General features: G+C 38.3%; 2 protein-coding genes and 1 pseudogene across 2 annotated transcripts; 2 read left to right on the top strand and 1 right to left on the bottom strand.

Annotated features, from left to right (window-relative positions):
• The first annotated feature begins 7163 nt into the window (after positions 1–7163).
• LOC118857626 lies at positions 7164–13510 on the top strand (annotated as a pseudogene).
• Positions 13511–28393: 14883 nt separating this feature from the next.
• TBPL1 (TATA-box binding protein like 1) lies at positions 28394–58733 on the top strand. Its single transcript, XM_036767739.1, has 7 exons — positions 28394–28706; positions 51238–51427; positions 52347–52429; positions 52821–52884; positions 54473–54576; positions 54677–54771; positions 57069–58733. The coding sequence occupies exons 2-7, from the start codon at positions 51293–51295 to the stop codon at positions 57146–57148; spliced, it is 561 nt and encodes a 186-aa protein (XP_036623634.1). The 5' UTR covers positions 28394–28706; positions 51238–51292; the 3' UTR covers positions 57149–58733.
• SLC2A12 (solute carrier family 2 member 12) lies at positions 57244–131701 on the bottom strand (the record flags this gene model as incomplete). The annotated part of the gene is made up of 5 exons (XM_036768237.1): positions 57244–61292; positions 67732–67864; positions 71289–71411; positions 102451–103800; positions 131566–131701. Coding segments are annotated over 5 exons (1893 nt in total), but the record flags the coding sequence as incomplete, so codon positions are not given.
• Between the last annotated feature and the right edge of the window lie 12478 nt (positions 131702–144179).

Below are 144179 nucleotides of genomic sequence, written 5' to 3'. Positions count from 1 at the left end.
AGTACCAGTGAGAAGCAGCATATGCTTGGACTGCATGTTAGTTAAGGACCTCTTGCTAGTCCTTAAAAGCTTACTTCTCTACATCTGTCATTCTCTATGCAGATGGCCTTTGAGTGTTCCTCCCCCTCCTGCCCAGAAGGGGACACACATGTTTAGGGGAAGGATTTGGAAGCTCACTCTTGCCTTTGGTAAAACTTATAAAAACAAACATTTTCCCTCTGTGATATTCAAAGGTAGTCAGAATTGCTTCTAAAGGTTAATAGAAAATTGCTATAGTGGTTCCCATGGGGTTCAAAAAGAACAATTCTGATTACATAAAATGTATGAACAGAAACCACAGGAGGATTATAATGGAAACCAATTTCAAGCTTTTAATCTGTGGGAACTAACTGTTTGACTGGGTAGCAAGTAAGTCATCAACAATTTTGTATAGCCTATTTGCCATATTAATAGATGAATTATGGTCCAATATGGGGGATGTACTAGATGACTCAAGGTCCATTCTATTTGCACAGTTTTGTTGTAGCACACAGTATACAATGACTATTCTTATCATGAAGAATTCTACTCTATATAATAATATGCAATATTGTTTAGACTACAAATTAGTTACGCTTCACTACTTCATAGATCAGTGACCTGTCTCATCAATGTACGACCTCACTCCAGTGATACAAATCATAGCCTGTCACAGAGAATGGAGGAAATAAATAGCTATTAGGTATTGATGATGTGCCAGAAACTGTGCCAAGCAGTTTACAAATATTATCTCATTTGACCCTCACAACAATCCTAGGAGGTAGATGTTATTATTATCCCCATTATATAGATTAGAAAACTGAGGAAGATAGAGGTTAAATGATTTGCCCAGGATAACATGACTACCAAATATCTGAAGCCAGATTTAAACTTAAGTCTTTCTGACTTCACGTCCCACTCTTTGCCCACTAGGCAACCTAGGTGTCTCCATCAACCCTTTCTAATTCTACGCCACTCTTGTCCACGTCTTCCCAAAAATTCTCCACAAAGGGTCTACTCAGCCTGCTGGTAGCCTTCCTGTAGCCTTCCTCTAGACCTCCGGACATCCCATAGGTACCAACGGAACATGTAGGCTATCTATTAATTATGTCTCAGTCTTGCTACATGATTAGTTCACCTCATTTTCCAATCATACATCTCTCTAATGACATCCTTTATAGTACTTCCAGTATATAATTATTCACTCATTACATCCTGAAACCTGCTCATACCCACTATACATGTCTTCATGAAGTCTTTTGAATGACCCACAATTCTAATTCTTTGGAGGTTGTAATTTGTTCCATAACTCCCAGCTATACAGTATCACCAGAATAATACTGTTACTAAAAGGTGGGCCTTTGCTTCAGAGGAAAAGCTTGGGGTCACAAAAAGCACTGTGTAATTTCCTAAAGGCAATGTAGCCTTCTCTTCTTCTTCTATTTAATTCTGAGCACACTTCATTTTCCATCCAAAATTTCTTTCCAGGACACATGTGTGAATGAGCTGACTCTATGGGATATTCATCCAACTGCATAATTTAGTCTTCATAATAGACATTTTTCCATGTGAGGTTAGGTAAAGCTCTTTTGAATGAAGTCAAAATGCATTCATTAAGGATCCATTATGTGACACCCATTGTACTAATTGCTAGAGATTCGAAGAAAGGCAAAAACAGCCCCTACTCTCAAGAAGCTCACAATCTAATAAGGAGACAACCTGTAAACAACTATGTACAAACAAGACATGTTGTAGAGGATAAATTGAAGATAATCTCAGAGGGAAGGCATTAGCATTAAGGTATATCTGTAAAGGATTCTTGTGGAATGTGAATTTTTAGCTGAGATTTTAAGGAAACCAGGGAAGCCAAGAGGCAAAAATGAGGAGAGTGAGAACTCTGGACTTTAGGAACAGCTATTGAAAATATATGGAGTTAAGAAATAGAATGTATTATGTAAGGAAGAGCAAGGAGGCCAGTTTCCCTGGATTGTAGAGAATGTGAAGGGGAATAAGGTTTTAGAAGGCTGGAAAGGTTGAAAGGAGCAAGTTTATGAAGTAATTTAAAAACCAAACAAATTGAATAGGGGAGGGAAAGGGAGAGGGAATGAGGGTTAATGGATAACTGGAAGACGGTGGTGCCCTCAGTAGTAATAGTGAAATTCAGATGAGAAGAGGTTTGGAGGGAAAGATAAAGAGTTTGGTGTTAGATATATTAAGCTTAACATGTCTATGGGCATGCAACTAGGTGGTACAGTGGATAGAGCACTGGCCTAGGAGCCAGGTGAACCTAAGTTCAAATCTAGCCTCAGACACTTGACACATGTTAGCTGTGTGACCCTGGGCAAGTCACTGAACCCCACCCCACCCCAAAAAAACCATGTCCATGGGATATCCAGTTCAAGGTGTACAGTCAGCAGTTGGAGATGTGAGGCTGGAGGTCACAACAGAGTTTAGGACTGGACGAGTAAATCTAAGAATCTTCTGCGTAGAGATGATAATTGAATCCACGGCAACCGATGAGAAAGCCAAGAAAAATACTATATAGGGAGAAGAGAAGAAAGCCCAGGGCAGAGCCTTGGGGGATATCCATAATTAGTGAGTATGACCTAGATGAAAATCAAGCAAAGAAGACTGAGGCAGGTCAAACATGTAGGAGGCAAATCAGGAGAAGTGTCACAAAACCCTCGAGAGACTTTGGAGTGACTGGTAACTGGAGTAACTTGGGTCTCAGGAGATTATGAAATGTTAGAGCTTGATGAAATCAGGAGTCTCTAGAGGACTTTACTCTCTATACAGAATCTCTCTTCCCTGTAGTTTCTGTGCTAGACATTCATGACAATGGCAAACACCTTTAGTTAACATATGTTTCCTGGATTTATGCCTTGCTTGATATTAATAATCAGAGGATTGTTGATATCCTTTTCAAGGAATCTTGTATGATTTTAATAGAGCACCTCTGAGATGATATTGCACACTACCAAGTCAAATACTTGTTATAATCAACAAACAATAAGCCTAGTGGGATTTTTCTACTCTTTGCAACTTTCAGTCAATCATACAATGGTAAAGATGTGCTTTGTTATACAGCATCATTTGCAAAAACTTACTTGTTCCTTTTTTATACCTTCGTCAGTAGCTCAAGATTTGGAGTCAGAAGATGTTGGTTCTAAATCTGTTCCTATGATGCTATGGTTATTCTCATAAAATTTTATACAAATGGGAAACTGGAATTAGGAGTTGGTAGCTATATTTTCTTGATCATGGATTTTGGCGGGGGGGATAATAAAGTTCATGATTTTTCTGAGTGTTTTATATCCTTCCCTTTTTTATATGTCTTGAGAATCAATCCCTTGATGCCTAAAAAAACTGTGTTGCTTCCCAGTCTTCATCTAATTTGATCAAAGGCCTACTCCAACTGTTCTTCTATCTTTGTTCTTTTGTTTTAAGTGAGATTCCTATTTCCTCATTTATCACAACAAGGACTGTGGTTTTAGAGTCCAAGTGTCCAAATGCAGTGGCTCCACTGGTGCTGATAGAGAAATGTTGGTTACAGAATTGTGACAAATATTTTCCATTTCCCACCTATTTATTATTCTTCAAGGAAGATTATCACCCCTGGGATTCTCACAAAGCTTTCTGTAAATGTTTTTACCTCTGATGAGTTTCACTGTTCATTTTCTGGAAGTAATACTACTCATAATATTCCAATATCTTCCTCCATAAAGTTTTACAGATGAGGTTAAAGTCTTAACCGGTGTTGCCCTTGACTGTGATATTTCACCCTTGACAAGGACACCAAGTATTTGTTCAGTAGCAGCTGAAAGCAACATCTCCAAATTTACCAATAATCTCTCAATTGCTAAATCTAATAGTCTTTTCTCCATCTCCTTCCTTCTTAATCTCTTTGCAGCATTTGATACCATCAACTACTTTCCTGTATCCCTGACCCCAACATTCTGACCTGGACCTTCTTTTATTTTCTTTTCCCTCTACATTCTCTAATTTGATGCCTTCATCTTCTTTTATGGGTTTAATTATCATCTCTGCGCAGATGACTCCAAGACGTGTGTGTGTGTGTGTGTGTGTGTGTGTGTGTGTGTGTGTGTGTATCTTGAGCCCTTGACTTCCTTCAAATCTCCAGTTCCATATCATGATCTCCCTACTAGACATCTCAAACTGGATGTCCTATGGGCATCTCAAACTCAATATATCCAAAATAGAATTAATTATTTTTATCTCTTCTCCTCCATCATTCTTCTGAACCATTGCTCTAGGATAAGCTTGCAAATTTGGCATCATCTTAAACTCCCAATTTTAAATTCCCAATCACCTTTACTATCAGTTGTCAGATAATATTGTTTCTATCTCAATAACTCTTGCAAACATCCTTTTCTCTCCATTCACACAGCAATCACACTAGTCTAGGTCCTCATTCATTTATCCCGGGGCTATTGTAATTGCCTCCTAATTGGCTCCCTGTTTCAAGTTTCTATCCAGTACAATCCATCTTCATGTGGTCATCAAAATAATTTCCTAAAATGTAGAGTGTAACCATATCACACACACACACACACACACTCAATAAATTCTGATGTCTCCCAATTACCTCTAGGATCAAATATTAACCCTCTGTTTGACATTTAACACTCTTTACAACCTGTCCCCCGATACTATCTTCCTGTCTTATTACATATTACTTTCCTCCATGCAATCTACAATTCAGCTAACTGGCCTTCTTGTAGTTGTGCATACAGAACACTCAATCTCCCATTTTATAAGCTTTGCACAAACTGTCTTCCATATCTGGATTATGTTTTTTCACTTCTGTCTCTTAGAATTCCTGGTTTCCTCTAAGACCCAGCCCAAGTACCACTTTCTGCAGAAGGCCTCCCTGATGTCCCCCATCAACCCCCTTCCTGTGTGCTAATGCCTCTCCTCTTCCCTTCTATTTTGTATATTTTTTATAAATACATGAATGTATACATAACTGTGCATGTATATATAGATTGCATATTGTCTCTCCTATTAGAATGGAAGCTCCTTGAGGGTAGGGACTATTTTATTTTTGTTTTCATATCTCCAACAGCTAGTAAAATACCCAGAACAAAGTATATCATTAATAAATGTTTGCTGATTGATAATTCAGTTCTTATTTTTAGTATAAATAGCTTATTTAAATAACTCACACTAGTAGTAACTTATTTGCATACAACAGCCTCTTTTCATTATTGATTTTTATTCTTTGCTTTAATTCAGAAATAACTCTCAGATGGCAATTAGTTATTTACAGTCTATTAAGATATATTCAATTTCATTTTCAATCATGTTTTTCAGTGCTTCTCATATTCAGAGCCTCCTGACTCTCTTCTCAAAGAAAATATTCATGATATAGATATATGTACGTGTGTATACATGCATGTACATATACAGGATGTCACTGTTTAAGCTACATATGAAACCACACTAAGATTTCTAGGACAACTTGTATATGGGTCAGAGGAGACAGCTTTTTTATAATACATAAACTTTTGATCTCTCGTATTTCTTACACCTACACTATGGTCTCCTAAACCATATATCCTATTGTCTTTGCCTATGCTTTTGTTTGCACTGAAGTCACCAAACATTAAAATTTGCGGTGATTTATTTCAAATATACATATTTGTATATGTAATATAGTTATTCTTTCCACATCATGACTTTCCCCATCGTGGTTTCAACATATCATGGGTAGGCATAAGAAATTAAATGGGGATTTTTTGAGAGTTTTGCAGAAGCAACAGGTGATACAGAGCCTATAACCAAATACTTACCCCAAATTTTATAGTAAAGTACCGCAAACATCCCATAAAAGAAAAAGAAGTTCAGACTTCTGTGGTAAGAAGGGGGACCGAAAAATTGTACATGGATTTTCCAGATCAGGGGGCACTGTGCCCCTAATCCCCGAGATATGGAAGGATAACTGTACAATTTCTCTGCCTCTTGATCCTTTTGCAACAGTACATACATTGCAGTTCATAAAATGAACAGTTTTGCTGCCTTTGGATACACAATAAAGGCACCTCCACCAAATCTCTCCAAAGAGAAACTGTGAAGCATCTTTGCACTTAGCTACAACTTCCTTTTGCATATTTTGGCTTCATTTATAGTGAGAATAATGTCAACATCAATACTATTTAGTCCCTCTAGTAGTATGTCTACAGTAGTTGTATTTCATAAAATGTAATGTAATTAATATTCCTCTCACTGCTCAATATAAAGTTCTAATCAGAAAACAACAAAAGCCTCTAATCGGCCATTCATTAAGCATTTATTCAATTCCTCCTTCAAACCTAGAAAAGGCACTTAGGTACCCTAGGCCAGGTTTGAAATTTTTGTTAGGATGTGGGAAAGAGGCAGCCGGTATATTTTCAGCTTTCCTACTGAGTAATTTGGAATTGCATATAGATGAGCTTCATTTCCAGTGCCATAATGGGTTAGAGAGAGATGTGGAGAGAAGTGAGCTTCTCTGCCAAAAGCTGTATTTTGCAGCTTTGAGTTTTCAGTGAAATGCCAGAAGAGCCTCAGGGATTTTGGTAAGAATTTAGTCACATTAAGATTCTCCCCTAGATATTTCCCAAATCAGTGTATTACGAAGCATCTTCCCCTAAATGTCAACTTCTGTGATGTGCCCCAATTTCCTATGTGCTCCGTCAGTGTTCACTCTCTCCTTGGGAAAGACTATGCTTGTGTAGCAGGTGTTTCTCCAATTAGGTTTTTATCTTTGCAAAGTACAGAGAGGGGCCCTGGGACTTCCGAGCAGAGTAATCGATTAGTGAGACAGGGAGTAGAGGGAACTTCATTTACACATAAAAAGCCCAAGGACTCCTATTTCTTCTTCCTCAGCCCTTAGGAGAAGGATTTTTGGTCAGAGAGACAGACAGACAGACAAACAGAGACAGAGTCAGAGAGAGGGAGATAAAGACAGAAAGAGAGATGTTTGGCCCACCATACATCTGAGCAGCAGCTGGCTTTGGGAATCAGATTTCATTTTTTTGGCAATATGGCCAAGCCTCTAACTATGGTAATCAGGAGTGGTATGTGAGACAGCTGAGACCCAGATCTGCCCCTGAGATGGAAGCTGCCAAATCGAGGCTGAAGGGAGCATGGCTACAAAGGAGAATGCTAGAGTCCACCATAGTGGAAAGCAGAGGAATGGTGAGTGGAGAACCTAAAAAACGACCTTTCTTTCCAGGTTGCTCTAGGTCCATCTGGAATTGGGGTTTGAGACACCTACATACCTTTCTTTCCTTATACAGTTCTCATGACCTGAAGGAGGCAGGAATATTGAAGAAAGAAGCATCTGTGTTTTTCTTTTTGATTTTTTTTCCATGTACATTAAAATCAATGGCTACCAAACACTGACAATGTGAATCTTATAAATGTGGTCAGCTGATCTGAAGCTAGGAAATTTCCCAGATGTGGGTCAGGGGCAAGCCATAGAGATCTTTCTACAGTGTTCTAAAATTAGTAGTGGTATTTCATTACCCACTCTGTTTCTTGATATAAGGTAAGGTTCTCAAGGTCAGGGACAATTGCAATTTGGCCTTTTCATGACAAGGCATTATCATACACCAGGTACTGAGCTAAACCCAGGGGATATAAAGAAAGGCAAAAACACAAAACAGTCCCTCCCCTCAGGACACATATATTAATGAGGGAAAATTAGGAATAGGTTCTAGAACAGGGGTGGGGAACCTGAGCCCTCGAGGTCACACGTGGCCCTCTAGGACTTCGAGTGTGGCACCCTGACTGATTCCAAACTTCACAGAACAAATCTCCTTAATAAAAGTTCTATAAACTCGGACTCTGCCAAAAAGTGACACTCAGGGAGCTAGAAGACCACATGTGGCCTCAAGGCCAAAGGTTCCACACCCCTATTCTAGACCTATAATTTCTTTGGTAGAGGGAACTCTAGGTAAAGAAACTTTTTAATAAGGTATAAATGCAATCTTCTCTGCACCTTAAGAGTCTTAGAGAGTTATCTCAAGCAGAAGTTGTCAAACATGCTTCTCCCAGGCAATGGGACTGCAACCTTCCCTACACCAGATGAAAAAATAATTGGGAAATATGTAACAAAAGAAAAATATAATAAAAAACAATGCTAACTTGTGGTTTTCTAATTCAATATGCAGCCCTTTAAGGATCCTTATTATTGTTTAGTGCTGCTTCTTCTCACTCCCTTTTCTATTTGAGTTTGTCCCAACTGGCCTAGAAAACTTTGAGGTTAAAAAATCCTGCCCAGGGTCACACAGTCATTATACACTAGAGGACTTTTTAGCTCTAAGGAGGGCTCTCTATCCACTATGCCATACTGGGGAAGACAGCCTATAACTAAATAGGCACATAGAAGATCCATACCAAATAGAAGAAAGTAAACCTTAGATGGAAATGAGGTGGGGTGGAGGGAGAGGACCAGGAAGGTCTCTTATAGATGGTCTTTGAGCTGAATCATGAAAGAAGCCAGGGATGTCAAGAGGTGGAAGTGAGGAAAGAGATCATTCTAGGCCTGGGCAACAGCTAGCACAAAGGTATAGAAATAGGAGATGGTGTCCTCAGGGGGAGGAACAGCAAGTAGACCAGTATAGCTTGTCTGTAGACTGAGTAGAAGGGAGTTACATGTGAGAAGGCCAGGAAGGTAGATTACATATAGACTTTATTAAGCAGTAATTTAGTTTCAATATTAGAACAAAATGAGAAACTCATAGGTCGTTCAACAGGTAACAAAAGGAGATCTATTTAGCTATAGCAGGAGGATAATTTAGCAAGGACAGATACTGAAAAAACCCTTGGAGTTGACTCACCTGAGGCAAGTTCCCACAAGCCAAGCATCTGAAAGTACATTAATGTACTCAGGAGATGAGGAAGTCTGAGCCCTTAGTCCCCTGAGCCAAACAAGTCTAGGAAGGAAGTCTCAATACCTTTTAAGGAAAAATTAGCCTAACTGACACAGGGGGTGGGGTGGGGGGATTTAGGGTATTGTTCTTATACACATGGAATGAAACTGGAGAAAATCATGAAACTGTCCTGAATGAGTCTACTACATAATCACAGCAATGGAAAGGAAATCCTTTCACACTTCCCTAATTGACTCACTATCCCACTCACCATAGTGGCCCTTCCAAATCTTTTCACCTCTCTTCAAACTTCCCATGGCTTCCCTGCCCCCCACCACCTCAGCTGAGAGCCTTATATCATATACTTCGATGGAAAATTTGAGGTCATTTACTATGAGCTCTCTCTTTTCCCCTTTTCTTCACCTCACATCATTAAGATGTCTTCTGCCACTCTGTCCTCCTTCAGCCCTCTTTCACATTGAGGCGGCCCTTCTTCTTGCCACTACTAACCCCTCTATATGTACAAGTGATCCGATTTTATCCCATCTTTTCCCAGTCATTTCCCCTTTGTCATTCTGTCTCACTTAGCTTCAATCTCTCCTTGTCTACTGGCTGCTCCTCATACTGCTTATAACCACACCATGTCTCCCCACCTTCAAAAAAAAAAAAAACCTCACTTGATGCATCCATCCCTGCTACCTATCATCCTATATTTCTCCTCCCTTTTCTGGCTAAACTCCTAGCAAAAGTCATCACAATCAATACTTCACATTCCTTTCCTTTCACTCTCTTCTTAACTTTGCAAGTCTGACATCTGACCTCAACACTCAACTGAAACTTTCCTCCCCAAAGTTACCAGTGACTTCTTAATCACCAAATCTAATGGTCTTTTCTCAATGCTCATCCTTTTTGACCTCTTTGCCTTTGACACTGTCAATCATCATCTTTTCAAGACCTCTTTTCTCTAGGTTTTCATGACGATACTTTCCACTGGTTCTCCTCCTGTCTGACCATTTCTTCTCAATCTCTTTTGCTGGATCTTCATACAGATCATGCCTGTTAGCCCTGGGTGTCCTCCAAGGCTGATCTAGGCCTCCTTCTCTTCTTCTTCTATACTATTTCACTTGGTGATCTCATCACCTCCCATGGTTTCAACTATCATCTCTATACAGATGCTTCTCTGATTTATGTGTAGCCCTAACCTCTTTCCAGACCTGCAGTTTCTCATCTGGACATTTCAAACTCATCTGGAATCTCAAAGTTGAACCCATGACTCTTCCCGATAAACCTTCTCTTCCTAACTTCCCTATCACTGTGGAGCCTCCCAGTCAACCACACTCACAATCTAGTTGTCATTGAATCCTTACTCTCACTCTCCAGTCCAGTCAGTTGTCAAGCCCTGTTGTTCCTACCTTCATGTCTCTCACGTATGCCCCTTTTTCAAGTCCTCATTTCCTTATACTTGAACTATTGTAGCAGCTTGCTAGTTGATCTCCCTGCCTCAAATCAGTCTCTCCCTACTCCAGTCTGTCCTCCACTCAGCTGTCAAATTGATCTTTTTAAAGTACAGGTCTGGCCATGTTCTATCCCCCCAGCCCAACCACTAAATCAACTCCAGTGATTCCCTATTACCTCTAGAATCAGATTTAAAATCACCTCTTTGGCTTTTAAAGCCTTCCAGAACCTGAGTCCTTTCTACCTTTCCAGTCATCTTACTCCTTTTAGCCCATCCCAACCCCAGCTACTATGTAGTCTGCAATTCATTGACACTGGCCTTCTTGCAGTCCCCTGAACTACTCCATCTCCAGGTTCAGGGCATATTCATTCTTTACCTGGAACTCTTTCCTTCCTCATCTCTATTTCCTAAATTCCCTGGCTTCTTTCATATATCAGCTAAAATCCCACCCTCTGTAAGAAGACCCGCCATAATCCTAATGCATTTTCTCTATTGATTTTCTCTAATTTAGCTTGTGCATATCTTGTTTTATGTAATTATTCGTATGTCATCTTCCCCCAATTTGACAATATGGTCCTTGAGGTCTTTTACCATTCTTTGTCTCTCCAGTGCTTAGCACAGTGCTTGGCACATAGGAGGTGCTTGTTGACTTGACTTAACCTCCAAAAAATTGTATGAAGGATGGATTGGAGTAGGGAGAGACTTGAGATAGGGAGACCAATCAGAAAGCTGTTGCAATAGTCCAGCCAAGAGACCGAATGGGCCTGAACTAAGATAGTGATTTCTGTGAACTAAGAAAAGAGTTTAGATAGGACAGAGGTAGAAATGATAAGATTTGGCAATTGATTGGATATGTGGAGAATAAAATGCTTCTTTATTAGTTAATTTTACACTCTTATTAAATATAGGGTCAGTGTCCATGGAGGCATGAAAAACTGCATGGAACTGAGAATGGTGGAATAGTTTTAAGAGTTTTCAACCTGAGCACCCTCTGGTGAGGAGAGGGAACAATGTGTAGCCTTTGGAAAGGTTCGTATGTGGTCACCAGAAAAAGAGCCCAATACACATGCACTAGTTAGACTGGGGAAGCAGCATGGCTACTAGGTAGAGTGCTAGAGCCAAAGTTAGGAAAACATGGATTCAAATCCCAACTCTGACATAAACTATGTAGCCACGAGCAAGCCATTTAACCTCCTGTTTCCTCATTTGTAAAATGAAAGGTTTGGACTAGATGGTCTCTGAGGTCCCTTGAGCTCTAAATCTATGACCCTATGACTATGATGAAACAACTTGGCTGGTGGTTTGAGAATAGCTTCACCTGGTGGCCAAATTATATATTACATGATCCATTGGTTACTAGTAAAGTAACACACTCTTCCTAAGGGCTTAAGGGAGGCATCACATAGGCCAATGTTGCCTGTAACTTCTACTGCACCGCCAAAAGTGTTATGTGAACTATCCATCAAACTCACCCACAATGCGTAATACTTTCACATTTGGTACTGCCACATTGGCTGGAAGTCTTCTGTTATTTCTGAAACACCTGTAGTCTGCATATGTTGATCCATTCTTGGGAATGGCATGACACCCTGAAACATAATGTGAAGGCTTTATGCTTTCTCTATAACATAAGACAATATATAAGAATTAACACTTAGATGCCTTAGCAACGAGAACTTTTAGTGATCAAAAATGAAAAAGCAATCTTAAAAATCATCATTTACTGTGCTCCCTGCATCCTTTACCATAGGTCATTCATTTCTTACCTTGCCTGCTCCCCCGTCCCAGATCTCCTTCTGCTAGTATGTATGGTCATGTTTATTTAACATAATTTTGGGAAATTTCTTGAGAGGCCATGTATTAATATTTTACGTCTCTGCCTATAGTTGATTGAGATTATAAATAGTAATAAAATTAACTTTAAATGTTTATTGAAAACTTAACACAGTGCCTTGAATGTGCATGTATGGGCGGGAGGGGGAATAACTAAGGGGGGGCTGAACTAAGATCTTCTATAGCTTCCATAAATTGCATTAATTGTTCTGATTTGGTAAATTGAAGGTGATGATTTCTGTCCAGATGTTTTTAAATACAAATGATAATAGTCATTTAAACATCCAGTGATTTGGACATGGTTAAACAAATTGTGATATAGGAATGTAATGGAACATTACCGTGTTCTAAAATATAATGAACATAGAGAAGCATGAAAAGAATTGCATGAATTCATGATGCAGAATAAAGTAAGCAGGATCAAGAAAACAATATGTATAATGCTTAGGACAAGGTAAATGGAAATATCCACCAAAAAAAAATCAAAAGTGAGTGTTGCAAAATTACAAAGAACAGGCATGACCATAAAGAAAAAATATGAGAAGATACCTCACCCACCTTCTTTGCAGAGGTAGGAAGCCTAGGGTTGTGGAATCTTGTATTTATTTTCATCCTTTTTTTTTTAATGTATGGGTCGGCTTTGTTGAATTTTTTTCTCTTCTCCCTCCTTTTCCTTTCTTCTTTTAATAAGTTTTTTTTTCCTTTTTTTGTCATATGGGATTACTTTCTTGGAGGGGGCCTCTGTGCACCCTGCGACCTCCCAGAAATGGCCTCCTCCTCCTCTTCCTCCCCCTCCCCCTCTTCCTCCTGTCAGTCAGAGCCAGTAACCCAGCCCTGCCAGGTGGATGACCTGCACTCCTCCACGCCGCTGCATGGGTATCAGGAACGGAAGGGCTCGATGATGTCGTGAAGAGACTCTCGCCTCTGGAAATGGCCGGCCAGAAAGAGAGAATGGAGGTAAAGACAGAGCAGTTGCTGAACCGGCTCGCTGTAACCCAGAAGACGGCGCCTCCACGGAAGCTGAAGTTATACAATGGACCGTCAGGCTCCGAGACTGCAAAGGGCACACGTGGAAGCGTCGCAAGGACGAGGCTCCCCCAGCGGTTACTGCTTATGACCAATGACCGGAGAAAGAAGCCACCCAAAAACCTTCGGCGGACCAACTTCGAGGTGTTTGAGGAGGCATGTCAAGAGCTGGCCATCAAGGACACGTGTCCCCGTCTGTATTACCGGCCGCAGACGGCGGTGGGTGCCTAAAAAGGCGTTTTGTATTAAGGTTTCCCAGGAGGCACAGAAGCTGAAGAAGCAAACACGTGAAGGAATGTGAAGGAAGGAAGAGGCTGGAGAGCCCAGGCCCCACCAATCCTGTGGCACTTTATCTCATGCCAAAAAAAATTAAGTTCACCGCCCCCCCCAAAAAAATTAATAATTATCTAAATTAGTATTGAACTATTTGCTTCAGAATGTCTTTGGTTAGCATTATGTGTTACAGAGGAAAAAGACCCTGTATCATTTGAGAGGCTTTTGTTTGTGTTTTTGACCTGTGATTTCATCCATTTAGGCAACTTCTTGTGCAAACTCCTTCTGATGATGCAGACTGCTCAGTAGATATACCCTTAGAAAATTGAATCTGGCACTGAAAAGGTAAAGGACTAGCTCTGGAATCACATGTCCTGCTATAGGGCAGATCAGGAAAGGTGCCCGGATGGGCCCTGGTTTCCTGGTGGAGGACTGGATGAGATGTGAAGCATGTCCCTGGGCCTAGGAGAAAGAATGTGGTAGATGAATCTGTGATTATTCACTTACAGTAGCCTATCCCCAGGGAAGAATTCCAAAGTGGAATTAATTTCCCCAAATCAATATAGCCAAGATAATTATAAAAGGTACTAATGCTCCTTCTGAATCATCATTTATATCTCAATCAGGGCTCAGCAGAGCATCTGTCACAGACTAAGCACTTAAATAAATAGTTATTATTTGAATAATAGTTTTACATATTAGTAGGAATCAATCGACCAACAAGCATTTATTAAGCCTAGAACTGTGCTAAGCCTTGGGGATAAAAAGATAAATTTAAAACAATACCTGCTATCAAGAAGTTTACTTTCAACTAGGAGAGTTAACATCTAAATAAGTATATACAGAATGAACAGAAAGTAGTTTTGAAAGGGATGGTACTAGCACACTTAACATTTAAGCTAAGTCTTGAAAGAAAGTAGGTATTCTAAGAGGCAGAATTGAGAAGGAAGTGCATTCCAAGAAAGAGACACAGCCAGTGGAAAAGCACAAAGATGGAAAATGGAGGATTGTGAATGTGGGACAGCAGGTAGGCTCATAAGGCAGGACCACAGAGTGCGTGGAGGGGACTAACATTATCCTTTGTTTGTTATTGTTGTTCATCCTTTGTTTTTGAAGAGGACCAATGACGTCATGGGATGATGCCTGGACTTAGACATGAATTAGATTTAAGTGAGGCAGAGTTGCACAAAGTCATTGCATTCTCCCTTGCGGAGTCATTGAAGTCCAGTGGCAAGACAAAAATCAGGATGACTGACAATGGCCCAGGATAAAGTGTATGACCTTGGCATCATATAAAAGAGTAGTAAGATGTCAGGTTATGAACATCTTCATAAGCAACATAGAGAACTTTATATTTGATCCCAAAAGTAATAAGTACCTAGAGTGACATGGTCAAATCTTTGCTTTAGAAAAAATCTCTTTAGCAGCTGTGTGGACAATGGCTTGGAGTGGAGAGAGACTTGAGGCAAGGAGACCAATCAGCAGGCCATTACAATAGTTCAGGGAGAAGGTGGTAAAGGCCTGAATTAGAGTATTTGTTGTGTGAGTAGAAAGGATTGTATGTAAGAGATGTTGTGGAAACCAAAACAACATGATCTGCCGATTGGTTAGATATATGGAGTAGGTAAGAGTGGGGAGTAAAGGATGAGACTAAAGTAGCCAGCTTAGGTAATCGGAAGGATGGTGATGTCCTGGATGGTCGCAGGGAAATTTGGGAGAGGAATGGGGTTAGGGGAAAATACAACAATTTCCATTTTACACCTAATGAGTTTGAGATGCCTATAGAACAACTATTTCAAAATTTCCAACAAGCAGTTCTTAATATGAGACTGGAGCTCCGGAGGACTACAGCTACATATACAGAATTGGGAGTCATCTGAATAGGGATAATAATCAATACCATGGAAGTAAATGAGATCACCAAGTGAGAGAATGCAGAGGGAAAAGAGAATAGAGATCATGACAGAGTCTTTGAGTACCTCCAGTTAGTGTGATGTAGATCAGGTCTGTCCAACCTTAGGTTTTTATTGAAACAAGAGACAATATATTTTGATTTGTCATTTTAGTGAGAGCTCTGGGGTAGCTCAGCTTCGTTTACTAAGGCTTTTATGTAAATTTCTATGCTTGTAGGCTGGCCACATAAATCACACTGCGGGCCACATTTTGGACAGCCCTGATGTAGATGATGAACCAGTGGAGACTGAGAAAGAGTAGTCAGACAGGTAGGAAGAGAACCAGTAGAGAGAAGTATCGAGAAAACCTAGAAAAGAGAGAGTATCCTGTGGAGAGGGTAGTGGTCAGATAGGTCAAGAAGGGTGAGTAAAGATTATTAGATGTGACAATTAGGAGATCATTGTTAACTTTGCGGAGAGCAGTTTCAGCTATAGTGATGATACTGGAAACCAGACAAGCATAGGATTTAGGGGAAAGAGAGACAGAGACAGGAGAGAAGAGGAGGTTGAGAAAGGGAAGGGAGATACAATTCTATACTTATAAGGGATGGTGGGATCTAGAAAAGTTTTTTTTTTTTATTTAAGGATGAGAGAGACTTGGGAATGTTTATAGGCAGCAGATCAGGACCCAGTAGCTAGGGAAAGATTGAAGATTAGAAGTGGAGCAGGAGATGATGATAGAGGGGAAATCTCTTGAAAAAGATGATGAGAGAGGCTGGAATCAAGGGCAAATAGGAGGAGATGAAAGGATATTATAGAATTGAACTAGTTTGCTAAGGGATAGAATCTGGGAAAAGAGATAATGGCTTGGCAAAATCTTGAGAGGTGGTGGGATTGGAGGGCATATCGAGGTCAAATAATAAGCTGAGTAAGAATAAGCTATGGGGAAGAGATAAAATGATAGGAGATTTTGTATAGGTTTTCATAGTTTAAAGACTTTTTCCCCATTGCAGCAATGTGAGTTAAAGAGTAGGGGGCTGTTTAAGAAACAGTGAAAAAAAAAGGCCATTTTAATTTAACCTATACCTCATATCCAAGGCTATCTCTATTTCTAGTAATGTGGCCATGGGCAAATCACTTCATGTCTACTTGTCCGTTTTCTCATTTGTAAAATAAGCTTAACAGTCTTTGTTCTACATACTTTGCCGGGTTCAGGTGAGAAAGCAAACTATCAGGGTTCTGGGGAGGAAGTAAAGTACTATATAAATGTAAGATTTTGTTGTTGTTACACCACATTGCCTCTCAATTGAATTAAATTGAATTGAACCATTAAGTATAACAAAATGTCCTCTTGACTGTTTCAGTATTTACTAGGCCTAGAGAAGTCATGTAAAGAACTTTGTATTGTAAAGATTGTACATAGTGTTTAATCTGGTGTAGAAGGAGGGGGACCAAATTAAGTAATTTCTTAAGAAGAGCATGATCCCTAATTTCTTAGAATTGTTGTTTGAAAAACAATGTATTCTCTGATTCCGTCTGTCCTAGTCCCAGATCCTGTATTTATACCTTTTTACCCCACCCCACTCCTACCCCCTCACCACCCCACTGCCCTCCCCTCCCATCTTTGATAAGACTGAAGTTCATTCTGGGTAATGATTAATCCTCTAAATTCTATTTCCGTGTTGGGTAAAGAAATGTGAATAAAACCTTGACAAATGTCTCAGGAAAATCAGAGACAAGAATTTTCTTCTTAATTTCAGGATGTGATGAGGTCAGCTACTTCTTATTAAGGCAGTATCAGGAACTGATAATCAAATTCTGTATCCAGTGTGTCCAGGTTTCATAATTTTCTTTCCCCTTAAATTGCATTTTATTGATGATTTTAATAGCTCCTTTAGAGAAGAAACAAAGAAAGGGTTAAACAAAAACCTGACATGATTATAAACTCCTTAAAAGTTAGTATTAAAATTTAATTTTCTTTGATTCTCCCACAGTGACTAGCACCGTATATTTTACATAAAAGAACCTTAATAAAGTCAGGCTGGTCAAGTTTGGGTTTCTGATAAACTTCTCATGAGGGACAGATTTCAAATTAGTAGATGGGACAAGCTTTTTAGGTAGTGCGGTATAAGGTAAACACTGCACATTAGAAGCAGTGGAGCTGGAAGACTGTAATGAGTAATTTAATTTCTCTGAACCTGACAGAACTGGAAACTCAAAGGTATCTACTTTAATCTGTCCCTGCATAAGATTCCCTTCAGCACCATTCCAGCATATGGTTGTCCAATTTTTGCTTGAATACCTCTGGCAGAATGAGCCAGCTACCTACCCTCTGGAAATCTGGGGCAAACAAAATAAATCTGTTACCATAGGGTTAATATATAGTCAATCAATCAATAATCTTTTATTAAGTACCTATTTGTGCCATATACTGTCAGGTGTTGGAAATGCAAAGATAGAAGTGAGGCATTTGCTGCCTTCACAGCAAAGAAAATTACATTCTAGTGGGAAGATATCAAGGTGCCAGGGAATATGTGCTCACTCCAGTTAGAGGAACTTGGTTCAAATCTTGCCTCTGAACAAGTCCCTTCTTCCCTTGGACTCAGTTTCCCCATCTATTAAAACAGAGGATTAGACTAGATGACCTCTGTACATATAAAAGGTGATTTGGGAGGGGATAGCATCTAGGGGATCAGGAAAAGCCTCATGTAGAAGATGGGACTTGGGCTGAATCTTGAAGGAGTCTCTGTAAGTAGTATCTGTAGTATCTGAAGAAGTATCTGTAAGGCAAGTGTAACAATATCGATAGTGACCATAAATATGCTTGTATAGTTCTGTATTGCAGAATATAAGAGACTCTCCATATAGGAGGCAGAAGAAGTAAAACATTTATTCTGACACAAGAGGATCAAATCCCAAAACCAATAACTCCAATTCGACATAGCAGTAATTGTATCCCAAAACCAGTAAGTCCACTTCATTATAACCGCAAAGAAATTAAAACACAATATTTCATCAGGGAGCCAAGCTATCCCGTAACCTTCCCCTCTGCTGGTACCTTCCCATAAACACTCACTCACAAATCCTAGTTGTCTGCTTGCCCAAGTCCTGACAGCTTGCAGTTCTGAGAGCCTAATGGCTACCCTCAGAGTATATGTACCCTTTACCAAGGATTCTGAGAGGGAAATGAGGAAGGTAAATAGGTAGCGCATAATCCGTCAATAAGTATTTATTAGTGTGCCAGGAACTGTGCTAGGCTTTGAGGATAGAAGAACATAGAATGAAACAATCCCTATTCGCATTGAGTTTATGTTCTAATGTCAGAGACAAGAAGTTAATAACTACATATATAAACGGTAAGCCTTTCAGCTCCTTTCCAGAGACTTTCTTAAAATAGCCTAAGATTACATTAGCTTTGGGGAGTTTACTACAAATTTATGTTCCATAAACTCAATGGGCCCTCACTGCAACAAGGCAAATCCTTCTATTCCTCCCTCATTGACTCACTATCCCTCCCCAAAACTCTCATAGCTCTCCCTCCCTCCTACCCTCTCAGCTGAGAACCTTACCTCATATTGCACTAAAACAGTTGAGGTTATTTGCTAAGAGCTTCCTCTTCTCCTCTCTTACCTCATATCACTTAGATTCCTTTGGCTAATATATTCACCTGTATCTTATGAAGAAATGGTCCCTCTCCTTGCCCAAGACTAACCCTTCTACATGCACAACTGATTCATTCCATTCTGACTTCTACAGGTTACTCCTTCAAACCTCCCCACTCTCTCACTAATCTTCAATCTGTCCCTGTCTACTAGCTGCTTCCCTAGTGTTTGCAAACACCCCTATGTCTTCCCCATCCTCAGAAAGCCTTCACTTGATCTATCCATCTCCACAAGTTATCATCCTATATTTCTCCCTTTTGTGGCCAAACTCCTTGAGAAGACCGTCTATGACAGGTGCCTCTATTTCCTCTCTTCTCATTCTCTTTCAGACTTTTCAGTCTGACTTCCAACTTCATCCTTCAACTAAAATTACTTTCTCCCAAGTTATCATTGATCTCTTAATTGCCAATATAATGGCCTTTTCTCAATTCTTAATCTTCTTGACCTCTCTGTAGGTTTTAACACTGTTGGTCATCACCCTGTTTTCTGACTGGTAAGATTACTCCTCCTTTGCTGGATCTTCATCCAGGTCACACCCACTAATCATTTGTCAGCACTGTGCTAAGCTAATAAGCCCTGGGAATACAAAAAGAAGGAAAAAACAATCCCTGACTTCTGAGAGCTCATGGTCTAATGGTAGAGATAATAAGCAAGCAAATATGTACAAACAATCTACATACAGGCTAAAAAGGAAATAATTAAAAGAGGGAAGACTAAATTTAAGAGGAGTTGGGAAAGGCTCCCTGTCCTTCAAGGCTCTGCCCTGGGCCCTCTTATCTTCTTCCCCTAGATTATTTTGCATGTTGAGCTCATCAGCTCCCATAGTCAATGATCATTTCTGGGTAGTTGGTTTTATATCTCATTGTACAGCCCTAACCCCTCTCTTGACCTCTAGTCTCTGTCTCCAACTGCCTATTGGATATCTCACCCTGAATGGCCCATAGACATCTTAAATGCAACATTACCAAATCTGAACTTATTATCTTCCCCGACCCCCCAAACCTTCCCTCTTCCAAACATTCCTATTACTGTCAAGGGTACTACCATCCTCTCATGTATTCAGATTCTCAGCCTATCTTCAATCTCACCCCCTCAATATCTAATCTTTGACAAATCCTGCCAGTTCTACTAATGTGTGTGTGTGTGTGTATCTCTACCACCTTTTCTCTTCTGACACTGTCACCACCCTAGTGTAAGCTCTCATCACCTTATACCCAGATTGTTGACTGCTGCCTCAACTCTCTCCCCACTCCACTCTATCCTCCACTCAGGAGTCAAACTGATTTTCCTAAAGCATAGATCTGACCATGTCACCCACTTATTCAATAAACTCCAATGCCTACTACCACCAGGTTCAAAAATAAAATCCTCTATTTGGCTTTTAAAATCAAATAACTCGATCCCTTCATAACCTGGTCTCTTCCTACCTTCCCAGTCTTCTTACACCTTACACCATCTCTCTAACAGTGACATTGGCCTCTTTGCTGTTCCTCATATAAGACACAACATCTCCAGACTGGGCATTTTCACTGGCTGCTCCCCATGCCTGGAATTCTCTTCCTCCTCACCTCTTCCACCTGGCTTCCTCAAGTCTCAACTAAAGTCCCACCTTTTGCAAGAAGCTTTTCTCAATTCTCTCTAATGCCAGTATTTTCATTCTCAGATGATCCCTAATTCATCTTGTATAGTATTTGTATAAAGTTGTTGGCATGTTGTCTCTCTTATTGGATTGTGAGGTCCTTGAAAGCAGAGCCAGTTTTTGCCTTTCTTTATGTCTCCAGCACATTGCACCAGCTGCCTGTGGCAATACTTTGCTGACTGAATGGCTGCCATATCATATGGTTGGTTTATACTGGGCGTGTATTCTACTAAAATCTCCAGATTTTTTTTCTTTTTCTCTTTCCTTTTTTTTGAATGAATTTCTATTTAGGCACATCTCCTCCATCTTGTATTTGTTAAGTAGGAAATCACTTTCCTTATCCACAAAATAGGCTCAATAACACTTAACAGTGCCTATAAAGTAAAGCAGTAAAGCAACACATAGTGTGGTATTTGCCCTGTATTTGGAAAGACTGTTTTTCAAGTGCAGGGAAGAATCTGTTGGTCTATAATCCTTAAAGAAATTGGGTTAATAAGTAGGAGATTATTTCACGAACAAAATTCTGATGTTACAGAAAATTACGTCAATAAGGAATAAAAGAAGGAAAAGTCTAAAACGGGTTTAGCTAGGTGGCCCAGTGGGTAGTGCACTGGAACCAGAGTCAAGAAGACCTAAGTTCAAATCTGGTCTCAGATATTTACTGTGTGACCCTGGACAAGTCACTTAATCCTGTTTGCCTCAGTTTCCTCATCTGTAAAATAAGGTGGAGAAGGAAATGGCAAACCGCTCCAGTACCTTTGCCAAGAAAACCCCAAATGGGGTCATGAAGAGTCAGACACAACTGAAAAAGAAAAACTTTTTTTTGCGTGTCACGGATCCCTCTGGTTATCTGATGAAGACTTTGGACTCTTTCCCAGGTTAAGAACCTCTAACCTAAAAAGATTGATATGGATGGACAGAAAACTCAATGAATGACTGAAGGGATGAATTAATGAATTAAAATTTTAGTGATGCCCTTTAAACATTTTTGTCATTTCCAAATGAATTCTCCCCCCCCCCCCAAAAAAACATTCTTTGTAACAAAGAACAAATAAAAGATAAGAGAACATTTTAAGTGCCTATTATATGTCAGGCACTGTTGTAGACACTGGGCATGAATACAAAAGTGAGAGAGTCCCTGCTTTCAATGATTAAAGGGAGAAAACACTTAAGGAACTGAGTCAGGGAAAGGCAATTTGGTCTGAGGCATCACGGGGATTGTGAATGGAGCCATAGGGCAGTCATGGAGGACTGTGAATATGGATTCACATGGATTTACATGCAGTCAGAAACCACTAATATGTTAGTTTTGCTGTAGCGCTTTTTTTCTTTATCTTTTAAAATTGTTGTAACAAGAAATAACTCTCTGGGTAGGGGATAGGGAACGGATATATTTGGAAATTAGGGTAATATGAAACCAAAGGCATAAAATTACATTTTTAAAATTGCAATATAATTTTAAAATAACAGTAGTAATAATAATAAATAATAGTCATAATCATAATAAAAGGCCTAGGGGTTTTGGTAGGCAGCAAGCTTAATATGTTAGTACTGCGCTAAGCTATCCAAAGAAGCTAATTATGTCTTAGGCTCCATTAACTAAAGCATAACATCTACAAGGGAAAGGGAGGTGATAATCCTGTTGTACTGGTTAGACCACATTTAGAGTATTGCATTTTGGTTTGGATGCCACATTTCAGAGAGGATACTGACATGCAAGAGCACTTCTAGGGGAGGGCAACCAAGATACTGGAGGGTGGGAAAGGCTAAAAAGTTGAGTTCAACTGATGATCCTAGAGAAGTTTAACTTGAAGGAAAAAACAGGAGGAACAGGATGACTGTTTCCAAGTATTTGACAGCTTGTCATGGGAAAGAAGGTTTAAACAACATCTATATGGCCCCATTAGGCAGAATTAGGAGTGGGTGGAAGTTGCAGAGAGGGAAATTTTCACTAAATATAAGGAAAAACTTCCTAGCAAATGAAGCTGTTGAAAAGTGGAGTAAATGCCCTCAGGAGATGTTTCTGGCTAGATTATTCAAGTAGAAACTGGATGGCAGATCACTGAGGGTGTTTTGTCTTGGGTTACCTATTCTGGTACATGTTGAACCAGATAACCTCTATAGTTAGTTACCTTCACCTCTCAAATGCTATGATTCTATGTTGCCAGCTCTACAACGAACTCACTGGACCTGGAACAACTCATTTGGCATCATAGGATTTAGTGCTAAAAGGGAACTTAAGAGATCATTTAATCCTGACCATTTATTTTATAAAAAGAAAAAAACTGAGGTCCAGACAGATGTACGTGACAAATACAAGAATACTGAATTCTAAATCCAGTATCCTGTTTACCTTCTTTGAATCTCATAAATTATATATATATATATATAAACAAAAAATAAATTTTACAAATAAAACCATAAAATTAAAGATTTGGATCATGTGACTTCTAAATTCCTTTCTATCTCTAATATTTTGTGACACTATTCTATTGGGATTTCTCAAGAAGGTTCAAAATAGAAAATTATTTTGCCTAAAGCAGAAGTTCTTATCATGAGGTCTGTAGACACCAAAGGTGTCTGGCAATATAGTTGTGGGGGATTTGTGAACTTGGATGGGGGTGGGGTGGAAATTGTTATTTCAATATAATTGGTTTCCTTTGTTATATATTTTATTTTATGCATTTAAACACACACACACACACAGACACACACACAAAGATTAAGAACCCCTGGTCTAAAGGCAGATAAATGGCATAATGGATGAAGCAATGGGTCTGGAACCAGGAAAAAACTGAGTTTAAATCTGGCTGCAGAAACAAGCTGTGTGGCCCTGAGTAAGTCATTTAATCTCTTCCTGTCTCAGTCTCCTTTGGTGAAAAATGAGGGCAATAATGGCGCTTACCTCCCAATGTTGTTTTGAGGATCAAATGGGCTAAAATTTGTAATGTGCTTGTTTAATAAATATGCTTGTTCTTTCCTAGCTCATATTTAGCTTAACCTTTTCTTATTACATGTAGACTTATTTTTCAGTGGTTATGTCACGAAAACCTCAAATACTATCTACTTGGACAGATATTACTAAAGATTTTGAGAAGCTTTGCACTGGTCTATAGTGTCACGTTTTAGATTTCATTTGAAATAATATGCCATAACACAGTCTGAAAGAAATCTTAGAGATCATCTTTTCTAATTTTCTTACATTTGAAAAAAGAAAAAAAAAAGAGGTTTGGCAAGTCAAATAACATGCCCAAGGCCACAAAGCCAGTAAATAGCAGCTCTGAGACTAATACCCAGGTCTCAAATCTTGGTACAATGTTCTTTCTGCTGTACCAAGGTTCTATCTAATCATGAAATAAGTAACATAGTTTAAGTAGGCCTCCCAATTCAGTCATTGTATGAGAACAGATCCTTTTCTGGGTTAACCGAAGGCAACTCTAACATATACACAATTCATTTAATTATAATGAAATATAACCCCCAATCAAAGCTAAAATTAATCTATATTTATTGGTAGTAAATATTAGTGAAATGTTAGACTAACACAAAAGCAACTCAATAAAATATCTACATGAGTATCTTTGGTAAGTTTTTCTTACTTTTTTATATTACCTGACTCTACATATATTTTTCCATTGTAACAATTTTACCTTTAAATTTAAAATCGCATACCAGCATTTTATTTAAATCATTGCCATAAATTGACATACAGTGCTGTGGCCAAAAACACACATATATTCTACTGATCAACCTCTTTGTTCTCTCTATTTAGCAAGACTAGTCCTTGAATAGGAAGTGGAGACATTGACTAAGTCTGTATTTGAAGTCTTTGCGGCTTGGTAGAACTTGGTAGCTTGGTAGAATTAGAGCTTGCAGTCTCTAATTACAAGCCCATCTCCATTCCATGAGACCTCTGAGTAGAACTTGGGTGGGGTGGGGTATCAATGGACATATTTTTTGTAATGTGTTTTCTTTGTGTTTCTGGTAATCAATATGTGGAAGGTGAAATTTTTCTGTTTATACCATTTTCTACTAGGATTTCACATGGAATCCTGTGTTGGTAAGCAAAATGGCCTTTGTTTCCTTCGAGTAACTCAGTGTATTTCATTGAGCCTTACTAGGTGCTAAGCCCCACGCCCTAACCCCCATTAGGTGTGGAACCTTTGTGGGTGTGGATTGGTGACTGGGGTGGGGCCCAAGGTGGGGCTGGCTAAGGGGAGGTGTTAACTCCAGAGCCATGCCCTATTAGGTGTTAACCTAATCTATGTGGATGTGAACCTACCAGGGTCCTAAGGGGAGGGGCCAACTCAAGAACCAATCACCAGAGCCTAAGCTCTGGTCATTCAGATGACACTTGATGATATCGAAAACTCTGTAAAAGGAGAGAAGACAGCTTGAAGATTGACTTTTGTTGGAGCCAGAGACAGCTACAGCCGAAGCTGAAGATAAAGGTGAAGCAGGAGCTGCCGGAAGCAGAGCTGACCCTTGTGCAGGCCGAGGAGTGCTGAGCAAGGACTTGAGGCCAGTGGGTAATCCGCTTACCGGAGAGGGGAAGCATGAATATGATTTGGTTTAATACCATCATGTTTTTCTGTGGCCTCCTGGTTACTCTTGTGAGGCGGACTTATTGGGCCTGGAAGCTTTTGATCAAAATATCAAAATGGGGACACTGGTTCGTGGGTCTGTTACTTTGGAGCTTGAATAAATGCTTTAATTCTTCTGCCTTCTACTTAGAGAATTCCTTATATCCTGCGGTTCTGAACCATTCAGACATATATATGATTCTCTTTGAAATCATAAATTCTGCCTTCATAATACAAATCCTAAAAAAAATAATTTTCTGCCTATTGGTTCTCTTTTGGATTATTTCAAGACCCTCATATTTCCTGACTTTTTCTTATTAACAAAACACTCCAATAAAGTCATACTCTTGGGTCTCGTTGTGGTCTGGAGAAAACTTCGTTTTCAAAGATTGACCCATTGGAACAAAAGGTATGGCAGATCATACAAAGCTAGCACTGTATGTCTGTTGCGTGAAGACCAGACTAGTTAAATGTGGTGAGGCTCATCTCTAGAAAACAGGCCATCGCATGACAAATTGTTGGTCACAGCAACTCATAAATATTAAGACATTGATGTGGTTGGTATATGCAGAAGTCATACCCATATACTGATGAAATCATAGACTCTTCAAGAATTAAAATGATTGATACAGTAAGTTATCAGACTTCTCCCCCTCTACATTAGCATGTTAACGACTTCACTCTTTTCACATTCGAGTAATATTGTACATGGAATTCATGCTTTGTGAAGGGTCAGATTCAATGACCTCTGATATCCCCCCAACTCTAAGTTTCTGTGATTGTAGGACTAGGACAGCCTGGTTGTAGTCAAACTGCTTGCCATTCATTGTAAATTCAGCATTAGGTCAAAAATTCAGCCTTTGTCTCCTGTGTTTGGACTTCTCTCCCAATCTTTTGGAATACCAAATGATCAGTGATATCTTTGTTGTGGGCAACTTTCTCCAGTATTTAGTGAGATTAGTGGTAATTAACAGATACATCCTGGGGAGTTTCAGGAGGCCCAGGGAGGCTAAGTGATTTTCATAGGATCTCACAGAACAGTTAGTTAAAGGGGCAATTCGAACCCAAGTTTTCCTCTACTCTCTATTTCTAAAATCATATTAAATTGATTTTTCTTTGCTTCCTTCCAGAAAATTGCATGTTAAATGATGTGCAGTATAACTGATACAGGGGACATACTCATACTTTTTGTCAGTCACAATAACTGACGATTGTAGTAGCTAAACCTCAACCTAGTGTTTCCTATATATGAATGATAGTGGGTTTTAGTTTTAACCTAAGCCCCAAACCCTATAAAACTTGATTTTATTTAATTTAAATAATAAAATTAATTTATTACTTAATTATTAGTGTAATGGATAGTGTATTGTACTTGGGAGTCAGGAAGAATACTGCCTCAGATAATTACTAGCTCTGTGACTATGAGTAAAATACAATCTTCCTCAGTGATCTCATATTTAAAATGAGGGTGTTGGACTTGATGCCTTCTAAAGTCCCTGGCTCTAAATAAATGTTCCCAAAGTAACACAATTTCTTGTTAAGACTTCAGTTGTATCTGTCATAGCTTTTTCGCATCCTTACTAGTAACAGGCCTAAAGAACTAGGTGACTAATGTAATTATTATTCCTGGAATTAATCATAACCAATTTCAACTCTATCAATACATGAAAAATAAAACTTAATCTTCACTTTGGTTTTTAGATGTCAAACTATACAAATTCTATTAGTCATATTTGGAATAAACACAATGGGAGCCACCCATAGCCTCTTTGATCTTTAATTATCTGTAAGACTTTTCAAAAAGAGTTTGAAAGATTCTGAGGATTAACTTGACCCCTAGACACTGACTGAGACACAAAAAAAGTCAGATGGAGCTAATAATCATAAACAATTATGAATAAACAAATTTTGAAAACAGTGGTTCATAAAGAAAATGTAACTGGTGAAATACAATGAATAATCATCTCAAACCAACCTACTGTTTAAATGGTCTGAAATGGTACTCAAAAAGTTCCAGCAAACTAGGGAAATCTCTTATAAAATTACTCAAATTTTGAAATGGAAAAAGTTGAAGTTGAAACGATTATTGGTCTTGATGAAATCTCCACTGAAAAGGTCATATAACTATAGGAAAATGAGGAAATAGATAACATTTCCGAATCCAACCCAAAATCTGGGATAAAATTTTAGAGCTAAAAAAGAACAATAGAGTCCCTATCATTTGTCAAGACAGCCACCGGATCAAAAGATGTAATGTGAATACGGAGGAGATGGCTCAGTATTTTAAATTTCGATGTGCAGCAAATGGACAGGAAGGCAGTCGAAGTCGGGAATCTTGCTCTGCTCAGCAGGACCTCGGAATTGCTTGGGTGACTTTGTGTCTTACTGATTTGCAAGGAAGGATCAAAATCTAGATGATCCTTTGCGGGGGGTAGGATTGGGGGCCGCTCTCAATGGAAGCAGACTGCTTATCTCCTCGGCTTTCCAAAGAAAAGGTTCAGCTCCGCTGCCCCCACCCAGCGGCAGCTTCCTTAAAAATGACACTAGACTCGTCAATTAATCACCATTAATTATTAATTGGAAGTCATTCACAGGACCCGCACTCCAAGAAGCACGGGTCTTCCTCACCTCTCCTTAATGTCATTATTAGCATTTAAAAGACAGCTTAGTGCCTAGGGCTACGCGGAACCCTCCCAGTCACCTCGGGGGCCTTAGCTCAGACAGGGAGGGCCAGGCGGGAGCCTAACTGAGCCCGGGAGAGCCGTCCGCCCCGCCCCCTCCACTTGCCTGCTTCAAGCCCCAGACCCTCCCGAGGCGCAGAAACCCTTTCACTCGGGGCGCGCGCACGGTGAGTGCGCGTGCTCGGAGCGTGGAGCCAACTACGCTTGGCCCAGCGCAGGGCTGCAGAGAGGCCGCGCTTCCTTCCTCCTCCTAGCCAGGCGGTGTCTCCCGCTACCGCACCTCTGGGGTGTCTGGGTAGGGGGTGGTGCGAGAGAAGGTGAGCTCCCAACGAGCTCCTCCTCCTTCTGCCCCGCTGGGGTGCTTTCTCCGCCTACACCCCTTCCCCGGCCGGGGCTGACGCTGAGACCGAGGAAGCGGCGGCGGCGGGAGGAGGAGGAGTAGAAACCGGAAATGACCGGCTAGCGCGGCTCTGCAGCCGACCTCTCTGGGGGCGCTCTGGCCGGGCGCGTTCTCTATGCCCTACCCCCACCCCCACCCCCAGTTCTCCGCGTTTTGTGCTGTTTATTGTCGCAGGGAAGCGGCTGCGGCTTCGGACCCGGAACAACAAAGCGCGAGCGACGGAGCCGGGGCCCCGGGGGCTCTTAGCAACGGGCCGGGGCGGGAGTTCCATGGAGACTGGGCAGCGCTGCCGCCTCCTGCTGCTGCTCCTGCTTCGCCGTCGCCACCACCATCAGCCGCACTGCCGCTGACTTCTCCTTCCCCCTCGGTAACAGCAGCCCCGGGGCCTGGCCTGAGGGAGCACGGGGAGGGGGGAGGGGAAGGGCGCTCCCCGGAGGAGGGCAGGGAAGGTCCGAGGCCCAGGGCGGGGCGTGGGGGGTGGTCGGCCCGGGCCCCTACCCCGGGGCAGGCAGAAACAGTGGATTGGGGTGGGGGGTCCCCATCCAGCCCGCGGCTTATTAGGGGCTAAAGGGGGGGTCCCCATCCAGACTACAGTTTATCAGGGATATGTGGGGAGGTCCCCATCCAGGCTGCGGTTTATCCGGGGGTGGGGGTGGAGGGGTGAGTCTCCATCAGGCTGCGGCTTATCCGGGGTCGGGGGGGGGGGGGTCTCCTGTAGGCTGCGGCTTATCCGGGGGTGGATGTGGGGAATGACAGTTCACTCCCCGAGAGGGGCTTTCTCCAGGAAGCGCCTGTGAGGATCCGAATTGGACGCAAGGAAAGGAGTGGGGATGGGTTTGGGGGGCGGCGGTGTCGGGGTTTAGAATGGGGTGGGGGCCCAGCGTGGGAGGGCTGTTAGGGTCGAGGTGTCGGGTGCGGGGCGGTTTAACGTCAGTCCCTGCTGGGGAAGATGGGGGGAGCGGAGGCCCCCCAGCCTCCGGTTGTGGGGGGCTCATCGAAGATGCCAAAATGAAGGATGAGGAGAAGATCCGGGGCCGTTGTCGCTCCCAGGAAACTTGTCTGAGGTTGGGGGCGGGGGAGAGGGCTGGTGATCTTTGGGAGGATGTGGGGAGCCGCCAAAATAAGACTATCGCTTGTTCCTGGGGCTGCCCACACCATCGGGATCTCATTTGGCACCCGATCTGCTTTAAAAAAAATGTTACCCAATCATCTTGGAGAGGAGAAATCCGAGAGAGGAAGGTGGTGAATTGGGTGAGGGTCTGTCACTATTGAAGCTCAGGAGCTATGGGAATGTCAGATGGCATTTATTAAGTGCCCACTGTGCGCCAGGGAAGAACTGGAAGAATGGGCTAATTCATTTCCATTCCTAACCTGATTTGCATCTGTGGGCTTTCTTCCTGCCTCCGCATTATTATATCTATAGCAGTTGCGTTTGACCCACATTTATGGGCTGCTACATTAACTGTAACATTGTCCAAGAGGTACTGAGACTGCCCTAGCTCTGTGGGCATGTTAGTAGAGGATGAAATGGGAGTGACATGAGGTTTGTGGCTCAAGATGAAGGGGAAGATTGTCAGGGTGAGAGGTTTCTAGTGGATTTTTTTTTTTTAATGATGAATATTTGAGTGTTCACACCATGTTAGGTGCTACAGGTTACAAAAATTGAGTAAATCTTAAGCCTTTTAGAATGTCTATAATGACTAGCAGGAATACAAGCACATGTACCACTGGAGAGGTAAATCAATACTATTGGAATTCAGAGAAGGAATGGATCAAATCCTAGTGGAAGACAGGTAAAATGAGGAGAGGCTTAATGAAGGAGATGGCATTGAAGATGGTGCTTGAAGTAGCAGTAGATCACTGGGATCAATGAATCACTAGGTAAGTCATTGGAAGATCACTGAAACTAAGGCTCCTTATCATTGGCACTAAGGATCAGATGAAAATATACTTGGAATTTCTTTGAGAATTTTAAAGTATCATGCAAATGTGAGTTATTTTGGGGGGAGGCGTTCCTTGAGAGAAGTAGAGGAAATAAAAAAACAGGGAGGAGAGAAAGTACAAAATGTTTTGGGGAAATATTGAATAGTTCTGTTTGGATAGGAGTGGTAGAAGGTAAATTAGGGCCAGATTGTGAAGGGAATGTAAATTCAAATAAGGAATTTGGACTTAATTTAGCACAGAATAGTCATTCCACATGCATTTAACAAATATGTATTAAGCACTTACTACTTGTCAGTCATTGTGATAAGCACTGGGGATTCAAAAAATTCAAAATTAATGTAATTGGAGCTACACTGTGAAGAGTACTTATAATGATGAATAGAGTGAAATGGAGGGGAAGAAAAGTGAAAGCAAGGAGACCAATTCAGAGGCTTTTGAAATATTCCTGCTGAGAGGAAATGAGATTCTAAATTAGAATGGTGGCAATTGGAATGGAAAGATTTGAGATAGATGTGGAGACTTTCCAAAAGATAAAATCTACATGGAGCTGAAAGTGATCATAGAGACCACTTGGTTCAAACCTTTCATTTTACAGATGAGAAAACTGAGGCCTAGAGAAACTGAATGACTGGCTCAAGATGAGCCCCAGAGGTATTCAGTGCCTGTTTTATAGCATCTTCCCCAAACCAGCTTCTTTGGATTTCCCTACATCAATCACACCATTTACTTATTCACTCATGTTCCTTTTTTTTTTTAGTTCTGGTCCCTTATTTATCTTTCTACTGCCAACAGTCTAATAGGTTCATATTATCATCCACTTGGAATACTGATGAGGTGTTTGTGCTTGGATCCTGTGCTTGGGTGCCTGTGCCTGAACCCCAAGTTCAAAATACATCTGGTTCTCATAAACACATCTTGTTCCCAAATATTCTGTCCCAGGCTATCTCTCTCTAGCTAAAGGGCAGTAAGACCCAACTTATCCCTGCTTCTTCCTCAGTAAGCAGCTATGCGCAGCTATAGATTGAATTCCAGATGCTGAAAACTGACTGTACACTGAGTCATAACTATATTTACTATTCACTGACCTTTCTAACATGTATCCCACACATTGTATTTTGTCTAACAAGATACTAGATGAGAAAGTATTCCATTTAGCCCCAACCAATAGGAACTTAGTGATGTTTCACAGTGAAGACCACAGCCCCCCCCCACCCCCGTAATCCCTCTGGGGGCTATTTCCCAGTGAACTCTGGGTAATACACCTGTGCAGTATATACTAAATGTGCATGTTCCTTTAAGAGCTAACCACTCCCTGAACTCACCCTAAACTACTCCCTAATCCCACCACCCCCCCAACACCAAACTGACATGTTTTGCCTTTTAACCCTCTATAAAGATTCCCCCTGCACCTCTGTATGGTTGCAGGTTTCCTAAGAACTCTTGCCTGTTGAAAAAGCATAACAAATCTTTGCCTCCTTGACTTAAAGAATGCTTGTGTCCACGAGTTCATTCCAGGCAGCCCCTTCCTGGCAACTTTGGTTTGGGATCCCTGCATCCTTGGGTTTTCTTCTCCCCCTCTACATTTGTTTCTCCCACTATAATACTACAATAGCACCTCTCTAAATTCTTCCCCTCCAATCCATCCTTCTAGTGCTGCTAGATTTTAACACAGAGATCTTTAGATTTCATATCCGTACTCAGAATCCTTCAATGGCTCTTAATTGTCTCCTGGATAAAATCCAAACTCCTTATCCTTTGCATATTGGTGCTTCCCTGTTTTATCAGTTGAGTCTCATTTACTTCCCCTCAACATACTCTAACACTGTAGATACACTCTAATACTCTAACACCTGACTACTCTTCAACCACAGCACGCTTGTGCTTTGTATTTGTACCTTTGCTGACCTCAGTCACTGACAATACCAGAGATATATTTCCTTGTTACATCTGTTTTTTTGTTTTTGTTTTTTAAGATCTAACTACCCTAGAAATGAAGGCTCAACTCCGATACCATCTTCTCAATGATATCTTCAGCTTACCCCAATCAGAAATTATCTTTCCTTCCTCAAACTCTTAATAATACTTTGTATTTTAATATTAACTCTTCAGCTTCTATTATGATTTTATTCTGCATAGTAATTTTATATTTACTGTCTTGATCAAACGAATGTTTGAATTGTATTGCAAACGTGCATATCTTTCATCCTCAGTACTATATTGTAAGCTTGTAGCAGGCAGTGGTCACCTGTAATTATCCTTTTCTTCCCACTGCCTCTTATAGTGCTTTGCACATAGTGAATGTTGAATTAATTACTGAATTGAATTCTATTTTGTTCATGTTGTTTAATGAAAGAATAGTATTCCTATTAGTCTTCCTATTTTATATGTGAAGAGGACATAAGAGTTCTCAGTATAAACAAATTATCTTTAATATGTCATCTTTTAAAAAATTTCAGTAACCAAATCTCCCTCAAAGTCTGTAAGGATCCTTACGTCACTGATCTCTTTTTAACCATACCTGTCAAAACCAAGTTCAGACCTAGTATGCAGAATGGAGAATGAAATCTGAGGTAAAGACAAGTCATTGTCAGAGAAAGCAAGACCCACAAATTGGAGGCCAGAGTAAGTAGGAATGATAAAGGCAGGGTCAAAACCAGAAGATGCAGTGTTAACTATCTTCAATCAAAGCAAAAAGACTTAGTCTAGATATGAAGAATGAGATGAAAATTCAGATTTAAAATTAAATAAATCAGAGTCCAAAATGCAAAGCCAGGTGCCAAGAGAAGTCTAAGCAAGGATTAGGCTGAGACCATCAGACAGTTAGAACTATACAGATGAGGGTTGATTAATCAGTCAAGGTTTTACTGGCAACTGATTGGACTTTGGGGTTGAAGGGAGAGTAAAAAATGACTCCAGGGTTTTAACTGGAGAGCCTGAGAGAAGAGAAGAGAAATGGAGATGCCCGTGCAAAAGGATAGACTAGGTGGCTCCTGAGGCTCATTCCAAAGATTCTTTAATCTTGAGGATTGGTTCTAGGGACAGGTTTTAGAAATGTTGAATTTGAGCTGCCAGTGAGAGATTCAATTGGAAATAAAATGCTCAACTGCCATGATTCCAAACTCTGTCTCTATGCCCATTCCTCATTTGAACTAAAGTCATATTTTTTCAAGAGTGATTTAGGTGACCAAGACCATATAATGAGTGGCAGAAGACAAGATGAGGGATGGAAACAAAATCCAAGGGAATAGGAGGAAAAAATGGATAATAGTGATAATCTGACATTGAAGAAGTATGGGGTAGAGGGAGCTTCAAAAGATGCTACAAAGAAGTAGAGAAGGAAGAGGGATAGGTAAAAGGCATTAGATTTGGTGATTTAAGGGGGCATTGGTAACCTTCAGAATAGGGGAAATCTAGTGAAGGAGGCAAAAGATAGATTTCAAAAAGAGTGAATGGCAAAGAATTAGAGATACTGAATCTAGGCTACTTGTGGTGGAACCATCTTGGATTAAATGACAAGTATAAACTAAAGATATGAGGAAATGGAACCTTACCCACCTATGTATAAGACATTTTCTGGACATCTAAGTTGGTCCACAGTTCATACAGATAAATTACAAATGTTACAAATTCTTGGCCTCATGTCATAGACTGCCTAATGGTTTTATAATTACTGAGAACCACTCTAAGTGACTAAAAAGAGACTTTTCCTGGAAAAGACTTCATATATAGGGTATAGTGAAACTACTAGTAAATTCTTTAGGAACAAGGCTTCTTTATACAGTTAAAAACAAACAAAATCTTCAGAAATCATGGAGGCAGTACTGCATGTGTTTGCAGCTGCATTTACTCACTCTACTACGTGCATATATTTATCAGGGCCAATTTGAAGGTAAGCAGAGTCAATCCTAGCAAAATAGCAAGGCTCCCAAGTTTGTCCTAGTTTCTGTTTGTTTTGTCCCCTTTGATAGCAACACCTTGTTATCCTTTTATCTTTCTCCTTTCTTAATTGCTTAGCAAAACATGTCATTTATGCTTGTGTATTGAATGATGGTAGAAGTCATTCACACTAAAGTGTTAAACCTTTTATCTCTAATTAATTGTGAAAAGTGGGAGGGGTAGTAAAGGGCTGGGGTTAGAGGAGACCTCTAAGAAATTTCTGCTTTTGCTAGCAGGTTGGTAAGGTAGTAAACCTGATTCCATCTTTTTGAGGTGTCTAGGTAAAGGAGCCAGAGATGCTCGTAGTACTAGACACTGTTGGAAACCAGGGATACAAGAGCCCTTTCTTCTCTGGCTTCCTCTAGGACCTGGAGTCCTGCTTCAGGTAACCTGGTAGATCTATTCAGTTCAGACATGTCCTCGTAAGTCAGTCTCCTCTGCATATCCCAATAGTAATTTAACATTTAGCATCCCCTACTTTTGTCCCCAAACTCTCAGAGATAAATTTGTATACATTTACATATAGAAAGAGAAAGTTAGAGGTATCTATGTGTACATTTGACTATGTTATAGTTGGAATTTAATGATTTTTCTTATCACAACCCCCCTTTTTTTTAGGTCCTGGAAAGCATCTTTATACAACTCTATATTATATCTAGTTCTAATTCCAATCAAAAATGTCCTTAACTGGAATACGTCTTGTTTGATGGCCTTCCTGTACTTTCCCCATACTTAGTAGACTTGCAGAGGTGTGGCTATTCTTTTAGGGGTTTTTTTTTTGTTTTGTTTTTTCACATTTTTAATGTCATCCTTAATCTGAATAACTTTGACTTTTAGCTTAGTAGATAAGAGTGTTATGCTGGGAAATAAGATCCCTAAATACCACTTTTGGTTTTGTGTGGTTGTAGATAAGTCTTGTAGCACCTTACCTCCCAGGGTTGTTGTGAGGATAAAATGAGATAACATTTGTAAAGCACTTTGAAAACCTTAAAGCATTATGTAAATGCTAACTATTTTTTTTTTCAGTTTTAAATTATAGATGATACTTGGTTCTTCCCATTTCACCATTTGGTTAAAACAGTATACTGAAAATACTTTAAGTTCTTCAGAAAATTGTGATGTAGAAATCTTAGGAAATATTTATATTAAACATTTTAGCAAACTGTCCTAATTTTTTTAAATACTAGAAACGGTTTTGAGGAAAAAAGAAAAATTATGTTTTAGATTAACTTTCTTCTAGAATGAATTATCTGTTCTACCAGTTAACTTCATTCTGTGAGATTCATTTTCAAGAATTAATTTCCCCCAGATTATTGAATCTAAGTTAACTCAGCTACAGAGAATCCCCGGTAGTACAGAATCTGATGCAAGTGCATTTTTTCAGACCACTTTGCCTTTTATTATTTGACTCAACTTGTATTTTGCCAAATCTTGGAAACTGTTAAAAATGGTTTCACAAATTCACCTTGAGACTGCTTTGAATATCTTAATATTTGGTTATTAGTTGCCAATATGTAGAAATTTGATACAAGAAAATTACTTGAATGGGTATATAGGCAGTATAGGCAGAACTAATTTAAGTGGTCACAAATAGATAACATGAAATCTACGTGACATCTGAATGTGTTTAGAAGTAGAGCTTCTTTTGAGAATAGCGTGTGGTGCATTATGTCTTTAACACATACTGTGTTATATAGCTTCTGGCTGAGGGAAACAGCGCTTTTTCTAAAGGCTATAGGACAATTTCCTAGCGAGTGATTTTTGTCAGTGATTTTCTTCCATGATAACAAGATCCATGTGATGAAATGATCGAATGTATAAGTCTTTAATTGTAATAGAAGTAAAAGGATTTACAGTGGAATGTTGTCAGAACAGTGTTTTAGAATCAGTACCTGCTGTGCTTTGAAAAATATCTTATTGTGACATTTGTTTTGAAGTGATTAAAATATCCAAAGATTGTTATCATTTGTAATATCTATCAAACTTGTCATATGCATAGCATTTTGCCAGGTGCTGTACAAGCTTTTATTAAAAGATGTCTCTTTTTAGGAGCTTATATCACACTTGTGAGAGAGGAAGGGACAAATAAATATAGCTAACAAAACATGAATAGAAAACATATAACTTTACACTTAAAATTTCATCGCTGCCTTTCTGGAGGTTTTAACTCCTCTTAGAATAAGTCTTTGAGAGTAGGAACCATATCTTAGTCATCCTTGTGATTCTTTCCAACATTTTGCATAATATCTTCCACTGTGACATTCACTACACTTATGTTGAATGAATTTTTTTCTGGGTTATTTAAACTGATACTTGTTTAGTATGACCCGAGTTTATGGGGAGACTATTTAGACCTAGATGCAATGTCATAGGGTCATAGATTTAGACTTGGAAAGGACCTCAGTGGTCAAAGGTATTAACAAGGAGGAATTTAGATAAAGACATAAATATTTCATTAAAGGGGAGGCCATGAAAAGGGACCTTTTTCTAACTTGTGATTTTTATTATATATATAATGTAAGGGGCATGGTCCTATTCTGTAAAAGGGCATACTGCTCAGTCAAGATTGAAGGTTTTATTTTTCTTTAACATTTTGTTCAGAAAAATTAAATAAAGGCCAAGTGTCCCAGCTTTATCCTCTGACTACTGCTGTTGTAGTACTGCTCCAACTGTTGGAGTTCTGAAAATAATAATTTTCTTCAGTTACATAATTGTAAACATTTTAAAATTTTGTTGATATCAGCCCCCTTATATTCAAGAGAGAGTGAGAGAATTCTTGTTAAGTTGACAAAGTGGCAAGAAGAGATTCAGGATTATCATGTGCCCAGTCTTTGCCCTTTAGGTGACTTTAAACTTTTAATTCCTTGGAAATTGATTCCGTGATTCACAGTTATATAGGATAATTGGAAAAATATTCTTTATACAAAGGTGATGCTTTCTTATAAGGAGAAGCACCTCTTTCTTCCTGTTCAATTCTGAATCCACTTCAGTATTTAGCCATAATTTCTTAGACAGCAGTCAATAAACATTTAGTTTCTTGCCAGGATATATGTGCTGATGGACTAGCTCTATACATTATTTAACTAACAGTATCATAGTTTGAAAAATAGGCATTTTTAAACCACTTTTCTTTCTGTGTGTTATAGTTAGATCCTGTTTAGAAGGCTTTTGTAATATTTCAAGGCTTGTTGCATTAACACAGAGCCATCCAACAAAGGGAGCAATTGGAAGACCTTACTTTTATGAAGAAGCCTTTGATTTGGACTCTGGCAAACACCTTTGTCAAATGTATATCTCCTTGTTTTATGCTTCATTTGATTTTATTCATCAAGTGATCAGTGAACAAAATTATCTCTGTTATATTTTTCAAGGAATTTGGTATGATTTTGTGATAGAGATAGGAGATATCTTATTGGGCAGGAGACTGTAATGGGGTATTTTGCTCAACCCAATCAAATGTTTTTTTTTTCATAGTCAACAAGCAAGCATAGTGGGATCTTACTCTCTTTATGCCTTTAAGTCATTATATGGCTGTTAGGATGTTCCACTGTAGAACATAATTTATGACAAGGTGAACTTTTAGGCATATACAAATCTATCATGTCACTAGTGAAAATATGCTCATGTGTCTTGGGATAGGCATACTGCAAATTGGTCTGGCAATTTGAAGAACATTGCATGTTGAAAGAAGTGACCTAAAGAGAACGTTATAAAACAGGTGGTGTATGAGGGACAGTTTTGATGTGACATCTGTTGGAAATGCTGTGGTTCTAGGATTGGATTGTTCTTTCCTTGAAAGAGCCAGCTATGAGATTTACTGATTAAGAGCTTAGTTTCTTCATTTTTTTCCAATTAGTGATCACTAGTTATACATAAAAATGAATAAAATTCTCCTCTCCTTGGTTAGATGGTCCCTTAGAACTAGAAGTTGCTTTTTCTTATATAGGATTTCATGATGAGACCTATGAATGCTCCATTTTTGATTGATATGTCTGTTAGTTTTCTACTCGAAACAGATCTGCCCAAGTTCTGATTCATCAAAATTATCTTTGAATTACCTCTGGACAGGAACTAGGTGAATGTATATTTTCAATAATTGTGTTTTAGGTGGTGAATAGGTGGGTCACAGAAATGTTTTGTTTTTTAATACTCATTCTAAAGTACATCTGAAGCAGCACTCCACTTTAAGGTGTTGAGTAGTACTTCTGTTTACTATTGTCTTGCACAGGCATCTGGTTATCACTCATGGCAGATGGTTTGAGTGGAGAGAGGGAAAAATGTTCATTTCTTAGAAAAGAGAGGCCAACAAAACCCATTGTGGCAATTGAAATAATATTTCCCACTGGATTTGGTTGTCATACATCTGTGAAGAGAAAATGTCTTTGTTAAGCAAAATAAGCCATTTCTTAGGTACTTACTCTTAAGCTGTAGTAAACTTGACCATTTTCTCCTTAAAGAGAAAAGTATTATTGTTCAGTGTTAGTACTAAGCCATTTACTTATAAACTTTGATATTCTAAATAACAGGCATCTTGAAGTAGCTCAAAGCACTGGACTTTATGAAGCGATAGCATTTGGATCTGGTCTTAGACACTTACTAGTTATGTGTCTTGGGTCTCTGTAACACAGTTTCAGATGTGAGCCTTAGTTTTCTCATGTATAAAATGGGGTTAATAATGCTTTAGTCTGTGCTTCACCAGACTGATGGGGAAAAAATGAGAAAACAGTGTGTGATTGCCATGTATTCACTGTGTAAATGTTAGCTATTATGGAAATAAGTAAATAAGCTCAGAGACCATCTTCATTTTTCCCTCTGAAAGTGAGTAAAGTCTTAGTGAGTTGAAGATGATCTGTTTGAATAGCTAAGTTTACTGCCATGACTTCAATTGGTCTATTTAGAGAAGTGAATACCAAGATGTAATATTCTATAACTGTACTCTCCTAGTCAGCACACGTTCTGAATCTGAAAAGTGTTGAGATGCTATACCACCAGAAAAAAGAAAATAAAGTGTAGTTTCACTAAAAAAACAGATTGAGCTTTTATAATAAAAAGCATTCTGAAGATAATAAGAAGTATTTACTAGTAGTGTTTTGGGGGAGATTGGACCTGTGCTTTCATTGGTATAAGGAACTCTCTGTATAATGCTTTTGTGAGAGTTGGGGTTGAGGGAACAGGAGACAGGGAATGAGGTTAAGTGCCTTGCCTAGTGTCACACAGTATATGTCAGAGGCAACTTTAACCAAGTGTTCCTGACCGCTCTACCAAAATGCCTTAATGCTTCCAGTAGTAGTATTAAAATAGTAAGATTGGTGGAATATCATAGCCACAATATACTTAAGGCAATCACCTAAGCTTTAGTCCTCTAATGTCATAGATGAGGAAACTAAAGTCCAAAACTGAATTTTTTTTTAGACCATGGCCTCTTTTCCTTCTCTTCTTCTACTTCATTTTTCTTAAACTTCTTCTTTATCCTCGTTGTGACCTTCAGTCACCCCTGCTTAAAAAATATTACTTGATGCTGCTAGTCCCTCAACTCTTTTCCTGTATCTTTCTTCTCTTCAATGCTAAACTCCTTGAAAAAGCATTTACGCTCACTTGCTGTCCCCACTTCCTCACCTCCCACTCACTTGTCAACCCTTTATTATCTATCTTCCAGACTTCACCACCCAACTTAAAATGTTCTTTCCAAGGTTTCCAATGATTTCTGCAGCATTTGACACTTTGTCAATTTTGACAACTCTCTTCACCTGAATGCCCTCTGAAGAATACTTTGTGGGTTTTCATATTTCTTTCTCCTAGGTTATCCTTTTGTCTGATCTCGCCTTTGTAGTCTTGTTCTTTGAATCAGCATTTTCCATGGGTTCACATCTCCATGTAAGCAATGTAGAGACTATATGATTTTATATATGTGTATGTTGTGTGTGTATATCTCTCTATCCAGCACTAATCTCTCTCCTGATCTCAAGTCCTTGCTTCAGCAACTGCCCACTGAACATTTCTACTTGGAAGTCACGTGGGTATATCAAACTCAATATGTCCAAAATGGAACTCAGTATTTTTTGCCTTATAAATGCATCCCTCTTCCTACCTTGCCTATTTCTGTCAAAGGCACTGCTGTCTTTCCAGCCACTCAGATTTCCAACCTGTTATCCTGAAGATTATTCACGTTCCCTCATTTCACCAGAACCAGGCACTGTCTTGTTAATTCTACCTCTATGGCATCCCTCATGTCTATCCAATTTTCTCTATTCACCCTAATTTAGACTTTCATTACCTATCTCTTTGACTGTTGTGTAGCCTCCATAAATGGTCCATCTGCTTCTAGTCTCTCACCCCACCAAATTGATATTCCCCCAAAAAACACAAATCTAGGAAGCTTCTCTGGCTTCTGAATGTCTTAAGAATAAATACAAATGCCCTTTTTTGCTATTTACCTTACATGTAATCTGGCTCCAGCCTCCTTTTTTAAGATTTTCCTGTTGGTCATCAGGATACTCTCTAGACTACTTATTGTACCTTATATTCCTTTTTGGCTTTGCATAGACTGTCTCCTTATCTCTCTCATTACTTGGAAATAAGTGCTTGCTCATTCTTTAATTTTAAATTGTAATTCCTAGCACCTTTCAAAACTTAGCTCTCAGATGCTACATTTTATGAGGCTACTCCTAATGCTTCCATATATTAATGGTCTGTCTCTCAGCCATTCCCTACTATTGTACTTAATTTTGTACTTCTGGTATTCTTCCCACTAGAAAATAACCTTTTTGAGGGCAGAGGTTGTTTAAATTTTAACGTTGAATCTCCAGTGCCTAGCATAGTTTTGAACTTAAGTCACTTAATTGCCTTTTGAACTGAATTGGATATTTGAAGATAATATAGAAGATGACTGCATATGTTCCCCAGCAGTACACATTTGACATCTGTTTTATGGTAGCAGTTTGTGTTAGTGCTACCTGTCTTTCTTTTTAGCTTTGAAACCTTTGCTATAATAGGTTCTGTGGCCTAAGATTCTTTGGCAAAAGTCATCCCAAAAGGAATGGGGAAATTCTCCAAAAAAATGAAATTATAAGAATGTAAAAATAACCAATTCTGATGATGAAAATATGGAGTTGATTAAATAAACCAGTATAGATACACAGCAAACTTAATGACCAACTTAGATTTTGAAAGTGTAAAAGAGATGATGGAAGCAAGGATAGGTATAGAAGATAGGTAGAAACATGTAACAAACAGTCCTATAAAAATTGTGTCAGGAATCCTAAAGCTCAAAGTGAGTTCAGATTAGTAAGGAATGCTAAGGACAACAAAAAAGGCTAAACTTTTAAAGCAGGTTATCAAAGAAGAGAACAGGACTGCTGCCTGGGGTGTAAGGGATGAAAAGAGACACAGAAAAGACAGCTATTCAGCTCTTAGTTTGCTTCTCTGTTTTCTGACAAAGAGATAATTTTGATGCTAGAAAGGATAGACTAAAAACAGCTAATGGGGGATCGAAACTCGGAATGAATAGGGAGATAGATTCCTACCCAGACTTTAAATGAACTACATCCAACAGTGCTGCCTCAGTCAGTTATCTTTCAAAGAAGAGGTATTTATTTATTAGAGCCCAAGAGAATAGCAAATATGTTTACATATTTTTTAAAAAAGAGAGAAGTTATATAGGACAGTAAGCTTGCCTTCAAGTCCTCGTAGAACATATTCTCCTTGAGGTTAGGGACTATCTCACTTTCATATTTGTATACTCAGCACCTAACACACTGCTTGATGTACAGTAGGCACTTCAGAATGCTTAGGCACTTCAGAATGCTTATTGATTGATCAGTCAGTCAATAAACATTTATTAAGGCCTTACTCTGTGGCAGGCACCATGTTGAGCACTAGAAAAGAAATAGACTGTCCTTGCCCTCATTGAGCTTACAATCTAATGGGAAAAGATAACACACAGAAAGGAGCTGAAAAGGGGTACCTGGCTTAGGGGTATGATCCTGCAGCCCGGAGGGAAATGAAGAGACGGCTAACCTGCGCCACCTCTGTAAACAGAAGCTTTGGGAAGAACTTCATCCTGAAGCCCTCCAATCATAGGGTGCTGATGATTTGTGAACACCGAGGCTGTTATGATCTTGAAGGATAATGACATTTCTCTTGATAAGGAGATGTTGAAGTCCAGGAATCCATTGATTATTATCTCAGTGGCTAGTGAACATCTCATTATGTTCTTTATCATTAGTGGTATTAAAGTGGTAGAACAGATAATACTGTGACTTACTGATGGGCATAAAATAAATTCAAGTCATAACATATCTCAAAGTAACAATTTTATTGTTGATGTAAGAAAATACAAGCTAATAATTCAAATCTTCATAACATTTAACTCCCACTATTCTGTCATGTGACAGTAATAGACTCTTTGTCTACTTGCTCTTGTCTCCCCTTGTGCGCACACATAACCACACTTGCAGTCATCTTCCCTAGAACTGCCAAAAATATGTCATGCTCTCTCTGCCCCCTTTTCAAAAACCTTCAGTAGGTCCCAGTTCCTATAAGACGAAATACGAAGTATAAGACGAAATACAAAATCTAGCCTGGCCATAATTACACACTTTAGTTCACCTACCTTTCCAGCCTTAGAGGATTGAATTATTTTTATTTTACTCTTTCTAGTTTGAAAATATTTCTTTCTAATGTGCGTTCATCTGTTCCAACACAGATGATTTCATAGTGTTTAATGGCAATATCCTAAACTGCATGATTTCTCTGTCAGCCTCTGAGAGAAAAGGTATTAGGTTGATGAGGTAGAAGTCACTACTGAACAAATGTAATGTGCTGAATGTTTTGAATGCAGCTGAAAAGTTGATACTGACAAAAATAGTTGATTTTTTTTTTGTAAACAAGAATACAACCCAGGAAGCAACTGCTTTCAGTCTTTGATTAAAATTTTTTTCCCAAGAGTAACCATATTGGTGCCATACAAATTATGTAGCTGTAGTCTGTACTTCTCTTTAATTACAAAGAGACCTGTCGTAAGAAATTGGGCTAATTTGAGGGATTATCTGTGATGGGTTGTCAGAACACTCCTTCAGTTAGAATGGCAGCATCCTCTTCATCTTAATCCTCTTCCTCACCAGTGTGAAATAGTAGTTATTGAATATGTGTATGTAAAAATACTATATCAGCAATTGAAACAAGTCCATTGAGTTTCAAAGCATTTACAGTGTAAACTGCAAATGGAAGCCAAAACTAAAGTAAATAATAATCAGAATGTGTATTTTTTTAAAAAGTAGGAGCAAGATTCAAATTCACATGCAACTATGCATGGTTTGAACTATTTGCTTAATATTTATACTCTTTACATATTTTTGGTTCTTGTTTTAATGGCATATGAATTTCAAACCATATAGAAAGAAAATATTACCTCATTATATTCAGTTGAGGTTTCACTTCATAGGTCAAGAATTGGAAAGGAAAAATTAGCATGGCATACATATATAGCTTTAACAGCCTAGAATCAGGTGGTAAACCTTCCGGCTTCAAGGCCACATGTGGGCCCCTAGGTCCTCATGTGTGGCTCTTTGAATCCAAACTTTTGTTCTGTGCCTCAGTTTCCCCAACTGTAAAATGGAGTTAATAGCACCTACCTTCAAGAGGTATTGTGAGGATCAAAGGAGATGATGTTTGTAAAATTCTTAGCACAATGCCTGGTACATGTTAAGTACTGAATAAATGCTTGCTTTCTTTTCCCTTCCCCCACTTATGACCAGTGGGAAAGAATTGTGACAGTGGGTTTAAGGGGTGATTTAGTGGCTTGGGATAAATCTAAGAAGATCTCCTTAGCAGAGGAAGACAGAGAACACTATGTTTGTTTGTAGTCTGTTCAATTTGAACAAGTTCTCACTGTCTTTATCAAGTATTATAGTGATATTTAAGATGAGTTATTGATCTGTTATTCTTAAACATTCAAAATCAGATTTAGCACCCAGCCTATTTCTCTCCTATTAGAGAAGAACAAAAGTTAAACTGTGATTGAAATCTTTTAAGAGGCAGACAGTTCAGTTTTAACATGAATAACAGATACAAGTGACACTAGTGCACATTTATTTGCAAATGAACAATCATTAATGCTCTCTGGGATTTATATAATGCTTTTGTATATTTTAGATCATTTTATTTTTATAGCAACTTTACAAAGTAGGGTGGGTAATCTTTTCCTTCTCTTACAAATGAGGAATTGAAGAGAATTGAAAGACTTGAGAGACAAGTGAAAGACAAGAGAATTAAATGACTCATTCAAGTTTTTTCAGTTGATTAGTAGCAGAACCAGAGCTAGAATCTAGTTTTCTTGCTGCTTCTCTTCTCTACCTTTGACATATCGAATAGTGAATTTTGCCATAGTAGATTAGTAGAATTTTTCTAATTAGTGGATTTCAATATGGTATGTTAAACTCTTTAGTAGGTGGTAACAAATATTGATTGACTAATTGATTTAAGTGCTTGCTATGTGCCAGGCACTGTGCTAAGTGCTTGGAGATACAAGTTAAAAAAAAAAAAAAAAAGGAAAAAATCCTCCCAGCCCTTAAGGAGGCTACACTCTAATCAGGAAAGACCATACATAAAAGGAAGCCGAAAAGGCTGGCATTTTGAGCCCTCTATAGAAGGGAGTTTTCGTTCTGTCCTGTCAGAGTGGTAGAAGTAAAAGAGGGTACTGTTGAGGTGTGAGTGAGCAATTTTAATTCATGATTAAAATGAAGCATTAAGTTTGCAAGTCAAGAGACACAAAGATATTTTTCTTAACCAAAGACTTTATAGTGATAATCCACCAAATTTAACATGGCATACATTATCTAGCTTTTGAGTCTATAAAATAAAAGATATTATTTATCCTTGGAAGGATTTTGATGATTCACACCTTGTGAAAATCATTTTTAATGACAGTAGCTTGATTTTCATATTGCTTCTAAAAGAAGAGAATTTGTCTTGCCAGTATTTTCTTAGGATAGTAGTGCCTGCTATTGAATAACTATTAAAGTTGTATTGTTCGCTGTAGTTTATTGGTAAGTTACTCACTTAGATAGCTGCCTGGCCAGGATATGTATAATAAGCAAATGTACTTCTCTGTTCACCTTCAAAATTTCAGTTTCTGAGGTGTGGAATAACCTCAGTTTTGCCTTGACTCTTTTGTAGTTAGATCCCGAGGGTGAGTGGTGGGAGGGCAACATGGTATAGTGGGGAAAAGCCTGAAATTTAGAGTCTAAGACCAAGGTTCAAATTCTGACTTCATCACTTACTTCTTTCATGTCCTTAAGCCACTTAACCCCACTGTGAGCCTCAGTTTCTTCATCTGTAAAATGAGTAGGTTAGACCAAATAATCTCTAGGGTTAGTTCAAACCCTAAATCAGTGATAAGATAATAAATTGGTCTATGACTTGATGATCTTATGTGCTCAACAAAAGTTTTTTGGTGATTATTATATTCTTTTTTGGTTTTCCTCGTTGCTCTTGCTTGTCTCCATTGTTTCTTCTTTCCTTTCAAAACCCTTGACTGTCTGTCCCTTCTTTCTCTCTTAGACATCTAAGTAGTTAATATTTCAGCAGTACTTTACACAGCAACTAATTTGGTTGTACTAGTCAGTTTTGTATTCTTCTGCTTAAGAAGTTGCTAATTGTAGCCTGCTGTGAAACTTGACAAATTTGTTTTAGATCTAGTAGTAAATTTAGGAATCAGATGAATTTTTAATTTTTCAAGAGAAGAAAAACAAACCTTAATTGTCTCCCCATTGCCTATAAAATAAAATACAAAGTCCTTACCTGAGCACTTAATCTGGTTCCATCTTATCTTACTGTCTAATTTTACTCTCTTCTCCCTTGTGCCTGATGATGTCTTCTTACAGTCAACTCAGACCCAAAGCCCTTCCTTATCTAGTCCTTCATTTTGCTGCCTCCATGCATTCATGACAGTTGTCCCTCGTGCCAGAAATTTGTTCTTTCCCCCTCTTGTGAATACTGAAATCCTTTGCTTTCATCAATGCGTAGTGTCAGTGCTCTCTTTTCCATGAAACCTTCTCTAATTCTTCCTTAGCCCAGCTAGCTGAAAGTGATCTCTTGACACTTTTATAGCATTTTGTCTTGATCTCGCCCTTGCCCTTATTTTATCACTGAATGAATCAAATAATTCTTTCACAGTTATATTTAGAAATGCCTTATCTGTTCTCTCCTGAGGGTAAAAACTTTTGTTTGCCATCTTGGTGCCTTCACTACATAGCACAGTGCTTTGCATGTAGGGTTTCTGCGTGTGTGTGTGTATTTTATTTTAATTTTTAGTTGATGAAAATCCATATTCTCTCCCTCTCAATAGGAAAAAAAAAGAAAAGAAAAATTCCAAAAAAAACCAACAACAAAACTCCCCCATTTAGCCATGTCCAAAAAATTGTCTTTAACTGCATCTTGAGTTCATCTTCTCTCTGTCAGAAGATTCAGTAGGATGTTTTATCATCATTTCTCTGGAATTTAGGTTGGTCTTGGATTGATCCCAAGTCTTTCATAGTTGATTGACTTTACAGTTGTAGTTGTATAAATTATTCTCCTGATTCTACTCCTTCATTCTGTACTAGTTCATACAAGTCTTTATCAGATTTTCAGAAACCATCCCTTTCTCCATTTCATATAGCATAATAGCCATTATATTCACATACCATAGTTTGTTCAGCTATTCCACAAATAATAGGTACCCCTTTAGTTTCCAGGTTTTTTCCATTACAAAAAGAGCTAGAAGTAGATAGGTGGTACAGTAAATAGAGTGCTGGGCCTGGAGTTAGGAAGACCAGAGTTCATAAATAGCCTTAGACACTTAGTAGCCATATGACTTTGGGCAAGTCACTTAACATCCCATTTGCCTCAGTTTTAAAAATAGCACCTACTTCCAAAAGATTTTGTGAGGATCAAATGAGATAATATTTGTAAAACACTTTGCAAACCTTAAAGGGCTATGTAAATGCTGTTTTTTGGTTTCCATTGTTTTTTTCCCCGGTACATATTGGTCCAGTTCCTTCTTTCATCTCTTTGGAGGTGTAGACCACCATAGTGGTGATATCATTGGGTCAGAGGATATGCACAGTTAGCAGCGTTTCAGTGTTCCAAACTGATTTCCAGAATGATTGGACCAATTTTTTGCTCTATCAACAATGCATTAATATACTTAATTACTTATAGTCCCTTCCACATTTGTCATTTTTTTCCTTTTGATCAGCTTTGCCAATCTCTTGGATGTATAGTAGAACCTCAGAGTTGCTTTGATTTTCGTTTCTCTAATTTTGTTGGGTTAAAGCATCTTTCCAGATGGGTATTGATAGTTTGGATTTCTTCCTTTGAAAATTGCCTATTCATATTCTTTGGCCAATGTAAACTGCCACCAGGAGATAGATAAGCACAAGAACCCTACTGGGAGTGGCAGCACTTTTGAGACCCTCAATCCTTCCAATTCAGAGCTCATAGCATCATTTAGGGAAATAGATCCTGTGGATGAGGAGCCAGCCATCCCTACTAACTGCCACTGAAAGGGTGGGAGAGCTGAAGCATCCAGACACCTTGAATGAGAGATAAGAGGTAGCAAATGCCAGGCAACTCAAACCACTGCCACCACTTTGACCACTATCTCTTCTAAGACCTTGATGAAACACGGCTCAGGATCCTGAACCCAAGAGCCTTGGGAGTGACTGTGTCCCTCAGACCACCAGGTCAGCTTCTAGCCCAGCCCCTGCAGCCATAGTTGAAGGGAGGGATCATTGTAGAGAAGAGTTCCACCTTCCCCATCTCTGTTGGTAACAATGTCTGACCAGCTGCTACCAATAGATAGATAAGCACAAGGGAGTGGTAGCATCCTGAGACTTCTGTTACTGTTTCTAGCCCAGCCTTTGAAGTAATTATCTGGGAAAGCAACTCCTATGGAGAAGGGGCCAGTCATCCTGTGAACTTTCAGCCAACTGTGCGCCCCCACCTCTGAAACAGCAAGGGATGCTGAGGGAGAGTGAGGCAGCATGTGCCATATAATTCAAACCACTACCACCCCATTGACCACCATCTCCCCTTGGACCCCAGTGGACATAGCCCAGGACCCTGAACACAAGAGCCTTTGGAATAGCAATGCTTTCAACACACAGCCACCATCCTGAGAACCAGCCCCTGAGGTGATGCAATTGTTCCTTCAGGTGTTACAGCCATATTTATCAAAGACCAGAAAAGAAAGTTCTTGTAACTGTCAAACAGTTTAACATCAGAAATACTGTTATCACTGTTAATGAACCATAAGCATCCTGGGGACCTTTCCATCTGACTTGCAGCTGAAACTTTCCATATTTTGTTGCCCCCATTAGAATGTGAGCTCCTTGAGAGCTCAAGCCAGGAACTGTTTTACTTTTCTCTTTGGATCCCCAGCACTTAATAGAGTACTCTGGACATTAGGCTGTTATTCTTACAAATTTGAACCAGTTCCTTATATATCTTGAAAATGAGACCTTTATTAGAGAAACTGGCTACGTAGGCTCCCCCTCGCCCCTCAGTTATCTGTTTTCTTTCTAATTTTAGCTGCATTGGCTTTGTTAAAAAACTTTAATTTTATAATCAGAATTAGCTAGTTTGTCTTCTGTGAGCTTCTCTGTTTATTTGGTCATGAATTTTTCCTCTGTCCATAGATAATGGAAGTTATTTTTCTCCTTGCTCCCCTTAATTTGTTCATGATGTCACCCTTTATGTTTACGTCATGTACCTATTTGGAGCATATCTTGGTATACATTGTGAGATGCTGGTCTTTACCTAGTTTCCACCGGAGTGCTTTCTAGTTCTCCCAGCAGTTTTTATCAAATAGTGGGTTCATATCGCTGTAACGGGGGTCTTTGGGTTTATCAAACACAAGATTGTTGTGCTCATTCGCTGCTACATATTTTGAACCTAATTCATTCATCCTCTACGTGTTTCTTAACCAGTAACAAGTCATGTTGTTGAGTACTGCTTTGTAGTGTAATTTGAAATCTGCTACTGCTAGGCCTTCTTCCTTCCCTCTTTTTTTCATTATTTCACCTAGTTCTTCAGTTGAATTTTGTTGTTTTCATCTGTCTTGACACTGAATATTACTTCAGATAGTATTATTTTTATTATATTGGCTGTTTTATTTATTATAGTTCATCATGTGATTTCATCATTGTGGGAAAAGTCTGGTATATAAACTGTAAACTCCCTGATAGACATTGGCAGTACTTCTGTAGCTTAAAGTATTAAGAGAGTAGCCTTGGGCCATTGGGCAGTAAACGACTTGTCTCTGGTTACACAGCCAGTATGTGTGAGAAGTAGGGCAGACTCCAAGGATGGCCCTTTACACACTATGCCATGCTTCTTAATCCACTGGAAGCCCTCCGTCCTCTTCCTTCTTACAGCAATTTCGTGAGCCTTCTTTACATTTTATAGCAATGTCGTGAGCCTACCACCCCTTTTTCCTTTCACCTTTCCCATATCATACATAGCATTGGTTCCCAAACTCTACTTCAAACTTAAGATTACCCAGGATCTCAAAGATTCCCTCCCCACAAAAGTCATAAAGGATGCTAAGCAATACATTCTGGGCATAAGTGGAATAGAACCCACTCTATCCATAATTTTTCCCTTTCCTCCCCATGAGTACATGGAATATAACTCAAACCTAGGGAACTACTGATAAGTCTGTGCTTGTTATTCTCCCTGAATGGTGCTGTCTTTTATGAAGGGACTTCTTTTCAAGTTATAATAATTTGTGAAAAGAAGGAAATACATTTCTCTGTAGTTTTTTGGTTTGCTCATACAGAAATCTTGGGTGCTATGATGAAATTGCTAGATTGCATAGCAACTTGATATATGGGATTTGTTGAGCTCTAGCCTACTTCCCAAGGAACATTTGGCAAGGTCCAAAGAAAATAAGCAGAATAGCATAGTGGGTGCTTAGGTGTGCTTGAGGGCTCAACTAAATTTCTATTAAGATTTTATGTGAAAGTGAAGTCTAAAAAGGAAGAATTTTCATGTTTTTCTGTGCTGGCATTATCAGTGCTACTGAGTCCTGGCAATATATTTTATTATGCTTATGGTTATATTTAAATGGAAACTTCTAATTATTAATCTTTTTTTCTGTAATTAGGTAAAGAGTATTAACTATGTTACTTTTACTTTATTTTGCAGATTTGTTATAAATTCTTAATTTTATTTCAATACAATATGAACTAAGAAAATTTCGTGGATTATTTTATGCAGAACGTAGGTGGGCATAGCAACTATATATTTTTAAGGGGCATCACTATATAAAGTTTGGAAACAATTCATCTAAGGAGTGTTCTTTCTGAATTGAGCCAACTCTATGAATAGAGATAAAGAAAAATAGAGAGTAACCCAATGATGTTCTTTTAAAAAATTAATTTTGTTCAGTTAATTAGCATTTATTTTCTCTTCCCCCTTCCCAACTGAACAACTCCCCCACCCACCCACCCCTCCAAAAAACTAAACCCATAACAAATCAGGCAAAAGCAAGTTCCTACATTGGCCATGTCCAAAAAACTATGTCTCATTCATTATTTTTGTCAGGAGGTGAGTAGCATGTTTCATTTTCAGTCTTTCACAACCCAGTCTTTTGTAAAAAAAAATTATTGCAATGTTGCTGATATTTATTTACTTTTTCAATAAAAATGTAAACATATTTCTGTGGAGGAAGTAAGTTTAATATTAGAACATGCCAAACTGATCTGTTAGCTCTGACCCCCTTTGTATATCCTCATAAAAAACAAAATGAAAAACTGAAACATAGTTATCAAACCACAAAGCACTCTTCAAAAGAACCACATGTGTTATTTTAGCTTATTAAAAATTGTAGTTTAAAGTAAATTTAACATAATTATATAAAAAAGGATTTTCTTCCGTACGTTTCATTTTCCAAGATTCTTTCCAGTGAAGAAATGTTGCCTTCAGATAATTGAGCTATGTGAGACTGTGTGTAATTGCTTTGTTCTCTTTTTCAGGATGTGAGAGCTTCATGGTGCACTGGTGGGGAAGCTGAGTTTGTAAACTACCCCAATGGATGCAGATAGTGATGTTGCATTGGACATTTTAATTACAAACGTAGTCTGTGTTTTTAGAACCAGATGCCATTTGAACTTAAGGAAGATTGCTTTAGAGGGAGCAAATGTAATTTACAAGCGTGATGTTGGAGTAAGTGAAATTTAAAATGTGTAATACCTAATTTAAATTAAGAAAGTTTTGAGTGTTGAGCTAAGACACAAACTACAATTTATAGTCTTGTCAAGGAGTTCATTAGATACACAAAGATTTTGTTCTGTCACATTTCATTTGTCTCTAACAGAGTACTTCATAATTCTTTAAAAAGTATATTTGAATGAGCAGTTCTGATTTACAGTGTGTTATGTTTTTAAACCTATAAATTATTCGGAAGATTTAACTTCTATTAAGCTAAAGTTTGCTTAGGTAACATAATTTATATTTATTCTCTACCTTTTAAAATAGGTCAAAAAATATTAAAGTAAAAGAGGGAAAAAGGAAATTGGTAATTTACATATAAGTTTTAGAATAAATCTGTGACAGTGAAATTCTTTCGTGGTCACATTATGACTGTCTGTACAAATTAATTGAGATGAATCCATGGTATAAGAATTATAATACTAGGGGCAGCTAGGTGGTGCAGTGAGTAGTAGAGCACTGGCCCTGGAGTCAGGAGGACCTGAGTTCAAATCCAGCCTCTGACACTTGACACACTTACTAGCTATGTGACTTTGGACAAGTAACTTAACCCCAATTGCCTTCCCTTCTCTCCTCAAAAAAAATTCTTTAAAAAAATTATAACACTAAAGTAAACTAAATGTAGATAATTATTATAAAATTTTAACTCAGGGTCATCTTCCTTTTGTCTTGATATGGTAGTTTTTGTTTATTGCCTGGTTTCATATTGACATTGAGGCAGTTAAGACAGACTTAGATAGACATTTATTGTTTAAAACTCAATTAGTTACTATAGAGAGAGTATAAAAACAAGTTTTTTTTTTCAGTTTTGTTCTAACTTGAGAAATTACTGTTGAATATTAACATGTACCATCTTTAAATTTCTTTTTTGTAGAAAGTGTTAATGAAGCTTAGAAAACCTAGAATTACAGCTACAATTTGGTCCTCAGGAAAAATTATTTGCACAGGAGCCACAAGGTAAGTGATACCTAGATTTTTTTTCCCCAATGAAAAGGATAACTTTTTCCTAGATTTTTTTTTTTGGTTCACACTTGGTGAGGAACCTCCCACTTACAGTACATACTGGCATGTGCTTTGCAACTTAGTCGTAATTGCTTGGGGCATTGAGTAGTTACTTGATTTATTCAAGGCCATATACCCAGCATGTGTCTGGGCAGTATTTAAACACCATTCTTTCAGACCCCAAGACTGGAACTCTGTCCACTAAACCATGCTGCCTCTCTTTCTGTATATTGGAATGTAAAATATATTATAAAACATTGTCATATAAGTCAATAGAAGCTTCTTTGGTTTACAGTTTAGTTACTATATAGCTCATTTTTTCAACTTCTCTCTTCTTAAACCATAGTGAAGAAGAAGCTAAATTTGGTGCCAGGCGATTAGCCCGAAGTCTACAGAAACTTGGTTTTCAGGTAAAGTACATAAAAACATATCAACTGAAAATATTTGGGATGTGCATTTAGAACTCAAGATCAGTTAGTCAACAAGCATTTTTCTGGGTACTGAGTGCTGGATATGCAAAGAAAAAAATGAAACAGCCTTCCCTCAAGTAGCATATAGGAGGAAATACAAAATAGATGCAAAATAAATGCAAAATCATTTGACGTGAAAGTGGGACAGCACTAGCAGCTAGGGTAAGGGCGGGAGTCAGTTGGAGGGCTAAAGAAGGTTTCACTGGGGAGAGAGATTGTCTCATTCTCCATTCATGTGTCCAAAGCACCTAGCAAGGTGCAAGGCACATAATAGCCATTTAGTAAATGCTTGTTGATTGACTAAATAGCAAGGCCAGCTTGGCTAGACCATAGAATGTTATTGAAGTAAATGATCATCCAAAAAATTCCTAACTTGAATGTGGTTTTCTGTGCTTCATAATAATAAGTGCTAGACTTCAGATACAGTAGTATTTTGAATTGCTCCTCAATATGGTGGATAGTCAATAATTGACCCTTCTTTTTTTGTTTCTCACCATGTCCTCCTCTAGTACTTTAAAAAATTCATTCAGTATTTCATAAATCTACCCTAGAGGAGAAGATGGACTCAGTCTGGTTGAATAGTAGGCGTCCTTTGTTTATGCCTTTTCTAGCCCGATTTTTACCTTGATGAATGAGAATCATCAGCTAATGCTTTCTCTAGAGTAGAGAAGGTTTATTTTATCACATGCCTGTTATTCTTTAGCTTCTATTACCAAATAGCAATGGAACCAAGAAGTTGGCCTTTCGGAAGAAAGGTGAACCAGCCCTTGCTTTCTTTCCTTGACACCTTCTTGTGTTATAAGAAATATCTTCCTGGATTAAAATACTGAGATTTTATGAGTTTCTTTTTATTCTTAAATAAAATAAATATTGATTTTTTTTTCTCCAATGGGGAAAGGAAACCCTAGTCTTGGTAGCATTCACTTAATACCAATAAATTATCTCACAGGTGCCATAGCAGGTAGAATTAGGATACATTTAGTATCTTCTCATCAGAACTTTTGAGACTTAATATTGGTCACAGTGATGAGTTTATTACATAAAAGAAGTTTGTATATATCTAATGTATGTTCATTTAGTATAAAATGACTCCCGCTATTTAGCTTAGAGGATCACTTACCTTGTTTGGTCCAAGCTGTCAGGATAACTTGCAGGAATGTCCCAGCTGTGATTTCATTTATATGCCCTATTCATAGTTTTCCTCCTAGTGCCATATTTTCCTGTGTTGCATGACTGTGATATATGAATTGACCTCAGAGAGGATAAGTGACATAGTCCAGATGGAATAGCCAGCTGGTCATCAGGAGAGCAGGAGTTGAGTCCAGATCCTCCGTCTCCAGGCCCAGCACTTTTCCACAGAGCACACTGCTGTGCTAAGTCTTCACTGTTAACTTCTTTGTTCATGCGCTCAACAAGCCAAGTGAAAAACCTCTGATATTCCAGAGATTCTTGAAAAAATGCCCTAGGATAACCAGATGTTATTCTTTCTCAGAATAATTTACTTGATTCTGCTTTTCTCTTCCTAAAGGTGATATTTACAGATTTTAAAGTCGTTAATGTATTGGCAGTGTGTAACATGCCCTTCGAAATTCGATTGCCAGAATTCACAAAGAACAATAGGCCTCATGCCAGGTGGGTCTTAGGAGAATGAAACCAGCTTTTTACATTTGAAATCACTTGGAAAGTTTTAAATTTATGTGTTATATTAATTAGAGTTATCTCTTTTTGACAGTTATGAACCCGAACTTCATCCTGCAGTATGTTATCGCATAAAAGCTCTACGAGCTACATTACAGATTTTTTCAACAGGAAGTATCACAGTAACAGGTACTTGATAGTCTCTGTCTAACTTGTGTGACAAATGACTAAATGTGATAAAAGATTCGTATATCAACACAAAGTAACCAAAATATGTCAAACTTTTAGATAATACCCAGGGTGGTGATTTTATATTTAATTCTTTGAATTGTTAGAATGAGTTTGGTACTCACAGAATACAAAGGAACCTCATTTTTTTTAAGTCAGTGGTAGAAGTATTACTTGAGGAAACAACTCAGATGTAATTGGTAAACTTCCTGTAATAACTTGTTATATCAGTTCTTAATAAACTTTAGTTAAGCCATTGTAGGCAAACAACTTATGATTTTAAAAATGATTTTTGCAATCATAATTGTCAGGTTTATGTCATACATGGAAGCCAGGCTCAATAAAAAGCAAAATGTTAATAGACAAGCTTGCCTTCAGTATTTCCTCCTCCATTAGTTTTTCCTCTTTTATGTCACAGACCTGTAAGTACATCTCCTGTATCTTATTCCTACTTCTTATTGCTAAGAAAGATGACTGGTACTGGCTGATTAGGGTTTAAGGTATGATCTCCTCCACAGAACTTGCTGAATCTATAGCCTGGATCCCTCCTCAGGGGGATGAATTTGGCTTTTCCCTTCTTGCAGCCATCCCTACTTCCAGGGCTTGAACGTGACACCATTTCCCCCACAGTGTCACCAAGTACATTGGCTTCTAAACAGGCTTCCAATCAGTATCTTCTTTTACTTTACACTTTCATCTTGAGGTAGAAAATAGACTTGACATTCTGCTTTATTTTTAGATCAATTTAGTTTTTCCTCTTTTGTCAGAAAAGATGTGAGTTTAACTTGTAGCTGCACCACTTTTTGCCCTGAATACCCTGGGCAAGTCACTTAATCTCTCTCCACCTCAATTTCCAATAGCCGGGGATATATAATATTTGAATTGCCCTATGACAATGGGTTATTATGAAGAAAACTTATTAGTCTTTTGGATATATTTCACATAACATACAGCTGTAGGTTACATATCTATCTATAAAATGTATGTGTGCTGAAACGACCAACTGAAAACTGCCACACACAGTTTCCTTAAGTACAGAAAAAAACAATCAGGGATTTAAAAAGGTACCTCTAAAAATCTACCTTTATTGAGTTAATTGGCAATTGGTGAAAAAGTTAATTTTAAAAGACTTCCAGTCCAAAAACAAGTGGATTTTTAAAATTGGTAATTATGGTAAAATTTTGGTAAGCATAGAAAGACAGTGAACTAATGCAGAGTGTGAAATAGAACCAAGAAAACAATATGTGTAATTGACTGCAGCAGTGCAAAAAGAAAGAACTACACAATGCTTTGTCATTACTATGACCAACATTGACCCTCAAGAAGAGATGAGAAAATGGTGTTCCCTCCCTTTTTCGCAGCAGTGATGATACTAGAGGTGTGGAGTATATGTATCCTTTGACACTCAGTGGATGCATTATTTATACCCCAAATCTTTTCCTATGTTTGGGCAAGGTTTACCTGCCAACTTGTAAACAGGCCAGTTTATCAGATGGCTGCTAAAATAACATATGTGCCCAGAGGAGCCATAAATTGTCAGGTCTATGTGTGTATGCATGTATCTGCTGTCACACATGTGGTTATTAGTTGTGCAAGGAACTTCTGAGGTATTTATTGGTCATTGAACACTTAATAAAGAGTGATTTACTTAACAATCACATAGAAAGGATGCTCAAGGATGGTCCAGCATGTAGCTGAGTTCCAAATGGATATACCTCTGGTCGGTAGGATAGCAAGTGGTGTCCAGTCTTGGGACATCTGTCAAGTATGAAGGGCCCTATTGGCCTGTGTGGGTAAACCTGTTTTTAATTCCCTTGGGTGACCAGAAAGCTACATCAATACAGTCAGAGACTACCAGGAAGCTATCAAGTGATGCATCCTGGGGACAGTTTTGTTGTCTTTTAGGAAAACGAACCTAACGATTGTTGAGGGGGAAACCCTGGTAGATCCTGGTCCTATCACACTTGTAAAAAAGATTACACTGATCAAAAGAGCAGTGGAATTCTTTTTGTAGTTGCCAAGATTTATTAGCCTGCATGAATCTTACTCATCAATAGTAAGATGACTAGGGGTCTAAAACTGAGGATTATCGGAATTCTTGATATGTTTTAGCTTAATTCTTTTATCTGTCATCTACCTCAGGGTATCATTTTGCAATTACTGACCAGGAAAAATATTCATCTTAATTTACATTTTGAAATACGGTAATTTACATGTAGTAGATTGACTTTTCATGGCATTTTCCGTTTTCGTTTTAGGGCCAAATGTAAAGGCTGTTGCTACTGCTGTGGAACAGATTTACCCATATGTGTTTGAAAGCAGAAAAGAAATTTTATAATTCACCACTCAATTGGTTAGGTTCCCTAACTGAGCACCTTTTAAAACTGCTGCACATTGGACTCAAGGCAAAAGGAAAACTGGACCAACAGTAACTGAGGAAATAGACTCTTTTATTTGTTCACGGCCACAGTGTAAGCTCCAGTCCCTTTGGATTTTATTTTGAACAGTGCTGTAATGTAAAAAGTTTACAAGACGTGAAATTGCTGCTTTTACAAAAGGACGTTCTATTTATTTTCGCAGTAATTCTCGTGTCATAAGCAGAGCTGTCACGGTGTGCACTACTTTTAAGACATATTTTGGTTGGGTTTTTTTTTTTTGGTTGTTTTTCAGTTTGAGCTAATGTGTTTTATTTGTGAATAGTCTTTTACATTTTTGTATGCTGAACATGGGCACCAAAGAAGCTGTAAAGGTTATCTTTTTTCAATTGATGAATGTGTGCACAAATAAAAGTTTGGAAAAGATCTCTCTTCATACCTATTCTATTATTTTTTTTCTTCCCCATTTTCTATTTTAACTGAAATTGTATTACTCAGAATTCATTTTTTTAAACTATGCAAACTTAGTCTTTTGCTGAAGTGTTTTTTGGCTTCCATTTGAAGTGTATTTTGTATATATGCCACATGTGTACAGTATGTTCTTAATGCTGTGTTACCAAATGTCAGTTTTTCTTGCAAATTAGAAATAAAAAAAATGTATATGAACTATAGGGAATAAGAGTAGAACTTTATAGATTTAACATGTCTTACATTGCTAACTTAATATGATAAGAGTGTTAAATATCTTTTGAAAGTTAAAAAAAAATTAGTTTAATAAAGAAACTTTTCTTATCCACAGATGGGATATGAAAAAGCAGCTCTATTGGGCTGCATCTCATTGTTACTCTGAAAAGTCCTTCACTTACAGCTGAAGGAAAGTGATGGAGACTCTCAATTTAGGCCAGTCTTGGCAGTTTGATAAAGTTGTATGGTCATGACAAGAAGGGCCCCTAGGCTGTACCATGCTTTTACCATTATATACTTAGAAGGAAGCTCACCCTGGGCTTGAAAGCCATTTTGTGAGACATGTCCTTTCTCTCTGATTTTTATCTTATTTAATGGAGCTAAAAAAAAGGGGGTGATTATTTAATTCAGGAAGTGAAAATGATACTAAATCACTTTGTGGTCCAGTGTCCTCTTTGGCTAATTCCTGAGTGTTGGAATGGTAATTATGCTGCAGGAATGCCCTATGACTTGAATTTAACATAGCCAGTGGTGTTTTTGTCCTGAAAAATAAAACTGTGGGTTTCCACAAATCTTTAGAAACAGTAGGAAACAAAATACTACACCAAAATCTGAATGTATTAAAATTTTATGAAACATTAGAATAAATTATTAAAAGATGTGAGCTCCATTAAGTAATTTTTCTTGTATATTAGAGAATGCTAAATTAGGATAAATTGTACAGTTTTGTACAAATGTTATATGTTCTTTGTGCCCCCTTTTCTCCTCTTCTTTATCATTCTCCATCCTGATTGCCCTATGAGAAGTGAAAAGGCTGACTTAAAAATAAAATTCTTTCTTGTGGAGGTTTCTCTTGGGTAATAAGCCTGACTTTGAAAATGATTCTGAATTTTTAGGTTATCTTAATATTCTCATTAATGGTTTTTCTTCTATATTTAATTCACTTTGAAATTCAATAGGTCATCTAATGTAAAGAATCAAAATGAATGAACAAAAGTACAGATTCTATATTGTTAGTTTGAGCACATATAGTTGGTTTTAATTAGCTTCCAAACCTAAGCTGTTAATAAACAAGGGAGAAATAAGGAAAGAAGTGCATATGGAACAATGACATTTTTTTAACTATTTAAAAACTAGGAAAAGGAGAAAAAATGACTAAACCCAATGAGTAGATTCAGATCTCCTAAGATTTTCAGTGACAGTTAAACTATCTGGATTAGTGCTTTCCCAAATGGCATGGGAGGGAGGCAGTGCTGAGAGGACAGATCAGCAGGTAGTACCAGCAGGATTACAACCCAATAGGGTAAGAGCAACAAATGGATATATGGGAAGAGATAAATGACTATAAAACATCTGTCATACGCGCATACAGAGTTATACTGGGGGAAGAGTAATAAAAATACATCCTTATCCACAACTCTCCCTATTTTTGGAAAATCAAGGAGTTCTGATGTAAGTGAGAATGAGCAAACATTTATTTGGAAAATAGAATTATTGGTTTTTTGATACTGGTGTCACTAGCAATAACCAACAAGGTTCACAAGCATCTGTTGATCATGAATGCTCATACTGAGGTATAATGGAGTGGACTATTTGAACTTCAACTGAGGCATCTGAGGGAATGCCTCAGAAGCTAACTTGTTCACTTTGCATCTGTGGTATCTCTTGCTATCCATATTTCCCTTCTCTTCCAGGGAAATCTCACTATTGGGCCTACCAGCCTTTCTCTAGGTAGAATTATTTCTTCCATTGTATTTTTTTATTTAAACATGTCTCCAGTATTTGAGCTATTGCTATCCTAGATTAGTATCTTCCCCAATTTGAATATAAAGGTCTATGAGAGATTTAGAGGTTTGTTACCAAATCAAATTCCAAAATAAAGAAGTCTTTTTTTTTTTTAAGGGTCACTGGTTTTTGGACTGACCTTTTTTTTTTTTAAATTGTAGCTTGAATTTTTTGGTCAAGTTGGATTAATGATTCGAAGTTCAGATATACATCTTCTGTCTCTTAATTACAGTCTATATGTTGGTATCATGAACTTTTGGTGGTTGTGGCTTTTTGCTTCTCTCAAACTCTGCCATATTTTCCTTGTAAATGCCCTTGCCCAGATCTTTAAACTGGAGAAATGACATGGAAATACAGCACAGAAAGCAAATCCTGGATTAGATGAATTACTCACTTAGAAACATACACGCCTGACAGGTGAAATAGGTCCTAGTCTTTGGACATCTATGACTTTACACCATCTGCAGCAGCCTGAAGTTTAACTATTATAATGGCCTATTGGTTGTAGCCTGAGGTAGGAAATTCCTGAGAATTGTGAAGAAGTTGCAGACACTAGGCACTTCAGCTTTGAAAGCCTTGATAAGAGAAAGTTTTGAAAGCTTTATTTAAGGCAACAAAATAAAAATAACTGATTATCTTGCTAACTTCCTAATTTCATAAATCTTGTCATAAGTTTTCACTAAGGGTTACAACTAAATATGGTCCCATATTTCCAAATTCTCTTGGCATCTCACTTTGGTAACAAGGAAAAATGTTCAAAAATGAACTGTCATCTGTTACTACAGAACTGATTCCTTATTTTCATGGGCATTGAGATCTGGAATACTCACGTGGGTTCAGAAAGTCCACTTGAAGAATGATTAACAAAATTTTTAAATTATTACATGAATTTTAATTACAGCTATAGAAACCTTTGCTATTCTTAATTAGATACGGTCAGCAAGTACAACCAATTGAAAATGTAGCCATCAGAGTATTCTAACCCTTTCTAGACCAACAAAGAAAGATGAACTGCACCCATAGAGTTTACTGCCTTCTCTTACAAAAAGGAAAAAAAAAAAGATCCACTCTGCAAGCCAGGTTCCTATAGTGGTAAAGTCATATTTAAAAATCTGTGTCTCATACCTCCGAAAGTAAATCTGTTGTTTGGGTGTGGGTAGGTGGTGTAGAGTGGTCAAATGATTGATTGATTTCAGAAGGCCTGTTCTTAAATTGCTCAGGACAGTGAAAAGCAATAACGCAACTACACTTTCTCGGGCCAGTCCTCAACTGGTTCGTAGGAAATGGCAGGTAGTTTGGTGACAATCTGCTTCCTCTTTCCCTAGTTAGACTTTAAAATTAAGAACTGACTTTTAAGCCACTTGTGACTGGATTAGGAAATACCTTAAAAGCTTCAGACACTGAAGTTCAAAAAAAGTACCAGATGTACATTATTACGAAGACACTAAGTGTCCTCATGCCAAATCAATATCGTTGTTTGCATGGCATCAGTCCCGAAAGGGCTGCCTTGATTGCCCTTTTTCGTACAACCTTTTGGACTCTAACAACTGCTCTTGGTGTTTTGTCTTTTGAAGCTCCGTTGGCACCAACTTCTCTCTTTGATGACTCATAAGATAAATGTTGTGTTTCACATAGTTCCTGAAAGAGAAAGAGTCACTAATGAAAACATCATTCTTGCTTTATACAGTGCTGTTTTTAAAAAATATTAGACATATTTTAAAAGCCACCCTGGGGTTTGTAAAATTCTAGAGGTACACTGAGGTCATGTTATGACATTGAAGCCTTTCTATAGAATATATTAGAATACGGGTTTTTGTTGGGTGCTGTCCAAAGCATATTTAGTTATCAAAAGAATTGCAAGGATGTCATAGCACAGTTTTACCTGCAAATTTGAATTCCAAGTACAATGTTATAGTTTAGCTTGACATGGAGTCTGCAAAAAATTAATCATTCACAAATCCTACTATTTCTCATTTTTGTTGGAATACACAAAAAGTTAATTGCTAAAGGTTGGGGAGGGGGGGGTATGAGTCATTACAACCACTTCCCCCACCCAATCGTTGAGATGTTTACCATTTGTACCAAAGTATGTAGGTAAAATGTCACTAACAAGCAATTTCTGTGAAATGACTTTTTCCTCGGTTTTTCTTCCTCCCTTTCTTCTTCCTTTCCTTCTTTCTTTTACTTTCCCTCATTTCTTTTCCCTCCTTTCTCCTTTATTCCTTCATTATTTCTTTTCTCTTTTTCTCCTTTCCTTCCTTCCTTTTTTCCTTCCTTCCTTCTTCCTTTCTCCTCTTACACTGTGATCCTGGCCCAGTGCTCAATCAACTTTCTAAGATTATAATTTGCAAAGCCAATTATGATTTGCATTACTTTGAGGGAGCTCTCTCACTGGAAGTACCATACATTGATGAAATCGCAGGTCTCAGCAATATAAAATAAAATTCTTGGCTTAAAGAGTAAGTTCCATAACAGAAATAACTAATATAATGAACTATCTTATTTTGAATTCACTGCCCAAAAGACAGAAGTTTGTTTTCTCTTTTTGATGTTACAAATGAAATTATTAACATTTTAGAATGTTTTTCCCTCAGTTTATTTACTACCAGGCACTATGAATGTTATATAAATTTATCTAATTTTGCAAGAATAGTGATATGAGGCCATAACCCCAAATGTGAGAGAAAAATGTTAAGCAGTAAAGGATATGAAAGTATTTTAGATACTGCCTTCACTTTGACTTTGTGCTTAGAATATCTTACTGTAATTCCTACACCAAGGCTATTTCAGTAGTAAATATAAAGTTAGGTTCCAGGCTATTGGATCCTTACTCTGCGGCAAAGAAATACCTTACCTTCTTCCTTGACTTCACAGCACTTTGGACTTCGACATACTACTAGCTGTGGAGCATTGGGAAGGAGTATTTGAATTTCAAGTCCCCTTAGCATTTAAAAAATGTAATCATTAACATCATTTCTAAATGTCTTAACTGTAAAATTGACAATATACCTGAAGGTCATAGGAGAGTAAGGCAGTGCTTAAGAGGATATGTTACATGGTTAAGGAAAAGAGACTACAAAGAACAATGTTAAACAGAGTGCAGTTTTATAGAGAATTATGTCTGGGGATTGGAGGGATAGTACTCCACACGGGGGCAAGTAATGTTCAATGGAACTGTCTTACATTCTAATGAGGTTTTTGAGAACAGGGTTTTCGAAGGCATCTAAAAATACAGCTGAAGAGATTGCTAGAGAATTGGAGAGGTGGGAAAGCAGAGGAGAAATCATACCACCCTTGGGCATAGCAGAGCTTTTCAGAACTAGAGAGGACATAGGGATCTAGTTCAACCTTACCATTCTACTGCAGTAAAATATTTTTCATGTACTCCCACAGATTAAAAAAAAATGTGTTTCTCCATTTAAATGAATTTTACCTGTTGACCAACCAATAAAATGTCAGTATTTAAAGTTTTTTGTAAGAGAGAACATAATGCCATACAGAAATTAAAATAAGATAATGGGAAAAGCAGGCAGAAGAGAGGGATGTGGGGTGAGTCTAATGAAAAATAGATGTGTAGTACTATGGTAGTCACGCTTGTGTTGTCTTCTACTCCATTATGTAAATACTTATTCCAACTAAATGGCATATAGATTAGTTATGTAAATTATCTTATTCCATGGTCAAAAAGGAAATTAAATATGTTAGAAATCTGATGTTCTCCTTTAAGCAATTTAGCTAGAACTTTTGTTTTCTGGGCTGATGTGAGCAGGCAAAAATTTGTATTTTCCTACTAGTGTCTCTGCAAGGAGAGAGGCATGCAAGTTTTTTGGTAGTTGGCCATCAGGTCAGAAATATACAGAAGGGGAAGCTCTTAAGTTTAGCTATAAAACAAATTGCTTTCAACTAAAATTACTAATTGACCCAAGTCTGCTAGCATTATTCCTATTGGTAGTAATAGAATGGTAGCATTGGGCAAGTGAATAAGTCCTTTTGGCCTCCTACTTTGTGTAGACTAACTGGGCAAAATACTTTTTTGCTAAAAATCTCACTGGAATAAATTGGGAACACCTACTGTCAGTTTAGGCTACAGCACCCGCTAAGAAACTGGCATTCCATGGAGTCCTTGACAATAAGCCTGGGAGACATTACTCAGAAGAAAACTACCAGTTTTCACAAGAAATAAGAAAAATCTACCCACATGGGTGTGAAACTGAATGGTAATGAAATTTCTGAGTAATTGGAAATGGCATTTCTATACTGATATTAATCTAAATGTCATTTCCTACATATCTATTAAGGAGCCACGTTTCTTACCTCCATCCTCTTGTGTAGCAAGAGACACAACCGCCTTGCTATCTACTTGCCATCTTAAATTAGTATGAGGAAACAAAACATGCCAGATGAACCCATCAGTTTGCTTTACATATGTCACAAATATGTAAACCTTTATACGTTTAAAATAAGGATTTTTCTCACCTCCTTGCCTTTCATTCTCCTCTACTAACTTTTTCCTCTATCTTCATTCTCCCTCACAAGTCTTCCAGTATAAATACTAATATAAAAACAATTGCATTTAAAGCATGTGTTACTTTTGACCTTGGTCCTTCCTGTTGCCATTTCCTTTCATTTTAATTTTTTTTATTTTCTTGGATGAGGGATTGGGAAGAGAAAGGTTAAAAGCTAACAAACTTCTGTCCCTTTAGAATAGTCCATAATTCAGAGGTTCTCTAATTCGGATAGGGTTGCCCTAGTATGAGTCGTGAACTCACTGTTTTTAATAGGCACCAGTTTGTTCTCAATGACTATTTTATTCTGTTTGTCCACTAGGTGGGAGGGTTGTACTTAGGTTTTCTTTTTCCTCTGAATTAGAAATCAGATCTTGACTGTGCCATATCACAGATATATCTGCATATTTCATAGTCTCTTTCTGAACCAGAGTTCCTTTTTGAGTTTTTTTTTTGTTTTTTTTTTTAGTTTTTTGAGGTATAGAAGGAAATAAAGGGAATGGTTAGGCTCTTTGTCAGTTGGTTCTCAGAGCTCTGTGTCCACTGTCCCTTCCCCGTTTTTGTTCTGTTTATTATTAAACCACATTTGGAGAAGTTTTTCTGACTACAGAACCTCTCTGTGGGCTACTTTGGCCCAAAAGTGCCAGTAGGTAGTTCATACATACTAAAACACTCATGGGTGTGAATGACAACTGCACCAAGTACTTTGAGGCCTCATTCACCTTTTAAATCTTAACTGAGCTAGTACTCCTAGAAATATATTTGTTATTTACATTAATTGCTGCAGGACCCAATATCTCTTGTTAACATACATATTTATTTATTTACACCCTGGGCAAACCTACATCATACCTATACCTAGCAAAAACCTTCATTAGGCTAACACTGTTAATTTCTAAATTGTTGTTTTAGTCAATTAGTCTTGTCTGACTTCAACACCCCATTTGGGGTTTTCTTGGCAAAGATACTGGAGTGGTTTGCCATTTCCTTCTCCCACTTATTTTGCTGGTGAATAAACTGAGGCAAACAGGGTTAAGTGACTTGCTCAGGGTCACACAGCTAGTAAGTATCTGAGGCTAGATTTAAACTTAGGAGAATGTCTTCCTGACTCCAGGCCTGGCGCTGTATCCACTGTGCCACATTTCCTTCTCCAGCTCATTTTGAAAATGGGAAACTGAGGCAAACAAGGTTAAGTGACTTGCCCAGGGTCACACAGATAATGAGTGTCTGAGACTGGATTTAAACTCAGGTTCTCCTGATTTCAGACCCAGTGCTCTATCTACTGCCCCATCTGCTGCCCCAGTCTGTAAATGGATGCTTGCATACCCCTTGACATTAGCATAATAAAAGAGATCTGTTATTGTATACCATAATAAGTCTATTTGGTTCATTAGTGTACCCCTTTGCAGGCTTTCAGACTAGACTATTAAAACTAGTGTGTCTTTGACTATCATCCATTGTGTACCTAGCATTCAGTGTAACCTGAGCATTCTTAGACAAATAGAAATCATCTCTTCACCTAGAGGTTTCTAATCAAGCTATAGCAGGCAATGAAACCAATTAGCTCAATACAAGCCAGTATATGACTATTCGTTTGAGAAATATAGAATATAAGAATTATAGAAACATAAGCATAGGGATTGGATCTATGATTTTGTTGGTATGGGGCACCTCCAGCTGGAGAAACTCTCCACCAATGTGGGGCAGCATCTTCCCTGCAATTTATCATCTTAGACAGCTGCCTAGAGCAATGAGGGGTTAAGTGATTTGCCCAGGGTCACAGAGCCACCATGTTTCACAGTCGGGACTTAAATCTATGCCTCGCTGAGTTCAAGGCTAGCCTCTGAGAAAGAAAAGCTTATGGGCTTCGGTTACTAGGGAAAGCTTCATGGAGGAGAAGAGGCTTGAACTAGGCAGGGCAGGATTGAATTGGCCAAAGTCCAAGGCTAGGTTCACAGGTGGCCTTTGGAGGAACTGGGACCCTCTCATTATAGGTATCAAGCAGAGGCTTAATACCCACTGAGGTACATTATGGTGAAGATTCCTTTCAAGTATCAGTTGAAAAAGAGCCATTGAAGTCCCATGTGACTCTTAAAATTCTGTAATTGTGAGAGGGTACACTGTCAGTGGAAGCTGAGAAAGTAAAATAGAATGATCAACAACCACAGCAGAGAGGTTAAAAGTATGAGAAGTGGAGAAAAAAGCATTATTGGGTTTGGCTAAGGTAGAGTCATTGGTAGCCTTATTCTCAATTTTGAAAAAGGACTATATTGACATTTCAGAAGATGGTCCAGTGACCAAGTTAAAGGAAAGATGTTTACTCAACTCATTCCTGGAATTTTTTCAAGTTGTTTAAAGTTTTAAGGAACATTTAATGAAGATTACACTTTGTAGGACTTCTGGGGGTGGGAACTGGAGAAGAAATGTTGAAAAGAAAAGTCTTTTCAGCATGCACTGTCTGCTTCACCTATGGGATTAGATATTTGGTCCCTTCAGAACTGACTCCTTTCAGAAATGTCACTATAACTGCAGTCTGTGACAGTGGCTCCCTACACGATTACATTGATACCATTTTGCCTTTTTAAAAAAGGAACTTTAAAAACATGAACTTGTTCATTTTCTCCCTTTTACTTGCTCAAGAAAATATATTCTTACTTCCCCCCCCATATTTAAAGAACTAAAGAAGTCTCCAGGGAAATCATAAGATTTTTAAATACCCTTTCACTTAGCCATTTAATTTTACAATCTTACCACTGGAAAGGATTGTAAAGGTCATCTAGAATAAACCTACCTGAAGCATAAAAACCTATGACAACGTTCCCAACAAGTGGCCATTCCAATTTGACTTGAAGACCTTCAGTGGTGGTAGTCATTTAGGCATTCTGTAAGCATTGACAAAGTAGCCACCATGTGCAAACCACTTCACTTTGCCTATGTTTGTCACTTAACCTTCCATTTAACAGATGGCCCTATAGATTCTTCTAAGGGAAAGGAGAAAGGCCTTTTTTCCACACCACTTCTAAGTCAGGCTATACTACTTTCAAGTTTGAAATTTATTTAAACCAGTCTACTGAAGCTTCTCTTTATTCTGATTCCCTAAACTTAAACCAATTTTACGTGGGATATTTTTGCACATGTTGAAAAGAAATCTAGGCATTTCTGTTAAAGTTGTTTTGTTTTGTTTTTCTCCAAGATTTCTAAATTTTGGTTGGGATATAGGTTAGCAATGGAGAAACCAAATACTTGCAGTAGTTCCAACATTGGGAAGGGAGCATTATATGTGGTAGTGTTAATCCCACCAGAAACAGGAAGACAACCTCATAGGAGATGGATAAATTAAGAGAGGAGAACTTGAATGTCTTCGGAAAACTTAGAAAGTTCACTCTACAGAAGGCTATACAGTCTCATTCCTTAAGTGAGTCATGCTGATTTTACAAATCTTTGAAAGACAAAACAGATGGCAGTAAACAGTCTAAAGGGCTATCCTAAATTAATTGCTGATCTATTATTCAGTTGTATCACAAAGCCAGTCACATGTTGGTAGAAAGAAAGTGTCAATCATTAATACTTACGACTTTGCCATTTCCACTGATATTTGTTCCAAAGAGCATCCCTTTGTTTCCGGGATAAACAAAACAACAAAAACCAGTGCTGCTAGACTCATTATTGTGTAAATAAAGCACACCCATGGCAGGCCAATAAGTTCTACAAGAAACACACAAAAAGATTCATTAGTTCTTGTGTTTTGCTAGTCACTTCATAACTATATGCAATTCTGATTTTAATCATACTAATGATAACCAGGGAAACAAGAATCGTGAACTCTAAGATCAGCCACTATCCAAAGGTTGCGTTTTCATTAACTACACACCATAACGACTTTTCCTGAGGAAGGAATTAGTAACCTGGTTGCTATTGCGATTCAGATTCAATGCCAGCATTTTACATCGGACTTTAATGATGCATTTTTACAATGTTTTCTTTTCTTTCTTTTTTTTTTGGAAGATGCTCAGACTTCTTTATCCAAAAAATCAATTCATAGCACCTAATATGTCATTTAAAACTGCTATCATATGTATACATAACAGCTGTTTTTCAAGGTTCAGGAAGAGAGGTACATGGCTCATAATGAAAAGATATCAAATTACAACAATGTATTAGCAAGGCCCGGGGCCCTCATGGTTATTTTTCCATTCTTTGATTGTCTATTAATTTAAGGCCCAGCCTGATTTTTCCTCCAATCATTTCTAACCAAATCTACTGACCACAGAATTTTTCAAAGTTGGAAGGGAATCTCAGCAGCCACATAAGCCAACCCATGCCCAAAGAAGAACCCCAACTACAACACAGTGGACAAATGATTACCTAGCTTTTGCTTGAAGACCTTCAACTAGGGGATGCCCAAAGCAACCCATCAATGGGAATGAAGTTGCAAAAACTGGTTATGGTATGGCACACAAATTAAAAATGTGTATGTATAACTTGCTCTTATTCCTTGAGCCTTGTAACACTATATTCCAATTATTTTATTGATTTTAATTTTTACTCTCTTTTTAAATCTCCTCAGTATGGTTCTCTAACCTTCTATTCTCTGCCACCTGTCTTCTTCTCTTGTACGTTTTCCCCCTAAAATAATAAAACCCTAGAATTTTATAGTTGAAAAGAACCATAAAGGCCATCTAGTCCAGCTTCCTACCATTCAGAAATCTCTTTTACAATATCTAGTCTCTGATTAAATATTTCTTGTGATGGGGTACTTACTCATTAAGACAATCCATTTTATTTTTAACCACCTCCTTGCAATTTCTGCTTATTGATATCTTCCGAATACAAATACACAATAAATCTAATCCATTTTCACATAACAGATGTTTCTCCCCTACCCCCATCTCTGCCCCCACCCTCCAGGATAAGTATTATCAATCCCTTCAACTGATTATAATAGGACATGGTTATTAGACTCTAGAATGCAGCTAGATGGTACAATGGATAGAATGTTGGGCCTGGAGTCAGGAAGACTTCCTGAGTTCAAATCTGGCCTCAGACACTTACTAGTTGTGTGACCTAGGCAAGTCACTTCACCCTGTCTGCTTTCAATTTCTTCATCTGTAAAATGAGCTGGAGAAGGAAATGGCAAACCACTCTAATGTCTTTTCCATGAAAACCCCAAATGGGGTTGGACATGACTGAAAACGATTCAGCAACAACAAAACTAGACTCTCTACTATGATCTTCTGAATGGACTCTGGTTTGGCAATATCCCTTTTAAAACTTCTTAAAATGGGGCATCCCAAATTGAGCATTATAATGAAGACGTATTCTAACCTGTGTACAATTCAGTGGGACTATTATCACCCTTATTTTGGAATCCGTACTTCCTACTAATAATACCACACTAGCGTTTTGGCAGCCATGTCACATTGGTGGCTTTTATTGAGTTTATAGTCAATTTGTAAGCCTTTGGTTTTTGTCACATGAACCATGGTTAAGCCTGGCCTCCCTGATCCTATCTTTGATATTCAGAACCCAAGTGCAAGACATCACATTTATCTTGGTAAATGGTATCTTGTTAGCTTCAGCTAATTTTCCACTTTCTGATCTGTCAAAGTCATTTGATAAACAAGATCTTTTTTGAAATTTGATTCTGTTAACCAGCACATTAGCTCTCCCTGCCCTCCCTTTCCATTGCTCTGTTTTCTTTCCCCTTTTTCCATTCTCTCCTCTCTTTTTCCCTTTTCCATTCCACAAACTGCTCACAGGGATGAGGATGGAGAGTCAGGGTAGGATACATGAGAGGAGCTGGTCAGAGTGAAGGACCAGTTCCCTTATTATTCTGCTTTCTGACTTTAGAAATGGCCTCCGAATACAGAGCTTTAACCAGGTCAGGGTAACCACGATGTCCTGTTGAACAGATGTAGGGTAGAACTCACCTTGAACATGAATTGTTAACCACTTTGACAATCTGTTGAACACTATGGACCCCTTCTCAGAATGTTTTTAAGCACACAAAATAAAATACTACAAAGGAAACCAATTATCTTGAAACAGAAATGCGATATTTTTTTTCTAGCCAAGTTCATGGGACTTCTGGAATCTATCCAGAGACCCCTTGGAGTTAAGAATCTGTGTCTCAGAAAGACTGGGAGCTTTCCCTCCTTGTTCATCTGTTTGTTTTTGAATCAAGAGACCAGGAACTATAACTGACCCAGAGGAAACCAAAATTTCAACATTGTGGTTGAAAGAGCGCTCGCCTTGAAATTGGAAGTTGGAGTCAGGAGACCAAGGCCTTGCTCTACCACTAACTCAGGGGCCCTTTCTTCTCCTTTGAAAAATTACAGTTAGGCAAGATCCTTTCCAGCTTTAACCATCCATGTGTCTATTAGATTTGACTTCAATTTGACCCTGGGCCATCTCAGTTCCAATTTCAGTAAAAGCTTAATGAACCATCCTCTCTGATTTTGGGCAAGTCACTTCTCTATTCTAAAGGCCGCCTCCTCCATAAAATGAAGGAGCTGACTTGATGATCCCTAAAATCCTTACCAGCTCCAACATTATACTTTGAGAGATTTAAGGGGATTGGCATCAAGCCATTTTTAGCCTCCTTACCAACAGCATCGATTTATTTTCTTTAAATGTTACCATTCCACTTTTTTTCGCCCATAATGAGGTTTCTTAGAAGCCAAGTGGGAAGAAGCAACTGACTTTACCATGTAGTTGCCAAGAGTAATTAGATAAAGCAGGAAGCTACCATTTCTTAGAGGAAAGAGGGTAGCCTCTCAGGAGAAGCCTTGTGGTATTATCTGGGAGCTCTGTTTACCCCCAACTAGGTAACATGTCAAAGACTCCTCAGTTGAGGATGTCTTCTACACCCATTGTCTCTGGGGCTGCTTGCCCCGGTTACAGACTCCTAAGTATGGTTCTGTAAGATCATAAAGGAATATGCTTCTAAAATTCATTAGCAGTGGCTGAAAATTAGGCATTGAGGTCCAGCGCTTAGTTCTTTAATAACACAGATAGCTAATATTCAGAAAAACTGCTTCACTGACTTAGGACTGGGAGATGGGGAAGGACCATTTGTTTATGAGAAAATCAAAATATGGTTCACCATTCGAAGACAAAGGTTCCTTACCAGTTACAGTCAAAAATGTCAGTGAGACAAGGAGATTGATTCCCCAGTTCATGCTAGAAGTTAAAGCCATTGCTCTTCCTCTAATTCCACCAGGAAAAATTTCACTGAGCACCAGCCAGGGCACTGAAGCGAAGAAAAAAAAATTATGAGAAAAGACCATAAGCAACTACAGTCTAGTGAACCAGTTGGATAAACATAATTTTGATTCTACTTTTATGTAAAGTGAATTCAGCATTTATTTTTAAAGATATTTTTATTTATTTCATCAAATATTTCCCAATTACATACAAAAAAACTAACATTGATTTTAAAATATTTTAGTTCCAAATTCTCCCCCACTCCTACCCCTTCCTCACTCACCCCTTTGTGTTGATAAGCAAAATGGCCTTTGTCTTCTTTGAGTAATTCAGTGAGCCTTACTAGGTGCTAAGCCCCAGGCCCAAACCCCATTAGGTGTTAACCTAATCTATGTGGATGGGAACCTCCCAGGGTCCTAAGGGGAGGGCCCAACTCAAGAACCAATCACCAGAGCCTGAGCACTGGTGATTCAGATGACGTTTGATGATGTCTGAAGCCCTATAAGAAGGGAGGACAGAGCCATTTGTGCGGGGCTCTGGAGATGGTGTTGAGGAGGAGATTCTGGGCAGCTGTAGCTAAGGAGCCCTCCAGCTTGTAAACCTGGATGCTGAGACTTTGTTGAACTCTGGTAACTATGTGTTGGGATTTGAATCAGACAAAGTCTGTCTGTTGATGTTTGTAATTTGTTTGCATTTTGTTCTGAAGTTCGGAGTGCTGGTTTTTTCCCCTGAACTGACTGAATGCTGGATTAAAGTAAGCTTGTCGGCCCCTTCACCTTGCTTTCCTTAATTAAGCAGATCAAAAGAACCTGTGCTGTTGGCAGCTTTCTGGGTGCTGACTGTGGGTGAATTTTATACCCGCACAGAAGCTGCTAGCCAGATTGTTAAAATACCCTTGAGAAAGCAAGCAATATGATGCCCATTATAAATAAGTCATGCAAAACATAGTCCACGTTTCAAAAGAAAATACACAAGCAAAAAAACCAAGAAAGAAAAAGTTAAAAAAAAAGTATGCTTTAATCCACTCAAGAGTTCATCAGTTCTCTCTATAGAAATGGATAGCATTTTTTATCACAGGCGCTTTGGAATTTTCTTGGTCTTTTACAGTTGATTATCCTTACAGTATTGCTATGTACAAAGTTCTCCTGGTTCTGTTCATTCATTTTGCATTAGTTCATATAAATCTTCCCAGGTTTTTCTGAAGCCATCCTACTTGTCATTTTTTATAGCACAATAGTATTCCATTATATTCATATGCCACAACTTGTTCAGCCATTCCCCAATTGATGGACATCCCCTCAATTTCCAATTCTTTGGCCATACTGCTATAAATATATCCTTTTCCCTTTTCTTTGATCTCTTTGGAATACAGACCTATTAGTGGTATTGCTGGGTCAAAGGGTATGCAAGGTTTCATAGACAAGCAAACATTTATTAAGAGCTTACTATATCCCAGATTCTATGCTAAGCTCTGGAATACAAAGACAAAGAAGAAAACAGTCCCTGCCCTCTGGAAGCTTATCCTTCTATTGGAAGAATACAAAATATACTATAAGCAGAGAATACAGAGTGTACACATACATACCCACACAGTATAAAAAAATATTTTCCAGAGAAAGTACTAATAACTGGGAGTATCGGGAAAGGTTCTCTATAAGAAGTGGCTTTGAAGGAAGCTAAGGACTATACTAAGTGGAAGTAAGGAGAAAGTATATTTTTTATATGAAAGACCATATATATCTAAGTCCAGAGGTGAGAGATATATTGTGCACTTAGCACAGTACCTGGTACACACAGGTGCTTAATAAATGCTGACTGATCCTTATCCGCTAAAGAATAACAATAAAGTGATCTGGGATCTAACTCTTCTAGAATTCTCATTTTTTTGTAGTGCTGATTATTTTCATATTTATTTATTTTATTTTTGATTTGTAGAATAAAACAAGCATTTCTATAACATAATATAATAAAAAAGATGATTGCACCTGAAATTGCAAATCGATTGTCTACAGCTTGCTATTATTTTTAAATATATAATAAACTTATCATGTAAATTTCTTTTTTTTTCCTTTCCTCTCCCCCTCCCCCATCCTAGACATGGCTACCATTAGACACAAATATGTATATAAATGTAAAACTATTCTATATATATTTCTATTTATCAGTTCTTTCTCTGGATACAGACTGCATCATTCTTCACAAGTTCTTTTTAATTAATTTGGATATTTATACTAGTCAAAATGACTTATTCATAGAGTTCTCATTTTTGCTTTAGCAATTAATTCCTCTCCACATTTTCCTTAAAAAGGTACACATGGAGCAAAAGACATGTAGTTTTCGGGCTCCAAGGCTATGCAGCCTCAGATTTCTGAGAGAACTATCAATCAATAAAAATTTATTAAGCGCCTACTATATGCCTGGCACTGTGCTAAGCACACAGAGTAAGGGAACCAGTACCTTCATTTTTCTAGTCACCTAAACTTGAAACTTTCAAATCATGTTTGACTTCTCCTACTTTCTAGTTCTCCATAGTCAAAAAGTCCTGCCAATTTTGCCTTCTCAAAATCTCATACGTTCTTCCCCTTCTTGTTACTTTCATCACTGTTCCCAGCTCAATTTATGTCTTTATCACCTTATATTTACAATGGAACTATTATAACATTCTGCCTCTCCAGTCTCTTCTCTCACCGTTCTCCAATCCATCCTGCACCTCACAGACATATTAAGTGCAATTTAAACATACAATATGTCTGTACCATTCCTTTTGTGGCATCTCTTATGTAAAATCAGACCACATTTTGAGAGAACATTACTATTTACAAAGTGCTTTCTTAATAATAACCTTGTGAAGTAGGCAGTGCAAACTCTACACCTATTTTGTAGATGAAAAAACAGATCCAAAATCATGCCCTGAATTACCTCAGGCTTCTGCTCTGAAACAATTTCAAATATGTTTATTTTATGATGAAGTATTACTATTTTGGTGTTCGATCATGATATCAATATAACATCGATTGAGCAACCAGCCTTCTTTACTAAAGTGGCCTACAGGAAGAACAGATGTTAAAATATAACTCTGTTCTTACTGAGGTGTTATAAAATAACCGGAAATTTTGGAAATGCAACTACAGGGCTTCACTTTTACACTAAGACATAGCCATTTCCATTATAAGGATTTTATATTGTTATTTAGCTTCGAGCGTGTGTGCGAGAGAGAGAGAGACAGAGAGAGAGAGAGAGAGTGTGTGTGTGTGTGTGTGTGTGTGTGTGCGTGTGTGTGTGTGTGTGTGATGTTTTTTACCTAGATTGTGAAGCTCATTAAGGGCAGGAACAGAATGTTAGACTTCTATGCATCCCCACAGCACCCTAGTGCTACACAGATGAACATTTACTAAATATGATTGAGCTTAAAAATGATAGAGGATGGTGTTACATTTAAGATTAGTTTTCATTCAGCACTTCATATTTGGAGTCTAAGAACTTTTGAATACAGGGAAAACAGGAATAGGCAGTTGATAAAGCCCTAGCTCACCACGAGTAACTTTCCCCATGATTACACATGGAATGAGGATGTGACCATTCTTTATTTCTATTGTACATGGAATGAGTGACCATTCTTTACTTCTAGCTCAAGGGAAATAGGCAGGAGATAGAGGGAGGAAGGGGGCAAGAAGTAGGAAATGTAGAGGAGCTAAGTGCTAATTAACTCTTCCTTTTCTCTACTTCAACACATGTTGAGTCATACTGTTTCTTTAATTGAATCCTTTGTCGGCCTTGACAAAGACAGCATATTCAGTTTATAGAAATCTTTTCTAGTAGGAAATTTCCTCTTTCAGAGTGGAAAAGAATTTTAAAAAGGGAAGAAATGAGGGAAAAAATATTTTACAATATTTTTGAAATGTTTCTGTGTATACTGAAAGACACATGAATAAATAAATAAAATATCTGCCTTTACAAAATGGAGACCAAAATATTGCCTTCAAAGAAGAAAAATCAAATTTGACTAAAATTGTTGATGAATTAAAGATAATTCTACATGTTAAATTGTTATTTTAAAATTCTCAAACTAAAACCACAGGAAGTTTTCCCATATTTGAGTCATCATTTTAATCATAGAAGATATTACCATGAAGGTTAGGGGAGAACAACCTCTTAATTTAGTTAGTGGAGAAATAATTTCCCACACTTGCATTTTAACTCATTTGTTTTTGGAAAGAAAAAAATAAAAACATTTTCCAGAAGCATCTGATGCTTATCTGAGGCATATCTTTTCCTGAAATAGCAAAAACTTTTTTTTAAATAATAAGAAGCAGGTATCCTATAATCTTTTTGCTCTCTATCATTGATTCTTTTTACTGCGTCTGTTCCTCCAAAGTGCCTTGCAGACAATTTAATCCAATCCAATTCAACAGGCATTTATTAATGTACTTAATATATACAAAGCATTGTACCACACACAAATGAAAAACAATCTCTGCCATCAAAAAGCCTACATTCTACTATAGAATATAACATGAAAATGGATAAATACACATACGTTCATTTGAGGAAGAGAGAGATAGTACCCACAATAAAGGTCATTAGAACTGTCCCCTCATGTTCTAGATAAGGAAACTGTAGCTTAGATGACTTAGGAAGTCTTGTGGATGTGCAGCAGAGAAGGTGGGGTATAGAACCAAAGAGTCTAGGTTCAAATCCTGGTTTTGCTAGGGCAAGGTGCTTCTTAACTTTCCTGGGCCTCAGTTTCCTAATCTGTAAAAACAGCTAGTGATACAACCATTCTGGAAAACACTTTGGATTTATGAAAGAAAAGGAAAGTGTTCATACTTCTTGATCAAAGAATACCACTGGTGGGTATATATTGCAACATGATCAATCACAGAAAAAAAAAAAGACATACATATTGCAAAATATTCATAGCAGAACCTTCTGTAATAGCAAAACCAGACAAACAAAAACTATAAACGCAGTGGGTACCCACCGATTAAGAAATGCCTGAATGAATTAATGTAACAGAATGGAGCTGTGCTGTAAGAAATGACAAATAGGAGGATTTCTGAGAAACATGGGAAGACTTGTATGAATTAATACTGACCAAAGAAAGAAGAACCAGGAGAAACATAAAAATAGTGACTTCTAGGTTAGGAGCAATATTTGCTAACTTTTCAGCTGTGTCAGCTGGTCTAGTTTTTCCTTAAAAGTCAATGAAACCAAAGTCACTCAAGACTTCATTGGTTCAGGGGATTCTGGCTTGGCCTATGGCCTCCCTGGTCACCTAAGTCCATCTGTCAACAGCATTTATTAAGAATCTCTTGCTGACTAGGAACTCCACCATCAGAGAGGCAGAGACAAGGGAGCTGTGCTCAATCAGCTGAAACAGTGTTGTATCCTGGCTGCATATCCTTTTCATGCTATTGATAAGCAAGCCCCTTTTGTTAAATATTAGATCACTTACAGGTGTCTATGTTGTAATCCTGAACCACCAGATCATCCTGAGTCACGTATGGTCTAGATTACGTCCAATTTTGTATCCAGACTAAAGATTAAACACACTTCCCTCCCTTTAGTAAAGAAGTCATTGATATGAATGCACGGATGTTGTGTATGCTGAAAGACACAGTTAATGTATTGGTAGGTCTTGATGATTAATTTTTGTTGTTTTGATGGTTAGGAGAATGATTATTGGAAAGTGCCTTGGTATAAAAAATGAAAAGCAATAAACTTTTAAACATATATTGCCTGGGGCAATTCCACATATGGCTCCTCTCAAATCCACCTCTAGTTCAAAATAGTCTTAGGGTCAACATCCGCTCAAAACCATAGCTTAAAAGCTTCCATCAGTATTTTTCTTTTATCAACAAGATAAAAACTAGATTAAAGCAAAAGACATTTAAATAAATAGAATGGAAAGTGCCCCTTCCCACCTCTCAATGAATAAAGATTCCTCATCCCAAAGATTCCTATACCACTGGTGAGAGAAGCATGTATGGCCAAGGAAGAGATATATTCATAGGGAACACGCATAGATAGCTAAGGCAACTCCAGCTAAGGTTGTGTCCCAACTGTGATCCCTCTCTACTCCAGTGCTGTACTTGCTCATTCCCAAAGGACTGTGGATGTCAGCTGCTACCTGGGAAATATATTGAGCTTCAGGCTACTATTCTTCTTTGCTGTCATTTGCTGGTCTTCAGCAGCTGTTCAGACTTCCCCTCACATGGGGAGGTACCTATCAGCTCTTTTAGCCCATAACCCTAAAGATTAGCTTAGCTCTTTAGAATTCAGAACCAGGCCATAGCAAGGCAGGAGAACTATTAGGCTTCTAGAATTTCTAATTTTTCTTTTTTTTTTTTAACTTCTTTGCTCCTGTCTGGTTGGGATGTCATTGCCCCAGTCAACTATATGACTTAGGGTTAGAAAATTCCTTTCAACTCATTTGTAACTTTACTAAACTAATCTATGCAAATCTCACCCCAACAGAATGGCTAGAAGGGGATGGTGCCATTTAGCTTATTTTTCTGTCAATAACAAAATTATGGCCTTCTCTGCCACTGGAATAATAATAATAAAATAAACAGATTAGACTAGATCAGGGGTGAGGAACCTGTGGCCACATGTGACCTCAAGGTCGCAGGTTCCCCACCCCTGAACTAGATGATCTCTGAGGATTGTTCAAGATCTAAACCTTAAATAACTTCCAAGGTCACATTTCTTGGATAGTTACAGGGCTGGGAAAAACAATAATTCTGTTCATCTGATTCTCTCTTTTGATTATATCATACCGCTTCCTTTATCTTAAAACTGGGATTCTGAGGCCCACTTTATCTGGAGGCAGAGAACCTGGGGTTAAATCTTGCCCTGATGCTAAAGATTTGTGTGACTTGGCTTAGTTAGCTTCCCTGGGCCTCAGTTTCTCCAAAATGAGAGTGGTATTATATGGTTTCTGATTATTTCTTCCCACTTTAAGTCTATGATCCATTTGTCATGTCAAGCACTTTTCTCACAAATATACCTCTTTGGTTAAGCTAGCTCAAGGCATTCCTATATACCAAGAAGCTATAATTTCTTTGTAGGGGAAGTGAGTAGTGGCAAATATTAGCTCAGCATTGTATTGTACCACATCATGAGTCAATGATTCTTTAGACCAGATATAAATCAGCCAATTGTTCCTTCAGTAGTTCTTCCCAGAAACGCCTCCTATCAACATCCTCTTCATTTCATCTATGCCAAATCATACACTGTATAAAATGGCATTCCCCCAAACTGGAATTTAAGCACAGGGTAAAAAAGAAAAAAAAAACTCTTGGGCCTTGAGGGTAGAAAAGGAAAACAAGCACTGAGAATAAATACTTTTGATTGATTATCAATTACACTCTAAGTTCCATGTGGTCAGTGTAGACTAATTAGTCAGGACCATGGCACCCTGGAAAGCTTTTCGGTCTGAAAACAGAGGATCTGGGTTCAAATCCTGATTCCCTGCTCACTGTGTGATCTTAACCTCCCTAAGTCTCAATTTCTTCATCTGTAAAATAAGATGGTTGGATTAGATTCAGAGGAGTCAAATTTGTTGCCTTCAGAGAGCAAGGGGCCCACAAAACTGCCCAAATCAGATTAAAATGTAATTGGGAAATCTTGAACAAAACAAATAAAGCTACAACATAGATAATGTTAATTTGTGGCTTTCTAAGTCAATACGATGCCCTCAGGGATCCATTTCTATTTGAGTTTGTCACCACTGGACCAGATGACTTTTGGGATCTTTTCTAGGTATAAGTCTATGAACCTATAACTAAACTTCTTAGCTCCCCTAGTATCTAACATAGTATATGTTAGACTCTTAATAAAAACTGCCATCAAATTAAAAGAGGGAGATGGAATGGTGCGTTGGTAAGCAAAATGGGTTCTTAGCACTCAGTTCAACCAAGTGCCCTTGAAGAGTTTGGCTTTTGTTTCCTTTGATTAATTCAGTGTATTTCATTGAGTCTTACTAGGTGCTAAGCCCCAGGCCCAAACCCCTATTAGGTGCTAAGCCCATGTGGGTGTGAAGCTCCCAGGGTACTAAGGGGAGGTGCTAACTCGAGAGCCAATCATAGGAGCCTAAGTTCTGGTCATTCAGATGACGTTTGATGACATCTAAAATGGTATAAGAAGAGAAGACAGAGCTATTTGTGCAGGGCTCTCACTCTTGGTGGCTCACTGAGGCATGATGTGAAGACTCCATGTGAAGATTTGGGGAAGCTGTAGCTAAGAGCCCTCCAGCTCGTAAACCCGGATGCTGGGACTTTGTTAAACTCTGGTAACTATGTATTGGGATTTGAATCAGACAAGGTCTGTCTGTAGAGGTTTGTAATTTGTTTGTATTTGCCCCGAAGTCCAGGGTGCTGGCTTTTTTCCCCTGAACTAAGTGAATGGTATTTGTATGCCGAATTAAAGCAAACTTGTCAACCCCTTAAAGTTGCTTTCCTTAGTAAAGCAGATCAAAAGAACCTGGGCTTTTGCAGCGTGCTGGTAATGTGCTTGTTGTTGGGCTTGTGTTGGTCTTTCACCCCCACCACAACAGCTGCTAGCCGGATTGTTGAAACAAATGGGTGTTAGGAAGAACTCCCTAGGGTTCAAATTCTGTTCCAAAGATACAAGCTGTGTGACCCTAGACCGATCACTTAAACTTTCTGAGCATCACTTTCTCTAACAGCAAAATAGGAGTAGGAAAAGGACTTTACTTCACAGGGCTGTTGTAAGGATCAAATGAAATGATGTGAGCCAAGCATTTTGCCAACTCTACATGGCTACATAAACTGAGCTATTGGTGCTATTAACTGAATTAGGTTTAATGTGATGAATCTCAATATTAGGTTCCAGGGGTGAGAAGAAAATGTAATTCATGCCAGAGCCAACTCTGAGATACTTACAATGTAGCTCTGAATGTTATTCCTCTCTTCTCACATCCTGGAGTAAAGTAACTAAGTAAATTTCCAAATTAGAACCTACTGTTCTATGACCTTGTACTTGTTTGTCATAGTCTCAGACTTGGCAACTTCATGTTCTCAACTGTCCTTTGAAAAATCAAGAATGTTTTTGATATAAAATCTTAAGGATTTTAAAGCAGATAAACTCTCTTCTAAAATAAAAATGACTACTTTTATTCCAAAAGAGGATTTTGTGAAACCTTTTTACTACTTCCTATACTATATTTACTCTCAGCCTCTCTTCCCCTACATATCTTTTCTTAACTTTGAACTGACTACACACAGCTAAATGAGTTATTTGGTACAAGCATTAAGATTAGGATAAGCCTTTAAAATGTTTCTTGAAGTTCTAAGAATCACTAATTAGTTATACAATAAGTTGTTCCAGATTACTACATATTTAATTCAGGAAATGTGGGGGAAGGGGATGGAGAAGGAGGGAAATGACCACTTGGTATGAGCTAACTAGTTCAAGTATTTTTTTCTGTACATACACATAGTTGATGGACATAAGGTACCGAATATACTGCCTAAGATCATAAAGGATAGAATCCTTTAATTTTAGCAAATTAAATATAAAATTACTCCCTCCTCAAATTTGTCTAAAGTACTTTGTCTGGATCTCTCTACTTTTTATCACATCCTACCTTATATATATACATACACACACACATAGGAAGATGTATATATGTATATGTGTGTATATGTGTGTATATGCATATATAAACACAGACACATATATACATATTTGTGTGTATGTATGTTTGTATATATGAGATGTCTGTGAATACATGTATATATATATACACATATATATGTGTATCGGTATACACGTGTATGTATGGATATATATCTACATGCATCTCATATATATACATATATACACAAATCTGTATATGTATCTGCGTGTCTGTGATATATATATATATATATATATATATATGGATATATATATATATATACACACACACACATACTAAGTTATTAGCCCCTTCATCCCCATATCCCCTCCCTACAACTTTGCACATAGTAAGTGTTTAATAAATGTTTGTTAGGTAGAATTAGTAACAGGGACTTGGCAATAATGCAGCGACATCCATTATAGACTTGCTTTGTTCATTTAGGAAATTGTTTTCCAACACTAAATCCATGAGGCTAATGGCTCAGAAAATGCCACTCCACCCCCAATCTTTGCATGCTGACTCAGGTCCAGAACAAGGAGGGCCAATATGAATGAGGGCTGCTCTGGTTCTGGGGCCTGTTTGTTTGAAGAGGCTGAGGAAGCTCTAGAAATCATACAGATGTCTACAAATTTTTGATAGCTGAAACTTCACAAGATATCTTGGGGTTTATGAGCTAGATTTCTTTCTTAAGGACCATGCCTTAAGCCCAAATCATTCTGGCTCTCAATGATTGACCAACAATAGGTCCCAGCCCAAGCCTCAGTGGGAGTGAGTGTAAACAGCAATTGTTTCTGTTTTGGCCAGAAACCCTGAGGGTTTTCCCTTCCCAATGGATTTTTTTTTTTTTGACTAGGTAAAAGAGGCCATTCTCTGCCTCATTTCTTACCTAGCTTTAATCACTGAATGAGTGACTGAGTGAGTGAATGAGAGACAAACTGAGATCTGGGAAAGACCTTAGCTTAAAAGGGCCAAAGTCCCCCACTGCATCTCCAGTCATCCTGATCTATATTTTGCCACTGGACCCAAATGGCTCTAGAGGAGAAAGTGAGGCTAGTGCCTGTGCAGAGCCCTTTCTCACTTAAATCCAATTCACTTGCAAGTCATGGCATCATTTTTCTGATGTCATGGTCCTCTTCGAGAATGAAGGAGGAAGATTATACCCATTTTCCAGATGAGAAAATTAAGGCGCAGAGAATTTAAATGATTTGTGTAGAATCCCAGAGTATCCAAACTGGGACCTTAGGATCAAAACATCTGCTTAGTGTCCGAGGCAGAACCTCACCTGAAGTCTTCTGACTTTGAGACCTGTGTTCTTTCCATGGTATTATTTTGCCAACTTGACCCATAATTATAAAATAGCTCAGGACTTTAAAAAATAAAGGAAACCCAAACCTTTAAATTATAAGGTCCAACGAACAGAGAAACCATCTTTATGAGCCAACAAGGTCTCCCCATTTGGGAAAAGGCTTAGAAACCAGAGATCTTGCCTTACTCTCCAACCTGAGTCCTCATGGGAAAACACCTAGATTAGCAAGTTAAAAATTGTGATCTACACCGTAATGCTTCTGGTAAGATTAAAGTTAAGATTCTTAGTGACATGAACTTGAGAGATTACAAAACCCTTTAAAAACAAGTTTAGCCTGGTTCTAACTTCCATCACCAAGGTTTCAAAGCAACAGATGGCGCAAAGTTCAGGAAAAATAATGCCCTTATATCTCATAAATGGAACCTATTGGTATCTGCTGATCCAAATCTAAGAAAGTTTAATTGAGAGTTAAATCATTTTTGGAGTTTAGCTTTCAGGACATAGAGTGCTACCTATTTTATTCTTGTTTTACAAGCAATATTTGATTACTAACCACATCAGGTTGATAAGATTTTGTACTATGTTTAAAATCTGATATGAAAAAGTCCTAAAATATTAAATGTCTTTGACTTCTCCTCCAGGAGGCCTTTCCTGATCTCCTGTATTATTAAGGCTCTTACTCCCAACCTCACTTTGTATTACTTTGTATTTACCCTATATAGACTTATCTTTATACATGTTGTTTTCCCTAATAGTATGTCAGCCCTTTGAGAACATGAACTGTTTGGCTTTTGTTGTTGAAGAACTCAATATTTTTTAAAAATAGAATTGATTTCAACTCTTATCTACACATATAGTTTTTACTGCTGCATGCTCACATCACATGTGTGTATGATATATGTGTGTCCATATATATGATATATGTATACATGCATATATATATGTGTACATTGCATATGATATAGGTGTATTACATAGGTGTGTACTATACACACACACACACGCATATACCATATTTCCCCATGTATAAGATGCACCCCTTTTCAAAAAATTTGGGGTCTAAAAACTGGGTGCATCTTATACAGTGGTTGTAGATTTTTTTTTACTTGCATTTCCCGCTTTTTCGCGCTTGTTGTCTTTGCGCTCATTGTTTCACATTTGTTACCGGTATATTAGGTTACATTTTGCCATGTTCTGCCCAGAAATAGCTCAGAAAAGAGTTTTGTACAATGCTGAATTCAAGTAAGAAGTGATCCAGTTTGCAAAAGTGAATGGAAATCATGCTGCTGAACGTAAGTTTGGTCCTCCTCCAACTGAGAAAACAATCCGAGACTGGCTATGGGAAGAAGAAACCCTACTGAAAATGCCATGGCAGAAGGCGGCCAAGAGAGGCAAGTCAGTAAAACGGCCTGATTTAAAGAGGGAATTGAAGATATGGATTGAAGAGCAAAAAGGGCAGTTGGAATTCCTGTGTCCACAAAGATGGTTCAGCATGAGGCAAAAAGAATTGCTGATGAAAAAGAAGTTACTGATTTCAAAGGAGGACACAATTGGTGCTTCAGGTTCATGAAACAGAAAGAACTAAGCATGTGTACACATATCAGACTTGCCCAAAAGATAACTGAAAGCTATGAGCAGAAGGTCCTTGAATTTCATCATTTTGTCTTTCAATGTCGGAAGACACATCAGTGTGAGTTGGGTCAGATTGCAAATATGGATGAAGTTCAATGACTTTATGTAATACATTTTTTTTTCAAATTTCGGGCCCCAAAATTAAGGTGTGACTTATACATGGGATAATACGGCATCATCTGTATGTACATGATATAACATTGTATATCATATGTGTATATATTAGAGATACATGTATATTATATGTGTAAACAGTATGTATATAGTATGTATTATATAGGCATGTGTGTTATATATAATCTCTTATATGGCATTGTGCATTACATATGTGTATATTATGTACATATTATATATAATGTATATATTATGTGTGCATATATTCTATCTAATATACATTATATATGCATTGCATTATATATGTGTCTATTATATATGCATTGTACATTATATATGTGTATACATTATATATAATATGTATATTACACATACTACGTATATATTGGGTATGAACAGAATATGTAAAATGTATGCATTACAGGTGTAGGTATCTAATGTGCGTTTGTGTATAGATATACATCTGTATAAAGTCTAGAACATGAGACTGAAGAATTAATAGAGCGAGGTTCTTAACCTGGGTTCTGCAGACCCACCAAGAAATAGATTTCAAGGAGTCAATAAGCCTGTCTGGGGGAAAGCAATGACATCTTTATTTTCACTAACTTCTGGTTTCCTTTCCAATCCTCTATATTTTAATCTTCTATATATGGAAAAAATATTCTAAGGGTCCATAGGCTTTACCAGACTGTCAAATGGGTCCACGAATCATATAAAAATAAAGAATCTGAAATTTGTGGAACTGTGAAGAATTTTAGCTTTCAGAATCAAGTTTTTTTTTTAAATTCATCTGTAAAGCTAATGTGTATTTGCACACAAGGTAAATCTAGGATGCAGAGTCTTTGTTTTGTCACTAATAGCTATGTGACACTGGTTAAGTCATTTACCACCTACTGGCCTCAGTTTCCTCATTTGAAAAGTGAGAGAGTTGAACCGAATGATTCCTAAAGTCCCAGCCACTCAGAAATTCCATGATGTGGTAGAAAAGAAATGGACTATTCATTATTTCTAAGCTAATGTGGGTCAGGATGAAAACAGTACTGAATAAAGACTAATCTTGCAGCAGTAAGTCAGACTGAAGAAAAGAGATCCTAGAGCCAGGTAGGCAGGACACAATTGCAGTAATGTAAGCATGGGGCATTGAAATGGGAGGGTCTAGCCTTACTACCCTGTGGTGGCTGTAAGAATGATGGAAAGACCGGGGCAGCTAGGTGGCGCAGTGAGTACACCACTAGCCCTGGAGTCAGGAGGATCTGAGTTCAAATCCGACCTCAGACACTTGATACCCTAGTTGTGTGACCTTGGGCAAGTCACCTAATCCCAATTGCCTTGCCTTCCCCCCTCCAAAAAAAAGAATGAAGGAAAGATGGAATAGATAATCTGAAGTAAAAGTAGACAGGACCTTATGAACATAGGGAAGAAGGAGAGGGATGAATTAAATGTAATTCCAGGTTTTCCTGCCTCAGTGAATGAGAGAGAACAGTGATGGTGAAGAGAAAAACAAGGAACTTGAGAGAGGAAGATGGAGATGATATGTTCAAATTTGAATGCACTGGATTGGAGTGATGACAAGTCTCCAAAGGGGAAATGCCCAAGAGGCAGATGGGGATGTTAGATTGAAGCTGGTGTAGGAGGATAGGTTTAGAAATGCAGACATGGGTATCACCAGCTTAAAGCTGTTCAGGGACGCTGTGAAATAGTGGACTCTGAGGTAGGGAGTGTAAGAAAAGAAAAGCAGAAAGCCAAAAATAGAATCTTTTTTTTCATCAAGTACCTATGACAGTTTAAAAAAATTTTTAGCACATTTTTGCAAAGTAGCCTTATTTTCATTTTATAGAATAAACTAAGACCCAGATACATTAAACAAATTTCTCAACTGACTGTTATAACTACTAGAGACAAGATCAACAGCCTCTGAGGTTCTTAAACCATTCTTTTTCCTATAAACTCCCTATAGCTTAATTACAGGGTATGTGAACCCTTCAGGTTTCATTTTTCCCCCTCTTTATATCAACTGATTCTTCCTCATTAGTACCCCGATATCCTAATGGAAAAAGTGATATTGCATTTCACTTAGCAATAGGTGATTAATACAACTCTCTGGAGTGCACTGATTTAAAAAGTTGTTTGTAGACATTAAAAATTTTTTTAAGCTGGGAAACAATCTTTATAGCAAGTATCTCTGATAAAGGCCTCATTTCTCAAATACATATAGAAGTGAGTCAAATTTGTGAGAATATAAGCTATTCCCCAATTGATAAATGGTCAAATGATATGAACAGGCAGCTTTTGGATGAAGAAATCAAAGTTATCTATAGGCATATGAAGAAGTGCTCTAAATCACTTTGAATTAGAGAAACACAAATCAAAACAACTCTGAAATATCACCTCCCACCCATCAGATAAGTTGATTTGATAAAAAGGAAAATGATAAATATTGGAGAGTATGAGGGAAAATTGCAATACTAATGCACTGTTGGTAGGGTTGAGAACTGATCCAACCATTTCGGAGAGAAATTTAGAACTATGCCCAAAGGGCAATCAAACTGTGCATACTCTTCAATCCAGCAATACCACCACTCGGTCTGTATGCCAAAGAGATCATAAAAAAGGGGAAAAGACTTACATGCAAAAATATCTATAGCATCCCTATTTGTGTTGGCAAAATATCGGAAATTGAGAGGATGCCCATCAACTGGGGAATCCCTGAACAAGCTGTGGAATATGAATGTAGTGGAATACTATTGTGCAATAAGAAATGTTGAGCAAGCACATTTCAGAAAAAGCTGGAAAAACGTGTACAAACTGATGCAAAGTGAAATGAGCAGAATCAAGAAAACATTGTACACAGTGTCAGTAACATCACGTGATGATCAACTATGAATGACTCAGCTTTTCTCAGCAACACAATGAACCAAGACAAGCACAAAGGACTCACAAAGGAAAATGCTATCCATATTCAGATAAAGAACTTTTGGACTCTACAGATCGAAGCATATTTTTTCACTTTCTTTGTTCTCTCTCGTGTTTTTCTTTATTTGTTTCTTCTTTCACAACTGTGATGAATATGGAAATATGTTTTACATGATAGCATATGTATAAACTATATTAAACTGCCTACCACTTTGAGAAGAGGGGAGGGCAGAGAGGAAGAAAAAAATTGGAATTTAAAATCTTGTAAAAATGAATGCTAAAAATTTAATTTTGGGAAAAATAAAATATTATTTAAAGCAAAAACATTTTTTTTAAAAATCTGGCTCACTCATTCACTTGGGTGTGAAAGCTGAAAGCTATCTTTCTATTCCTGCTAATCTTTTTTTATGACATAGTCAAGTCTTGGAAATAGCTACTGGCTTTCTTGCCCAGTATAAGTCATCTCTGTTAGATAAGTGAGTAAATATCTAGAGATGAGGAAACCATATCTGTTTAAGTTAAATTGACTTATTCAACACAGTACACACTTCAGTGACAGGTTCTAAAATGCTACTTGCATTCATTTTTACCTTCAGTAAACCCTCATGAAGAAGAAAAGCTTGGTTGTTGTTACTAGTATTGTTTTTGGGGCTACTATTGCTATTATATATAACTAAATCATAATTAAAACCAACTCATTTTTCTATAAAAATAAGAATATTTTCAAGATGGCCATGAATCTGTTATTCCTTGGACCAAAAATTACCAATGAATCTGCAAAAGCCTGCAAATAGGGATGTGGAAATAATCCAGAGTAGGGGGGAGTGGGGAGGGAGGGGAAGGCAGAGGAGGGGGATAGTAGGGGCAGAGAAAGACAGGGGACAGAGGGAAGCATTACAAAGTCCTAGTGAAATAATTAGAGACATGCAAACTAAAACAACTCTGATGTATTACCTCACACTCATCAGAATGGCAAAGTGGACAAAAAAAGAAAATGACAAATGTTGGAAGGGTTGTGGGAAAATAGGTTCTTTAATGTAATGTTGGTGGAGCTATGAATGAGCCCAGCCATTCTGGAAAGCAATTTGTAACCATGCCCCAAAAGCTATTAAACTATGCATATCCTATGACCCAGCAATACCGCTACTACATCTATACCCTAAAAAGATCAAAGAAAGAAGAAAAGAACCCATGTGTATAAAAAATTTTATAGCCACTCTTTTCATGGTGGTAAAGAATTGGAAAATGCAGAATGGCTGAATAAGCTTTGGCATATGAAAATGAAAGGAATACTATTGTGCTGTGAGATATGATGAATGGGGTGGTTTCAGAGAAACCTGAGAAAATTTTATGAATTGATACAAAGTGGAGAACAATTTATACAGAAACAACAATATTATAAAGATAAACAATTCTGAAAGACTTGGGAAATTTGATCAATACAATGACCAACCACAATTCTAGAGGATTCTTAATGAAACATGCTATCTACTTCTACATAGAAATGTAATGAACTCAAAGTGCAGAATGAAGTACAAATATACACTTACACAACTATACATATACACGTATATATCTATATGTATATGTGTATGTATGTATAGTTCTTGCTGTTTGTCCTTCATTCTCAAAGTGGACCCATGACTATCTATTTATCCAATATATATGAATACTATATATAATGAATACTATCCATTTATCAAAAATCAGGTTCAGTTTATATTGATGTTTGATCTAAAATTAACCTACTCTCAGATTCTATAAAGTGAGCTACAAGTGATCCTTGTTCACTGGGAATTTTTTTAAATTCAATTTTATTGTATTTTATTTTCAGTCCTGAATTCTCTTCCTCCCACAAGACAAACAAAATCCTTTATAAATATATACAGTTAAGCAAAACAAATTTTAGCAGTAGCCATGTCCAAAGTGTGTGTGCATGTTTGTATGCACATATACACAAAGGACAGACTGAAGCATATATGTATACACATACACACATATGTATATACATTAATACTATTCATTTATCCAATGTATGTATATATGTATATGTACATGTATATATATAAGAATACTATATGAATATTATCCATTTATCACTAATCATGTTCAGTGTGTATTAATATTTGATCCAGAATAAACCTACTTTGAGAATAAAGTAAGCGAGAGGTGATCCTTATTCACTAAGAATTTATTTTTCTAATTCAAATTTATTTTATTTTCAGTTCTGAATTCTCATGTTCCCATTTCCCCCACCACCACCACCAACTGAGAAATCAAGACAAACAAAACCTATTACAAAGCAAAATAAATCCCCATATTAGCCATGCCCAAACACACACTCAAAACACAGATTGAAGCATATATATCTATATACATATACATGTGTATATACCCACAATGAAAGCGTAGACTGAAGCATATATACATATGTACATACATGTGTATGTACATACTTTACAAATGAGGAAGTTAATTTGAATAGTAAAAGAAACATTAATTAGGTAAGAGCTTGTCCAGTTGGGAATAACATTATTGTACAGGATTGCCTTGCTTTCTTGCTTTTCTTAAATCCTTATGCATACAAGCACTGCCCTGGGAGTCAAGAGACCTGAATTTTAATCCTGAGAGTGTATTAGATAATCTAAGGTCCCTTTCAGCTCTGAGAGACTGTTCTTTACAAGGCTAGACAAGACAATTCCTACTATCCTTTCCCCACTCTAAAATCCTACAATACTAAACTATATTTTTATAAATCAATTCCTATTTCAAATGCATTAGAACTAGCTATTTAAAGGAATTCTAAAGTATTGTATGAAGCAAATTCTTCCTTTGTAATGTTAATAACAATACTCTTAATTTGTTTTGTAAATATTGATTTTTTTAACTTTGCTTAGCAGAGCCTGGCACAGGGTAAAAAGCTTAATAAATTATCTATCTATCTATCTATCTATCTATCTATCTAATTTCTATAAAAAGAAAGCATTCCAGTCCTTAAGTTATAAATGATAGGGTTCTTTAATAGATTAAAGGTGCTGGTATACAACTTTTTTAGGCATAGCAAAAAACAGTAAATAAAAATGAGACAAGCAACTAGAAACAGCCCGCATATCCCAGAATTGAGGAATAACAGAACAAATTGTGCTACAAGAACATAATGTAATATCACACAATAAGAAACGGCAAATATGAATACTTCAAAGAAAGGATATGGACAGTTTTCAAAGGAAGAAATATAAATTATCAGTAACCATAAGAAAAAATGCTCCAAATTACTAATCATGAAATATGAGAAATGAACATTAAAACTACTCTAATGTTTCACCTCCCTGCCATCAAATTGGCACTGATCATAAAATATAGAAATAGTCAATGTTGGCAGAGTTGAAGGTAGTCAGGCAAACAAAAACAGAATTGGTGGAGCTATGAGCTGGTACAACTACTCTAGAAAACAATTTGGAATTATGAGAGAAAAGTTACTAAATTGTTTATATCCTTTGACCTAACAATCTCACCACTGGCAATTTACCTTTGCCTTCTCCTCACCCCAGGAAGTTAATGAAGAAAGAGAGAGAGGTTCAACAAATATCCAAAATACTAAAAAAAAATAATTAAAACTAATTTTTAAAAGGGGAGGGGTGGAGCCAAGATGGTGGCTGGAAAGCTGGAAATTGCTTAAGCTCTCCCACAGGACCCTCCAAACACCTGTAAAAAATGGCTCTGACCAAATTCTAGAGCTGTAGAACCCACAGAATAGCAAAGGGAAGCAGGGCTCCAGCCCAGGACAGCCTGGATGGTCACTGCGAAAGGTCTATAGCACAGAGCTGGGAGCAGAGCAGAACACAGCCCAGCATGGGCAGCGCCAGGACCAGCCAGACTGGGAGCCAGGTGGAACAGGCCGTAGGGCCCTGAATCATTGAGCTGTGGCAGTTACCAGACTTCTCAACCCACAAACGCCAAAGACAACAGAGCAGGTTAGTGGGAAAAACTGCTGGAATGGAGTGAAGGGAGTGTGTGGGTAGGCCCCAGCCCCAGGGGCAGGAGAGGTACCTGCTTCCAGAGCTACAGCTGCAGTTGCTTCCAGCCCCAGGCCCACCTGGTGGGAGGAATTAAGCAGCAGGTTGTGGTCCTGGTTGGCAGTTCTTGGGGGAGGAGAAGCACTGCTGTGGCAGAGCTTGCTGTGTAGAAGTAGCTCTGAAAACAGCAGCACAGTCCCTAAAACTTGGGACGAAGTACTCTCTACTCTACAAGCAGTCATACCCTGACAGAAAGCTCAAGGGTCAAGTAGTTAGCTGGGAACATGAACAGGCAGAGAAAAGAGACAGATTCAGACTCAGACTTTGGAATCTTGTTTTGGTGACAAAGAAGACCAAAACATACAGCCAGAAGAAGTCAACAAAGTCAAAGAGCCTACATCAAAAGCTTCCACGAAAAATATGAATTGGTCTCAGGCCATTGAAGAGCTCAAAAAGGATTTGGAAAAGCAAGTAAGAGAAGTAGAGGAAAAATTGGGAAGAGAAATGAGAGTGATGCAAGAAAATCATGAAAAACAAGTCAATGACTTGCTAAAGGAGACCAAAAAAATACTGAAGAAAATAACACCTCAAAAAATAGACTAACTCAAATGGCAAAAGAGCCCCAAAAAGCCAATGAGGAGAAGAATGCCTTGAAAGGCAGAATTAGCCAAATGGAAAAGGAGGTTCAAAAGGCCACTGAAGAAAATACTACCAGAAAAATTAGATTAGAGCAAGTGGAAGCTAGTGACTTTATTAGAAATCAAGATATTATAAAACAGAACCAAAGGAATGAAAAAATGGAAGACAATGTGAAATATCTCACTGGAAAAAACCACTGACCTGGAAAATAGATCCAGGAGAGATAATTTTAAAATTATTGGACTACCTGAAAGCCACGATTGAAAAAAAAAAGCCTAGATATCATCTTTCAAGAAATTATCAAGGAAAACTGCCCTGATATTCTAGAGCCAGAGGGTAAAATAGAAATGGAAAGAATCAGCCAATTGCCTCTTGAAAAAGATCCCAAAAAGAAAAGTCCTAGGAATATTGTTGCCAAATTCCAGAGCTCCCAGATCAAGGAAAAAATACTGCAAGCAACCAGAAAGAAACAATTTGAGTATTGCGGAAACACAATCAGGATAATACAAGATCTAACATTTTCTACATTAAGGGTTTGAAGGGCTTGGAAGATGATATTCTGGAGGTCAGAGGAGTTAGGATTAAAACTAAGAATCACCTACCCAGCAAAACGGAGTATAATGCTCCAAGGCAAAATATGGATTTTCAATAAAATAGAGGACTTTCAAGCTTTCTCAGTGAAAAGACCAGAGCTGAATAGAAAATTTGACTTTCAAAGACAAGAATCAAGAGAAGCATAAAAAGGCAAACAAGAAAGAGAAATCATAAGGGACTTACTAAAGTTGAACCGTTTTGTTTACATTCCTACATGGAAAGATGATGTGTGTAATTCATGAGACCTTTCTCAGTATTAGGGTAGTTGAAGGGAATATACATGTATACAGACAGAGGGCACAGGGTGAGTTGAATATGAAGGGATGATATCTAAAAAAATCAAATTAAGGGATGAGAGAGGAAGAAAGGGAGAGATAGAATGGGGTAAATCATCTCACATAAAAGTGGCAAGAAAAAGCAGTTTGTAGGAAGGGAAGAGGGGGCAGGTGAGGGGGAATGAGTGAATCTCGCTCTCATCAGATTTGACCTGAGAACAGAATAACATACACACTCAATTGGGTATCTTACCCCACAAGAAAGTAGGGGGAAGGGGATAAAAAAGGGGGTACGATAGAAGGGAGGGCAGATAGGGGGAAGAAGTAATCAAAAGCAAACACATTTGAAAAGAGACAGGATCAAGGGAGAAAATTGAATAAGGGGAGACAGGATAGGATGGATGGAAATACAGTTAGTCTTTCACAATATGAATATCGTGGAAGTGTTTTACATAATGATACATGTGTGGCCTATGTTGAATTGCTTGCCTTCTTAGGGAGGGTGGGTGGGAAGGGAAGAGGGGAGAGAATTTGGAACTCAAAGTTTCAAAAGCAGATGCTCAAAAATAGTTGTTTTGCATGCAACTGGGAAATAAGATATGCAGGCAATGGGGCATAGAAATCTATTTTGCCCTAAAAGAAAGTAAGGGGAAAGGGGATGGCGGGTGGTGGGGAGTGGGGTGATAGAAGGGAAGGCTGACTGGGGAACAGGACAATCAGAATATATGCCATCTTGTAGTGGGGGGGAGGGTAGAAATCAGGAGAAAATGTGTAACTCCAAATTTTGTGGAAATCAATGCTGAAATCAAAACTAAAAAATATTAAATAATACAATATGGAATTAAAAAAAGAAAACAACAAAAAGAAAACCATCTATATTTGTTTAATTTCGAAATTCGCAAATGTGAAATAAAATCAACATAAAACAGAAAAAAAAGGGTGGTGTGGTGGTGGTGGTGGTGGTGGTGGTGTGGTGGGGGCGTGTGTGTGTGTGTGTGTGTGTGTGTGTGTGTGTGTGTGTGTGTTTCTTAATAGTAGCAAAAACCTAGAAACAAAATGGGTGCCTCTCTATTGGGGAATGATCGAACAAATTGTGTTATAAGAAGAAAATGGAATATTATAGCTTAAGAAATAATGAACACGAGGATTGCAGAGAATATAAGAAAACTTGTATAAAATGGTGGAAAATGCAATAAGCAGGAAAACAAAGCTTCATTCAAGAACTTGTGATTTAGCACTAATTCAAACCAAAATCTTCTCTTTTTAGTTATAATCTTGGAGATTAACCTGGGACTCTGAGAAGTCATGTGACTGGCCTATGGTTGCTCATCTTCTTAGTGTCAGAGGTGGGATCTGAACCTAGGTTTTCCTGATGCCAAATCTAGTACTCTAGCTACTATACCATAATGCCTCTCAGTAATGGCTGCAATTTAAAAAAAATAAATAAAATAAATTACAAGGAAGTGAGAGCTGTTGAATGATGTAGAAGCAAACAGGCTATTTTTGTCAAAATTAATGTATATTTTAAATACATATTTAAAACAAATGGTTTAGTTTGTGACTGTACAGTTGGATTTTTTTGCTTTTGTTTGTACATTTACATGTTTATTTTTGTTGATGGTTACTAGGTTTAGGATAGAGACTGACAAATGAATACATAAAAGGCATTGCCATAGTGACCCTATGCATTAGGAGAATATTAATTATGCTACCACTTTCTCCTTCACGAGGCTAGAAATTCAAGAAAATTGCCCCTCATGTTGTAATGGATGGGCTCCGATAGATAGTCTGATGGTGTCTATTAAAGGATGCTGAATTAAAACTGAGAGGGCCTCTCTTCCACTTTTCAATTCAATGAACAATGACCTTTTACTCTTTTTTGTGTGTACACCTGGAAGTCATAGTGACACTTGTTATTTCCACAAATCAGTTTAAGAGGGTGAGTGTTAAATAAAAAGCATTTACTCCCAACCGCCGCCCCCCCCCCATTCCCCCACCCCCACCAAAAAGACCTCATAAGTTGCCAGTATAACCAAAATATGGCATATAGATCCTATGGCATGCCACCTGAAGCTTTGTCAGCAGGAAGATTTGCAATACTTATTCATTATCATTAGAAACGCTTTGTAGCTGGTCCCAAGTCTGACAGAGCACTCAATTGTTGCCCTTGTGATGTTTTAATGGTTCGGAAAAGAAAGTATAAATTAAGAGTGCCACTCACATTTCATTAACAGAAGGTAGAACAGCTACCCAAGTCATCTCACCTGTTAGTGAAGAAGCTAACTTCCCTAAATCATGGCCAGAAATATGTTTTCAGAAAACTACTTTTGGTAACTGTTTTATGCTCTGGCTTGCTTAGGACAATGACTGGATTTGGAGTTGAGACTTGAGCTCAAATTCTGTTTTCAGCCACTTGTCTCACATTTTGAGCAATCCAATAACCCAACCTGATAAGTATCTATTTAGTGTCTACTATGCGCAAGGTAAATCAAACAAACAAAACTTGTCCCTTTCCTCAATGAGCTTATACTCTATCAATGGCAAGATCTCTCTGGGCCTCATTTTCTTCATCTGTGAAATGGCAGGGGGGGTGCAATGAGAATTAGATGGCCTCTAAAGTCCTTTCCGTCTTGAATTCTATGATCTTGAAGGGAGAGGATTAGGATCAATGAGAAAGCCTGATTAATCAGTACCGGACTCATTCAAATCAATTCTTGTCATTATCTAGAGGAGAATCTATTTGGATCCACTCTACTTTTCCTTAATTTTTTTTCTAATGAATGTGGCTGTTCACAGACTCAGAATCACAGCTTTAGAGCTTCAGACACTCTGAAGTGGGCAGGGGTTAAGTGACTTGTCCAGAGTCATGTAGTTTAGCAAGTATCTGAGACCGAATTTGAACTTGGGTCTTCATAACTCCAGACCTAGTGCTCTAGGCCTTGACTATAAATCATGGTAGGATAGGTAGTTCCTACACTAACAAAATCACAGCTTTTTTTTTAATGAACCATATCTCTGAAGGTAGAAAAGATGTTTGAAGTTATCTAGGTCAAACTCCTGGTTAGGCATCTGAGGCCTAGAGAAATAAAGTGGCTTGGCCATCACATTCTAGCTCCAATACTCTTTTCAGCATACTATGAGGCAGAGGACTGTATTAGCCCTAGGGGAGAAGCAAAGTTTATCCAATATTATCTAAAATATGATAAAATAGTAAATGATATACAATATATGCAAAGCAATTTATAAATTCCCCAAACCTGTATGAATATTAATTATTAGTACAAAGAGTAAGCAGCCTTTATGGGTGAGGTTAACACTCAGAGAAATGAAATGAACCCCCATTCTAGTGAGCCAAATACCAAGGGTTTATGTACATTTGAAAGAAATGCTTAAACCTTTAGCCTGGCTCCTGTGAAATAAGCTGACACCACAGCTGCTGCTGGCGGCTTTTAAGTTGTTTGCATTGTGCTGAACTGGGTAACATGATGCCTAACCCCCTGGGAACCTAATGGAAATGAATTGTGTGCCTCCTGAGGTTACCCCTGTGGGCAAAGTGTACTTTAAAGAAATATCCCATCGCCTTCCTCTCTTTCCTTCTTACCAGTCTTTCCTCTCTTCCCCAGGTTGTTTACATAAGTAAAGTTGCATACATCACTGAGCAGTTCAGACAGCCTTTTAAAACCTCTTTGTGTCCTGACACATTAAAACTGTCCCCCACCCCACTTCCCTGCTCATCAGAAGAGATCAAAAACTTAAACAAATAAACAAAAATGCACTTTTCTTCTTTCCAAGTAAATGGAGTTACCAAGATGTCCCTTTTATCCCATAACCCTTCACCCCTTTCCATCTCTTACATTACTATATACTTGGCTCTCCTTCCTCGCCTCCTGAAGAAGACAAAGCATCTCTAACACCTTTTTCTAGTAAGGAATGCTCTTTATTGCTCACTGAGGCAGCATACTATGGCACTCCTATATGGCTTGTCACTCTTTGATGGCCCTGCTAGACGGTCCATTTGCCAGCACCCTGTGGTAGAGCCTTCTGAGCTCATATTGATCCGATAAGCCATAGCTGGATACACTATGCTTCAGTCCCAACATAATGATGTCATTTTCAGTCCTCTTCAAGAATGAAGGGAAACAACCAACTATCATTCAGGAAGCTCTCTTTCTTCAAGGTTCACTCCATCTCTATCACCCAGTCCAGGTCATTCTTACTCACAGAATCACAGAATTGAAGAGACCTTAGAGGCCATCTCATCCAACTCATACATTAAAGGAATCCCCACTATAATAAACCTCACTTGGTTTTCTTCTCAGCCTCAACCTTTTCCCTCATGCTTGGGGACTTTAACATACATGTCCCTACCCCCTCAGATGACCCTGGCTTCTCAGGGTCATCAAACTCCTCAGCTCTCATAACCTCTGACTTTACTACACCTCAGCCACACTTAGGGAAGGTCAAGCCCTTGACCTATAATTGCTTCATTTAGGTGCTCCAGAAATAGAGAGACAGTGTAGTGCAATAGAAAGGGTGCTAGCTATGGAGTCAGATGACCTGGGTTCAGATCCTAGCTCCGCTATGTATTCACTGGATGACATATCAGATAAGGAACTTAAATTCTTAGGGCCTCAGCTTCTTCACTATACAAATGAAGGCTTAACATATTACTTGGCATATGGTAGGCACTTAATAGATGCTTGTTGACTTGACTTGAAGAGAAGATTGAGCCACATATATTATAGTGGGAATTCCTCTCATATATGGGTTGGACTAGACAGCCTTTGAAGTCTTTTTTGACTCTTTAATAACCTCTAAGGTTCATTCCAGTTCTAAATCTAAGATCCACTAAAGCTCTGAAAATCTGATCATAACTTCCCATTCTTCAATATAACCTTCTATTTGTACCCTCCTAACCTCATACTTTGTCCACCCTGACCTCCAATCCTTCTGCCCCCTGTTCTCTGATCTTCATCTCTGCTCTGGCTTCCTTCTCTCATTTCAGCCTGGATCCTACAGTTGACTTATGCAATCATATACTATCTTTGAGTCCTTTGGCCTTGTTCTGTCCTCCATCATACCTTGCCAGACTCCAACCCTGGGTTATATCTATGCCCTCTTCGTCCCTACTCCAGGGACAAAGCTACTCATCCATGGCTAATGACTTCACCTCAAACTTACGTCATCTCAACTGGAGCATCATTATTGAACAATAATCTTTTTATTTTTTCCCTTCTTGCCATGTCATACTTTTAATGGATGTCATACCAAACCTTCTCCTCTGTTCTCAGACCTCTTATACTACCTCCTTCTTCTATCTTCCTTCTCAGTAAAGGAGTCTCACCTCACACTTTACTAAGAAAATATAGGCTATTCATCTCAAACTCTTTTCTTCTACTTCAAAAACCTCTTCATCACCATTCCCCTTCTCCCCTCTCTTTTCCTTTACTCTAGTCCCTAAAAAAGAGGTAGCCCCTCTCCTTTGATAAGGCTACCTCATAAACTTGTGTTTTTTATTTTAACCCCTCTCATCTCCTCAAGAAGCTTGATCCCTCAACCATTACCTCTTCTCTCACCTTCTATCTTTCATTTTATATTGGTTCCTCTCCCATTTCCTAAAATTCTGCCTCAGCCTCCCTTCTCCTAAAAAAATCTCACTTAACCCTACTATTCCCCTCAAGTTATCATTCTATATCTCTTCTCCTTTTCATAGCCAAGGTTCTAGAAAGAGTGTCTTTCTAGAGACCTCCATTTCCTCACCTCATGCCCCATCCCACCCCTACTCACTTCTCAACCCCTTATTATCTGGTTTCTGAACCTAGAACTTGCCTAAAACTGCTCTCTCCAAGGTTGTCAATAATCTCTTATCTGTTCATTCCAATGGCCTTTTCTTAATCCTCATCTTTCTTGATCTGTACGTATTCCTTACTCCTGTACTCTTTCACTCTTTCCTACCTTCCCTCTCCCTCTCCCTCTCCCTCTCTCTCTCTCTCTCTCTCTCTCTCTCTCTTTCTCTCTCTCATCCTACCTATCTGACACCTCCTCAGTTTCTTTGGCTGGCTAATCAATATCTCCCAAGGCTCTTTCCTAGGCAGTCTTCTTTTATTTCCCTATAATCTCCTCCCTGATGACCTCATTAATTTCCATGAGTTCAATTATCATCTCTATGCAGATGACTATTAAAACCATATATCCAACCCTAATCTTTTCCCCCGCTTAAACTCCAGTGGAATATTGCTAAATGCTTGCTAGATATTTCTACCTAGATATACCATTAGCATTTCAAACTCAACATGTCCAAAACAGAACTCATTACCCTTTTGCCCAATTTCATTCCTTTTCCCAACTTCTCCATTTCTGTCTATGGCACCAATATTTTAACTGTTATCCAACTTTGAAGTTATCTTTCACTCTTCTTTCTCCATCTACTCTCACATACACTAAGTTGTCAAGTCTTGTTTATCCTAGCTTCACACTATTTCACATATCCATCCTCTTCTTTTGCACTCAACCAATCTGCAAGCATTTATTAATAGATAGATAAAACAATACTCATTCACAAGAAACATAGATTCTAATTGTGGAGCCAACAAATACAAATATAAGAATATCCAGAATAAATGTAGAGAGAATAAATACAAAGTAATGAAATATAAATTGAGAGGAAGAGCACTAGCAATTGAGGGGATCAGAAAAGGCTTCATGCAGAAAGAGGTGCTTAATCTGTCTTTTTTTTTTAAAGGAAATCAGGGTTAAGTGACTTGTCCAAAGTTACACAGCTAGTAAGTGTCTGAGGCTGAATTTGAACACAGGTCCTCCTGACTTCAGGGTTTAAGCTACATCTTGAAGGAATAGAGGGATTCCATCAGACTGAGGTGAAGTAGTACGTTGTGAGCCTAGAAGATAACCAATGGAAAGAAAGAGGCAAGGGGTAGTGTTGTGTGCGAAGAACACAGAGAAGAACAATTTGGCCTTATTACAGTATATTACGGTATAATGAGAGTGGAAAGATAGGTAAAGCACAAGGTTGTGAAGAGTTCTGAAAGCTAAACAGAGTAGTTTATGAATGAATGAAAAACTTATTAGTGTGTTCTCTGTGTTGTGTTCTATGCTAAGTGCTAGGAATACAAATAGATAAAGAAGAAAATCCCCACACTCAAGTTGCTCATGGACTAATTGGGAGGGACAACACACGTAGGAGAGTTCAGATAGAAAGGCCCAGAGGTGCCAAGGATGTAGCCCAGAAGTCCATATCCTATATCAAGGTGTCTGCCTCACAGAAGCAGCCCACCACTGTTGGGAAGGAGATAATAGGTCTTGGAGTAATAGTGGAGTGAAGATTATGGATTCTCTCTGGCACAGAGTGGGGATGGAGATTCAGCATCCATTCAAAAGGGGAAAAGGGGAAGGAGCCTTGGCATTTAGAAACAATCAGAAGGCATTCTAGCTGTGGGGAAGTGACATGGTCAGATCTATGCTTAAGGAAGCAGCACAGAAAACAGAATAAAATGGACAGGGAATTGAGGTAGGGAGACCAGTTAGGAGGCTGTTGTAAAATTTAATCAAGGGACATTGAAAACTTGAACTAAAATGGTGGTCTTGTGAGTAGAGATGAGGGGTTAGATAGGAGAGATGTGATGGTAGAAACAGCAACATTTGACAACTGAATGGATATCCAGGTTGAGGGATAATGAGGAATAGAGGACAATGTCAAAGCTATGAAGCTAGGAGATTGGAAGAATGGTGGCATTTTTGATAGAAACTGGAAAGTATGGAAGAGGTTGAGTTATGAGGGGAAAGATGGGTTCTGTTTTAGACATGTTGAATTTGAGATGTCTCTGGTATATCCAGTTCTAAATGCCCAATAGGCAACTGATGGTACAGGATGAAGATCAAGGGAAATACTGGGGAATCTGGGAGTCATCGGCATAAAGAAGGTAATTAAATACACAAAAGCTGATAAAGTCACCAAGAGACAGAATGTAGAAGTACTAGAGTGAGAAGGCCTAGGACGGGGTCTTGAAGAACATGATTTGGATAATGAACTGGCAAAGGAAACTCAGAAGAAATAGTTCTAGGAATAGATAGGTAAAAGAAGAAATGAGAGAAAATAGTGTTAGAAAAGTCCAGAAATGAGAGAGTATCAAGGAGATAGTGGTCAATATGGACAAATGGAACAGAAAGGTCGACAAGGATAAGGAACGAAAAAAATATTTGACAATTAGGAGATCACTGGTAACTTTGAAAAAAGCAGCTTCAGTCAAGCAATGAGGTCAGAAGCCAAAATGCCACGAGTTGCAGAGCAAGTGGGAAGAAAGAGAGTAGAAACAGTGAGTGTGAATCGAATTTTCTAGGTGTTTGGCTGAGAAAGAGAGGAGAAACATAAGTTGATAGGTTGAGGGGATGGTAGGATCTAATGAAGGATTTTTAAAGGATGGGGGAGATCAGAGCAAGTTTGAAGGTAGTAGGAAGAGGTTGAAGATCAAAGAGATAGGGTAGATGAGTGAGGTTTCAGTCTTTTGGAGAAGGTGCAAGGACATGAGATCAAGGGTCTATCTTAGACATCTCTTCTAGTTTAGGCCTTCATTATTTCTCATCTCCCAATCAGTTTCTATGCCTCCAATCTTCTCTTCTCCAATACATTCTCCCTACAGCTGTCAAACTGATATTCCTAAAACATAAATTATATCACTGCCCCATTCACTCATTCAAAAATTTTCAAAAGTTCACTACTACCTGTAGAAAAAAGAATACAAACTCTTCTGTTTGGCACATAAAGCCTTAAATAATCTTTTTTCCCAGTTTCTTTCCACTTTTATGTCATATTACTTATATGAATATGAAATATGAATTATATGAAATACTTACATACACTATAATATGAATTATATGAATATGAATCATTATTATATGAAATATATATTATTATATGAAATATAATATGAATTATATGAAATACTTATATACACTATATGCAAAACAAATTGTTGTGCTAGATGTTACCTATAAATAACACTCTATTTCCCACCTCCATGTCTTTGTACAAGTAATTCCCCAAGTCTGGAATGCATTCTCTCCTTATCTCCAACTTGTTAGAATCCCTAACTTCCTTCAAAGCACAATTCAGGTGCCACCTCTACCCACAGCCTTGTCCTATGCCCCTTCTTCCAAGTTATTAGCATTATCTCCTTTCTGCCTTAGACTTATTTTTTATGACTTTGTATTTACTCATTTGCATACATTTTTGTATCCCATCAGTAGCGAACAGGGACCACTTCATTTTGTTTTTATATCATCAGAACCTTGAACAGTGTCTTACACACAGAAAATATGTGGCAAACATTTGTTGAAGTCATTTGCTAAATTGACCATTATGACTGATGGGCTATAAGAGAGCAAGATTTTAAAATCATTGGTCTGACACTAGCTCACTTGAGTGAGTCAAGAATAAATATGACTTTGATAGCTCTAGACTAGTGCAGTGTTTCTTCACAAAATTTGGAATAATGATGGCTTATGCTTCTATTGCCCTTTGCCATTACACAATACTTTCACACGTGTTATCTCATTCTATCCTCAAAAGAACTCTGGTAGGACAAAGTATTACAGACGAAGAAACAGGATCAAAGACTTTTGGTGACTTGTTCAAGGTTAGTCCATAAAAGGCAAAACACGTAGGCTAAAAAATGATGTCTTGACACCAGATGTAATCCTCTCTCTACTCCGCCATTCTGTGTCTCGGACAGCAGTGACCAATTGCTGATGTCTACTATATCCTTATGGCTATGTCAGGAAGATGATTGCCCAGATATGTCAAGCTAGCCTTTTGTTCTCAGAAGTCATGTTTATAATGAACTATAAGAGAACAGCTTGACTATCCATAAATAATAGGTTACCATTTAAACATGAAAAGAATTGGGTTAGGGAGCATAGGATGATGAAATACTTACTTGGTCCAAGACCTATGGAAAAAGCAGCAACATAAAAAAGTAAGCTGACCAAGGAGAGCCATTTCAAATACTCTGGGACTTGGTCTGGGCCCATTTCCTGATGTTGTTGTGTTGGGCTTGGTCCTGAGGTTCCAACACTTGGCACAGATGCCCAGGTCAGCTCCCCGTGCTTTTCAGTGTCACTTCTGATTGACATTAGTGAGCTCCTGCTATTTAAAGTGATCCCTGTGAACAATTCTTTGAGACTGTTGTTGCTAACTGGCAAATTTCCTTGTTCATAAAAAGTCAAGTCTCCCAGGGAGTGGTTGATAGAATTATGACTATTACAGATACTGGTAGAATTGATATGGATCTTAAGATTCAAAAGACCCATAGTTAACAAGGAGGCTGCCATCATTGAGGTGCCAAGGCACAGAAAAGTCTTGCTCCCAACCTGGTCCACAAAAAGGGTAGCTGGAACAGTGCTGATTACTTTGACAACTCCAACTCCAGTTGAGGCAAGGCTGGCTGCCTCATTGCTCTGAAACCCAACAGATTTTAAGACAGTTGACGCATAAAATAAAATATTTGGTTGTCCTGTGATTTGCACAAAAAAAACCAATGTGAGGCCTATTAGTATTCTGGTCCTCATATTGTCCTTTGACCTAAAAAGATCCCAGAAACTGTACTGGTGTTCATCTTTCAAGGAAGATTTTATTGCAGTAAGTTCTTCAGTAGTATCTAAGATGCCTCTTAATTTTCCTAGGACTTTGCTAGCAGCTTCATCATACCCTCTCATCACCAGGAATCGAGGGCTGGGTGGAAGAAAGTACATTGCAATGGCCTGCAAAACTCCCAGTGGAATAACAAGACCAAACATATACTTCCAACCATGTAAAACATTGGCAAATGCATAATTTGAAATATAGGCAAGGAGAATACCAATTACAATCATAAGTTCATTCAATGATACAAGAAGTCCTCTTCTGTGCTGTGGAGCAATCTCCGCAATATAGACACAGGTAGCAATGGAAGACAGGGATATGGAAACTCCAATGGCAATTCGTCCTCCAATGAGAACTGGATAGGATACAGTCAGGATCAGAACCAAGCTGCCCAGCCCAAGTAAGCAGGATGACAGAATGATAGCAATTCTTCTCCCATATGTGTCTATCAAGAATCCTCCTAGGAGCGATGCCAGTAAGGCCCCAATGAGTAGGGAACTCACAACCATTTCCTGCTGTCGGCAAGACAAGGCTAATAAGCCACTTAATTGCAGAAGGGCCCCAGAGATGAGCCCAAGTTCATAACCCACCAGGAGTCCACTGACAGCAGCAGTGACAGATGTGAGGAAAGTAAACATTCCACATCCTACAAACAAAGAGAAAAAACAGAGATATCAGTCCCAAATTATTATTTTAACATTCTATGTATGAACTGGGCCATAACCTTGGGCAAATGATTTCATACCACTGAGGCAGGATGAAAAGACCAAATACCAAACTCAGCATCACTGTAGTTGAAAAACAGAGATCGTTGGTTATAGAAACAAAGACTTCCTTCCACCACTTTTTTTTGGGGGTGGGGGGAGAGGGTGTAGAGAAAACTTTTCCCTTAAATTTGTTAAATCATAAGTAGATGACTATGCAGAATAATGTTCTCTATGAGCAAACAACTATGAAGACTCTATATAGGAATAGAATTTGACTAGGGAAATCGGAAGGGATCACCTATTCTGATAACCTAGCTCATCTTATCCTATCCCAGCTCCCAAGAAGAGGATCTTTGTACAGGACTGAGATTGAAGACAGCTTTCTGAGTTGAGTCCCAGAGAAGGGCCTTGGCTTCTCCTTTCTTAATGGCCCGGGAAAGAAGAAATCCCAGGCTAAGATCATCTATGGAGTCCACTACCCAGCCCTTAATATAGTTTTTAACCTTTTTGATATGACAGCGGTACGAACAACAAATTTGTCACTTACTCTGTGCTGACCATCATGGTAGGAAAAAGGGAAAACACCTAGGTTGGCTAAGACTTGGTCCTTGTCTTCAAGAAGCTTACAGTTTAAGAAGGTGGTATGGGCACCAACATAAATAGTTATAATTACATGGTACCTGCACCCTCCAGGTTTTTGTGTGAAGTATCTAAGAAGACGTTGCTATTGACTAAGAAGGTCAGGCAAGGGCTTTCTGGCAGAAGAAGCATCTGAAGTGGGTTTTAAAGAGTAGCAGGGGTGTCATTCCAGGCATAGCAGAAAGCAAAGAGCCTGGAGATCCCAGAGGCCATCTGGTCTAACCCCATCATTTTAAAGAAACTGAAACTCAGCTAGGTTAAGTAACTTGTCCACAATCTCACAAAGAGTAGGTATCAAAAGCAGGACTCAAATGCAGCAATTCTGACTCTAGGTGGCAAAGCGGATAGAGCGCTGGGCCTGAACTCAGGAAGATCTGAGTTAAAATCTGAACTCAGACACTTACTAGCTATGTGACCTTGGGTAAGATACTTGACTCTGTTTGCCTCAGCAACTCATCTGTGAAATGAGAAGGAAATGGAAGATCGGTCTAGTATCTTTGCTAAGAAAACTCCAAATGGGGCCGCAAAGTCAGAAATAATTTTGCAATAATCTCTGACTCTAGAGACAGTGTTCTTTCCACTGTACCACACTGCTTCATTGAGAATAGAATCTTTACTTAGGCACCAATAAATATCTGCAGCCCTAAGGAAATGAAGTGGACAGGATCTTTGTTTTCCTTTTAAAAGAAGTAAGTTATACATTGAAGGTGCTGGTAGTGGTAGAAGAAGGTTTTGCTGCCACCACTAGTCCTAGAGCTGGGAAATGGTCGGATTCCAGATCATGCCTCTCCTAGCCATCCCCACTCCACAAGAAGACACTCCTCAACCCCTTTTTTTACCACACCATCCTTGTTCTGTGTTTGATTGGGAGGCTGAGAAACATGTTATGGTTGTTTTTCTGAGGATTCCTCAAGATTATCTTATTATGTGTTATAGGTCAATGAGAGAATGCCTCTGAAGAACTGAAAATGAGAATCATGCAGATGACAATGAAGAGGCATGTGACAGGTGTAAGCAACATATAACAATTTTTGTATTCCAAAAAATAGGAGTAAAAGAAATCAACAAGAAATTTAACCGTAGGAAGAGAAGATGAGTTATTTATTTGGCAAGAATGAGGGATAAGTGGTCTGCCAGAGTGTTCCACTGTTACCTTAGGTGTTAGGAAAAAATTAAAGAAGTCTTCCTTTGGATTGAGTGGACTCCCATAACAGCAAGCTCATGGGAGAACACAGACAAGAGTCACATAGGATGAATAAGCATCATGGACTACAATCTGCGTTGCTGGAGGGAGCTCTGGAATTAATAAGATCAAATATTTGAGTATTATTATGTGCTAGGCATTGGGCCAAGCACTAGAGATTTAAGAATGAAAAATGACAACTGTCCTGCCTTCAAGAAACTTATCATATGAACATGACAAGTATACAAATAAGTATGATGCAAAGTAGAATATGATAAGGACAAAGGAGAGTTCCAAAGAGCTACAAGAAATTTGAAGAGGGAACAATTCAGCTAGATGAATTAGGGAAGACTTCATGGAGAAGAAGACACCAGATAACCTTAAAGGAAGAAGCAAACCAGACAGATAGGATGTAAGAAGTGTCCTACACAAATGCATGGAGGCAGGAAAGCAGAACAAAATCAGGAAAAAGTCAGTCTGGCCAGACTATAGAGAAGTTGTTGGTGAAGAATGTGAAATAAAGCTGAAAAGGTAGTTAGTCAGGCTGTTGTGCATCTTTCACAATAAGATAATAAGAATAATAACTCACATTTATTTAATGTTTTAAGATTGTAAAATGTTCTCCTCGTAGCAACTTTGGGTGGCAGGTTGTATGTAAGTATTTCCTTGTCTATTTTGTGGATGAGGAAACTGAGGTTCTAAGTGGTTAAGTGAATTTCCTATGATCATAAAATTAGCATCTAAGGTGGAATACAGAGCCTAGGTACCCTAGCTTCAAGACTAGAAAAATATTTTCCTCATCTTTTGTGTAAAGAAGAAAGACCATTTCATTCAATCCAGAGATGATTAGGACAATGACAATTTGAGTGGATGGAAAGGAAAAGACATGAGAACTATTGTGTAAGGAGAATAGACAGAGCTTGAAAATTAATTGCATATGTGGAATGAGGCCAAAAGCTTCTAAGCCTGTGACTGGAAGGATGGTTTGCCCATTCAATCAATCAACAAACCTTTATTAAGCTTTTGCTGTGTACCAGGAAACCGTGCTAAGTACTGAATACAAAGGAAAAACTCTCAAGAGGCAAGGTGAGGAGTGGAGAAGAGGGAAAGAGAACATGTAAAATACTAGGTACACAAGATAAATTCAGAGAAAATCATAGGTAAACTTAGGGGGAAAGACTCTAGAAAAGCAGCAGAACCAGAAACAGCTCTTGCACAAGGTAAAGTTTAAGCCGAGTCTGAAGGAAACCAGGAATTCTAAAAGGCTGTGGGGGTAGGGGATGGGGGAGGGGGAGGGCGGGGTGACAGCAATACTACTACTGAAGTGTGTATTACAAAAAGATTTTAAAAAATAACATGAAGGAAAAGGACCTATATGTTAAAAAATATGTACAGCAGCTCTCTCTGTAGTGGTAAAGAATTAGTAATTGAGGGGATGCCAATCGATTGGGGAATGGCTGAACAGGTTGTGGTATATGAGTGTGTTAGAATAATTTCAGTTGTTTTAGGTCATGTTTGACTCTTCATGACCCCATTTAGGGTCTTCTTGGCAAAGATACTAGAGTGGTTTACCATTTTCTTTCCAGCTCACTTTATGAGGAAACTGAGTCAAACAGATTAAGTGATTTGCCCAGGGTCACACAGCTAGCGTCTAAGGCCAGATTTGAACTTGGGAAGATAGAGTTCTCTACTCTATCCATTTTGCTACCTAGCTGCTGATGGAGAACTATTATTCTATAAGAAATGCTGAGCAGGATGTTTTCAGAAAAACCTGGACTTACAACAACTGATGCAAAGAGAAGTAAGCAGAACCAGGAGAACATTATACACAGTAACAGCAATATTGCATGTAAATGACCTAGCTATTCTCAGCAATACAATGATCCAAGACAATGCCAAAGGACTTATGATGAAAAAGTGCTATCCATTTCCAGAGGAAGAACTGATGGAGTCTGAATGCAGATTAAAACATACTTTTTTTAAACTTTATTTTTCTTGGTTTTTTTTGCAACATGGCTAATATAAAAATATGTTTTGCATGACTGCACATGTATAATCTGTATCAAATTGCTTGCCACTTCAAGGAGGGGAAGAAAGGGTAGGGAGAGAATTTAGAAATCAAAATTTTCAAAAAGAATGTTAAAAAATTTACATGTAAGTAGAAAAAATAATAAAATGTTTTTTAAAATGTAAACTTCTTGAGGGCCAGAGTTGCCCTGCTTTTGCATTTGTATACCCATGTGGCACATAGTAAGTACTTAATAATTGCTTTTCATTTCTGTCGAGGACAAACAGATAGATTAATTAATTAAGAGGGGAGTGGGGTGGGAATGAGAACATCCCAGGAGGAGGAGATAGCCAATGCAAAAGCACAAAAATATGGAATTTTGGACTACTAAAGGAAGTAGTCCCTTATTTGACAAAAACTCCTGGAAAAACTATAAAGCAGTTTAGTAGAAATTAGGTTTAGACCAACATCTTACACTGTAAGGTACAATAAGCTCCAAATGGATACATGTTGTAAAAACTGAAGGTCATAAGAGACTAGATCTGTGATTTCATTGTTTTAGAGAACTAAAAACAATGAGGAAACTCTATCTGCTAATGCAGGTCAATGCCAACTCAGCCTTAGAGAGTTTCCTAGAACACCAAGAGCCGTGTAGTATAAGTACATGACAGTTTTTAATCTAGGGTGGGCCCGTGATTAGATCTCGAATCTCTGGCTGCTTTCTTCTGTCTTTATGTTTCCTTGATTAAGTATGGGTCAGTGACTAGTGATCTTGAAAAAATGGACACTCTCAACCTTGCCAGTTGCCTCTGGAGGTAAAGAGTATCAGCTACCGGAGGAAACTATAACCTTCTCCATCTTCATCTTATAGCTGAAGGACCAGAGAAAGCCATGCCCTGACTGGCAAGGAAATCTAGATTTTGTGAATTACTCACAGTGTACACACCCAAGGCACATGGAAAACAGCTGATCACTAGTCCCACAAAGTTGTCTTTACCCTCAAAGGGGTTGAGGGAATATAATGAACATTACGGGTTACTTGAGATGTTTTATGTTTTCTGTGTTTGTTCATCCATATCTTTTTGAGTGCTTAGTATTTATGTACATCCTATGGTACAGGAAGCAAATAGCTATCTTATATTGAACAACTATATTGCTTATTCAGGGACTAATTGGGCAAACCTTAGATATAAGCTATACCTTAGCTTGTTTTAGAGATTTCCCTGGACTCACTACAGGGTGCGGGCAGAGACAGAGAGAGGAGAGGTTAGATTCTATAGGACTTAACACAGTCCACGTGAGCCTAAAGCCTCTTGTTGGAGTACTCTTGGGCCTCTTAAGCCTCGAGAGTACGTTTGCAATATCTCTAGATCCCCTGTAAACAGTCTAAATTGAGATGCTTGGTCTTAGCAAGAACAAGAGCTTTCTGAGTTGTTTTAATCCAGATAACCCAAACCTAGGGCTTGGCTTATGGATCAAGGTACCTCCTGGCTTAGCAGAATCAAATGCAACACAGACTCTGGGGTAGGGGGAGGACAGGCCTCTGGCAGACTCCCTAGGACAGAGTTTTTAATACTCTCTTCTATGGAGCCCTGAAATTTCACAGAAGCTGGCTTGGGCACTGTGGGAGGATTTTGGAAGATGCATTAGGCCTCTATGTTTCAGGTGCTTTTATAAAATCAGAAATTTAAAGGGTTTTTTGGTTCCTCTGTGTTTAAAGCTCTTGGGAAGATGTTAATTCTAAATCCTGTTCCTTGTATTCTTTCTCAAAATATCTTCTCATACAGCTAAGCCATAGCAATATATTTTTTCCAAGTGTATTGAAAAGGCAGGGTGGTATGTTGGGTAGAGCACTGGCCCTGGGAAGCAAGAAGACCTAAGTACAAATCTGACCTCTGACATTACTAGCTGCATGACCCTGGACAAGTCATTGAACCCTATTTGCTTCTGTTTCCTCATCTGTAAAATGAGCTAGAAATGGAAATGGAAAATCACTTTGGCAGTATCTCTGCCTAAGAAAATCCCAAATAGGATCACAAAGAGACACGACGAATCAACAAAAAAAAGAAAAAAAAACTGACAAAAAGCTTTCTCTTAAACTCTATTGCTTCTAATTCTCCTTCTGGAGTCACAGATATTAAGTCTAACTCCTCTTCTAGATAACAATGATAACTAGCATTTGTAAAGTACTTTAATATCTACTTTAATAAATCTCACCTCATTTTATCCTCACAACTACCCTGGGAGGTAGGTGCTATTATAATCCCCATTTTAGAGATGGGGAAATTGAGGCAAACAGAAATTACGTGAATTACCCAGGGTCCCACAGCTGGCGAGTACCTGAGACAGAATTTGAATTCAGGTCTTCCTCACTGTAGGTCTGATACTTGTATCCACTGCACCGCTTAGCTTCTCATTCATCAGTTTGGGAGGCAGTGGTATAGGTATAGAAGAAAAGTATGAGATTGTCAAATCCTGCATCTGATACTTTCCAGGAGGGTATAACCATGGGAAAATAATTTCATTCTTCTGAGTCTCAGTTTTTTCCTATTGCCCGGTGTTGTGAGGATCAAATGAGATAATGTATATACAGGATGTCCCAAAAGTTTTAGTATGATTTTAAGTCTAAAATATTTGCGGGTTTTTGTGGGTCATAAAGTGTTCTGTAGACCTAAAACTTCAATAGAGATACTATCTGCTCTTATTGCCCTTCTCACAAATTCTTTCCTAATTCCTTTAACCATTTCTTATTTATTTATTATTCTTTTCCACTTTATCAATGTCCCTCCTAAAACATGGTATCTAGAACTGAAAACAATAATACATGCTACGGATAATGACATTTCAGCACTCTTTCCGGTGGGCATCCAGGGATGAGAGACTGTTAAATTCATAATAAAAAACAAAAACAAAAACAGAATGACATTTCAGACTTCTTCTTACTCCCATTCTCTTTTAATATGAATTATAGAGTATATACAGCTATAGACATCAATTTTATTTTATTACCTTTGTTCTCATAGATCTCTTTCAAATCACATTGACTGATCAAGGTTCCACTTTTTTTTTGTATAAAGGTTACATGACTTCAGAAATCTTGAAAACCCCTGCACCCAGCCATTCTGTGCCCTCACCCCACTCTTCCTACCTATCCAGAAGCTAACATGATGTAAACAACTGGAATTCAGAACCGAGCCATTTCTTTTGGCTGCATTTTTATTACCCCATCTGCGGGTGGAGTATTCAGCTGCCTACAGTAAGTACATGCCACCATTTGAGTGATGCCAGGAAGTCTTGCCCGCTTATCTATTTGTTTGCTTATTCATTCACTTATCTTTATTTATTTATTCATTCACTCATTCATTTATTCATTTGTTTATTTGTTTAATCTTCTCCATGGGTTTATCAAGGTCCATGGAATCCCACAATTCAAGGTTCAACAGGTGATCGTACAGTGTAGGTCTAGAGCTGTGAAGAACCTCAGAGATTAAATCAAACTCCCTTATTTTACAGATGAGAAAACCAAGGCCTAGAGGAGTTAAATTACTCGCCCATGGTCACACAGACTGTAAGTACCAGAGACAGAACTTAGAACTGAGGTCTCCTAATTCCAGAGGGAAACAAGGTGGCCCAATGGATATGGGAAGACCTGGGCTCATTTTTCATTTTTATTTTTTTAGTTCCAGATTCTCTCCCACTCTCCACCCCTCACTGAGAAGGCAAGAAATATGATGATACTCATGGTACATATGAAGCCAGGCAAAACACATTTTCACATTAGTCATGTCGCAGGGACAAAAAAGAAGCAAGAAAAAGAAAGGAAAAAAAAACAGTTTCAATCTGTACTCAGGGTCCATAAGTTCTCTATCTGGAAGTAGATAGCATTTCTAATCATGAATCCTCTAGCTGTGAGATCCTGGCCAAATCATTTAACCTCTGTGTGCCTCAGTTTCCTCATCTGTGAAATGGGGATAGTGATAGCCCCTACATTCCAGGACTGTTATGGGGATCAAATGAGACATCCACAAAGCATTTAGCACAGTGCATGGCACATAGTAGGTGCTTCATAAATGCTTGTTTCTTTCCTTCCAAAGGTAGTGCTCTTTCTATCGTACCATACTATTGATCTCTAGGTGTAATGTGAATGTGTACAGCCAACTAAAGGAAAAAAAAAATCTCCCTTAGGATCACCTCTACTGCTGGCACTTTGACCACTGTGATTCCTATACCCTGAGCTTCTGCCATAGGAAACTAGGTCTGCATATGTCAATGACAGGGCAGCTAGGTGGTGCTGGGCCTGGAGTCAGGAAGACTCATCTTCCTGAGTTCAAATCTGGCCTCGGACATGTGACCCTGGGCAAGTCATTTAACCCCGTTTACCTCAGTTTCTTCATCTGTAAAAATGAGCTGGAGAAGGAAATGGCAAACCACTCCAGTATCTACACCAAGAAAACCCCAAATGGGAGCACAAAGAGTCAGACGCAACCGAAACAACCAAACAACAACAATAAAATGCATCAAAGAAAATTATAGAGAGAGAAAAGAACTGGATTATAAGACCTAAAGGTGGAAAGAAACTTAGAAATCAGCGAGTCCGGCGGTCCTTCTTTTGTGAAATGGACTCTTTTGACATTCTGATGTAGGCTATGGAGCCCTTCTCAGAAAACTGCTTTTAAATGTATAAAATAAAATCCATAGGATTACAAAGGAAACCAATTATATTGAAACAGTTATCCAGCATTTTTTAAAAAGGTCACGGATGGTGGGTTAAGGACCTTTGATCTAGTTCACCTCCTTTCATTTGACAGGGAAGGAAACCCAGTCCTAAGGGGTCAAGTGATTTGCCCAAGGTCACACAGGAAGTAAAAGACAGAGTCAGAATTCAAATGCAGATGAGGTGACCCAAATCCAGGGCACTTTCAACTGTACAAACTGTGACACAGTGAGCCCGGAATTTTGTATCTGGTTTGTTTACCTTGTAAGAGGCGAGACAAAACCCACAGACTATTGTAATAATTCTGGCCTGCTGTGGGCAGAAATGTTATCCTGTGTCTAACACTGCCAGTGACTGAATGTTCAAGTTGACTTTTTATTTCCGCCGAATGATTTTTTAAAATTGGCTTGAGAGCAAAACAATTGGTAGAGATCTCTAAGGTCGTTTGGGTTTTTCTCCCTTATTTTCCAATAGGTCCACTTAAGAAAAGAGATTCTAAAGAGGTCTAGAACAATGATTTTTAGGCCTTGAGTTTTCTTTAGTTTCATCTAAATCCTGACTATGATTGAGTAATAAAAAGCTTACATTTATTTAGTGCCTCAGGGGTGCAAAGTATTTTCCGTGCATAATACCATTGGGTTCTCATATATAGAGAGGTTAAGTGACTTTCTCAGGGTCACACAGCTAGTACAGGATTTGAATCCAGATCTTGTTTACTCTTCAGTTCAACAGTTTATCCATTATAGGATACTACTTTTTTTGGCTATGGCTAAAAATGCTCATCACCATCAGAGGGCCCAGTAATGTGAGATAGCAAGAATAGGCAATATTTGTCCCATTTTGTAGCTGAGAAAAACTTAACCTCGGAGACACAAAGTCACCCAACCAATTAGTGGCAGAGTCAGGACGATAGCCAGGACTGCAAGCCAGCTCTTTCAACTCCAGCATTCCTTACCCTCTACAATGGGAAATGAAGAAAAGTTCTTTAACTGGTTGAACATTCCTTAGTTTCAATCTAAATCCTGCCTGCTATTGAGTAATACCTTACATCTATATATTAACATTTAGATAGATATAGATAGGCATCTATATGTCTTTATATCTACATAACGATGTAGAGATATTATCTATATATCTCTATATCTACATAGATATGATATCTATCTAGATATCTATATCTATATCTATATATACATATACTGTTGATCAAATCAATAAGTATTAATTAAGTCCTTACTATGTGCCAGGTAACTGTGCTAAGGGCTGAGGATACTAAGAAAAAGGAAAAGGAAAAACAATCTCTGCCCTCAAGGATCTTACATTCTAATGGGAAAGACATTTACATACATATATATATATATTTATATACAAGTCAACGTGCAAAATAGATATAAGGAAATGTCATAGGGACAGGCATTAGCAGCATGGAGTCCAGGAAAGGCTTCCTGAAGAAGGTAGCAATGAGCTGAGTCCTGAAGGAATGCAGGGACTCTAAGAAGCAGAGGTGAGGCAGGAGAATACTCCAGGCATGGGGATAGGGGCCAAGTTTTTATTTCACTTTCATTATCCCAAACGATCATGACTTAACTTGTTCGGGCATTTTGCTAATGGACTTTGCCACCTCCTTGGCAAAACCCTGCTTCTTCGAATAGTTCCCTGTCCAGTTAAAAAGGATCCCTACCTTCTCCCTTTTCACCCTCTTGACCCTGATCAATAAAGGAGCCCATTCAATAATAACAATTATTTATTAAGTCCCTGCTCGGTGCCAGGCATTGTGCTAAACACTGGGGTTACAAAGGCAAAACTAGTCCCTGACCTCAAGGAGCTCATAATCTAATGGGGAAAGGTGAACAATAATATATAAACAAGATATGTACACAATAAATTGAAGATAATTTAGGGGGTTCAAGAAAGGCTTCTAGCAGAAGGCAGAATTTTAGTTTGAAGGCAGTCACAGAAGCCAGGGAGCAGAGACAAAAGAAGTTTCCCTAAAGAAGTCTAGGGAGGTTTTTGCGAAGGGAGGGAGTCCTCCCTTTATATGAGGGAGTCCTCAGACACACAGCGAAAGGACATAGGAGACAGCATTATATGAGGGAGTCCTCAGACACACAGCAAAAGGGCATAGGAGATGAGCATAAACAGTCCTTTGAGAGACTGTATTAGTTACCACAATAATAGCAGTGTTGTCCATTCCTCATAGCCAGTCAGATGAAATGAATATTACTGGCATAGAACACGAAACATTCAACTTCTCACAATATTTTAATTACTGGACACCTGCTTCATTTCTCCCTGGTCAAAGTGCCCATGGATCTGTGCACCCTCTTAGGCTTTTGATAAAGACTTGTTGACCGATTCCAAAAACATTAAAAAGTGTATGCAAATTCTCTAAGAAGGAGAGAGAAGAAAGAGTCCTGGGCTTGAAGCCAAGAGTCCAATGTTCTTGATCCAGCATAACCTGGGACTACGCACCCTGTTAGGATGTGGATAGACTTGTTGACTGATTCCAAAAATGTTTTAAAAACTGTATGCAAATTCTCTAAGAAGAAGGAGAGAGAAGAAAGAGTCCTGGGCTTGCAGCCAACAGTCCAATGTTCTTGATCCAGCATAACCTGGGACTACGCACCCTGTTAGGATTTGGATAGACTTGTTGACTGATTCCAAAAATGTTTTAAAAACTGTATGCAAATTCTCTAAGAAGGAGAGAGAAGAAAGAGTCCTGGGCTTGAAGTCAAGAGTCCAATGTTCTTGATCCAGCATAACCTGGGACTATGCACCCTGTTAGGATTTGGATAAAGACTAGTTGACTGATTCCAAAAACATATTAAAAAGTGTATGCAAATTTTCTAAGAAGGAGAGGGAAGAAACAGTCCTGGGCTTGAAGCCAAGAGTCCAATGTTCTTGATCCAGCATAACCTGGGACTATGCACCCTGTTAGGATTTTGATAAAGACTTGTTGACTGATTCCAAAAATGTACTAAAAAATACATGCAAATTCTCTAAGAAGAAGGAGAGAAAAGAAAGAGTCCTGGGCTTGAAGCCAAGAGTCCAATGTTTTTTGACCCGGTACAGGCCACTAAATAACTGTGTGGCCCTAGCTAAGTCTCTAGGCCTTGATTTTCTTTTCCGTAAAATGAGCAAAATTGGACTAGTGTCCAATTAGTCCAAAAAGGACTCATATCCTTTCCAGTTCTAGAATTCTATAATTATCTCCTTCAATCGCTTTCAAATACACATGTGCGCGGGCATGCACACGCGCACACACACGCGCACACACACGCGCACACACACACACACACACACACACACACACCACAGTCAATTTTTGGCCAAGCCTTATCAAAATCTGAATGCTTACAAATTTAAAAGATAAGCCCACACATCCATTGCTACATAAAGCCAGAGACTAAACCGATGACAACATTGCTATACACATGGGAAAGGCTGGGTCCATTCAAATAATTCTTAGTCCATTTTCCCCCCTTCAATTCAATCAACAGACTCATTTACATGGCACACCCTAAGTTAGCACCACACAGAACTGTACATGTATACAACAAAACATGTACATATAGGCTTGCACATTTTAGGTTTTATGTCACACTATATATATCTATATATATATAGATATATATAGGTATACACACATATACATATATACTCATGTATGTGCATATATAAGCATATATACGCACATACATATACAGACATATACACACAAAGATATACATATACCCATATGTACATATACTTATTTACACATACATATACTTAGATATCTATAATCATACACAAATATAGACATTCATACACATCTGTGTATATGTCATACTTGTTAAGTATTATATCATGCTATATGTAGCACTGTTAGTAGCCAGCTAACCCCTCTGAGACTCATATGAAGATTATAATATTTTTCATTTTCATTACATAGATTTTTATTGGACATCTAATGGACAAGTGAAATTCTGTATAAATGGGACTATAATAAGCTCCAGCCCAGAGATTAATAACTGTGACCCTTGGCCACAGAAGACTTGACAAGGACCCCTCAGCTTGCATACCACCCCAAGACACTAGTCACATTTGGGGATTTCAGGGAGCATAGACAAGGTCTCACGCTATTGATCAACTATAGAGGTTAATGACAAATTAATTTAGGGTACTTACTCATTCATACAAAAAGGGCATAAAACTTGTGAGCCCTCCACCTCTCTACCCTCTCTAAGGACCCATTCTGGCATCATGAAAAGAAATGATGTCCCACATGGAGGCAGCTGAATCCAAGGGGGCAGAAGAAAATCAAAAACTTGGTTTAGGCAGGCAGTGGACCACAATTGGGGGTGTTAAATCTACACAGACAAAGGGAGCTACATAGCCTTCCTAAGCTAATGCGAATAAGCACAGGAGTTGATGGAATTCCACTGGTGTCAAGGGCTGTACTCATAGACTTTTCCATATCTGTATACATACTCCCCCCCACCTACCCACCCACCCTTTTAGGTGAATAGGCCAGATCTAAATGGTAAGCACCACTCAACAATTCCCAGAAGGAGAATTCTGGCCTGGGGCTGTTCATGTTCAATCCTGATCTTGTCCCCTGCCCTGGAATGTAAGATTCTTAAGGGTGAGGACTATTACTGCACTTTGTCTTCTTATCTCCAGTCCCTAACATAATGATTTTATGAGTGAACTCTCTCTGCTAGTGCTGATTAGCAGAATTGCCTAGGCTCTGGAAAGGTTAAGTGACTTGCCCCAGGTTTTTTAGCCAGCTTGTAACAAACTAGACTTGAATGCATACCTTACTGACTCCAAGGTCAGCTCTCCATCCACTCTATGTCTGCTGCCTCTCAATAGGGAATATTTGTTAAATTGAACTGAATTGACACCATAGCTCTTCCCATTTCTGATTCTGGTAGACTGAGAATGTGACATCATAGTCAACAGTTATTTTTGGAACCTCCTCCAAGGCTGAGTGGTTGGTCAGCTTTTCCTTCTCTTGCTTTCCCCATTCCTTTCATTCTCCCTCCTCTAGCCATTGTTTTACCAACAAAGACAGAAAAGAGAAGCCTAAAGGTAAACATAATTGTGTCTTCTAATATCTGAAGAGCTCTCATGATGAAAAGGGGACAGTTTTGTTTTGCTTGGTCCAAGGAGAAGAAATGTGTCACAAAGCTTGATTTGAGGATAAGGATCCCAATTAACTAGATCTGTCTGAAAGTGGAATGAACAGTCTTGGAAGATGTTAAATTCCACCTCATTGGAGGTCTTCAAACAAGGACTGCATAACCACTTGTCAGTTATATTGTAGAGGAGATTCCTGTTCAGGTATGGTTTAGACTAGACGATTCTCAAGTTGGGTTCTATGTCCCAAGAGGCCTAAATTCTTTTCAAGCCACCCTAAATTTTTACTATACTTCATATTAATGCTTCCTTTGCCTTTCAGTACCCTATAGTATTTACACTGGTTTGGAAGAGTAACCTCAATGACTTTTAGTGTGAAGCTTGGCTTTAATAAATAATACTGCAGTTGGGGATTAGGGGTAGCCCTTTAGTCCAGCCCAGGTGAACTGGTTTCCTAAGGTCAGATGACTCAGGATCAGAGGATCATATATTTCTACAATTAGAAAGGACCTTTAAGATTACTAACCTCCTATTTTGCAGATGAGGAAATTAAGTCTCAAAATGGTTAAATGGTTAAGTGAATTATCCAAGGTCACTCAGGATATGGCTGAATATTCTTCTAGGAATCCCAAGGATATCTTACCCACATTTCAGCTATTTTTACCCTATAATTTAATCCCTAGTTCCTGTGCCTCTCCCCACTCCTATCCCTGATTCATCCTCTCCTCCCAAGAACATTTAATCTTGCAACAATCTATAATGTAATATTTCAATGTATCCATGACTTCACTAATATGAGTTCTTTCCCCATTGGTGTAAGCTGTACAATTTTCTTTACCTTTTTTGTGACCTTTGATGATGTCCCCTCTGTAAATACTTCAACGATGGTCCTAACATGCTGGAAGCCTTCTTCTAGATCATGGAATCATAGAATCTCCGGGTGGCAAAAAGATCTTAAAAGCCATCTAATCCAACCCATAACTGAACAAGAAATTTCTGCTACAACATATCTGATAAATGATTGTCCTGGTTTTCCTTTAAGGTTTCCAACGAGGGTGAATTCACCACTTCCTAAGACTGTCCATTCTCCTTGTGGGCAGCACTAATTGTTAGGAAATTTTCTCCATTACATCAAGTCAAACTTGTCTCTTTGCAACTCCCACCCACTGCTTCTAGTTCTGCCCTCTGGGTGATCTCTATCACACAGAATGAAAAACAAGTAAACACTCAGACCATCTATGAGTTATCCTTCACCCTCAATATGGCACGAGCTCACTTCCCCTTCTAATTATACATTTTTCTGAAGGTATTGTTTACCCAGCTTCTCTCAAACCTTCATTGGTAATATGTTGCAACCCACTCATGCCCACTGGGTACAATGAAGAGGCAACCTTTATTTCCCATAATTTCTCCTCAGTACCTATATTCACCATCTCTGTGTCTTTTTAAGGCCTTGAAGAGGAATTAGTCTTTAAATCCATGGCAAAGGACATCAATTAGTAGGATTATGTTGTTTTTTCCATTAAGACTTTCATTTTAAATAAATTTTTTTGTATTTATAATTTTTAGAGAGTTTTTTCCCCTTGGGAGAGGATGCAGAATATAGTGAGTAACAGAATAATCTACTAGATTTGAAACCTCCCCTTTGATAAGGTTTCTAGGATACGTCCAAATAGGGTCATCTCCTCTCTCTTGAACATCCCCTGTTTGCATTCTTTGTTCAGTGACCACTGACTGATATGGTCCATGCCCTAGCTTATGCTATATTTTTTGGCTAAAAGGGATTTAGAAATAGCTCAGTATATTAAAAGATAGTGGGTTTTCATCATTAGCAAAAGAAAATTAAAGGAAACAACATTTAGAAATATGACAGGGCATGTGATACAAAGCATACATGGGCTTACCTGAAAAGTTGAGCATAATTCTATGGGGGATGGGAGTGGGAATGAATCTCTAATGGAATTGGGAATTTTAAAGCATTTTTTAAATGAAAAGATCTGATGTGAATATACACGTCAAGAGAAAACTAGAAAAGAAATGTTATTTGAGCAATTGGAAGATGCTTACAATGATACAGTGCTAACATCTAATAGGGAGAGAAGAAACTTCATGGCCTTAATGCTTTCAAAGGTTATTGAGAAAGTTAAACGAGAAAAACAGGACCTGGGGATATATACTGGCTGCATTCTTAAGGTTTGAAGAGGAGAATGAGAAGAAGGAGTAAAAGGAATTCATTAGTATGGAAAGGAGGAAGAAAGAGGCAAAACTTGTTATTTCTCATAATTAAAGTGTGTGAGAACACAGGAATACAAATTCTCCCTTCTCAAGGGAAGGTTCATGAGGGTCAGGCATATGATGAGTTTCACTCTTATCTAAGAAGAGGGGTTGAATATATGCATATGCAAGTATAATCACACCAACACACACACACATACACACACACACACACACACACACACACACACACACACACACAGAATTTGGTGTAGAATTACACCAGACTCAACAGGGAAACAGGCATTAATAGGAAGAAGTAGGTAAGGGAGAGGATAATGCCAGAGAAGGAATATTTGCAAACAAAACAACCTTCCTGATCCTGAAGAGGAATTAAAAAGAAAAAAAAGCAAACAAAGAACTACATTCTGAAGGAGTGCCCAAAGACTGGGGAATGGCTAAAGAAACAATAGTACATGCATGGATTGGAACAGTATTGTGCCATAAGAAATGACAAAGGAGATCATTTCAAAGAATTTTGGCAAGTATGAATTAGTGCAGAGTAAAGTAAGCAGAACCAGAGAACAATTTGTACAATAACATCAACACTGTAAAAAAAAAAAGTAACTCTGAAAGACATAAGAACTTTCATCAAAGCGATGACAAATCACAACTCTGGAGCACCTACCTACCAATGAAGTGTTTCCCACCTTCTGATAGAGAAGTAATAGACTCAAGTTGAGCAAAGAGATAGGAACATTAACCACTGTGTGCATTTGCTTTGCTTAACTATGCTTCATTGTTATAAGATGTTTTTCCCCTCTATATTTATTGTGGGGGTGGGGGGAAGAGTGTGAAGGGGTTAGCAAGAGAAATGCCAAAAAACAGAGGAGTATTAAAACAGTTTTTTTTTTAAATGCATGGAAGAGAACAGATAAAAGCTCAGAAGGAAGCAGAGACAAACAGGACAGTTTTTAAAGTAATGAGTTGAGCTTATTACATATTTTTTAAAGAAAAACTAAGCTGTATAAAATGGAGATTGTCAGTTTCATATAGATCCTCTTTTGTGTTCTCTCTTATATATGTAAATGCTTGGATTTGGGAAGTCTTTACACTTACAATAAAAAAATTAATTTTTTAAAAAATATCCATCTGGCAACTGTGTTGGAGACGGATTGGAGAGAAGGGAGCCCACAGGCAGCGAGACCAATCCAAAGCTGCATTAGTCTAAGTGGGAGAGTATGAACTAGTGGTCAGTCAAATGGAGAGGAGAAGGATATGAAAGACGGAGAAGAGGTAGAATCATCGAGACTTAGCAATTGATTGAATACAAGAAATGAGGGAGAGTGAAGACTCAGGGATAACACTGAAGTTGCAAACTTGGGTGGCTGGAAGGATAGTGGATCTGTAACAGGAAAGAGGAAGTTTAGAAGAAAGATGATTTTGGGAAGGGGGAACAGTACACAAGTTCTTCTTGGACATATTGAAGTTGAGATACCTATGTGGCATCCACTTGAAGGTAAACTGGATTCTGTATAATTATAATGACCAAGGTTGTCCTCAAAGCGGGGACGTAAGAGTGTTCCTCCCTTCATTCTTTGCAAAGAGAGGGATTGTGGGTGTGAAACACTGCATGGATCAGACTCGGTTATTGTTTTGGTTAGCACTGCTAAACTCTTTTCTTTTTTAAATTCTTTGTTATAGGGGTTGGTTCTTTGAGAAAGGGGTAGGGAGGAATATAGTGGGAAATTAAAGTAGTAAAATGAGTTATAAATATAAATTTTTAAATAATTCCAAAAACAAAATGGTTAAGAAAGAAGGAAGGAAGGAAAGAAGGAAAGAACAGAAAAAGAGAGGAGAGGAGAGGAGATAGGAGGGGAAGGGAGAGGAGGGGAGCGGAAGGGAGGAGAGGAGAGGAGAGGAGAGGAGAGGAGAAAGGTGGGAGAGCATCTAGCTTCCAAGACAGTGATAGAAGACTGGTGCTCTGGGGAGAGACAGGGGCTGGATAAGATATGGCATTGATTTGCATAAGAGATCAACCTGACCTTTCATAAAGATAGTGTTGCATAGCAAATAGGGTGCTGAATTTGGAATCAGAAAAGTTTGAGTTCAAATTCTGCCTCTGCTATTGACAAACTTGTAATCTTGTACAAATTATCTACTTCTTATGAGCCTGGAGCTAATTCCTAGGACTCACCTACTAAATCACAGATGAATAGCAATCTGTGATATACCCAGCTAGAGGGAGTTCTTACAACAGGAATTTCATGCACTGAAAATATCACAAAACTTTTATGTGTTTGTGTTAAGTTGGTCCATCATTCTAGCCTGGTGAGATAATTTAGGACCTGTATTTTGTCATCCAACATGCTCTCAACTTTAAATCATCTGAAAATCTGATAAGCATGCCATTTATGCCTTCATCCACATTACTGATAAAAAAAAATGAAAAGCACAGGGTCAGTAATAGATTTCTGGGGCACTTCATTAGAGATTTCCCTCAAAGTTGAAATCAAGCAACAACTACTCTTTGGGTTTAGTTGTTCAGCCAGTTCCAAATCCACCTAACTATACTATCATATTTCGTCTTAGTTTATAAAACATTTACCCATTGGTTTTCTTTGAAGTCCTAGACAATTTTATGTCTCAGACACACACTACCTTATCAAAATTGTAAAAAATATCATTTATTCAACTCAATTCAATTCCACACATGATTACAGAGTGCTTCTAGCTCAGCAGTGTGCTCAGTGCTAGGGTCTGGGGAATGGAGTGTGTATGTGAGATATGTGAGATATGTGCGTGTGTGTGTGTGTGTGTGTGTGTGTGTGTGTGTGTAGCCACAATTATATATATGGCCAGTCCCTAAGTAGCTCATAATCTCCTTGCTTTCCCTAAACTAAACATTCCACTTCCTGACTCTATCTTTGCATGGGTTCTTCCTTATATCTGCAATGTACTCCCTCTTTACTTTGACTTCTTAGAATCCATAGCTTTTGTCAAAGTTCAATTTAGGTATCCACATTCTCCAGGAAGCTTTTTTTTATTACTGATACTCTCATTCTCTTCAAATTATTTTCTATTTTCTTATCTATGTATATATTTTAATCACCTATTAAAATGTATACCTCTTGAGGGCAGGAACCATTTGATTTTTTTTCTTCATAGCTCTGGCATCTAACAAGCACCTTGCATAGTAGGTACTCAGGATCACAGAATCATAGATTTAGAAATAGAAGGTTCATTCCTTCTAGTTCATTCCTATCATTTTAGAAATGAGGAACTAAGGATCCAAGATGTTAAGTGTCTTACCCAAGATCACCTAGGTCATAAGTGGTAGAGTTGAGATTCAAATCCTCTGATTCCAAATCCAATATTCCTTCAGCTTGTTGAGTGGAAATCTTATTGAAGACAAAACTTACACAACACATGAAAGACTTACAAGGCAATAGCATCTAATACTGTGCAGATTGAATATACAGTCAAATGTCTTAATGCACAATTCATGTATACCATAGATGATCAGAAAGGAGAAAAATCAATGTTGTCTGGATTGACAAAAGCTCAGTGGGAGGGGTAACTATTTAAACCATATCAATGCTGGAAGAACTTTGGGGATCATGTAAGAAGATAAAGTCACAAGGTCAAACAGCAAGTAAGTGGCACCTGAAGGTAGCCTTGCTTCACAGGTTCACAATTTCATCAGTGTGGAATCACAACAGTTCTAGGCCCTAGTAGATGGTCTTCAGAAACTGCTATGGATAAGAACAAATAATAAAATTTGGAACTATGCCCAAAGGGCTACAAAAATGTTCATACCCTTTGACCCAGCAATACCACTTCTAGGACTGTATCCCAAAGAGATCACACAAGTGGGAAAAGGACTCGTATGTACAAAAATATTTATAGCGGCTCTTTTTGTAGTAGCAAAGAATTGGAAATCAAGGGGATGCCCATCAATTGGGGAATGGCTGAACAAGTTATGGTATATGAAGGTAATGGAATACTATTGTGCTATAGGAGATGGGGAACATCCAGACTTCATAATAACCTGGAAAAACCTACACGATATAATGCTGAGTGAGCAGAGCAGAACCAGGAAAACATTATACACAACCACAGATATATGGATTCTGTGATGACTAACCCTGAAAGACTTCGCTCTTCTCAGCAATACAAAGTTCAAAGACAACTCCAAAGGACTCATGATGGAGAGAGCTATCTACATCCAGAGAAAGAACTATGGAGTCTGAATGCAGATTAAGACAAACTTTGCTCTCCTTTTTTTCCTCTCTTGTTTTTTTGTTTTGTTTTTGTTTCTTCTTTCTCATGATTCATTCCATCATAATTCTTCTTTACAACTTGACTATTGTGTAAATAAGTTCAATGCAAAGTCATGTCTAGAAGATATATCGGATTCCATGCCGTCTTGGGTGGGGGAAGGGAGGAAGAAAATCTGGAACTCAAAATCATGCGGAACTGAGTTTTATAAGCTAAAAATAAAAAACCTTAATCTAAAAAAAATAAAGCAAATTCCTATACCTGAAAAAAAAATCTCTCAGTGGCCAACCTTCTGATGATGAGTCTCTCAATATTTAACTAAACTTCTTCTTAAGCCTGTACTTCGACTTTCCACCTTTGGTAGGAATGTTGAGAGCCAGCCTAAAATAATCTCCTAATACCCAGGTTCACCTCCAAGCAATGATAAGGCATCCGAGTTAATGTCTATAAAGGATGGTCTCATTTACTGATACCAGAGAAATATAAGACAACGAAAATGCCACCCCTTTATTACCCAACACATCAGTGTTTCCTAGTTAATGCTTGAATGGCTTTTGTTTTCAAACTTGGCAGCCCCTATACAAAATAAACTTCTTTGTGCCATGAAACAATCTTTCTGTGATGCTGCCTTGGGGTTTCCTACAGTTTCCTAAATAAAATGAAACATCACATTCAGGTTGGAACTCTTACCACAAACTAGATACCATTTGTAATTCTGCGCTTCTCTTAAAAACAAACACTCAGATTCACTCTAACTCAGTTTGGATTCAATCTGGCCGGCTGGCATTAGTGTCACAAATGCTCAGATTACTTAAGAGTCTAGCCTATGGTGTGATCTCTTAAGAGTTTGGCCAATATAACAAATCTTTAATAAACTTTGTCTTTTTCTTTGGCTGAGAAAAACAAACAAAACAAACAAACAAAAAGCCTCCTTCTATGTCTGAATCAGGGGTTTCACTTAAAGGGAGGTTTCTCAATTGTCATTATCCATCCACCTTCCTTTAAGAACTATAAACCTGAAAAGACTAAGGCCTAAAATTATTGAAATACAGTTTGGTAATCCACAAATATGATGCCAAACTGGCTTGAGTCAGGAGGATTCCTGAAGAAGCATTCAATATCTTAGGTAAAGTCAATTTCATAGTTTAAAAAATTACACTTTATCTCAAAAATAAATTTTATACTAATATAAATCAAAGGAATGGTTATATTTTTCCATTGCTATTCTTAATTAAAATCATTTGTAATTTTAAAATTGCTACTAAAAGACCCTAAAATCAGCTTTATGTAAATCATTGTTCAGCCTTATGAAAAATGATCCTATTACTGTAGTAGGACTAAAACAGTACTGAAATTCAGTCACTTACAAAATGGTCTCTAAGGTCTCTTCCAAGTCACAGATTTTTATCTTATTTAACTGACATTTATTAAGCACCTATTAGGTATCATATGATTATAAACTTAAAAGTCATTTGGTCCAACTCCGGCATTCCTCAGATGAGGAACCTGTGGCCCAGAGCAGTTCAAGCGACTTCCCCAGAGTCACAAAAGTAGTAAGGGTCAGAGCCAGATTTGAAAAGGTCATCTGACCTTAAATGCTACATTCTTCCCACTTCACCACAACACAAGACAACACTGTGTTTGGCACCAGAGATAGACACAAAAATCAAACTTTTGTCCTCAAGGAGTTTGCATTCTACAGGGAGTGAGGAATGCAACATGCATACAAGTAAGTAAAGACAAAGAAATTTCCTGAGAAATAGTCCAAAGAGCTAGGGACATCAGAAAAGGACCCGAGATAAGCCTAAAGGGAAGATTGGGCACCAGGATACCATATGATATATCAAAGGAGAAAAGTTTTTGTGTCATGAATAAACCCAGATCTTCTAAGAAAACGACAGCACACTTTTGAACATGTATTGTAAAGATATTCTCAATTGGTGCTAAGGAAGCATCTCAGAAGATTTTAATTCATGAGTCTTCAATTCGGATTTAGTACATTTTTTAGAGAAGAGAAGTAAGTAAGAAACGTATCCTTAACATGTATGGGGGGGTGGGGGAAGGTCTCTGGGGGAAAGAGAAGATTTATTTCAGTTTCTAACTTCAGCATCCTTAAAATCCTGACTTAATTTAAAAGACCCTCATGATTACATTTCATTCTATAATCATCCCTTTTAAGAAAGCCTTCTATTGGGAAACAGCTCAGACTCCATTCAACTTATAAAATTTTATAGAATAAGTCCTTCCTCGGACACTTTGGAGAAGGAGCTCCCTCATGATTGAGGCCCAACCCTCAGCCATCTATGGCAACTGTACATCAGATACATCAGAATGTGGTCCAACAGAGACCACAGACTTTATTAGCCACATTTAAACTAACTTTTATTGGAAAAATGCTACTGGTGAAGCTGTTAATCAAGTTGTATACATAGCAATTAATTTTAAGTGTTTAGATATGTTTAGATAATGAACCACATAAGCCTCCTATAATTAAAAATTATTTTTAAAATGACCTGATTCATCCTTCATATGCATATATAGCTCTATCACATACACCATAGTCTGATATGTACAGCTTATGATGTCCCCTCTTGAAGCACAGAATTGTGGTGAAGGGTACCTGTATTGAAGCCTCTATATGCAAAGCTCCACTCAAAATTTGTGAGTCTTGGCTGACTAATTTCTATCAGTCTGTTGGCTTGACTGAGGCACCAGATATTATGAAGCTATAACCTTGTATATATGTGTAACTTCACTCCCACCCTCAGCCTGAGGCAGTTTACAGAAGGACAGTCCTGTAATGCTGAGTGCTACATCCCATTCACCACTGGAAATTTGGTACCTTGCCCAGCCTTTCACCCATCTGGAGTCTTTTTCCTTCAAAAAGGCTCTCACCCATCAGAAGGATCTTTTCCCTCTGTGAATGCAGCACTCAACATCACAGGAGTGTCCTGCAGGAAACTGCCCCAGCCTTGAAGCAAGATGGAGTTACATGTGTAATGAACAGAATACTGTCTATGATATTTCTTACTTCTCTAGAAGAAGGAAGAAGAGGGGAAAATCAATGGGAGAAAAAGATCACATCACAGTTCTAGAGCTTAATGAGACCTCAGAGGCCATCTAGTTCAATTTCCTAATTTTATACATGAGGAAACTAATTCCCAAGGAAGTAAAGTGACTTGTCCAGAGTCACAAGGCACAAACCCAGATCTTCTTGATTCTAAGTCCAATGACCTAAGCACTATACTGGTATGAATGCTGGTTCCTGTGATGAAAGAAAAAGAAAGAAAGAAAGAGAGAGAGAGAGAGAGAGAGAGAGAGAGAGAGAGAGAGAGAGAGGAGAAAGAAAGAAAGAAAGAAAGAAAGAAAGAAAGAAAGAAAGAAAGAAAGAAAGAAAGAAAGGAAGAAGGAAAGAAAGAAAAGGAAAAGGAAGGAAGAGAAGAAAGGAAAAAAAAGAAAGAAAAAGGAGTCAGAGAGGGATTAAAGGAAGGGAGGAAGGAAGGAAGGAAAAAGAGAAAGGAGAAGGAGTAGGAGAGAAGGGGGAGAAAGGAAGGAAGGAAGGAAGAAAGAGAGAGAGAGAGAGGATACCAAGGATGATATGATCTTGGGACTACACATAGAAGGAGCCTTCAAGGCAATCTTGTTCAAGCCCTTCATTTTACACGTGAATAAACCAAATCACTTGCCCACGGTCACATAGGCAGCAAGCATCAGAGATAGGATCTGAATATTTTTCCATTGTACCCCGAAGGTCACGAAAGTCAATAGTCCTTATGATGTGATAGCAGAAGCTTGGGAGAGCCACAGGGAGAGAATATCCTCACGCAGAGGGGTATGGTATATATAGTAGAACAGGCACAGGACTGGGATTCTTTGCCTGCCTCTACCACCGTATGGATAACCTCGGGAAAGTCACTTAACTTCCCTAGACCTCAGATTCCTCATTTGTAAACCAAAAAAGTTGGACTAGGTGTCCACAGAGGTCCCTTCCAGCTTAAGTCTATGATTCCATGACCCTTCTGCCCTCATTGTGTAATTCACCTTTCTTTGTGCCTCAGTTTCTGCCTCCAGAGAAATGGAGAAATTTCCTCCATTAAGGACTTCATAATCATTAAAATTCTAAATTACTTAGATAAAAGAAGTCATAGAGGCTATAGAGAAATAGAAAGGAGTAGATCCTTCCATTGGAAGCTCAAAGAGTAAGGCAAATATCATCTTGAATAACGTTAGGGCTTCTAATCTGACTCCTTCCTCTTTATAGCTGAGTAAACTGGGAGAGGCTGGGTAACACAACTAATTAGTGTTACAGTTGGGCCAAGAATCCAGGCCTCCTGACTCCTCTCATTAAGTAGAACTATCATTCTTAATTTTAAAGACCAAAAAGGTTAAACGAATTGTTTGTCTTACGGAGCACCTTTCTTTAATATAGAGTAAATGCGTCTGCAACCACATCATGCAACATATATACCAGTGCCTTTGATACTCATACACGCCTTGGGCAGTGTAGAAAATTTCCTATTAATAATTTAGTTCATCTATTCAGCTATGGTCCAACCCATTTGCAGGCAAAACAAGGCAGGACTCAGTTGCCAAGATTTTTTAAAGGAACATTTTGACTCCTTTTCTGTATAATAATGGTTTCATTTAAACATACATCTCGCCTCATGGAAGATGAGCAAAGGACTAGTGGGCAGAATATCATTTACATTGTCAGATGTAGTCATTGTATCAGGCGTTTTTGCTTCTTTCCTTTATTTACGAGGAAGATTCAGTCTAGATGGAATGGTTTTTCTCTTTTAGACACAACTGAAAACTTTAAAATCCTAATAAGAAAAAAATGAATATATTTAAAATGTCAATGGAATATCCATAACATTCTAGTCACCTACCATTTTTAATACACAAAGAATTCAATTTCAATACCTTTTAGGGGTATAGGTACATTTTGATATAAGTAAAGTACATAGATAATATAAATATAGTACCAGCTGTATAAATGTCAGCTATCTTGATTTATAAATTATATTATGTATTTGCATATGAAGTTGTACAGCTATAGAGCCTATCAAAAATATACCATTTTATCAAAACCACGAAAATTACACAACCAATTTTCAATTATTCACAGTTAATTTATTCACATTACTAACAAATCTTTTTCTTTTGACATCACCTTTTTCCTTTTATTGATTTACTACTATTTCTATTTACTCTTATCCTGAATTGGTACCCCTAGGAAAGATGTGAGCCAGACAGTAAGAGCATATACTTAAGGAGAAATGGAGTTCTTCTTTGGGGTGGAACTTGGTGATTGATGACACTGCTTACTCCCAATTTAAAGCGGGTATAGGGAATAAGTGAAGAGAGGTATGGAATAAGAAACCTGGGGAGCTTTCTCATTCATTGAGTCCAGTCTTAACAGTGGAGCTTCATTACTTTAGTAGAATTTTGAATTCACGGATAAGAGACACTCAAAATCAAATATAAGTACAAAAAAGAATCCAATATATTTTTTCCTTTACTCACCAATTTGATTTTTCCACGACAATGTGAACCCTTTATCCAGGCACATAATCAGCAGTGTTATGCCTGAGTATACCTATCTCTGAGTCTCAATTTCTCTAGCTGTAAAATAATATTTGCATTGCCTAATTCATAAGGTTTATTTAAAAAGTTATTTGTGCATCTTAAAGTACTATGTGTTATCGAATTTAACAAACTTAAGTGCCTGCTACATACAAGGGACTGTTTCAGTGCCAGGTTACAGAGAAAACAATCCCTGCTCTCAAGGAGCTTATATTCTATTAAATGATTACTGTTGGGATGATGATGATAATCAGGAGTCACTATATCATTCATTTTTTTTCATAAAATCAATCAATTAATATTTATTCTTATCCCTGGAATTCCTTCTTCCTTTGTTACCCCATTTCTACATAGTTCAAAATCCTGTAAGGCCCAGATCAAATACCCACCTCTGCTAATACCTAACAGAAGAGATCTCTCCGTCCTCTGAAGAGTCATAGTACTTAGGTTTACCTTTATTATGCATTTATCATATGCTATTTCTTATTATAATTAATTGTATCCATATCTTTTCTTCCTTGGTATATCAAGAACTTCTGTGGGGTGGAGGCCATCTCCCCTAAATCTTCCTACCTCTCTCAGTACCTAAAGATATACTGCACATAGTAGGCACTTGATAAATCTCTGCCTAATGAACTACTGCAAAACACTATCAAATGTTTTACTCTGTCACATAAATTATTTTTCATATGTGAAGCTATGTAAATATTCTGGAATTTTATAGAGAGAAATGAAATGTTGATGTCCTAATGATCAAACTGAATTACAATTAAATCCCAACAATCTATTAAGTGGAAGACAGCATTTAGCAAACAAGCATTCAGTCAATAAAGATTTTTTTAAACCTTAAATAACATTTTTTAAAATCCAGAAATATGGTAGAATCCCATTATAAGAACTCATTTATTATGTAGGTTTAGCTACAGAACACTTAAATCATGACACCCTCAAATGAATGTGTTATATTCTGACACACACACACCCTTAGTTACAAAGGACGCCCACAGATTTTTCTTCAGAACGTGGAATATGATTTTTGTTTTCAGCAGCAGATTTATCCAATTATGTTAGACTCTGGCTAATATCAAAATTAGTTTTCATTCCTTGAGCACACACTGATCGAGGAGAGGGAGCCAGAAACGTGCTGTGTGGCATTGGAAATTTCTGCATGTAAACTAAAAACAAAGTAACTTTAGAAGCAAAGCAAGTTACTTTGCTTTGGCGGAGGCAAGTGAAATGAATTAGCTCAAACTTTGTGAGCAAAAGTAATGGAAAAGTTTCCTTCCAAGAACACAGTCCAGGCTTTAAAAGGTTTAAAGTCATTGCAAATAGGCGCAAGTGTGATTTGAAAAAGGGGGTGTGTGGAGGAAGAATGTTCCGAATGACTTTACTGTATATTTTCCATTAAACTTAACCAAGCCTCATCGCTTTCTAGGACACTGTCATCCAACGCTTTTCTAAGGGCAGTGTGTGATTGTGCCAGAGAGTAAATGGGAATCACTGAAGAACCGCTCCCCCCCCCCCACTCCCGCCCGGGGAATGGATGGATTTGTGGGATGGATGGGAATGGATGGATAGATGGATGCGAACAGGTCCTTCTGACTTTTCTGGTAAACTTTTCCACCATGAGAAGGATGTACGCATGCCACTATGCGACTCTAAGGAATGAGAGAAACAGCCACCTAGGGGACTGACTGCTCCTGGGACAAGTCTCTAAGGGCCGAGGGCAGCCCCGGGATTTTGCTCGCAGCTCACCTTTTGTCTTTAAACAAGGTCAGTACCTCGGAGCAGGCTTAACCCCAGTCGCCCAGCTCCCGAGCACCTCTCCCTGTCCCATCCTGGTACACCATCCTCGGGCAGCAGTATCACCCGGGCTTCCCTACGCTGGACTCACGGGGTCCACGGCCCGGCTTGGGGGACTGGGAAGGGGGTGGGGGGGGGGGGTGCCTTTTTACCTCTTGGAGCGGGAAGCTGCTGCTGAGCGCCGTCCGGGCTGTAGGTGCAGTTGCTCTCGGCCGGTATCATTTTCTGGCACTGCCCGTTAAGCTCCTCCGCGTTTTGAACAGGTACCATTATCACGTTATCACCAAGTTACAGTCTTTCCTCGGGGTATGCGAGACCAGAACCTACCCTGCCGACAGAAATTGGAGCAGTTACTTTCCCCATTGCAGCATGGCATTGGAGACTGTGACAGCAGAAGAATGGGGGTGGGGGCATAACTCAGGGGGAGGGGGAGCTGGGGAACTTCAGGCCAAGCCTGAGTGATTCGTGAACAACTTTTGTTTCTATTTCAGAAAGCTTTGCCCTTTCCAGTGACACAGGCTGTTGCTATTCTCAGCAGCCTATCACCGGCCAGGGGGTGGGCCATGCTTCGGAAGTGTTGCTCAGGCAAAGACTTGGAGGTAGGGGTGAACTCACTTCTGCACGGAGGAGTTCTGTCACATTCCTTGGACCTTGCCTCTGAATGCCTCTTGTATCCCTGCACCTTTGGAAGAGAGAGAGAGCAGACACTGTGAGGATTTAAATTCCATGCCTAAAGCGAGGCAGATGGTATCAGATCTTGCAGAAGAAGGAACTAGTTATGCTAAGACATACCAGGGAGGAAAGGAGTGTCAGATTTTCACCAGGACTATAGTCCAAAGACGTTGAGCACCTTAAAAAGAACACAAAAATCTCCGTCCCAGTCCCGAACCCATGCCCAGGTTTTTTTGTTTTGTTTTGTTTTTTTCCTCCTTGGTGAAAGAGAAGCCATGTTCCAGAATAATGGACTCCTTTACTGTCTTTGCACCCTCTTCATTTAGCACAGTGCCGGGTACATAGCAGACATTTAATAAATGCTTGTTGATTGATTAATTTCTGTCCACATCTCTCTCTCTCTCTTTTCCCCTAGCTTCTCATCAAGCAAGTTAGAGCCCAGTAAAATAAGTTTTGGAACTCAGAAAACACAAGGATTCTAGAGAATTTAAAAAAAAAATTCTGATAGTATCTTGATGTCAAATTAAATCTAAGTAATAACAGTCCATCTGTATCCAGTTACATCCAGTTTATTTAGAGGGAAATCAGGATGGAAAGGTCAAAAATGACATTTTAGAATACTGTTGGTAATACTCAGGTGGTGGGTAGAAGTTGGGGTGGGGTGGAGAATGAAGGAAAATGTAAATTCACTTTAAACCCAAATGAAAACATTCAGTTCAGTGCCTTGAACCCAATTAGCCTTGACATGTGTGGTATTATGATGAAAAAGGCAGAAAATAAGGGCACAAAAAAATCTGTAATTTTTTTCCTGAGGTTTGTTTCTAGATATTTGAATCTCCTGGGTAGTTCCAAATTTCTTCTGAGATAAATTGTTATGAAATATGTTCCATAAAAGTACTCTCTGGAGGCAGCATGGTGCTGTGGGGAAAAAAAAATATTGTATTTAGGAGAGGACACAGGTTTGAACCCTGGTTCTGTCACTTAATGCCTGTGTGATCTTTGACAAGTCATTTGAGCACTCGGGCCTCAGTTTCCTCATCTGTAATACGGGGAGGCTAGACTATGACCTCTAAGATCTCTTCCAGTTCTACAGCTATTCCTCTGTGGTCTATTTTTCTTCTTACAGAACAAGAAGTGGTTGGTGTATATAAAGCGATTAATTGTTTACAAAGCGCTTTTATGGACGTTGTCTCATTTGATCCTCACAACAATCTTGTGAGGTTAAGTTGTACAAGTATCATGATCTCCATTTTATAGAGGACTCTGAGATATGAAGAGGTTGAGTAACTGCTTTGGGCCACACAGTAAGAGGACGATTCATGACTTGGACACCGACCTCTCAACTCCTAATTCAATGTTCTTTCTATTACATCACATTGCCCCTACCCAGTACAACCAATAGAATGATGAAGTCAAAATAGGATTAAGAAGAAGGGGCTAGGAGGTAATAGACATAACTGGATGTAAAATTCCCAAGAGTGAAATTTTGCCTAGACTGTTTCAACCACGCTGACATGTAGATGGTCAGAAGGATCCCTCTTCTGCACACAGGAAACAAGCACCCTTTATATTTTAAGTAGTTGTAACCCATCCCCAGTCAGAGCTTATGCTGGGAAATTTCAGTATGTTGCTCTTGCCTAATTAGGTTTCTGGCCTCAGATACAGACCAGCTGTGTCACCCTGGACAAGTCATTTAACCCTATTTGCCTCAGTTTCCTCATCTGTAAAATGAGCTAGAGAAGGAACTACTCCAGTATCTCTACCAAGAAAACCCCAAATGGGGTCCTGAAGTGTTATACAGAACTGAACAATAACAAGTCTCCACAGGTATGGGTTCCCATACAGTAACTCAAGGTAACAGATGTGTAGTACCATGAAAAGAGCCCTGACTCTGAAGTCAGAATTCCTGGGCTCAAACCTGTTTCTCATGCTTACTTCTTCCTAGGTGATTTGAGACAATTCACTTAACCTTCTTAGGCCTCTATTCCCTCAACTGTGAAATCAGGAGGTTAGAATAGATAGCCTTTGAGGTTCCTGACAGCTTCAGGTTTATGATCCTATAAAATGCAGATTGGGTCTAGGACAGGTTTTATTGATTGTTTTATTATGAAATGCATATTGAGTACAGGACAACTTTTATTTCATGCCACATAGCATGAAAAAACACACAGAAGAACCCCTTGTCCATCAACAAATGCAGAAAACACATAAAGGGACCCACAATGTCCATAAATAATCAGTACATTTTTCCTTACTCTTTTTCTCATATGATCTTGCACAATTCCTCCCACCCTGACTTGTAATGCCAAACTATGGTTTGGACAGCCAACTGAAGGGGAAACACACTTGGGGCTGCTACATAAACAATCCCCTTCTCATCAGACCTTCACTATACAAATTACTCACTGTAATAACAGGATATAAGGTCCCAAGTTCCATGCTCGTTTATTTCTTTGCTTTTGGTCCCTTGCAGCTGCTCTATTCAGCATCAGGAGCCATATATATAATCCTCTTCTCTCTCCAAAAGACATGCTGTTCAGGAAAGTCCCCTCCTCTAGAAAGAATGTTGGATGTCTTCACTCTCCAATTTGAGGTTACCCCTTAAAGCAATCTCTAAGTCTGGTACCCCATGGAAAGCTTTCCCTTCTCTAGAAAGAAGCCCAAGTTTCATGACTCTTGAACCTACAATTACCAGTGAGGCAACCCACAAAACTGGCACTGCCCAGGAAATCTCCACCTATGTCTAGGAATTTAGTTTCTAAGATCATAATTCCTAGGAAATTCCCCTTTTTAGTTAGAAGGCAAGTGTTCAGGAATGAAATTGTGAAATCCCTTTTTGGGCCATGTGGATGAGCATACGGCTACCTCTGCCACAAGTCTTTCCCTTAACACCTAAATAGTTCTTTATAGGGATGGAAGGGGGATGGCAGTCATTCTGCATTACAATGTCAGGATCTCTCCAGAAAAGAAAAGCCAAAAAGGAAAACATTTGTCTCAATGAAGACACCTTTTATAGGCCATCACAAAGGGATGGCTCCTCTCAAAAGAATTTATCCATCTAGTCCAACCTACTCATTTTACATATGAGGAAACTGAGGCCCAGGAAATATAAGTGACATACCTACACCAACACCTGGATTTTCAAAGCTGGAGGAGGTGGGGTACTCCTTAACAATTACCCAGAGTCTCTGGACACATTACACAAATGCTCTTCCAATGAGTGAGCCCCCAAAGCAAAACCTCTCCTCCCGCAGTTCTGGGAGTTCTAGCTTAACAGTTACCCTCAGAGTATATATACCCTTTCTCAGGGCCTGGGAGGTTCACACTTCCTGAGGGCTTCACACCTCAGGTGACCTAATTAGCAAAAGGGTGTGGGCCTTCCTACAAACAAAGGCAAGACTCAGTCAAAGGCCCTTGATTGCCTTAGTGCTGAGAAGCATTCCAAAAGAAAAACAGAAAAAAGTCCACTTTGCTTGCCCTTACAGGAGGTTGGTATTAAATCTTGTTTGGGTAGTAAGAAGAAAGCAGGGAAGGAGTATTATAGGAAGGAAGCTGGAGTCAGAGTCAGCAACACTCTTACTTGGGTTGGGAAAAAAAGAAAGAAAAAAGATACTATTAATCCAATCTTACTCAAGGATTTTGGTCTAGGGTAGGACGAATTGGAAGGAGCAGGAGGAAATCTGTAATCAGTGCTGACAGATAACAGAGGCGTATACAGGGTAGAGTGGATAAAGACTAGATTTGAAGTTTTGAAGACGTGAATTTGAATTCTATCTCAAATACTTGGTAGCTATGACCCAGATAAAGTCACAACATATTCCAGCTTTAGTTTCCTCATCAGTATAACAGGAGAAATAAGGACCCCAACTTCAGCGGGTTGTTGGGAAGGACGGGATAATATATTTAAAGCATGTTACAAACCTCAAAGAGCTTTGTAAATATTAGGTATTATTTAACAGAGGAGAAATTTTAAATAAAAATCAGTACAAAAGAAGTAATGCCCCCAACAATTATATGTTTCAAATGTAAATACATTAAACACTTCAGCGAAACAAAAGAGTGACAGAATGGTTATAATTTGAACACAAAGGATCTTGGATTTCTTTTTCAATGTAAAGAAGTCCTGGTATGGCAACTCCACCAGCATAGCTCCCATCGATTATCATGTCCTGTCCAGATTAGATTATGATCCTAGATCTAGTCTAGCCCCAAGCCCCTCATTTTACAGAGGAGGAACCTGAGACCCGAAGAGCTTGAGTGACTTTCCCAAGGTCACATACATAGTAGAGCTGGAATTTGAACTGAAGTCATTTGAATTCCACGTTCATCACAATTTCCAGTGTACTAGGTTTCTTCTCTAACTTAGTAAATAAGTTCTAGGCAGTTTCCTAGGCATATAGAAGTTAAGTGACTTGACCAGTTTCACATAGATATTAAGTGACAGAAGAAGAATTTGACCCCATATCTTGCAGGTGAAGCTTCCTATATCTGTTATTTCCTTCTATTAGAATGTGGATTCCTTGAGAGCAGGAATTGCTCTGTCTGAGAGTTCTCTTATTGCATTACACATTGTACATGATTAATAAATGTCCTTTTCTTTTTTTCTTTCCTTCCTTCCTCCCTTTCCTCTCTACCTTCCTTCTTTCATTGTGACTGGGCCCTGGTCACAAGGATCCACTATGGGAATCAATATGCCTGAACACCCCAAACCTGCAAGAATTGACTGACACTGATTTTGCCCAACCATCTGAAGAAAAGGAGGATAGGAAACAAAGGAATCAGATTGAGCTAAAAATTCACTGTGCTGAAGGATTCAGAGCCAGAAGTTAGAAGGGAACAGTGCACTTGGCATGTTCTCCACAACACACACTCAACTATGGATATAACCCAAGATTCTGACCTAGGACCCCTTCTATTTTCAAATTTTTCATAGATATAATTACATAATTACCTTTAAATAAAGAATAATTTAAATGACTAGAGAGGTACTTGATGCTCATGGTTGGGTTGTGTCAATATAATAAAAAAAATCTTATTATCTCCATCATTCTACAGATTTCCTGCTGTAAAAAATACAACTAGACAAAATAATACCAAAACTTGTTTGGGAGAACAAAAGGTCTAGAACATCAAGGGAAATAATGAAAAAAAATAAGATGAAGTGAGGAATGGCACTTAAAGATCTAATAATCAAAAATATTTGCTACTTGTTAAAAAAAATAGAAAAGTAGATTAATGGAACCAATTAGATAAGGAAGAATCAGAACTAACTGAAGATAACAACTCAGTGTTTGATAAATCTGAAGATATAAATTACTCAGGGAAGAACTCCCTAATAAGTAGTGCTGGGAAAACTCGAATTCATTTTGGCAGAAATGATGCTTAGACTCTGTTTCCATCCAACTGGAGTCTGGACAAAATTTTCTAAGTGTCCCTTTCAACAAAGGCTGAACCAAAATTTCTCTAGGCATCCCTGTGCCATAGACAACTCCCTTTAGATGTCCAGGAAAATTTCTTTTGGGTCCTCATTGCAAAGGGCACCCCAAATTTCTTCTAATGAATTCTTGCTGCTGCAAGACAATCCAACTGGAAGTCTAAACTCACTCAATAACAAGATAGATAGGCTTAGTTAGTTAAAAAGTAGCAAGCAAGACCAATTAAGTCGCTTAAAGGGCAAAGTTTCCAAGGAAAATAATTAAGCACTAGGTGTTGATTACTTGAGATTTCTAGGTAAAAAGGCAAAGGTAAGAATCTCAAAATAAGGCAAGTAGTCTAGGCTTCTTTCAATGAAAAAAGAAAATGTGAATATTTTTCAACTAGGTACGCACATTTTAATTCCATACTTCTCATATTACTATCAAGATAGTCACTTGTGCACTATTCCAGTACTACAGCAACTTAACAGTCCCTAAACATTCCAAAAATCAACAAATACAAAAGTTTACAAAAATCGTCTTTAAAAAAAACAAGATTTGTGTACTTCGGGGAGCCAAGATGTCGGATTAAGCAGTAAACTCCTGCAACTCTCTTATAGTCATCTCCAAACAATCATAAGATAGACCCCCCAAAAATCCAGGAACAACAGAACCAGCAAAAAGATGAGATGAAACAATCTTTTAGCTAAGAAATTTGAAGGATCAGCAAGAAAGCTCCATCTCACTTGGGTGAAAGGGGAGTGCAGCCCAGGATGGGGAATGTCCCAGCAAGCCAGCAACAAGCCCCACCTCAGCAAACCAGTGGGAGATCCTGAACCCCATTGCAGTGGAGCAGGCAAATGCCAACACCAGAACCTCCCACATGCCTTAGCATATCCAGGGGAACTGACAGAGTTCTGAGGTACACTTCATGCTTCAGTGGGCAAACAGGTAGAACTGCCTATCCTATGGGGTGCTTAAACAAACAGGCAGCTGCCAGCGAGCACCACCCATCACTGTATAGCCCCAGGCAAACAGGCAGCCTCCAGAAGACTGACTGCCATGTGCCATGTGTGTAGCCACAGGGAAATGCAGAAATATCCCACTAGGCCTCAGGACATGCCAGACACCACCACTAAGACCTTAGCTCAGCACCGGGTAAGCTGCCAGACCCCTATGGCCTCTAGCAGCACCATTTAACCACCACCCACCCCCTCAGCACAGCACCAGACACAAGGATCACCCGTGGTTTTCAGGGCAACATCAGTGCAGCACCAGGTAAACAGTCAGGGTCTACAGCCACTAGCACAAGAAGTTGAAGACAGTGCTCCTTCCACCCTGAGAGCAGAGATCAAATTTAAAAGAAAGGAAAAAGGAAAAAAAAGGATGAGCAAGAAAACAACAAAAAAGTATCTGACCATAGAAAGGTATTATGGTGACAGGGAAGATAATGAATTCTGTTTTGAACATGCTGAGCTTGAGATGCCTAAGCAACATCCAGGTTGAAATATTAATAGGAAATTGGTGCTGCAGGACTGAGAGACTGCCTGAATGAATGAAATAGAATGAAAGCATATATTAAGTAATTACTATGTGCTAGGCACTATTCTTATAGCTAGGGATACAAATACAAAAGGCGTTCTCTGCCCTTAAGGAGCTTACACTTTAATTAGGAGATAATATGTTAGGAAGTGTTGACTAGAGACGAGTATTTTGGTATGGGAAATCTCAGAAATAATGAATGAAATAACAGGACAGTCAATTTACAGACTCTCAATGGCAGTATCAATTTGGTTTCAGTTCCCAGAACAAGTAGTAGAAAATGAGTTGGGGGTAGGGTTGCACAAGCACGGTGGTGGCAGGTTGGAAAATGGCAGAAGTGAAAGACTTACAGAATCTGAGAACTGCAAGAGACCTGAGTGAACATCTAGTCCAACCCATGCACAAAAGTAATCTCCATTACAGTATACCCAACAAGGGATCCTCCAACCTCTGCTGGAAGACTTTCAAGGACTTGTTTTGGACAACTCTGTTAGGATATTTTTCTTGATATTAAACCTACATCTTTGCAACTTCTAACTATTGCTTCTGGTTCTACATCCCCCCTCTCCTTTCTAACTATAGCTCTAAGAATAGTAATCCAATCTTTCTAGAAAAGACATTTTAATCATTTACTCTATGGCTCCAATCACCATTTTCTCTGACTTAGCTCTTCAAAACACTCCTCCTGGGCCACCATTGTGCTTTATGTATTGTCTTCTCCTATTATGCATGGGCTTCTTGAAGACAGGGGACATTGGATTCTGAACTCCTCAAGGACAGGGACTGTGATTTGTCTTTTTTTTAATCCCTGATGCTTAACACAATGCCCAGTTTGTTGATCTATTCTTTCTCCCTTTTACCGATGAAAGTATTTAAAGATATAAAATTTCTCCTAAGGACTGCTTTGGCTGTATCCCCAAAATTTTGGTATGTGATCTTATTGTTGTTATCTTTATATTGTCAATTGTTTCTGTAATTTGTTCTTTAGGCTCAAACTATTTAGTCTTCAATTAATTTTAAACTGTTTTTGCCAATGGTCATTTATTGAATATTATTTTATTGCATTTTAATCTGTAAAATATGTTTAATATGAATGCTTTTTTGCATTTGTTTATGAGGTTTTAATGACCTAATACATAGTCAGTTTTTGTAAATGTTCCATTTATAGCTAAAGAACATGTAATACTCTTTTCTATTCCAAAGAATCTTCAAAGGTTGTTCATATCTAACTTTTCTAAAATTCTGTTGAGATCCTTAGGGTTTTTTTTTCTGTTTATTTTTGGTTAGATTTGGCTAAGTCTGAAGGGCATATGTTGAGATCACCACTATTAAAGTTTTTCTCTTTATTTTTCCCTACAACTCTTTAACTTTTCCTTTATTTATCTAGATGCTATGTGATTTGGTGCATATATGTTTAGTATTCATATAAACTCATTGTCCATAGTACCCTTCAGCAAAATGCAGTTTTCTCTGTTTATCTTTTTAAATTAAGTCTCTTTTTACTGTTACCTTATCTAAGCTCATGATTGCTACCCTTTTCACTTGAAAGATAATAGATTTTGCTCCTGCCCCTTATTTTAACCCTGTGTGCATCTTTATGTTTCAAGAGTGTTTCTTGTAAATAATGTATTATTAGAATATACTTTCTAATTTTATTTTTCTCTGTGGTTTGATGAATGAGTTTATTATAATCAAGGGCATCCCCTCCTTCCAGTTACCCAGGTTCCCAATCTCAGTGGCATTCTCAACTACTCTCTTTCACTCATCCCACATATCTAATAAGTTGCTAAACCTTGTCATTTTTATCTCCATAACATCTCTCTCCACTCAGTCAACATCCTACTTCAGGCCTTCATCATCTCTTGCCTAAGCTATTGCAATAACTTCCAAATTCATCTCCCTGCCTCATCTTTCCCCTCTCCAATTTATCCTCCATACAGCTGACAAAGTTATTTTCCTGAATTGTCTTAGGAAAATTCTGAAGATCACCTGAGAAGATAAGGTACCAGACACTGAGGTCTTTTCTCAAGCCAAACTGCCAAGCATTCAAACTCTACTGCAGAGAGTACAGCTCCAATGGGCTGACCGAATTGTTCAAATGCCAAATGTACATTTGCCTTAAAGACTATTTTATGGAGAACTTATGCAAGGCAGGCGCCCACATGGTAGACAGAAGAAGCATTACAAGGAGACTCTCAAAGTTTCTCTGAAGAACTTTGGAATCCATTGTGAGACGTGGGAGACACTGGCAAAGGACCACCTAGCATAATGTGCCCACATCAAAGACAGTGCTGTGCTCAATGAGCAAAATAGAATTGCAGTAGCTCAAAAGAAACGTGAAATGGGCTAATTTAGAGACATCTCCATTACAGATGTTCATATGGACTATGTGTTTGAACTGTGTAGAGCCTTCCAAGCTCGTACTGGTCTGATCAGCCATAAGTCAAACACAAGGTACCTTGACTCCAACATAGTGATGTCATTTTGGTCTTCTTCAAGAATGAAAGGCAACAACCAGCCAACCAAAGTAATTTTCCTAAAACACATGACTGACCATGTAATCACTTACTAAAAAAAACTGTGGCAGTTCCCCATTAATTCTAAGATCAAACATAAACTCCTCTTTTTGACACATAAAACTCATCACAGTATGACCCCATCCTGCCTTTCCAATTTTCTTAGTTCCCCTCCACACTTGGGAGGTTACTTGGTCATTTTGAAAATATTCTTCTTAGTAGGAACTCATTGATTTTGATTCTTGGCATGGTAAAACTTAGTTTTACCACAACTACTAAAAAGTTCTTTTGAGTTCCTGTGGCTATTGTAGCTTTTTTGAAAGGTTTATGCTTCCTTCCTCTTCAAAGTGTCACAAGTGTTTCTAAAAGGCGAGAGATTTCTACAATAGAGTCAAAGCTCCCCTGCTTGCTCTTCCTCACACATGATACTCCATCTCCCATCTTTTTCATTACACTGGCAAATTTCAATGCCTGTGATGTTTTCCATCTTCATCACCACCTTTTGTAACCTCCTGGCTTCAGCTCATGCACTAACTTTTCCATATTCCCTCTCCTGGTCCCCTCAGCTATTAGTGACTGACCTTCCAAAGTTTACTTTATCTCTTGCTTTGTATGTGTTGTGCATGCACTCGCGTACGCGCGCGCGCGCGCGCACACACACACACACACATACAATATACAAAGCAAAGCAGATGTGGGGGGAAGGACGCATAGCTTTCTTTCATCCTTTTTACTCTTATAAGGGAGGGATTTTCATTTCAAACACAGACCACCAAAAACAACTAGTTGGTGGTGGTTCCAAAGTAAAACTAGGTTTACTCACATTTAACTCCTCACAGTCCACTGCTCTCACTAACTTGTTCTTTATTTCTAGTAATATCTAAATCTCTAATTCACATGCCAGATATGTACAATCTAGTATCATTCACCACCCAAGCTCCCCAACACACATGTGCATGAACACACACATATACACACACAATCCCTTTGCCCTAACAGTGCTAAACCTCTAATAGGCTGTCACTGATCAAATTTTTGCTCTCTCTTGAATAGAAAACATTTTCTAACTTGTTCTCTTTCTATTTTAAGCCCTCAAATAATATATAGCATATATAACATAAATAACATAGTTTAGCATTTCTACAAATCAACAGAATTTTATACTAGGTAAATGAGATCTGAATTGTTATCCGTAAGGGATTGACAAGCTTGTCCACACGGCTAAACAGAAGCAGAAATAAAGTTTTCTTTGGGAAGAAAGAAGTTAAAAGAGATCCCTGGATCTGTTCCTTGGATAAGTTCCACTGCCTTGGAGTTACAGATGCCTGACTTTGGTCTTTGTGTCTCAGAATAGGATCAGTATAGATCTTCTGATAAGCTGTCCTGGTTTATCTCTTGGCCAGATGCCTGCTTTCACAATTTGTCCTCTAGTTCTTTTTTCCTGCTTTTTTTGGCTCTCAAGTCCACTCTTCCCACAATTATTTCTCTTAAAAATGAAGACAGGGTTGGAGAGCCTGGGACACCTCTCTCCAAAGGCAAGGGATACACACACACTAACACACACGCACATACATGCATATGCATGTTCATGTGTGTATGCATATGTTTGCATACACATGTAGATATACATGTGTGTTTATATAGACACACATTTACATACATATATAAGTCTATGTATATATGTATATATGTGGTCATGCATGAATATATACAACACACATATATATAGATGTATACATGTGTTGTATTTATATATATGATGCAGGCATGTCTACATATGAAGTCTATACATATAATTACATGCATTTCTACATACATGTACATGTGTGCACCACAGACCTATGCATATACACATATATGCACATAAATATATAATAGCTGTATATATATATATATATATACCTATGCATACATAGGCACATACACACATGTATATATAGGTATATATAACATAATATTACATACAGCTACATAATATACACATATGTTATAAATATTTTTGTACATGTGGGTCCTTTTCCCACTTGTGTGATCTCTTTGGGATACAGCCCTAGAAGTAGTATTGCTGGGTCAAAGGGTATGAACATTTTTATAGCCCTTTAGGCATAGTTCCAAATTGCTCTCCAGAATGGCTGGATCAGTTCACAACTCCATGAGCAATGTAACAGTGTTCCAATTTTCCCACATCTTCTGCAGCATTTATCATTTTCCTGTTTTGTCATTTTAGCCAATCTGACAGGAGAGATGTGGTACCTAAGAGTTGTTTTGATTTGCATTTCTCTAATCAGTAGTGATTTAGAGCATTTTTTCATATGCCTACAGATATCTTTAATTTCTTCCTCTGAAAACTGCCTGTTCATATCCTTTGACCATTTCTCAATTGAGGAATGATTTGTATTCCTATAAATTTGGCTCAGTTTCCTATATATTTTAGAGATGAGGCCTTTATCAGATACACTAGTTGTAAAGATTTTCTCCCAGTTTTCTGCTTCCCTCCTAATCTTTGTTGCATTGTTTTTATACAAAAACTTTTCAGTTTAACATAATCAAAATTATCCATTTTGCATTTTGTGATGCTCTCTATCTCTTGTTGTGTCATGAATTCTTCCCTTTCCCATAGAT

Source organism: Trichosurus vulpecula, chromosome 7 (genome assembly GCF_011100635.1).
Source record: "Trichosurus vulpecula isolate mTriVul1 chromosome 7, mTriVul1.pri, whole genome shotgun sequence".
NCBI classification, from domain to species: Eukaryota; Metazoa; Chordata; class Mammalia; order Diprotodontia; family Phalangeridae; genus Trichosurus; species Trichosurus vulpecula.
Note: the sequence above shows the minus strand (reverse complement) of the source record. Positions and strands in the feature narration are given on the sequence as shown.

Coding starts and splice junctions, on each gene's coding strand:
- TBPL1 (XM_036767739.1), top strand. CDS start 51,293: ATGGATGCAGATAGTGATGTTGCATTGGACATTTTAATTACAAACGTA. Junction 52,885..54,472: donor TACAGAAACTTGGTTTTCAG/GTAAAGTACATA, acceptor CTCTTCCTAAAG/GTGATATTTACAGATTTTAA. Junction 54,577..54,676: donor AACAATAGGCCTCATGCCAG/GTGGGTCTTAGG, acceptor TCTTTTTGACAG/TTATGAACCCGAACTTCATC.